This window comes from Prionailurus bengalensis, chromosome A2, assembly GCF_016509475.1.
Source record: "Prionailurus bengalensis isolate Pbe53 chromosome A2, Fcat_Pben_1.1_paternal_pri, whole genome shotgun sequence".
Classification (NCBI taxonomy): Eukaryota; Metazoa; Chordata; class Mammalia; order Carnivora; family Felidae; genus Prionailurus; species Prionailurus bengalensis.
The window spans coordinates 135,077,408-135,197,973 of record NC_057348.1 but is presented as its reverse complement, the minus strand read 5'-3'; the positions used below and the strand labels follow the sequence as shown (position 1 = coordinate 135,197,973).

Genomic DNA, 120,566 nt, shown 5'->3' with positions numbered 1-120,566 from the left:
CTACCATCTAAAAGCAAAGAATTATTTAGTATTGATATCAACTTTAACCCCTGCAGCAGTGAATTCCAAGTATTCTTGGAATCTTCACTATTTTTCATCTCTAGCCTAATTTTAAGAAATAAATTATGCTGATTCCATCAAGTGTTCACCCTTGTTACTCCATCAGAAGAGTCACAGAGAACACAATTCTCCTCATTATGTGTCTCATACATGGTACAGGGAAATATGCAGTCAGTCAGTAAGAATGAGTACTTTTTATCCTCCCCAGTGTCTAGTTCTTTGATCTGACAAGTGTAAAACAAGCAAAAGTTAAATTATAGACATTAAATTAGAAGTTAATATTAACTTTCAGTCTTTTTTCTGAATAATATTCTGACCAAATTAAAAAAAATAGGAATCAATGCATTATATTTATATACAGCACCTTTGGGGCATATAATCAAATTTAACTCACTTCAGTGAATATTTATCAGGTGTCCACCATGCGTAAGGGGCCTCTTACACAGAAAGTCAGAGGGTCCTTTGGCCCAGGCCTCACGTGACGCACACTGATAAGACAGAAAGAAGACAGTCACTGATCAATGTTAAACTTATGTCCAGTTACCAGACCACATCAACTGAAGTACACTATGAGTTCAGCTTTTTAGAAATCCTATGATCATCTTACTAACAACACAGTTCCTTTGGGAACTGTTGTGGGAATGTATGTGTTTTATTTGCATCCACCTGTCTAATGCAACACTTAAAATATGCCACAATTTTGTGACCCTGCCATTTCTTCAGTTTTTAATATATTGAGGGCCTCAAAAAAATGCAAATGGCCCTGGCCTTTCTGAAGATCTGAAAGGTTCTACAGAACATCATGCTAACCTCTGAGGACAAAACACAGTCTCTTTTCTCAAAGAGCTTACTGTTAGCAGAAAAAAAAAAGAAACAAAAACAAAAATACCTAGTATAGATGATAGTTTAAGAGCCCTTTAGAGATATACATAGCCATGAGACTCAATGGCACCAAAGATCATTTTCAGGTAAGATTTAGAATGGTTTCAAGAGGACATGTCTTGAAGATGGATCTTGAAAGACAAGGAGCCACTGACAATATGAAATGAGTGAGAAAGACATGATGAGAGAAGCATTTTTAGGAACAGCACTGTTGGGTCAGTGTGTGAAAAGTAGAGAAGGAAGTAAACGTGGAAAATCAGATTGGGACCAGGTAGTTCAGTCTACTACTATCATTGGTAAAAATAAGTCATGATGGGGCTTTGAGCAAGAAAGTAACATCACTGCATTGCATTTTAGGAAAATAAAACTGAAATAAATATACACAATGGCTCAAGAGAACAGGAAGAGATGATATGGGAAACCTGTGAGGAGGTGGCCACAGCAACCCTAAGCCTGAGGGTTCATCACTCTGCCAACCAAAAGAATTTCCTTTTTCTTCAGTCCTGAAGACCCCTTCCTTGTAATACTTTCTCCACCTGCTTCCCAAGCTCTAAGCTTACCTTCAGGGGATAATCAAAAGCAACGATTTTTGTTCATTGTTTTGAAATATTCCTCATTCAGACCAGGGGGGTTCCTCATCAAAGGTAAAACTTTTCTTCCTCATCCAGCTTAGTCCTTTTAAAATAACCAGATCTTATCCCATGACATATTCATTACACATAGTCAGGAAATTCAACACCAATTCACAAACCAGGAAGCATTTAGTCTAAGACAACTAAGTGACAAACATTATTGCTTCCATTGGCTCAAAGGAGTTAAGTGTTAAGAGTCACTCAAGTCAAGGTTTTTTCCCATTGAATAAATGAGGAATAGAATTAGGACTTCCGAGAATGAGATTATTTTTCTAGCTTTTCCTTTTGTTGAAGAATCAATTTTTTTCAACTGTACATGATCCCCCTGGCTAATTCAATAAACAGATTAAATTTAAGATAAGCAGATACCTATGTAACAACAACTAATACTTATAAAGCACTCACTGTGTGCCAGCAGCATTCTAAGCACTATGTATAATTTTGTTTGACAGTTTAAAAATAAAAAATATTTTTATACATGAGGTCCACAATAAGAAGGAATTCTCACTATTTGGAATAAGCAGTATGGAGATCTATCCTCCCAATGAGAGAAACTATTCAGTTTCTCCTTGCTCCTATACTTTCAGAACAAAGGCATTATTCAAGTAGAGAAGGCAAAAATCCAAGCTGCCACTTGAGTTTTGATTTAACAAAGGTTACACACAAGCTATCTTGAGCTATTGAAATACATAGTTTATCACACCATCTAATGTTTTGAAAAGGATGTTTTATTATTGATTAAACAGATTTAAAGTTGCAAGAGAAAACATCTTAATATACCTGCTAAAATTGTATTTAAACATTCCCGTGGGGGACAGTACTGCAAGAAATGGAAAAAAAATCTGTATTGTATTGCACTTGAGTTTCCTTCAATTATGTAGATTCATTACTTGATTAATAAAACTATAAAAGTATGCTTAACAACTCTACATGTTGAAGTAATGACCAAATGGCAGTATTAAGATATACTGTATATGAAAAACGAACACCATATCTGTAACTGAATTAGAACACCAATATAAAAGGAGTCTAATTAATCAGCATTATCCAAACTAAGAGAGGACATTTTGGACATATGACCTCAAAATATACAGAATATTCATATTTTCAATACAATCACTGATTTATAAACAATTAAAAGTTCAAAGTACTAATTTCATTTCAAATACATTTATTAGGCCAAATATATCTATGTCTCCCTCTCTCTCTGTCCCTCCCCTCCCTCCGCTCTGTCTCTCTGTCAAAAATAAAAATAAAACATTAAAAAAAAATTATAATTCCTACTGAACTTGTTTCAAAATAGAGTAATTAGAGGACAAAATAACCTGCTTTGTAAATATTTCAGAGAAGTGTTTAGTTTGAATCAAGACAGAGATGCTTTTTTCTTCTTTCTCACCTGCCCTCTGCTGGCAAAAGAGAGAAAAGTGAAAAGTAAGGAGGCTTCACACATCATGAAAAAGCACATTTTCCCACAAGAACTATATAGTGTTATAAAATCTTTCACAAGACAAGATTAATTTTTCATTCATATTATCAAATCACTCATATGTGAGTTAAGATTGAAGTATAAAAAAAATGTTTGGAACCTGGAAATATTTCACTATTTAACATAGTTGGGATTAAACAACCATCTTAAAGTAAGAATACAAACATCGGGGCGCATGGGTAGCTCAGTCAGTTAAGCATCTGACTCTTGATTTCTGTTCAGGTCATGATCTCGGGGTCATGAGATTGAGCCCTGCATTGAGCCCTGTGTGGAACCTGCGTTAGGCACTGCGCTGGGCACGGAGCCTGCTTAAGATTCTCTCCCTCCCTCTACCACAAGCGCTCATACTCTAGATAGATATATAGATAAAATAAAAGTGTCAGAATGGGGGATACATGGGTCATTTTTATCTTCACATCCTTACTGACAAAGTTAACAGGGACTGAATGAGAGTCCATTAGTGGTATTTATAACTGATTGAATGACCGTTTCCAAAAAGGTCTGATTACTAGTCACTAGGGGCCAGGATAGAGGTTAATAAGGTTGTTCTACAGGACTTTATCTCCGGTTGTTCCTCGGTCACATTACCATCAATGCTGAGAATGAAGCTCAGTGAATTCCAATCCATAAAGATCTCAACAGTCTGGAAGCTGAAAATTCTATTGAGATAAAATAAAACAGGAATTACTGTATAGACCTGAAAGTCTGACCAAGTTTCATGCTCACAGCAGTTCCATTTGTGAAAGAGACTTTGACATTTTTGTTATTAGGAAACTCAAAATATGTTTACAGTGTGACTCAGTACTAAACACAGTTAACAGTAAGTGCCTTCATTGCACACTTGGTGGGTAGCAGATCAACACCGAGCACTTCACATATATTATAAAACCCCAGAATAATTCAAATAGAGATTTGTGATTGGCTCATTTATTACCCAGCTCTCGTTCTCTAAAAGGAATGAGCTACAATTCTTTTTCTGGGGAAGGAAAATTAAGAAATGACAGTCTCTCTAGACAACTTTAATTCTTTGTATGCAGTATAAATTCCATCATCTTTACTACTGTGCTTACCATGAAAATGCAAACTCTTTAGTTGCACACTTGGCCCTGCCTTTTAGGTAAGTGGAATTTTTAGACCAATTTGTTGTCTTTTTTTGAAATTTAATATACACATAGAAAAGTACACAATTCATATATTACAGCTTGATGACTTTTCACAAAGTGAATACACCCCAAGTAATTGCCACCAGATCAAGAAATAGAGCATTCCAGCAAAACAGAAGCCTTCCTCTTGCCTCCTCTCAATCTTACCTCCTCTCCAAAGAATGAATCAATCAATCTATCTATCTATCTATCTATCTATCTATCTATCTATCTATCTTTAGAGAGAGAGAGCACAAATGGGGGAGAGGGGTAGATGAAGAGGGGAAGAGAGAATCTCAAGCAGGCTTCACGTGCAGCAGGGAGCCCCTCATGAGGCTTGATCCCACGACCCTGGGATCATGACCTGGACCAAAATCAAGAGTCAGAGGCTCAACTGACTGAGCTACCCAGGCACCCCCAGAAACTGCTATTCTGATTCCTATCACCATAGGTTTGTTTTGCTTCTGCATCACATAAATGTAAGTCTACACTATGTTCTCTTTAGTGTGTTCTCTTTCATTCAAATTATGTTTGTGAGTCTTGCACTGTTGGTGGGAATGCAAACTGGTGCAGCCACTCTGGAAAACAGTGTGGAGATTCCTCAAAAAATTAAAAATAGACCTACCCTATGACCCAGCAGTAGCACTGCTAGGAATTTACCCAAGGGATACAGGAGTACTGATGCATAGGGGCACTTGCACCCCACTGTTTATAGTAGCACTTTCAACAATAGCCAAATTATGGGAAGAGCCTAAATGTCCATCAACTGATGAATGGATAAAGAAATTGTGATTTATATACACAATGGAGTACTACGTGGAAATGAGAAAGAATGAAATATCGCCGTTTGTAGCAACATGGATGGAACTGGAGAGTGTTAAGCTAAGTGAAATAAGCCAAACAGAGAAAGACAGATACCATATGTGTTCACTCTTATGTGGATCCTGAGAAACTTCACAGAAACCCATGGGGGAGGGGAAGGGAAAAAAAAAAGAGGTTAGAGTGGGAGAGAGCCAAAGCATAAGAGACTCTTAAAAACTGAGAACAAACTGAGGGTTGATGGGGGGTGGGAGGGAGGGGAGGGTGGGTGATGGGTATTGAGGAGGGCAACTTTTGGGATGAGCACTGGGTGTTGTATGGAAACCAATTTGACAATAAACTTCATATATTGAAAAAAATAAAAATTAAAAAAAATAAAGGTGCATAATTCTCACTGACTTCCTTCAGATCTATACAGAAAAAGAAGAAAGGCCTTAATTCATTCTCTGGAATCCTGAAGTGATACGTTTTTGTTATATTTGTGACCTATATTACAAACTAAATTTTATTGAAATTCTTTTGTGTACACAAACCCCCCCCAAAAAAACAAATTACGTTTGTGGGGTTCATCCATATAGTTGTATGTAAAGGCAGTCTATTCATTTTCATTGCTACATAGTACCCCATTGTAGGTGTATATTAATACATTTATCCATTTTATTCCTAATGAACAGTTGCATTGTTTACAGTTTTTGCATGTCTTTTTGGAATCACTAGTAGCAAGAGTAGAAAATTTGGGTCATGGATTTTGCATATGTTCAGCTTTAGGAGAAATTGGAGTGGTTTTCCAATTCACAGTAGTATCAATTCATAATTTATATTCTATTAACAACAGCATATGGCAGTTCTACTTGTTCCACATCCAAGACAATTCTTAGCGTTACCATTTTTTTTCCTTTTTTAACTTTAGTCATTTTGGTGAATAAGTAGTAGTATTTGTGGTTTTAAGTTGCATTTTCTGATGATTAATAATTTTGAGCACATTTTTATATGTTTACTGGCAAATTCAATGTATTCATTCATGAAATACTTATTAAATTCATCTACTCTTTCTTCCAAAGATTATGTGTTGTCTCTCTCTCACTGATTTTTAGGAGTTCTTCATATATTCTGGTGGAAGTCCTTCATCAGATATAATATATCGCAAATACCCTCTTCCCCTCAGTGACTTGACACTTCACCCTCTTAATGATATCTGATGAAAAAAGGGCTTAATTTTTTTTCAATATATGAAATTTATTGTCACATTGGTTTCCATACAACACCCAGTGCTCATCTCAACAGGTGCCCTCCTCAATACCCATCACCCACCCTCCCCTCCCTCCCACCCCCCATCAACCCTCAGTTTGTTCTCAGTTTTTAAGAGTCTCTTATGCTTTGGCTCTCTCCCACTCTAACCTCTTTTTTTTTTCCTTCCCCTCCCCCATGGGTTTCTGTGAAGTTTCTCAGGATCCACATAAGAGTGAACACATATGGTATCTGTCTTTCTCTGTATGGCTTATTTCACTTAGCATCACACTCTCCAGTTCCATCCACGATGCTACAAAGGGTGATATTTCATTCTTTCTCATTTCCACATAGTACTCCATTGTGTATATAAACCACAATTTCTTTATCCATTCATCAGTGGATGGACATTTAGGCTCTTTCCGTAATTTGGCTATTGTTGAGAGTGCTGCTAGTAACATTGGGGTACAGGTGCCCCTATGCATTAGTACTCCTGTGTCCCTTGGGTAAATTCCTAGCAGTGCTACTGCTGGGTCATAGAGTAGGTCTATTTTTAATTTTTTGAGGAACCTCCACACTGTTTTCCAGAGTGGCTGCACCAGTTTGCATTCCCACCAACAATGCAAGAGGGTTCCCATTTCTCCCCATCCTCGCCAGCATCTATAGTCTCCTGATTTGTTCATTTTGGACACTCTGACTGGTGTGAGGTGGTATCTGAGTGTGGTTTTGATTTGTGTTTCCTTGATGAGGAGTGACGTTGGGCATCTTCTCAAGTGCCTGTTGGCCATCTGGATGTCTTCTTTAGAGAAGTGTCTATTCATGTTTTCTGCCCATTTCTTTACTGGGTTATTTGTTTTTCAGGTGTGGAGTTTGGTGAGCTCTTTATAGATTTTGGATACTAGCCCTTTGTCTGACATGTCATTTGCAAATATCTTTTCCCATTCCGTTGGTTGCCTTTTAGTTTTGTTGGCTGTTTCCTTTGCTGTGTAGAAGCTTTTTATCTTCATGAGGTCCCAGTAGTTCATTTTTGCTTTTAATTCCCTTGCCTTTGGGGATGTGTCAAGTAAGAAATTGCTACGACTGAGGTTAGAGATGTCTTTTCCTGCTTTCTCCTCTAGGGTTTTGATGGTTTCCTGTCTCACATTCAGGTCCTTTATCCATTTTGAGTTTATTTTTGTGAATGGTGTGAGAAACTGGTCTAGTTTCAATCTTCTGCATGTTGCTGTCCAGTTCTCCCAGCACCATTTGTTAAAGAGACTGTCTTTTTTCCATGGGATATTCCTTCCTGCTTTGTCAAAAATTAGTTGGCCATACTTTTGTGGGTCCAATTCTGGAGTCTCTATTATATTCCTCTGGTTTATATGTCTGTTTTTGTGCCAATACCATGCTGTCTTGATGATTACAGCTTTGTAGTAGAGGATAACATCTGGGATTGTGATGCCTCCTGCTTTGGTCTTCTTCTTCAAAATTACTTTGGCTATTCAGGGCCTTTTGTGGTTCCATGTGAATTTTAGGACTGCTTGTTCTAGCTTCGAGAAGAATGCTGGTGCAATTTTGATTGGGATCGCATTGAATGTGTACATAGCTTTGGCTAGTATTGACATTTTGACAATATTTATTCTTCCAATCCATGAGCCTGGAATGTTTTTCCATTTCTTTAAATCTTCTACAATTTCCTTCATCAGCTTTCTATAGTTTTCAGCATACAGATCTTTTACATGTTTGGTTAGATTTCATGATTTCTAGGTATTTCATGATTCTTGGTGCAATTGGGAATGGGATCAGCTTCTCTATTTGTCTTTCTGTTGCTTCCTTATTAGTGTATAAAAATGCAACTGATTTCTGTACATTGATTTTGTATCCTGCAACTTTGCTAAATTCATGGATCAGTTCTAGCAGACTTTTGGTGGAGTCTATCAGATTTTCCATGTATAATATGTCATCTGCAAAAAGTGAAAGCTTAACTTCATCTTTGCCAAATTTGATGCCTTTGATTTCCTTTTGTTGTCTGATTGCTGATGCCAGAACTTCCAACACTATGTTCAACAATAGTGGTGAGAGTGGACATCCCTGTCGTGTTCCTGATCTCAGGGAAAAAGCTCTCAGTTTTTCCCCATTGAGGATGATGTTAGCTGTGGGCTTTTCATAAATGGCTTTTATGATGTTTAATATGTTCCTTCTATCCCGACTTTCTCGAGGGTTTTTATTAGGAAAGGATGCTGAATTTTGTCAAATGCCTTTTCTGCATTGATTGACAGGATCATATGGTTCTTATCTTTTCTTTTATTAGTGTGATGTATCACAATGATTGATTTGTGAATGTTGAACCAGCCCTGCATCCCAGGAATGAATCCCACTTGATCATGGTGAATAATTCTTTTTATATGCTGTTGAATTTGATTTGCTAGTATCTTATTGAGAATTTTTGCATCCATATTCATCAGGGATATTGGCCTGTAGTTCTCTTTTTTTACTGGGTCTCTGTCTGGTTTAGGAATCAAAGTAATACTGGCTTCATAGAATGAGTCTGGAAGTTTTCCTTTCCTTTATATTTATTGGAATAGCTTGAGAAGGGTAGGTATTATCTCTGCTTTAAATGTCTGAGAGAATTCCCCTGGGAAGCCATCTGGTCCTGGACTCTTATTTGTTGGGAGATTTTTGATGACTGATTCAATTTCTTTGCTGGTTATGGGTCTGTTCAATCTTTCTATTTCCTCCTGATTGAGTTTTGGAAGTGTGTGGGTGTTTAGGAATTTGTCCATTTCTTCCAGGTTGTCCAGTTTGTTGGCATATAATTTTTCATATTCCCTGATAATTGCTTGTATCTCTGAGAGATTGGTTGTAATAATTCCATTTTCATTCATGATTTTATCTATTTGGGTCATCTCCCTTTTCTTTTTGAGAAGTCTGGGTAGAGGTTTATCAATTTTGTTTATTTTTTCAAAAAACCAACTCTTGGTTTCATTGATCTGCTCTACAGTTTTTTTAGATTCTATATGTTTATTTCTGCTCTGATCTTTATTATTTCTCTTCTTCTGCTGGGTTTGGGGTATCTTTGCTGTTCTGCTTCTATTTCCTTTAGGTGTGCTGTTACATTCTGTATTGGGGATTTTTCTTGTTTCTTGAGATAGGCCTGGATTGCAATGTATTTTCCTCTCAGAACTGCCTTCACTGCATCCCAAAGCGTTTGGATTGTTGTATTTTCATTTTCGTTTGTTTCCATATCTTTTTAAATTTCTTCTCTAATTGCCTGGTTGACCCATTCATTCTTTAGTAGGGTGTTCTTTAACCTCCATGCTTTTGGAGGTTTTCCAGACTTTCCTGTGGTTGATTTCAAGCTTCATAGCATTGTGGTCTGAATGTATGCATGGTATGATCTCAATTCATTTATACTTATGAAGGGCTGTTTTGTGACCCAGTATGTGATCTATCTTGGAGAATGTTCCATGTGCACTCAAGAAGACAGTATATTCTGTTGCTTTGGATGCAGAGTTCTAAATATATCTGTCAAGTCCATCTGATCCAATGTATCATTCAAGGCCCTTGTTTCTTTATTGACCGTGTGTCTAGATGATTTATCCATTTCTGTAAGTGGAGTGTTAAAGTCCTCTGCAATTACCACATTCTTATCAATAAGGTTGCTTATGTTTGTGATTAACAGTTTTACGTATTTGGGGGCTCCTGTATTTGGCGCATAGACATTTATAATTATTAGCTCTTCCTGATGGATAGACCCTGTAATTGTTATATAATGCCGTTCTTCATCTCTTGTTACAGCCTTTAATTTAAAGTCTAGTTTGTCTGGTCTAAGTATGGCTAGTCCAGCTTTCTTTTGACTTCCAGTAGCATGATAGATAGTTCTCCATCCCCTCACTTTCAATCTGAAGGTGTCCTTAGGTCTAAAATGAGTCTCTTGTAGACAGCAAATAGATGGGTCTTGTTTTTTTTTTATCCATTCTGATACCCTATGTCTTTTGGTTGGCGCATTTAGTCCATTTATGTTCAGTGTTATTATAGAAAGATATGGGTTTAGAGTCAGTGTGATGTCTGTAGGTTTCATGCTTGTAGCGATATCTCTGGTACTTTGTCTCACAGGATCCAAAAAGGGCTTAATTTTAATGAAGCCCAATTAACTAATCTTTTACTTTATATTTAACAGCTTTTATAACCTGTTGACATATAAAAGGATCTTAATAGCAAAATCCAGGCTTATTTCTTTAGCATCTTGGCTTCTCAAGTCCTAGCTGCTAATCATCTCGAGCTGGGGAATAGGGGATACATGATGCTGTCTTCAAACAGTTGGAAGGCTATCATAAGGATAAAAACATTAGGCTTGTTGTGCAAAGTCTCATGAAAAAAAAAAAAATAATACCCTTGGCTGGAAAGCAAAAGAAGGAAGATCTTTTAGTATCAATATTAAAAACTGCATGTCTGACTAGCCTAGTAATGAAATGATATTGTGTTCTCCCCGTCACTGGAAGTATTACAGATTGACGAACAGTTTGCTGGAAGTGGAAGTTGTGAAAGATAACCTTTAAGCCAATATATCTGTCTTTAAGAGTGTGTCAGAGGCACCCGGGGGGCTCAGTCAGTTGAGCGTCTGACTTCCGATATGGTCATGATCTCACAGTCTGTGGGTTTGAGCCCTCGTTGGACTCTGTGCTGACAGCTCAGAGCCTAGAGCCTGCTTTGGATTCTGTGTCTCCCTCTCTCTCTGCCCCTCCCCCTTCGTGCTCGGTCTCTGTCTCTCTCTCTCTCTCTGTCAAAAAATAAATAAACATAAAAAAAAAAGAGTGTGGCTACAGCATGTGATGCAGAACAGTATGGTGACCCTCTGTGCCACCAGCCTAAAGAAGTTAGGGTAGAACTCCCATAATATATTTATTTTTCTCTTAATAGAATTCATAAATCTATATAAATTCTTATTTGCAACTATTCATATTTTCAGTCTCTGTAACCTCTAGTTTAAAAAAAAATTTAATATTTATTTATTTTTGACAGAGAGAGAGACAGAGCATGAGTGGGGGAGGGGCAGAAAGAGAGGAAGACACAGAATCAAAAGCAAGACTCCAGGCTCTGAGCTGTCAGCACAGAGCCTGACATGGGGCTCGAACTCAGACCGTGACATCATGACCTGAGCTGAAGTCGGACACTCAACCGACTGAGCCACCCAGGTGCCCCAATGTGACCTCCACTTTTAAAAAAATAGAGTAATTCTTTTCATCTTAAATTTTCATTTTGAAAGTTTTTTAAGGGGAAATCTCTATTTCTAATATTCCAGGATCTGTTGAATATTAGTACTAAGGATAGCCTTCAGGATTTAACTTCAGTCCTTTCTCTGTCTACCTTCATCTATTCAGAAGAAAAATTCCCCATTTGTTAACTGCTGGGAGGGAGGACATAAATATCCTTAAATTCTTTGTTTATTTTAAAATGTCATTCTGTATACACTTTCCTAAAGTTTTATGTATTTCTTAAAATTCACTGTTCAAAACTATATGAACACAAGAGAGAACATAACAGTAACGTAGGAGTGTACTGTACTGCTTAATTGATTGGACCCTAGAGATATATAAACCTAGTTCAGATTCCCTCTCTGCCACTAACTGGAACAGGTCACTTAAACTTCTAGGCCCCAGTGTTCTCACCCATAAGTGGATATAATAATATTACCTAGCTCATTGGTCGTTGTGAGGATTAAATGAGACACTGTCTGTAAAATATTTAACATAGTGCATGGCTGATAGCATAAACTTTCTTTTAAAAAACAGTATATATAATGGGATATTATTCATCCATAGGAAAGAATGAAGTTCTGATACATGCTACATCATGGATGAACCTTGAAAACATTATGCTAAGTAAAAAAGGCCAGTAACAAAAGAACAAACATTGTATGATTTCACTTACAGGAGTTACTTAAAATAGGCAAATTCATAGACACAAAAAGTAGAGTAAAGCCAGGGTCCACAGGCAGAAGGAAATAGGGAGTTATTGTTTAATAGACATAGAGTTTCTGCTTGGTATGATAAAAAAGTTAGGGAAATGGAAAAAATTACGTGATGGTTGCACAACATGGTGAAGCTACTGAATTATACCACTAAAATGGTTAAAATGGTAAATATTATGTTATATATATTTTGCCACAATAAAATAACTAAGTAAGTAAAATCTTAAAAATTTTTAAATAAGACATCATTTTTAATATCCCAAAATCTCTAGGGAAGGTCTAACAGTGACTCTTATACATGTCCCTACAATGATAATTCGGATTATCTCTAGACATTCACCTTATCTTATACTTAGCCATGCAAAAGTTTAACTCTCTTTTTTTCTGTGCTCTCTCCTAGCATTTCAGACTTAAAAAACCCTTTTGTTAATTTTTATCACACCCATAAAGCATTTGTTATGTGATTATGAACTTGGTGATTTAATATAAGTACCTGATTTATAAACTTTTAATATTAACATCAGCACTTCCTACCAAGAAAGCCATCTACCAAACTTTTCTTTGTATTTTTTTTATTTTTTTAAAGTAATTTTTATGCCTAACGTGGAGCCCAGTCACAACCCGTAGATCAAGAGTTGAATGCTGTACTGAATGAACAAGCCAAGCTCCCCCAAACTTTCTTTTTAAATAAGTAACTGGTAGAGGAGGAAGAGCCAAGATGGTGGAATAGCACGGAAGTTTTTTGTGTATCTCACATCCATTAAATACAGCCAGACCAACACTAAACCATCCTGCACACCTAGAAAACTGATCTGAGGATTAACACAACAATCTGCACAACCTGAACCATAGAATTCAGCAGGTACGTGGCATGGAGAGGTGAACTTGGGGACAGAGAAGCCTTGGAGGGCAGGGAGCTGCTTTTGCATGCGGAGAAGAGACGGAGACCATGGGGAGGAGAATACGGCAAAAGCATCCCTCCCCAAAAGCAGCTGGAGATAAAGGGGAAAATTGGAAACAGCCACAGGGACTGAACTAAAAAGGGAGAAAGGAGAAAGGAGAGGATTTAAATTCCATTAGGACTGTTAACAGGGGGAGCGCAGTTTGCAACTCCACAGCTCGACACCCGTCGGTGCTCTGGTGGGAAGAGCGAATCCCCAGGAGCAGAGTGGGGTCTAGGGGGTTCTCAGGCCACATAGGGAGAAGCAGTTCCACTGATGGAAGGACATTTGTAGAGGCTGTGAGGCCACCTGGGCCCCGCAGACCCCAGAGAACAGCCACATTCGCTGATGCTGGAACAAGGTCGTTGGGGGTGAAGCCTGGTGCCAGATGTGTGCTGTGATTTTCCATAATCCCTGAGGTGCTGCTGCTACACTGTCTCACAAACTTTTTCTGGGGCAGGCTGTCATGAGGCCACAGTCTTGGGGCACCAGCAGCAGCAGGGTCCAGCAAGTGTTCCTGGGTGCAGCCGACATTTGGCCATTGTTCAGTGAGACCCTCCTGCAGAGGGGCAGAATGGGTCACAGCCACAGTCCATCAGAAGTAAGGGGCTGGGGAAAACAGCCGCATATGAGACAAAACTCAGGAGAGAGGTACTGTCTGGGGCTTGGTCATGAACAGTGTGGAAGTGGGGAGTGGACAGAAGTCGAAAACAAGGGACAAGTACACAACTGTTGATCGGGGAGAACAGAGTTCTGATACTAGACACTGGGTATTTGGGTGATGCCATTTTCAGCACTCACGCGCATGCACAAACGCACCTACAAGCGCCACAACAATCCACCTGAGTAGGCTAGCAGCGGCCTCTAGTGGAGAACGGAGCTGTTACACTAAGCCCCACCCAACTGGGCCGACCTCGCTCTTCAAGAACACAAGTCTCACTGCCTGCTTAGTTTATGGACTATAAAGCGCTTCATAGTTTGACTTCTAGGGGAAAACGAAGTAATTTCAGTCGTAATTTCAGAAGTAATTTCAGTCAGTTAGCTGGTCCATCTATTCAATTTTCTTTTTTTTTTCTCTTTTTCATTTCTTTTCTTTTTCTTGAATACAAAAAGAGAAAAAATTAATTTTAATTTCAATTTTTAATAAAAATATTTTTCCTTAATTTTTCTACTACATTTTTTACTTTTGTGTAAATGTTTTCAAATTCTAGTTTACTTCCACCATTTCATTTTAGTCTACTTCAGTATATTCATTTTTTCAAATTTTCAAATGATTTACTTTTCCCCCCCTTTTTTTCTCTAATCTATCAAGCCACTTTCAACACCCAGACCAAAACACACCTAGGATCTAGCATAATTTATTCAATTTTGTGTGTGTGTTTGTTTTTAATTTTAATTTTTTTTTAATTTTAATTTTTTTAATTTTAATTTTTTCTACCTCATTAATTACTTTTCTCCCTTTAAAATGACGAAACAAAGGAACTCACCCCAAAAGAAAGAGCAGGAAGAAACCACAGCCAGGGACTTAACCAACGCAGATACAAGCAAGATGTTTGAACCAGAATTTAGAATCACAATAATAAGAATACTAGCTGGAGTCAAAAATAGATTAGAATCCCTTTCTGCGGAGATAAAAGAAGTAAAAGCTAGTCAGGATGAAATAAACAATGCTATAACTGAGCTGCAATCCCAAATGGATGCTGTGGATGTATGATGTGTGAGGCAGAAAAGAAAATCAATAATATAGAGGACAAACTTATGAAGAAAAATGAAGCAGAAAAAAAGAGGGAGATTAAAGCAAAAGAGCACAATCTAAGAATTAGAGAAATCCACTAATTTCCTCATTAAAAAGGAACAACATCAGACTCATAAGGGTCCCAGAAAAGAAAGAGAGAGAAATAAGGGTAGAAGGCTTATGTGAGCAAATCATAGCGGGAAACTTTCCTAACCTGGGGAAAGACATCAAAATCCAAGAAGCACAGAGGACTCCCATTAGATTCAACAAAAACCGACCATCAACAAGGCATATGATAGTCAAATTCACAAAACAGTCAAGGAGAGAATCATGAAAGCAGCAAGGGGAAAAAAAGTCCTTAACCTATAAGGGAAGACAGATCTCTGGTTTGCATTAGACTTATCCACAGAAACTTGGCAGCCCAGAAAGGAGTGGCAGGATATATTCGATGTGCTGAATCAGAAAAATATGCAGCTAAGAATTCTTCATCCAGCAACGTTGTCATTCAAAATAGAACAAGAGATAAAAAGTTTCCCAGACAAATAAAAATTAAAGGAGTTTGTGACCACTAAACTAGCCCTATAAGAAATTTTAAGGGGGACTCTCTGAGGGGAGAAAAGATGAATAAATAAATAAATAAAATTAAACAAACAAATAAATAAATACCAAAAGCAACAAAAGTTAGAAAGGACCAGAGACCACCACCAGAAACTCCAACTCTACAAGCAACATAATGGCAATAAATTCATATCTTTTAGTACTCACTCTAAACCTCAACGGACTAAATGCTCCAATCAAAAGACACAGGGTAACAGAATGGATAAGAAAACAAGATCCATCTATATGCTGTTTACAAGAGACCCACTTTAGACCTAAAGATACATTCAGATTGAAAGTACGGGGATGGAGAACCATCTATCATGCTAATGGTCAACAAAAGAAAGCTGGAGTAGCCATACAGATATCACACAATCTAGACTTTGAAATACTGTATCAAGAGATGAAAAAAGGCATTATATCATAATTAAGGGGTCTATCCACCAAGAAGACCTAACAATTGTAAACATTTATGCACCAAATGTGAGAACACCAAATATATAAATCAATTAATCACAAAAATAAAGAAACTCATTGAGAGTAATACTATAATAGTAGGAGACTTCAACACCCCACTCACAGCAATGGACAGATCATCTAATCAAAAAACCAACAAGGAAACAATGGCTTTCTATGACATACTGGACCAGATGGACTTAACAGATATATACAGAACATTCCATCCTAAAGCAGCGGAATATACATTCTTCTCCAGTGCACATGGAACATTCTCAAGAATAGACCACAAACTGGGATACAAATCGGCCCTTAGCAAGTACAAAAAGATCAAGGTCATGCCGTGCATATTTTCAGTCCACAAAGCTATGAAACTCGAAATCAACCACAAGAAATAATTTGGAAAGGTAACAAATACTTGGAGACTAAAGAACATCCTACTAAAGAATGAATGGGTCAACCAAGAAGTTAAAGAGGAAATTAAAAAGTATATGGAAGCCAATGAAAATGGTAACACCACAACCCAAAACCTCTAGGACACAGCAAAGGCAGTCATAAGAGGGAAGTATATAGCAATCCAAGCCTTCCTAAAGAAGGAAGAAAGATCTGAGATACACCACCTAAACTTATGCCTTAAAGAGCTAGAAAAAGAACAGCAAATAAAACTCCAAACCAGCAGAAGACAGGAAATAATAAAGCTTAGAGAAGAAACTAATGCTTTTGAAACCAAAAAAAGAACAGTAGAGCAAATCAATGAAACCAGAAGCTGGTTCTTTGAAAGAATTAACAAAATTGATAAACTACTAGCCAGTTTGATGAAAAAAAAAAAAAAGGAAAGGACCCAAATAAATAAAATCAAGAATGAAAGAGGAGAGATCACAACCAAGACAGCAGAAATACAAACAATAATAAAAGAATATCATGAGCAATTATATGCCAATAAAATGGGCAATTTGAAGAAATGGACAAATTCCTAGAAATATATACGCTACCCAAACTGAAACAGGAAGCAGAAAATTTGAACACACCCATAACCAGTAAGGAAATCAAATTAATAATCAAAAATCTGCCAAAAAACAAGAGTCCAGGGACCATGGCTTTCCAGGGTAATTCTACCAAACATTTAAGGAAGAGTTAACACCTATTCTCTTGAAGCTGTTCCAAAATATAGAAATGGAAGGAAACTTCCAAAGTCTTTCTATGAAGCCAGCATTACCTTGATTCCAAAACCAGAGATGCCACTAAAAAGGAGAACTATAGACCAATGTCCCTGATGAACATGGATGCAAAAATCCTCAATAAGATATTAACCAACCGGCTCCCACAATACATTAAAAAAATTATTCATCACGACCAAGTGGGATTTATACCTGGGATGCAGGGCTGGTTCAACATCCACAAAACAATTAACATGACTCATCACATCAATAAAAGAAAGGACACAGCCATATGATCCTCTCAATAGATGCAGAGAAAGCATTTGACAAAATAAAGCATCCTTTCTTGATAAAAACCCTCAAGAAAGTAGGGATAGAAGGAGCATACCTCGAGATCATAAAAGTCATATATGAATGACCCAACACTAATATCATCCTCAATGGGGAAAAACTGAGAGCATTCCCCTAAGGTCAGGAACAAGACAGGGATGCCCACCCTCGCCACTGTTATTCAACATAGGATTGGAAGTCTTAGCCTCTGCAAGCAGACAACACAAAGAAATAAAAGGCATCCAAATTGGCCAGAAGGAGGTCAAAGTTTCACTCCTCACAGATGACATGATACTCTATATAGAAAACCCAAAAGATTCCACCAAAAAAACTTCTAGAACTGATTCATGAATTCACCAAAGTTGCAGGATACAAAAATCAACGCACAGAAATTGACTGTATTCCTATTCACCAACAATGAAGCAACAGAAATCAAGAAATCGATCCCATTTACAATTGCACCAAAACCCATAAAATACCTAGGAATGAATCTAACCAAAGAGGTGAAAAATCTATACACTGAAAACTAAAGAAAGCTTATGAAAGAAATTGAGTAAGACACAAAAAAAAAAAAAATGGAAAAAGATTCCATGCTTCTGGATAGGAAGAACAAATATTGTTAAACTGTCAGTACTAGAGAAGATCGCGGCATAGGAGGATGCTGGGCTCACCACGTCCTGATGATGACTTACATTCCACCCACATTTGCCTAAATAACCCAGAAAACCACCAGAAGACTAGCAGAACGGACTCTCTGGAGCCAAGCATAGACAAGAGGCCCACGAAAGAGGGTAGGAAGACCGGAGAGGCGGTGTGTGCTACACGGACTGGTGGGAGGGGGCCAGGGCGGTGAAGGGGCAGCCCGCATGGCAAGGCAGAGCCCCCGAGTCTAGCTTGCAAAAGTGGAGGGGCCGGACTGACAGCCAGTGGAACTTAACATCTGGGATATTAAAAGTCAACAGCTCTGCTCGGAGGGCGGAAGGGCAAGAGGACAGCAGGAGGGAGAGGTGTAGAGCCCTAGAAGACACAGTTCAGCTCAGTGGCGGGGAACAAAGGCGCTGGCCAGCACCACCTCCCTCTCCCATCCCCCAGCCAAAATCCCAAAGGGAACCAGTTCCTGTCACTGAACTTGCTTGCACCTCACAAACACCCAATGCTGTGCTTCTGTGGATCCATCCCTCCGACGGGTCTGCCTACTACCTGGTGCTGCAGGGCGCTTCCTGCAGGGGACCACCAATGGCAAAGCAAGCTAAGCCTGCCCCTCCTGCCCCTGTGCACCTTGAAGATCCACCTCAACAAATACTCCAGATCCCATCAAAGCAGCACCACAAGCCTGAAAGTGTGCAAGTAGCCCAGACACGGGCCACACCACTCCACACTGAGTCCTGGCCCTAGGGGAGGGGAAGATAAGGTACACACCAGTCTGACTGTGGCCCCAGTGGTGGGCTGGGGACAGACATCGGGTCTGACTGCGGCCCTGTCCACCAACACAAGTTACCCCAGACAGCACAGGGGAAATGGCCTGCAGTTCCCTGCCACTCCAGGAGCTATCCAAAATGACAAAATGGAAGAATTCTCCTTAAAAGAAACTCGAGGAAGTAGCAACAGCTAACAAATTGATCAAAAACGATTTAAGCAGTATAACAGAACATGAATTTAAAATAACAGTCCTAAAATTAATCGCTGGGCTTGAGAAAAGTATAGAGGGCAGCAGAGAATCTATTGCTACAGAGATCAAGGGACTAAGAAACAGTCAGGAGGAGCTAAAAATGCCATAAATGAAGTGCAAAATAAAATAGAGGCGACCACAGCTTGGATTGAAGAGGCAGAAGAGAGAATAGGTGAATTAGAAGATAATGGGGCGCCTGGGTGGCGCAGTCGGTTAAGCGTCCGACTTCAGCCAGGTCACGATCTCGCAGTCCGTGAGTTCGAGCCCCACGTCAGGCTCTGGGCTGATGGCTCGGAGCCTGGAGCCTGTTTCCGGTTCTGTGTCTCCCTCTCTCTCTGCCCCTCCCCCGTTCATGCTCTGTCTCTCTCTGTCCCAAAAATAAATAAACTTAAAATAAAAAATTAAAAAAAAAAAAAAAAAGAAGATAAAATTACGGAAAAAGAGGAAGCTGAGAAACAGATAAAAAAATCCAGGAGTATGAGGGGAGAATTAGAAAACTAAGTGATGCAATGAAACGCAACAATCTCCGTATAATATGGATTCCAGGGGAGGAAGAGAGAGCGAAGGGGGCTGAAGGTGTACTTGAACAAATCATACCTGAGAACCTCCTTGATCTAGGGAAGGAAAAAGGCATTGAAATCCAAGAGGCACAGAGAACTCCCTCCAGACGTAACTTGAATCGATCTTCTGCACGACTTATCATAGTGAAAATGGCAAAATACAAGGATAAAAAGAAAATTCTGAAAGCGGCTAGGGATAAACGCATTCTAAAATATAAAGGGAGACCGATAAGACTATCTACTGAAACTTGGTAGGCCAGAAAGGAATGACAGGAAATCTTCAATGTGATGAACACAAAAAATATGTAGCTGAGAATCCTTTATCCAGCAAGTCTGTCATCCAGAATAGAAGGAGACATAAAGGTCTTCCCAAAAAACAAAAACTGAAGGAATTCATCACCACTAAACCAGCCCTACAAGATCCTAAGGGGGATTCTGTGAGTGAAATGTTGTAAGGACCACAAAGTACCAAAGACATCACTACAAGTACGAAACCTACAGACATCACAATGACTCTAAACCCATATCTTTCTAAAATAACACTGAATGTAAATGGACTAAATGCACCAACCAAAAGACATAGGGTATCAGAATGGATAAAAACACAAGACCCATCTATTTGCTGTCTACAAGAGACTCATTTTAGACCTGAGGACACCTTCAGATTGAAAGTGAGGGGATGGAGAACTATCTATCATGCTACTGGAAGTCAAAAGAAAGCTGGACTAGCCATACTTAGATCAGACAAACTAGACTTTAAATTAAAGGCTGTAACAAGAGGTGAAGAAGGGTCTATCCATCAGGAAGAGCTAACAATTACAGGGTCTATCCATCAGGAAGAGCTAACAATTATAAATGTCTATGCGCCAAATACGGGAGCCCCCAAATACATAAAACTGTTAATCACAAACATAAGCAACCTTATTGATAAGAATGTGGTAATTGCAGGGGACTTTAATACTCCACTTACAACAATGGATAGATCATCTAGACACAGGATCAATAAAGAAACAAGGGCCCTGAATGAGACATTAGATCAGATGGACTTGACAGATATATTTAGAACTCTGCATCCCATAGCAACAGAATATACTTTCTTCTTGAGTGCACATGGAACATTTTCCAAGATAGATCACATACTGGGTCATAAAACAGCCCTTCATAAGTATAAAAGAATAGAGATCATACCATGCACACTTTCAGACCACAATGCTATGAAGCTTGAAATGAATCACAGGAAAGTCTGGAAAACCTCCAAAAGCATGGAGGTTAAAGAACACCCTACTAAAGAATGAATGGGTCAACCAGGCAATTACAAAAGAAATTTAAAAATATATGGAAACAAACGAAAATGAAAATACAACAATCCAAACGCTTTGGGACGCAGTGAAGGCAGTTCTGAGAGGAAAATACATTGCAATCCAGGCCTATCTCAAGAAACAAGAAAAATCCCCAATACAGAATGTAACAGCACACCTAAAGGAAATAGAAGCAGACAGCAAAGACACCCCAAACCCAGCAGAAGAAGAGAAATAATAAAGATCAGAGCAGAAATAAACATATAGAATCTAAAAAAACTGTAGAGCAGATCAATGAAACCAAGAGTTGGTTTTTTGAAAAAATAAACAAAATTGATAAACCTCTACCCAGGCTTCTCAAAAAGAAAAGGGAGATGACCCAAATAGATAAAATCATGAATGAAAATGGAATTATTACAACCAATCCCTCAGAGATACAAGCAATTATCAGGGAATACTATGAAAAATTATATGCCAACAAACTGGACAACCTGGAAGAAATGGACAAATTCCTAAACACCCACGCAATTCCAAAACTCAAACAGGAAGAAATTGAAAACTTGAACAGACCCATAACCAGCAAAGAAAATTGAATCAGTCATCAAAAATCTCCCAACAAATAAGAGTCCAGGACCAGATGGCTTCCCAGGGGAATTCTACCAGACATTTGAAGCAGAGATAATACCTACCCTTCTCAAGCTGTTCCAAAAAATAGAAAGGGAAGGAAAACTTCCAGATTTATTCTATGAAGCCTGTATGACTTTGATTCCTAAACCAGACAGAGACCCAGTAAAAAAAGAGAACTACAGGCCAATATCCCTGATGAATATGGATGCAAAAATTCTCAATAAGATACTAGCAAATCGAATTCAACAGCATATAAAAAGAATTATTCACCATGACCAAGAAGGATTCATTCCTGGGATACAGGGCTGGTTCAACATTCACAAATCAACCAATGTGATACATCACATTAATAAAAGAAAAGATAAGAACCATATGATCCTGTCTATCGATGCAAAAAAAGCATTTGATGAAATTCAGCATCCTTTCTTAATAAAAACCCTCGAGAAAGTCGGGATAGAAGGAACATATTAAACATCATAAAAGCCATTTATGAAAAGCCCACAGCTGATATCATCCTCAGTGGGGAAAAACTGAGTGTGTTTTCCCTGAGACCAGGAACACGACAGGGATGTCCACTCTCATCCTGTTGAACATAGTGTTGGAAGTTCTAGCATCAGCAATCAGACAACAAAAGGAAATCAAAGGCATCAAAATTGGCAATGATGATGTCAAGCTTTCACTTTTTGCAGATGACATGATATTATACATGGAAAATCCGATAGACTCCACCAAAAGTCTGCTAGAATGGATACATGAATTTAGCAAAGTTGCAGGATACACAATCAATGTACAGAAATCAGTTGCATTCTTATACACTAATAAGGAAGCAACAGAAAGACAAATAAAGAAACTGATCCCATTCACAATTGCACCAAGAAGCATAAAATACGTAGGGATAAATCTAACCAAACATGTAAAAGATCTGTATGCTGAAAACTATAGAAAGCTGATGAAGGAAATTGAAGAAGATATAAAGAAATGGAAAACCATTCCGTGCTCATGGATTGGAAGAATGAATATTGTCAAAATGTCAATATTATCCAAAGCTATGTACACATTCAATGCGATCCCAATCAAAATTGCACCACATTCTTCTCGAAGCTAGAACAAGCAATCCTAAAATTCATATGGAACCACAAAAGGCCCTGAATAGCCAAAGTAATTTTGAAGAAGAAGACCAAAGCAGGAGGCATCACAATCCCAGACTTTAGCCTCTACTACAAAGCTGTAATCATCAAGACAGCATGGTATTGGCACAAAAACAAACACATAGACCAATGGAATAGAATAGAGACTCCAGAATTGGACCCACAAAAGTATGGCCAACTAATTTTTGACAAAGCAGGAAGGAATATCCCATGGAAAAAAGTCTCTTTAACAAACGGTGCTGGGAGAACTGGACAGCAACATGCAGAAGATTGAAACTAGACCAGTTTCTCACACCATTCACAAAAATAAACTCAAAATGGATAAAGGACCTGAATGTGAGACAGGAAACCATCAAAACCCTAGAGGAGAAAGCAGGAAAAGACATCTCTGGCCTCAGCCGCAGCAAGTTCTTACTTGACACATCCCCAAAGGCAAGGGAATTAAAAGCAAAAATGAACTACTGGGACCTCATGAAGATAAAAAGCTTCTGCATTGCCAAGTAAACAATCAACAAAACTAAAAGGCAACCAACGGAATGGGAAAAGGTATTTGCAAATCACATATCAGACAAAGGGCTAGTATACAAAATCTATAAAGAGCTCACCAAACTCCACACCCAAAAAAACAAATAACCCAGTGAAGAAATGGGCAGAAAACATGAATAGACACTTCTCTAAAGAAGACATCCAGATGGCCAACAGGCACATGAGAAGATGCTCAACGTCGCTCCTCATCAGGGAAATACAAATCAAAACCACACTCAGATACCACCTCACACCAGTCAGAGTGGCTAAAATGAACAAATCAGGAGCCTATAGAGGCTGGCGAGGATGGGGAGAAATGGGAACCCTCTTGCACTGTTGGTGGGAATGCAAACTGGTGCAGCTGCTCTGGAAAACAGTGTGGACGTTTCTCAAAAAATTAAAAATATATCTGCCCTATGACCCAGCAGTAGCACTGCTAGGAATTTACCCAAGGGATACAGGAGTGCTGATGCATAGAGGCACTTGTCCCCCAATGTTTATAGTAGCACTTTCAACAATAGCCAAATTATGGAAAGAGCCTAAATGTCTATCCACTGATGAATGGATAAAGAGATTGTGGTTTATATACACAATGGAATACTACTTGGCAATGAGAAAGAATGAAATATGGCCTTTTGTAGCAATGTGGTTGGAACTGGAGAGTGTTATGCTAAGTGAAATAAGTCATACAGCGAAAGACAGATACCATATGTTTTCACTCTTATGTGGATCCTGAGAAATTTAACAGAAGACTATGGGGAGGGGAAGGGGGAAAAAAAAGAGGTTAGAGAGGGAAGGAGCCAAAACATAAGAGACTCTTAAAAACTGAGAACTGAGGGTTGATGGGGGATGGGAGGGAGGGGAAGGTGGGTGGTAGGTACTGAGGAGGGCACCTGATGGAATGAGCACTGGGTGTTGTATGGAAACCAATTTGAGAATAAATTTCATATTATAAAAAGAAAGAAAATAAAAAAAGAAAATAAATAAAAAAAGAAAACATCAACAAATAACTTCAAAAAAAATCAAATAAAATGTCAATACTATCCAAAGCAATCTACATATTCAATGCAATCTCTATCAAAATAACACCAGCATTCTTTACAGAGCTACAACAAATAAACCTAAAATTTGTGTGGAACCAGAAAAGACCCCGAATAGCCAAAGCAATCTTATAAAAGAAAACCAAAGCAGGACGCATCACAGTCCCAGACTTCAAGCTATTTTACAAAGCTGTAATCATCAAGACAGTGTGGTACTGGCACAAGAACAGACACTCAGATCAATGGAACAGAATAGAGAACCCAGAAATTGACCCACAAACGTATGGCCAACTAATCTTTGACAAAGCAGGAAAGAATAGCCAATGGAATAAAGACAGTCTCTTCAGGAAGTGGTGCCAGGAGAACTGGACAGTGACATGCAGAAGAATGAACCTGGACCACTTTCTTACACCATACACAAAAATAAACTCAAAGTATATGAAAGACTTCAATGTAAGACAGGAAGCCATCAAAATCCTCAAGGAGAAAGCAGGCAAAAACCTTTTTGATCATGGCCGCAGCAACTTCTTACTCAACACGTCTCTGGACACAAGGGAAGCAAAAGCAAAAATGAACTACTGGGACCTCATCAAAATAAAAAGCTTCTGCACAGTGAAGCAAACAATCATCAAAACTAATAGGCAACCACTGGAATGGGAGAAGATATTTGCAAACGACGTTATCAGATAAAGGGTTAGTATCCAAAATCTATAAAGAACTTATTAGACTCAACATCCAAAAAGCCAATAATCCAGTGAAGAAATGGGCAAAAGACATGAACAGACACTTCTCCGAAGAAAATATCCAGATGGCCAACCGACACATGAAAAAATGCTCAATATCACTCATCAGGGAAATACAAATCAAAACCACAATGAGATATCTTACACCTGTCAGAGTGGCTAAAATTAACAATTCAGGCAACAACAGATGTTGGCGAAGGTGCAGAGAAAGAGGATCTCTATTGCATTGTTGGTGGGAATGCAAGCTGGTGTAGCCACTCTGGAAAACAGTATGGAGGTTCCTCAAAAAATTAAAAATAGAACTACCCTACGACCCAGCAATTGCACTACTAGGTATTTATCCAAGGGATACAGGTGTGCTGTTTCAAAGGAACATATGCACCTCAATTGTTATAGCAGCACTATCAACAATAGTCAAAGTATGGAAAGAGCTCAAATGTCCATCGATGGATGAATGGATAAAGAAGAAGTGGTATACACACACACACACACACACACACACACACACACACAAAATAGAGTATTACTCAGCAATCAAAAAGAATGAAATCTTGCCATTTGCAACTATGTAAATGGAACTGGAGGGTATTATGCTAAGTGAAATTAGTCATTAAGAGAAAGACAAAAATCCTATGACTTCACTCATATGAGGAGTTTAATACACAGATGAACATAAGGGAAGGGAAGCAAAAATTATATAAAAACAGGGAGTGGGACAAAACATAAGAGACTATTAAATATGGAGAACAAACAGAGGGTTAGTGGAGGGGTTGTCAGAAGCAGGGATGGGCTGAATGGGTAAAGGGCATTAAGGAATATACTCCTGAAATCATTATTGCACTATATGCTAACTAATTTGGATGTAAATTAAAAAAAATAAAATAAAAAAAAAGTAACTGTACCAACTCTTTGTTACTAGTTTCTAAGTTAGTTCCTAAATAAAACAAAGCTTTTCAACCCTGCAGTTAACCTTAAGAGATAGTTTCTGAGGGGTGTGTGTGTGTGTGTGCGTCTGTGTGTGTTTGGTTATGCGTGGGGAAAGGTGGGACACAGCAGGGAGAACGAAGACTTTGTCAAAGGCATTTTTTCTAATGTTAATAAGTTACTTCTACTTGTTCCTCTTCTTTCAGATAGCTATTTATCATTTCACTGAACTCAACTTGATTGGGTGGCATGATTTCCCCTTACGTAAATCATTTTATTCATCCCTGAATAGATTATGTTTGCTTAAATGTTCAACAATTATACCATTCACTACAAATTCCACCAGCTTCCCTGACCTTGAAGTAAAAGCAAGCAGTCTGTAATCAAAAACGGCCTCCAATGGAATGCTTTGCGTGGATCGATTACACAGTAATGATAAGATATGCATTTTTGCCAGCAATGGTAATATACTCATGTGTGCTTGAAAAAGCAAAGTTTTTCGTAAGTACCACTTGGTCAAATTATTTTATTCTTAATCTTTAGCATTTCCAACTCCCAGTTGGGCATCTTATACTGTAGCTTTATTATTATACATACATTTTAAAATCCTGGACATACATACAACTTGTTTCTCAAAAACGATATATATCAGTTAACAGGCACCTGAAAATCTAGAGGCAAAAACCCTCAACACTCTGAATACTGAAAATATATTCTCTTCCACAGAACCTACTTTCCTGTTATCAGAAAGTACTCTAATTTTGTTTTTAGTGATGTAATTTTCAATAACAGAAAAAAAATGCAAAATATTAAACCCAATTCCACCCAGAGAAATACATTCTGAAATTTCCACTGGACACATTTGGGCCAGCAGTTCACATGCCTGATTACAAAAATGTATGTTATGTTCAGCTCTCAACCACTCTCAGTGTGAAGAATGGAATATAAGAGCAACTGAGTTGGATCACAAGATGTATTCACCATGGGCATTTGATCTATTGTCCATCCATTTACAGGAGTGTTCCAGGAATGTTCTGGGAGAGAATTTATGCTAAGGAAAATGGACTGAATAAACCCTCTTGGTTCAACAAAGAAGAGGAAAAAAAAAAAAAAAAAAAAGGAGGGCACTGTAGTATGGTAGTTAGAAAATGGGATTAGGAATCTGACCTAAGTCAAGTTCCTTAGAAGAACCTGAGATGGGTTTTATTGGGGTGTCCTCTCAAAAGTGAAGGAAATAGAATAGGTCAAAGGAAGGAAGAATGTGAGATAGACATTAATTTCAGTTTGATCCCACAGCAAAGCCCTGGAGCATAAATTGCACCACAGAATGAGCCTTGCCTTGAAGCAAGTGATTTGCCCTTTGTAACCCCCTCTGTAATTCAGTCATTTCTCAAGATCTACTGGGTAGGAATAGGAAGAATCAGAACAATGCACTAAGTCCTATCTACTGGGGGAATGGGACAATAAGCAGGGTAAAATGGATTTGGTTGTAGGATCAACATCTACTACAGGTTCCAACTAATCTGGATTTTAATTCCACCATATAAACAGTTAGTTATACAACACTTAGAAAGTATTTAGCTCTCTGATGTTGGGTTCTTGATCTATAAAATTGGAAAATAATACTTGTCTCTCAACGTTGTCTTGGGCTGATAGTGATCAAATAGATGTTTCAAAAAATGCTAAGTAGCCAGAAAGCAGAAGTGATTCAAATAATAGTATGATTTCTTTCAAATAGGACATGCTGCTTAGCCAAGTTCTACAAGTAAGGAAGTAACGTTGGGGATCCTTTCCCACAAAGCATTAAATAATAAGGGCATTCTTGCCTGTTTTTACAGATGCCTGCATTGTCACCAAGCTTCCAGCAACTCAGTGGCAGCACTCAATTAAAGAGCCAAAGCAGTGGGGTGAGTGGTGTGAATTTCAGGAGTGCAAGACCTTTGCCCAGAAGGTATCCAGACAAAGTCAAAACACCCAGAAAAGGGAACCAGAATAGGAAGAAAATAGAAAATTGTTGAACCCATGCCATAGCTGACCAAACTTATTTGTGAAGACATATGAGACACTTGGGGGAGGAGGTTGCACCAAACACAATACTCAGGTCCCACAATTCCAAGGGGATGATAATGGAGTTAGATAACGAAGAATAATAATAGATACCTAGGCACTACTGCTCCATCATTTTTATTAATGTTTGGCTAACGTACAGGTACCGGCTCACAGGTGACATTTGTGATGGTATCAAGTTCAGTTAGCTTGCCTGGAGCACTATTCTAGGGTCATCAGATACATCAGGAATAAAACACAGACGCCTGTTATAGGAGCCTATGATCTAGCATGGGATAAACATAATAAATAATATACTGCACTATGTAAGGAGGTGGTAAATGCCATGGAATTAAAACCGAAGAGTAAAGTAAGGTAGGAGACAGGTTGAAGGAGCAAGCTGGAGTATTAACGAAGGTGGTCAGGTAACTATAATTAACAATACCATATGATATATTTGAAAGTTGCAAAAGAAGATCTTCAAAGTTTTCATCACAAGAAAAAAATGGTGACTATAGTTAAAAATACTGTACTATATATTTGAAAGTTTCAAAAGAGTAGATCTTCAAAGTTCTCATCACGAGAAAAAAAATTGTAACTATGTTGTGATGGATGTTAACTAGACTAATTGAGGTCATCATTTCTTAATATATACATATATCGTCATTACCTAAAATGAATACAATGTTAATATGTCACCTCTTTCTCTCTTTACCTCCCTCTCTTCCCGTCTCTCCTGCTCTCTCCATATATATACATACATATGTATGTGTATATATATACATATATATGTGTGTATATATTTATGTGTGTGTGTGTATGTATATATATATGTATACATACATATCTCACTATGGTCACAATAGGCCTTAGGAAGAGGGTAAGATTTTAATAAAGACATAAAGTAAAGGATGGGTTTAGAGGATATCTTGGAGGGAGCATTTCAGACAGAAGGAACAGCTACAGCAAAGAAAAGTCAGAAGAGAATCTAGTGTGTTTAAGGAAAAGCAAGGAGAGGAATATACAAGGGGAAGAAAGTGTTACAAAGTGAGGTCACGAGAGTAACAAGAAGTGACATGTGCGGCAGGAGATTAAAAGTGGAAGGATACTTTGGGGGGGTTGTTGCTGATCCTCTCTCTTTTGTGGCCTGGCTCTTGCCCCCGTTAGAAGATTAGAAGCAGCAGCTGTTTTGTTGTGCCTGGGTGGCTCGGTCGGTTGAGCCTCGACTTTGGCTCAGGTCATGATCGCACAATTCATGGGTTCGAGCTCTGGGTCCAGCTCTGTGCTGACTGCTCAGAGCTTGGAGCCCGCTTCAGATTCTGTCTGTCTCTCAAAAATAAATAAACATTAAAAAAAAATTTTAAGAAGCTGCAGCCATTCTGTTCCTGTGTTAAGCATCATCTTTTGCCTACACTTGCCTTTTGTTGTGTTTTGCCTACTGGATTAAACTCATCAACTTCTCTCCCACCCCCTGGTGCTAACTCTACTCAAGTTTGTGACATTCTTGGGATTTTCCAATAACTAGCATATATTTCTCCTTAGTCTTGCCACTTCCACACTCCCCTCATCCAAGTGACTTCCTCTACTGAGTTCTTCACCATGCTAAGGAGTGGGTGCTACAGTTCGACTTTTCAGGCTACTCCCATCAAAACAGAAATGAATTAAACCGGGCTTTTATGTGTACCTTGCCCAGAAAATAATAGTTCACTTTTGCTTTCAAAAAGTGGAGAATTGGGTGAAATGACTATATTCTGACAGATGATATTTTGTAGTAAATACACTCACAATATTAAATACCCTTCCATGGTGTTTCTCAAAGCCTTTTTAAAGTAAGCTCTATGCCCAATGTGGTAAACTGATGACCCCAAGGTCAAGAGTCACATGCTCTACCAACTGAGTCAGCCAGGTGCCCCTCTCAAAGCCTGTCTTGGTGTCGGGCAATATTTGTACAACTATGAAACAAAAGACACCTAAGTTCAAATCCAAGCTCAGACTTAGTGATTCTGGTCAAGGTAATTAAATTTTCTAACCCTAAGTTTTCTCAAGCAAAATGGGGCTGACATGTAATTCTCAGGGTGATTTCCTGACTTAAATAAAATAGCATTGAAAAAGGCCCCACATATTGTAGGTGCTCAATAGTAATTCCATTTCCACCTTATATATGGTTTTTCTTCTTTGTTTTGTTGCCTTCCATTTAGCTTGCTGATAATACTCAGCATAAAACTGTGAAGCTTTAAAAGATCTATTCTTTAGCTCAATACATATTAATAACTCATACAGGCTTGGTCAATCTGGATACCATAAGAACGTAAGAAAAACAATGGCTATAAAACCAGGTTAGAGCAAGGAGACAGCTACTTCCCTCTCCCAAAATATACTAAATACCATTCAAATAGCCCCATTTGGAGATCTGTTCTCCAAATAACAAATTACATGAGGTACATTTCTGAAATTTTTCTTGGGAGGCCAAAAAAATTCCATCTATACCACTGGTCTATGTTAATGTGACAATTCCAAACATGGCTTTAAGCCAAATATATGCAATTCATAGCTTTAATTACTGTATACATATAAATATAAACTTTTTAAAAATGAAAATATGTGCCAGAGATACCTTTCTACAAGTTCACAGCAACTGTTTTATGTGGTTTCTATGGCATCAATGACTGCATAAATACATTTTCTAGAGTTAAATTGACATCTTTCATAAACTTGCGACACTGAGAGAGGAAAGCTATTTGACATCATGGTATACAAACAAGAAGTCTAATAAAGGGAAATAATGATCAATTTTGTTTACTTATAAAAGTTTATAGAAATTTAAAAATCAACATTGCCTAGTAGAATAGGAAAACATTATTAAGGAAGAAAACTAACTTGATTATAAGAAAACAAATATTAATTCCAACAGAAAAAAATACTTGACATAAATAAGATTGAGTTTTTAATTTCTTTCAAGCAATAACAACAAAGTGTACAATTCATTTCCTACAAAGAATTTACAAGTACTTGAGGTAATAGATTATATAAAATAGAGCCATAAAAATGTGCCAAAATTTCAAATAACTAATGGAACTAGTTCTTATAAAATATGGCACCTCAGAGACCATTGTTAAGAAAACAAATTGAGATATGTTTAAACACTCAATTTTAAAGTTTTAAGCCTTTGTCTAGGTGGAAAACTTTTTAATGTAATACTGGTTTTGATTCTTCTGTAAATTTAATTAAAATTTGTCCTAAAGTAAAAACATCTATACTTGCAGGTGTCTATGAAGAATGGCCTGGCTCTATGTAGATTTGCGTTTAAGTCTCTGATCTCTTTGACACAACTTTGATCTAGTATTCCCAATTCTCAAATGCAAATGGTCACACCTACCTCTGTCTTTTCCTCAAGGATTTATGAAGAAATCACAGGTATGAAAATCTGCATGAAAATCCTTAGAATTCTTTGAAAGGGAGTCTTTACAAATTTGAGTTAACGGTATTGTTTATTATTGGTTAAGTAAGAAAATATGACAGCAATAGCAAACATTTATTTTTATTTTTATTTTTTACATGTTAGGAAGTTATATGAGAGATCACTCACAAAAGAAGGCATAATATGGTGTCTTGTAAGGCTTTATTTCCTGTAGAGGAGTGACTGAGAAGAGGGTGGACTCTGGAGGCAGACCACCTGAGTTGGCTCCTGGTTCTATCATTTCTTTTTTTTATTTTATTTAATGTTTTTTATTTATTTTTGAGGATGGGAGGGGCAGAGAGAGAGGGAGACACAGAATCTGAGGCAGGCTCCAGGCTCTGAGCTGTCAGCACAGAGCCCCACGTGGGGCTTGAACTCATGAACTGCTAGATCATGACCAGAGCTGAAGTCAGATGCTCAACCAACTAAGCCACCAAGGCACCCCTTGGTTCTATCATTTCTTAGTTATTTGACATTGATCAAGTTTCATAACTTCTCCGTGTCTTACTTGTAAAATGGCAATAAATAACAGTGCCAATTTAGTAGGGTTTTTATAAGGATGACCTGGATTTGTGATAGTTACTGTTGGCTACTTAACCCAACACGTGTTATCAACCTTTTCCCTTCTCCCGCTCTGCTACAAAGCCTGAAAAAGTGTAATACCTGATTTCTCAATCTCCCTTGCAACTTGGGATGCTAGGTGACCCCAACAGAGAAGACAAAAGTAGAATTCTGTTGGAGCATCTGGAAATCCTTGACTTCCCTGATAAAAAGGGACAGGTGTGAGTGGGACCATCTTTTCCTTCCATTCTCTGGCTTTCAACAACAACACATTGCTTTGAGCTTGGAGAGACAGCTTACAGCTATGAGGACAAGGCCAAGAGAATGGGATAAATACTGCCAGAAACCACTGTCACTGAACCAACGCCTGTTGCCAGATTCCTTTTAACATGAGAAAAATGAACCATATGTTTTCAAGTAATTGATGTTGAATATTGTCACTTGTAGCTAAAAATATTCCTAACTAAAAAGAAAAAAAAAAAGCATTGCTGACAGAGTTAATGCGCACAAAATGCTTCGCATAGTTCTTAGCAATGGCATTCAATATTTTAGCTATAAGTTTTACTTTGCAGTTAATCATGCATTGTATGTCATCCATTTACTATTCATTAACCTGTGATCTGTTTTTGTCTGGTTTGTATATCTTGTCTTTAAAATTTTTTGCATTTTAAATACATGATAAATTCAGACTTTTGATTGTAGTAATTAACTTTCTTTTTTTTAAGTTTTTAAATTTATTTTGAGAGAGAGAGAGTGAGAGAGAATCATAAGCAGGTTCTGCAATGACAGCACGGAGATCAATGTGGGACTCGATCTCATGACTGTGAGATCATGTCCTGAGACAAAATCAAGAGTTGGACCCTCATCCAACTGAGTCACCCAAGTGCCCCTAAAAGCCCACTTTCTGCTATCTGCTTTAATTCAGGAGCCCGTTATATTTGTTGAGCTCCTCCTACAGTTCATCAATATATTATTATTTTAAAAGTGCTCTTTAGTCAAGTAAGTTTTGGAAATGATGCTCTAGAATTTCATAATTAGCTAGCTACCTTTTAATCACTTTTAAAAAATTGTCGTTTTTCTGCAATGTTTCTAACACAAATTACTCAGGAATTTATGACCTGCTATTATGACCTACAGAAGCTTAATATCCATAATGTTTTATTGGAAGTAAGAGTTAGCATATTCATAAGACACTCTCTTACATGATTCCTATCTTCAATGCAGTAGCTTTATGTTATACATTAAAAATCTAGGGAAGAAAAAATAAAATAAAATAAAACTACACAGAAAAATTTATTTAAATATATAAAGGGTGCCTTTACAAGTGAAGCATAGCTGCGTAAATTCCTAGCTAATACAAGTAAGAAACAGATATAAAATTGAAGACAATTATTCCAGGAAACTAATAATTCAGCTGCGAATCTGTATCTCTCTACTTAATACGCCATTTTAGAGTTGATTAACACTCTCTACATTATGAAGTACAAACTGATACTCTTGATTTCAGTAGCCACCCACACCTATGATACACACATCCAGGCTCTTCCACCCATTTTCTCCCATTGTAGTAAATTCAACCATCATTCACTCAGTTTTTCAGGACTAAGTTTTGATATTGTCCCTGACCCTCTCTTTCCTTCTCATCTCACTTTCCATCTACCTGATGTCCCCACAAAACATATATAGCCTAAATCTGACATCTAGCCACTTTCAAGATAACTGCTCCAGACCCAGCCTCCCATATTTTTCTACAATCATTTCCTTTTTTATGTTAGTTTATTATTATTATTATTATTATTTTTTTTTTGGAGTGAGAGAGGGAGGGAGGGAGGGAGAGAGAGAGTGCACACGCAAACAGGAAGGGGCAGACAGAGAGGGAGATGCAGAATCCGAAGCACGCTCCAGGCTCTGATCTGTCAGTGCAGGGCCCAACATGGGGCTTGAACCCATGAACTGTGAGATCATGACATGAGCCGAAGTCAGATGCTCAACCGAATGAGCCACCCAGGCGTCCCTACAATCATTTTCAAACCTAGACTACATATCAGAATATTTGAAGAAATAAACATGATACAAACATTTTCATTAATCATTACTTCTTGTATTATACTGGTTAATGCTTGTTAACCAATATCCATTTTCATCATTTCCTGATGATTATTTTCCTCTTTGTTTAAGGATATGTTTTGTTATTCCATCTAATCATATTCCTTAAGGAAGAAAATAGATCCAGATAAGGATCCATTCCTGTTTTAATAGCTTAACTTAAACATTCTGATTTTTTTACTTTTCCTACTGGATATAGATAATTACTCTCTAGACCTGGCCCCTGACATCTTTTTTCCACAACTTTTTTCAACCCCAGCTACATATTAAAATGATCAGAAGAGCCTTGAGAAATATCATCTATTATATCTTATCCCCAGAGATTTTTATATAATTGGTTTAGATTGGGACTGGCTAGAATCACCTCCAGAGGATTCCAATATACAGGTAGGGCTGAGGACCCAGAATGTTGTAACAACTCTTAACTGGTATTCCTGATTCTACTCTTGTTCTCCTACTCTTGTTCTTCTAGTCTTTTCTCCTTGCAGCCAGAATGACCTTTTAAAATGAAAAATCAAATCTTTGTTAACTTCCTGTCACAATAAGAATACTTCAGAGAGGTCTTCCCTGACTGTCTTGTGAATTTTAATAATGAAACATGATTTTTAATAATGAAAAAAATGTGGTTACCACTTGTATGCCTCCAGAATTATCCCTAAAAGAGGCAGTTAACCCAAATGCATCAGACAGGATTAAGAATTAAGGATCCCAACAGAATATTTCAAATTATTGAAAGTGATACCACACATATTACCATAGAAAATAAGCAAGGATTATACAAAATGTGATAGCATTAAATTTAAAACAAGTTCCTCACAAAATACAGCATCATCATGAGTAATGATGAAATGAATTGTATTAGCTAATCATCACTAATATCTAAGGCAAGACTCAAAAGTTAAAAAACCAAAGACACCCAGGAACTAAGGAGAACCTAAATTTGAGTAACATTTATTTCTCGGATCTTGCCCTCTTTGTTTTACCAGTCTCCTGTCATCAGTGAACCGAGTAGAACACTGCAGTCATTAACAACATGGGTAGGTGGCTTTCTGACCCACTCCAGGAAGTCACCCTCGGGGAATTCCCAAGTCACTTCAGACAAAACCAAATCACCGATTTCTTATCTGTCCAGGAATGAGACCTGTGATTAACCTGTAAATGAATCAATGTTTACTCTGAGCCTGATTTACTAGTCAGAAGATGAAATCAGCTTGGGAAAGGAGCCCTAAAGTGTGAAAGTGAAAACCCACAGGTGAAACAGATAGCCCTCAGCTAAGGAGAGAGTGCTTTTGAGGGAACTCATTTCCACTCTGGAGCCAGAGAGTGTGTTGTGAATTCTGACCATCCCACTTAGCAGTTGTATGATCTTGGGTGGTTTATATAACTTTTCTGTACTTCAGTTTCCTCATCTGTAAAATAGACATATTTTATAATGTATAAAGTCTTTACAATACCATTTACCTCAAAAAGCTACAGTGAGGATTCTATGAATTAGTAACTATAAAAGGCTTAGATCAGTGTCAGAGGACAGGACAGTGCAACATCAGTGTTAGACAGACAGTAATTAAGGACTAAAAGCATAGACTGCAGTGCTGTTTCCTGAGTTAGAACCCCAGCCCTGGTAGATGACCCTGAGAAGATGACTCTATGTCTTTGTGCCTCCACTTCCCTTTCTGTAAAATTGAGATAGTATTTACCTCAATGGGGCTGTGAGAGTATTAACTGACTTTGTATAGGTAAAGCCCTTAGAATGGTGACTGGCATATAGGAAGTACTATAAAATGAATTTATTGTCATTACTATCATCATTATATCTCAGGCATATGTCAGTGCAAGATTTTTAAGACACTGATTTCTTCTTAGTCTCCTGCTTCTAAGATTACTATCTCTCAGGCCCCTTTGTTGGTTCTTTTTTTTTTTTTTTCTTTTTTTGGTGGCTTCCTAAAAAGAATAGTCATTCCCTAAGGATATATTCCTGGCCCTCTGACCATCTCATTCTATCCTTTCTCCTGTAACAATATCATTGCTCTGATATGTCCATTATTGCCTGTTAGGAAGATGAATTCTAAAGCTTAACTGATGGCCCAGGCCTCTCTGGGGAGTTCTCAACCTTATGTGGACATGGATTTTCTTCAGGCATTTCAAACTGCTTCTGTGCAGAATAAAACTTACCTCTGTTTCCTCAAAACATTGTCTTCTTCCTGTGGTTTTACCACATCAACTTTGACTCCTCTCTCCCCCTCAACCTTCATATACAGTCACCAAATCCTATTGATTCTAATTCATGATAAATTTTGAATGCATCCTCTCCTCACTGAATCTTCCCTATCCTTCTCCAGTTCACAATTATAGTAACTTCTAATGGATCCTGCCATCTTCTGAAATCATCTTCTGAAATCAATAACACACATTATTCATTGTAAAAAGAAATGAAGTATAGAACATGCTACAATGTAGATCTGGAAAACATTATGCTAAGTGATATGTATAGTGTACTGGATTAAATAGTGCCCCCCCCAAATTTATGTCCACTCAGAACCTGTGAATGTCATCTTATTTGGAAATAGGGTTTTTGCAGATGTATCAAGTTAAGATGAGGTCACAATGAATTAGAGAGAGCCCTAAATCCAACATGACTTACAAGAAGAAAAAAATTTAGACAACACAGGCATGCAGAGATTCAGACATACAGAAAAGAATGCCTTGTAAATACAGAGGCAAAGATTAAAGTGATGCATCTAGGAGCCAAGAAATGCCGAAGAGTGCCAACAGGCAATCACTAGAAGCTATGAAGAGGGGAGGAGGGATCTTATCCTAGAATCATCATAGAAAGCATGGTGATGTTGACACCTTGATTTCAGACTTCTAGCCTCAAGAATGGTAAGATAATATATTTCTCTTGTTATATGCCACCTAGTTTATGCTAATTTGTTATTGTAGTTCTAGGAAACTAATATATATGGTACAGATATCACATTTTCTTTATCCACTCATCAGGTGGACATTTGAGTTGTTTACACTTTTTGGCTACTAGGAATAATGCTGCTATGAACATTTGTATATACCTATCACCCATTTTGAGTTAATTTTAACAGAAGACATGAGGGTCAGATAGGTCCTTTTTTTACCCATGGATATTCAGTTGATCTAGCATCATTTGTTGAAGATAATCCTTCCTCCACTGAATTGTTCTTGCACCTTTGTCAAAAATCAGTTGGCCTAGGGGCGCCTGGGTGGCGCAGTCGGTTAAGCGTCCGACTTCAGCCAGGTCACGATCTCGCGGTCCGTGAGTTCGAGCCCCGCGTCGGGCTCTGGGCTGATGGCTCAGAGCCTGGAGCCTGTTTCCGATTCTGTGTCTCCCTCTCTCTCTGCCCCTCCCCCGTTCATGCTCTGTCTCTCTCTGTCCCAAAAATAAATAAACTTTGAAAAAAAAAAAATTAAAAAAAAAAAAAAAAAAAATCAGTTGGCCTAACTGTGTGGGCCTATTTTTTAGCTCCTCTATTCTGTTTCATTCATATATATATATATATATATATATATATCCCTTTTCCAATACCACACAGTCCTGATTACTATAGCTACACAATAAGACTTAAAATCAAGTTGAGAAATTCTTCCTACCTTATTCCTCTTTCTCATAATTGTTTTAGCTATCTAATTCTTTTGCCTTTCCACATAAATTCTACAATAATCTTATCTATTTTCATGGTCTCTTTGGGCTGCTCTAACAGAATACCACAGACTGGATGACTTATAAATAACAGAAATTTATTTCTCACAGTTCTAGAGGCTACAAAGTCCAAAATCAAGGTGGTGGCAGATTCAGTGTCTGGTGAGAGCTCACTTCCTGGTTCATAGGGCATCTGGTTGTGTCCTCACATGGTGGAAGGGGCAAGGGAGTTCTCTGGAATCTCTTTCATAAGGACACTAATCCTATTCATGAAAGCTCTGCCCTCATGACATAATCACCTCCCAAAGCCCCTCACCTCCAAATATCATCATTGTGGGTATTAGGTCTCAACATAAAATTTTAAGGGAAAGAACACAAACATTCAGCCTATAGCAACTATATTTACAAAAAAAAAATCTTGCTGCATAAATACCCAACTTTTTTTTTTAATTTTTTTTTTTAACATTTATTTATTTTTGAGACAGAGAGAGACAGAGCATGAACAGGGGAGGGTCAGAGAGAGGGAGACACAGAATCTGAAACAGGCTCCAGGCTCTGAGCTGTCAGCACAGAGCCCGACGCGGGGCTCGAACCCACAGACCGTGAGATCATGACCTGAGCCGAAGTCAGCCGCTTAACCGACTGAGCCACCCAGGCGCCCCATAAATACCCAACTTTTAATAATCAATTACATGTGGGGAGGAGTCAACAGGCAGAGAAGTAGGGGGACCCAAAATTCCTTCATCCCTCAAACACAGCAGTATTCAGGCCAGAAGACTTGGAATTCCAGGAATCGGGGCTACAGAAAGATAGAAACATTTCTATGGGCCCACGGGGACAACCTGGCAGGCCATGGGTGTGTGATTATGAACTGAGAGAGATAAAACTGGTGGTGTAGGCACAGAGGGGAGGGATTCTCCTCTGTGGAGAGATAAAAGGAAGAGAAAGAGAGGCTGTGAAAGTGTAGGACTGAATTTAGACAAGAGAAAAGCCATGAACCAGCAAATGGAAAAAGCGGAGAAAGAACGAATTTCTAACTGTGGGGCTTTCCCTGCCGTTAGTATGCCTGGCAATGAGGAGAGCCAGCTCCAGGCTTGGTAGCTAGCTCCCAGGTGCAGTTGGAGAGAGCAATCCTCTCCCCTGAGTGCTGTGGGAAGAAGGAATATAGCTGCTCCAAGGACAAAAGACTCTGCAGCCACCACCCCATTCCCCAACCAGCCAGAGGCCCTTTGTCGGTGGGCTGGGAGGAGTGGCACTTCCCCTAGACCAGGGTGCACGGAACAGGATCCTTAAGACAATGGGGTTTGAATCCCAGGCGAGAACCTGGGCAGCATGGGAGACTGTGGAGTGGAACAAACCAGCCCGCTCATGCCCGTGTGGCACTGTGACAACAGCCTGAAAAGAGTGCTTTAGGACACCCAGTCTAGGGAGGAGAGACTGGAGTGTCGCATTTTTCTCCCCATCACCTACAAGGTGGGGTATCAGAAAATGGACAACAGGGACACAGTGGAGGCAGGAAACCTACACCAAACCATGCACCTCCGTGCCTGGTAACTGCGTATCTACCAGAGCGACACTGATGCTGGGAGAACCAGAAAGTCCCTCCTCTAGACCAGCACAGCCACCAGTTCCAAGGCATCATCAGATATCTGTCCAATGGTTTTGCATTCTCTGATTTGATTCTTGGTCAATTCTTATTTTATGTGTATATATACATATAAACATTTATATATATATATTTTTTTCCTTTCTTTTTTTCCTCTTATTTCTTCCTTTCTCTAGTCTGGTTATTCTGGTTGTTGGTTTGTTTAAGCAGACACTTTTAATCTATTCTTTTTATACCTCTTCTGTATCTCTTTCTTCTTTATTTTCCTCTATCTCTCCCTGGACTAAGCTATATAGTTTCTCTGATTCTCTGCCTGGTCAATTTTTTTTCTTTTCCTTTTCACTACCCCTGTCATTTCTCCGTTTGTATGGGATAAGGCCCCTTCCACCACTCCCCCAACTTTAAAAAATTTTTTTCCAGGGATACTTCAATAAACAAATCAAAGCACACCTGGTGGAAGATCCAAACACCACTATGAGTAGGGAGATAAAGCAACCAGATTCACAACAATAGAGAGCACAAAACACACTCCAAAAACACCTCCTGAAAGGCCCAGCCCTGGATAGCATATGACCCCTTTGTAATATAGTGCTCAAAGATGCAGGACTCATAACAAGCTATTAAAATACATAAGGGACAGAAAACTAGCCAATATGATGAAATGGAAGAAGTCTCCTCAAAAGGAATTCCAGGAAGAAATGACAACTAGCGAATTGCTCAAAATAGATGTAAACAATATAAATAAGCAAGAATTTAGAATAATAATCATAAGATTAATAGCTGGGCTTTAAAAAATCACAAAAGACAGCAGAGAATCTATTGCTGAAGAGATCAAGAAACTAAGAAAAATTCACAATGAATTAAGAAATGCTATAAATGAGGTGCAAAATAAACTAGATGCAGTAACAGCAAGGATGGAGGAGGCAGAGGGGAGATTAAGTGAAACAGAAGATAAAATTACAGAAAATGATGAAGCCAAGAAAAAGAGATTAAGAAAATACTAGACCATGAGGGGAGACCTAAAGAACTAAGTGGTTCAATGAAACATAATAATATCTGTATTATAGGAGTTCCAGAAGAAGGAGAGAGAAAGGGGCAGAAGGTTTACTTGAACAAATTATAGCTGAGAATTTTCCTAATCTTGGGGAGGAAGTGGACATCCAAATCCAGGAGGCACAGAGAACTCTCTTCAGGTTTAACAGGAATAGATCTTCTCCGTGGCATATCATAGTGAACTTGTCAAAATACTAACATAGAAGGAATTCTGAAAGCAGCTAGGGACAAATGGGCCTTAACTTACAAGGGTAGACACATAAGGGTAGTAGCAGACCTGTCCACTGAAAGTTGGCAGGCCAGAAGGGAGTGGCAGGAAATATTCAATGTGTTGAACAGGAGAAATACGCAGCTAAGAATCCTTTATCCAGCAAGGCTGTCATTTAGAATAGAAGGAAAGATAAAGACTTTCCCAGACAAACAAAAACTGAAGGAGTTCATGACCACCAAACCAGCCCTGCAAGAAATCCTAAGGGGGTCCCGTGAGAGGAATACTGCAAAGACTACAAAGGACTAGAGACATCACCACAAGCATGAAACCTACAGATAACACAATGACACTAAATCCATATCTTTCAATAATAACTCTGACTGTAAATGCACTAAATGCTCCAATCAAAAGACATAGGGTATCAGAATGGAAAAAAAAAACAAACAAGTTCCATCTATATGCTGTCTACAAGAGACCCATTTTATAGTTGAGGACACTTTCATATTGAAAGTGAGGGGATAGAACCATCTATCATGCTACTGGAAGTCAAAAGAAAGCTGGAGTAGCCATACTTATATCAAACTAGATTTTAAACTAAAGGCTGTAACAAGAGATGAAGAAGGGCATTATATCATAATTACAGGGTCTATCCATCAAGAAAAGCGAACAATTGTAAAGGTTTATGCTCCAAACTTGATAGCACCCAAATACATAAATCAATTAATCACAAGCATAAACAATCTTATTGATAAGAATACTATAATTGCAGGAGACTTCAATACTCCACTTACAACAATGGACAGATCACCTAGGCAAAAAAACCATGAAGAAACAATGGCCTTGAATGATACATTGGACCAGATGGACTTGACAGAACTTTTCATCCAAAAGCAGCAAATACACATTCTTTTTGAGTGCACATGGAACATTCTCCAAAACAGATCACACACTGGGTCACAAAACATCCCTCAATAAATATAAAAGAAATGAGATCATACCATGCATATTTTCTGATCACAACCATATGAAACTTGAAATCAACCACAAGAAAAAATTTGCATGGAGGTTAAAGAACATCCTACTAAAGAATGAATGGGCCAACCAGGCAATTAAAGAAGAAATTTAAAAATATATGGAAGCAAATTAAAATGAAAACACGACAGTCCAAACCTTTTGAGATGCCACAAAGGCAGTCCTAAGAGGAAAATACATTGCAATCCATGCCTATTTCAAGAAACAAGAAAAATCCCAAATACAAAATCTAACAGTATACCTAAAGGAACTAGCAGCAGAACAGCAAAGAAACCCCAAAGCCAGAAGAAGATAAATAGTTAATATTAGAATAGAAATAAATAATATAGAATATAAAAAACCAGTAGAACAGATCAATGAATCTAAGAGCTGATTTTTTGAAAAAATAAACAAAATTGATTTATTGATTTCCAGACTTTGGAAAAAGAAAAAAGAAGACACAAATAGATAAAATAATGAATGAAAGAGGACAGAACACAACCAACACCACACAAATACAAACAATTATCAGAGAATACTATGAAAAATTATATGCCAACAAAAGGGACAACCTGGAGGAAATGGACAAATTCTGAATGTACAGAATGTACATTCTGAATTCTGAATGTACAGAAATCAGTTGCATTTCTATACACCAATTATGAAGCAACAGAAAATCATGAAATCCATCCCATTTACAATGGCACCAAAACCCATAAAATCCCTGGAATAAACCTAACCAACGATGTAAAGAATATATATGCTGAAAACCATAAAGAACTTATGAAAGAAATTGAAGAAGACACAAAGAAATGGAAAAACATTCCATGTTCATGGATGGGAAGAACAAATATTGCTAAAATGTCAATACTACCTAAAGCAATCTACATATTCAAGGCAATCCCAATCAAAATTGCACCAGCATTCTTCTCAGAGCTAGAACAAACAATCCTAAAATTTGTATAGAACCACAAAAGACCCTGAATAGACAAAGTTATGTGGAAAAAGAAAACCACAGCGGGAGGCATCACAGTCCCAGACTTTAGCCTCTACTAAAAAGCTGTAATCATCAAGACAGTATGGTACTGACACAAGAACAGACACATAGACCAATGGAACAGAACAGAGAACCTGGAATTGGACCTACAAATGTATGGCCAACTAACCTTTGGCAAAGCAGAAAAGAGTACCCAATGGAAAAAAAGACAGTCTTTAGCAAATGGTGCTGGGAGAACTGGACAGCAACATGCAAAAGAATGAAACTGGACCACTTTCTCACACCATATGGATGAAAGACCTAAATGTGAGACAGGAAACCATCAAAACCCTAGGGGAGAAAACAGGCAACAAACTCTGACCTCAGCTGCAGCAATTTCTTATTCAACAACACATCTCCAAAGGCAATGCAAATAAAAGCAAAAATGAACTATTGGGACCTCATCAAGATAAAGTTTCTGCCCTGCAAAGGAAACAATCAACAAAACTAAAAGGCAACCCACTGAATGGGAGAAGATATTTGCAAATGACATATTGGATAAAGGGTTAGTATCCAAAATCCACAAAGAACTTACCAAACTCAACACCCAAAAAACAAATAATCCAGTGAAGCAATGGGCAAATGACATGAATAGACACTTCTTCAAAGAAGACATCCAGATGGCCAACAGACACGTGAAAAGATGCTCAAAGTCACTCATCATCAGGGAAATACAAATCAAAACCACATTGAGATACCACCTTACACTGGTCAGAGTGGCTAAAATTAACAACTCCAGAAACAATAGATGTTGGTGAGGATGTAGAAAAAGAGGAACCCTCTTGCAGTATTGGTGGGAATGCAAACTGGTGAAGCCATCCTGGAAAACAGTGTGGAGGTTCCTCAAAAAATTAAAAATAGAACTACCCTACGACCAGCAATGGCACTACTAGGAATTTACCCAAAGGATACAGGAGTGCTGATTCATAAGGGCACATGTACCCCAATGTTTATAGCAGCACTTTCAACAACAACCAAATTATGGAAAGAGCCCAAACGTCCATCAACTGATGAATGGATAAAGATGATGTGCTTTATATACACAATGGAATACTCCTTGGCAATGAGAAAGAATTAAAACCTGCCAGTTGAACAATGTGGATGGAACAATGTGAAATTATGTCAGTCAGAGAAAGACAGCTACCATATGTTTTCACTCATATGTGGAACTTGAGAAACTTAACAGAATACCATGGGGGAAGGGAAAAGAGCAAAAATAGTTTCAAACAGAGAGGGAGGCAAACCATAAGGGACCCTTAAATACAGAGAACAAAATGAGGGTTGATGGCAGGGGGCAGGGGAAGAGGGAAATGGGTGATGGGTACTGAGGAGGGCACTTGTTGGGATGCGCACTGGATGTTGTATGTAAGGGATGAATGATGATTATCTACCCCCAAAACCAAGAGCACACCATATATACTGTATGTTAGCTAACTTGACAATTAATTACACAAAAAATAAAGAAGGACCAATGGAAAAAAGATCTATTATATGTGTATAATTACCAAATTTATACCTTTAAGACAGCCTTTCTCCTGAGCTTCATACCTGAACATCCAACTACCCACTTGATAGCTATACTTGGATGTTTCATTTTGAAGATGTTAATTTTGAGATGTTCATTTCATCTTCAAGTTTATCCTCTGGTCTTTCCCCATCTTAGTAAATGATACCACTAATTAGCCATATGTTCAGACAAAAACCTTCTTTACAAAAGAGTTTGAGTATCTTTACATACATACATACATACATACACATACATACACACACACACACACACACACATCATACATACCAGAATGTCTTTCATTTGTTGAAAAATATTTAATGTTAAATTGATTTTAAAGTAAAATCCAAACTACTTACTTAAGTCCCATAAGGTCTTCTTATTATACACTCCTTCCTTCATGATGGTCCAGCCTCAGGTCTCCTTTCTGGTCCAATCAGGGCAAGGATGAAGGGGAAGTAAGTGTGGTGTCCAGGGTGCAAAATACAAGGATTGAAAGAGCCTTCCCAAGAGGGAGTGCTTATTTAAATTTTGCATGTGATGCAGAACAGTATAGTTACCCTCTATACCACCAGTTTAAAGAAGCCTTACTTGCCACCTCAGTCCCAGGCCTGGGTGCAAGCTTTTTCCTGCCTTCAGGCCTTGGTACTAGCCATTTCCTTTGCCAAGAAAGCTCTGCTCTCTGATTTTTTTATGGCTAACACCTTGTCATTCAGAATTCTACTCAGGTCTCAATACCTTATACAAAATAATGACAATATTAGTAGTAGTTAAAATTTATTTACCTCTTCTGTTGAGACTGAGCCCATTGCTTTATTTACTTTATTCAAACAATATTATATTATGAGTACTATCATTATCTCCATTTTACAGATTAGGAAACTAAAGCAGAAGAAAGAGGCTAAATTGCTCAAGGGCACAGCTAATGGCAATAAATTGTTTGGCTGGGAAACCTAAGTGGTTTGATTCCAGAAACCCAGCACATTTATCTCCTTTGTGGCACCTATAATTTGCAATAGCTTGTTTATTTGTTTACTTGCTTATTGTCTTTCTTGGTTAATATGTGAGCTCCTTGAGACAGTTTGGTTTATCTTCGATTTTGTCTTCACAATGTGCCTAGTTGTGCTCAACGATCCAGATCCATAACATTTACTGAAGGAAGGCAATTAGAAAACACAGGTATGGCCCCAAAATTACCAAACTACTTAAAAATACCCACCTATGAAAGTCTCTGAAGTATATAATTTCAAAATCGTACACTGGAGATTCTTTACGAAAAAAACTATATCACAAAGACTTTAAAAAACAGTATATGGCTATTTTCCTTTTAAATCATCTCAAGGGTGTCACAAATGTGCCATATTCCTTGATGGATCTACTTTCCTGTGACAAAAATAATTAATGTTTACCATTTCATCTAGAAGTTACATGCAAAAAAGTGAGTTTGAGGTTGGTCAACTTTTACCAGGAGTTGTTTGTATTGTTTACTTGCTTTCTCAATGTCTAAATCATATCTCCTTCCTAGCACTTTTGATTCACTCTCCAACTCTTCCTTTGTTGACTTTTTTCTTTAGGGCATCCACACTGCCTAGCTGGGAAAGCGTTTCTATGCGCTGAAGTTCCCATATCTAAACTCAGATCTGAGATCACATGATATATAAAGGAAGAATTCTTCCTTTGGGATGGTATTTCCTCCTGGTTCCTTTGTCAGCTCCCTATTGTCTGATGGCTTCTTGAATGTAAGGACAGTGTTCCTAAGGGTTGTATTCCTGCCAAAAGTTGTCTGTCTCCTACAAGGTCGCATGTTTGACAGTGCGTTTGGCAGGGAGCGGATGGATGGGGTGAGGGAGAAAGCCTAGTCTTACCTGGCTTTATAGCTCCCATTATGCTCCACCGAAAGTACGGCATCCCTTTAAGGGCAAAACTTCATCGACCAAATACCCTAAAAAGAATGAAGAGTTAGTACCTGAAAGGAATTAGAAGCACCAGCTAAGAAGATGGTGTTCAAATCTTACCAGCCGGTTCAGGCACCCAGTTCCAGCTCTACCACGTTGGGCAGTGGGTTTTCCCCCAGTGAACACAGGGCTGGTGGGCGGGTCCGAGGAGGCGAGGGGCGCTACGCATGCCCGCGCATCTGCGCCTCAGGGCCCAAAGCCTGTGAGCTCACACGCACGCCTTCCCACGCAACCCTGCGTGTTTCCCCAGTGCGCAGGCGCCCGCTGAGGGGGCGGACACAGCTGTGCGTGTTCGGAGAGGCTGGCGGGCATGGCGGCTGCCCTTGTGCGCGGTCTGGCTGTGGCCGGTGGAGGCGAGAGTAGTGAGAGCGAGGATGACGGCTGGGAGATTGGGTATCTCGACCGGTCGGCTCAGGTAGCCCAGGAGGCTTTGTTTTGACTGCACCTGGATCAGCCTCCCCTGGCCCTTGAAGGCCTACGTCGTGAAACCTCTTATTACCTTGCCTGTGTTTCCCCAGTGGAAATAACAGGCTTTTGGACTTCCAACAAACCCTCAGTTTTCCCGTTTCCCTACTGTTCTTTCCATCCGATGTGCTTCTTTAGGCTGTCAGTGTAGCTCTTCACTTGGATTTGCACCCATAGCCGTACCCATTTCCCATTTCCTTTAAAGATAATTTTAGTCATGAATTCTTTATGAACGTTGTGTGTTGCATTCCCCACCCCCAAGAAGATGTATGTGAAACCAAACATTTCTTCTTGATGTAGTGGAAATGAAAATATGTATAACAATTTTTTTTAACTTTCTCCTTTTTTAGAAATTAAAAGGGCCATTACTCCCTGAGGAAAAGAATGAAACATTTAAGAAAGCATTGACCACAGGAGATATTTCGTTGGTCCAGGAGCTCCTAGATTCTGGTGAGAGATAAGGGATAATTTCAATCTAACACAGTTGCCTACCTTCACAAGAGTTCCTTATTTTAAAAGGTTTGAGTTGCTTTTCCAGTGGAAGCACAATGAATGTTAATGTATCAAGTGTTCTGCATATCTTACTTGACTCTGAGTTCTCTTTGCCTTATTTTCTTCCTCTACCCTCAAATTTGGAATGTACCCCCCACCCACCCCCCCCCCCCCCGTTTGCTTCCTTCAGTTACTCTACATCTTTCAAGAAGCCCTGTTCTGACTAATCCTACCCCACCCCGGTAGTTCCTACACATTTTTCACAGCATTTACTATGATACGTTTCTCCAGATTTTTTTCTAGGTATGTACATTTAGTTATATTTTTCCTTTGTGCTGGGTGTGTATGTGTATAATGGGGCCTGAAGTAGGAATCACAATATGTGGGTATCTGTTCCAGCTTTATTGCCTACTCATTGTGGTTCCTTGGGAAAGTCATTTAAGCTTCCAGAGCATCCGTTTCTCTATGTAAAACATCATAATTCTGTCCAGGGTCCCATAATGTTTCTCTGTGATCAAATTAAGTTTTATTATTTTCTTGAAATATCTGACATAGGAATGTGAGTTGTTGATAATAATGATTGAAATTACTGAAGGAGTAACAGGCATTTACTATCTACTTGTAGGTACAAAACATTCACACAAAATAGATAAGTGAGCTTTTATATAGCAAAATGTTTTTCTTATATGCTAGTGACATTGTGTGGTTTAGTGAAAAGGGAATCATTTTGGAAACAGTACATTTCTGGGTTTGATTACTAGCCCTGCCATTTGATGACTCTGTAATCTTGATGAAGTTATCAAACCTTCCTAAGCTTTAATGTCCCCCTTTTTAAAGTGGAGCTGCATAATATGAAAGGGTTTGGGGGGGGGTATTAAAATGAAAGAATGCATAAATAAAGATCTTAGAACATACATACAATACATAAATATTAGCTGTTGTAACAAAAAAGCTGTGTGACTTTGTGGACAATAGAACTTGAATTTGTAATTGAAGAATGAAACTGTATAAAATTTGAGTAATAGAAACAGCCCTAATGCTAAATATAAACATAGACAGGAGCGTGCATAATGCTGAGGGGAATGGAAAAGGCAGAAATTTGCTTTAGAAAAGAGAGCTGCCTTGGGGCTTCATTTTGTAATGGGACTAAGTGCAGTGAGTCCTTTTAGGTGGAGGCTCCTAAAGGATTAAGACTTAAAAAGACCTTCTGGTAAAGTTTTTAGTGAGCTTTTTAAAATTTGTTTTTAGGGGCGCCTGAGTGGCTCAGTCAGTTGAGCATCCAGTGTCGGCTCAGGTCATGATCTCATGGTTCATGGGTTTGAACTCCGCATCAGGCTCTGTGCTGATGGCTCAGAGCCTGGAGCCTGCTTCAGATTCTGTATCTCCTCTCTTTGCCCCTCCCCAATCCATGCTCTGTCTCAAAAATAAACGTTAAAATTTTTTTTTTAATTTTGTTTTTAATCAAAAAAATTTTAAAGATTATTTTTCAAAAGCCAGTAACATGTAGGTATAAGTAGAAAGATACCTTTGTTCCTACTTTCACCCCCAGCATTCCTGAAGTCTTACTTCCTCAGGTAACTCTTCTTTTAGTGTTTTCTAGTTTCCTTCCAGATGTCATTATTTCACACTTCTAAAAATATTTTTAGGTTTGCCTTTCAAAGTTATTCTTACTTTTGATACATATTTCTGCAGCAGTTGAAAATTTTAATAAAAAATGAGCATTCCCTTTGAGTCAGCTACTTCTAACAGTTCAAAGATGTCTCCAGTTTTTGTTATTCTGTTAATATGTTCAGTTATCTTTAAATTATAAAATATTTCAGACATTCTAAAAGGTATGGCAATTTCTCTCCTTACTCCTGGAGATACCACTTTCCTGTAGTTGGTATTTATCATTCCTATGCGTATCTTTATATTTTTATTGAATGTGTGTGTATCCCCAAACCAGATAGTGTTACTTTGAATGTTTTTGAGCTACAGTCATGTACTATGTCGATCCTTTTAAACTTACCATTTTACACTATGCCTAGAACATAATAAGTGCTTAATAATTTACTTTTTTGAGCATTAAAAGGTAATGATGATGGAGAATTTTTATATTAAAGTGCTACATTTAGGGGCGCCTGGGTGGCTCAGTTGGTTGAGCGTCCAACTTTGGCTCAGGTCATGATCTCACAATTTGTGAGTTCAAGCCCCGTGTTGGGCTCTGTGCTGACAGCTCGGAGCCTGGAGCCTGCTTCAGATTCTGTGTCTCCCTCTCTCTGCCCCTTCCCTGCTCATGCTCTGTCTTTCTCTGTCTCTCAAAAATGAATACATGTTAAAAAAATTATTTTAAAATGCTACATTTATTATCTTCTTCACATCTTTTCCTTTTTACCTTTGGTGTCACAGGTGGAGCAGTAATGTCAACAAGGAAAGAATAATGAGAATATAAAATGATCTTTTTTCTCATCTCATTCATATGCTTTCAGTTACAGTAGTTGGAAGAGGAAAATTGATTAGAGAAGACTAGTTAGGCTAGCAGTGTATGTATGTACTAAGATGGTTTTATTTGGTTTTCTCCCAGGAATTATCATGCACCTTTTATCAATTAAAGTTAGGCAGTTGGGAATTTGACATATATAATCTTTCAGCAACTTAGTGTTCCTACAGAAAAAAAAGTCAGATTCTCCTCCCCACCCCCAACAAGTTTTCATTCCTTTGTTGAAGACGAAAGTGATGTGACCTTCATCTTTGCAAAGGGAACACTTTATAGCCAGAGACTATAAAACCTGTAAATTATAAGGCATTACAGAGAGGCCTACAGTGTTTTTCACATACAGGTTTTCTTTCTTTGAAGCAGAAAAAAGTTCTGGTTTTTTTTCCTTAATATTAGCAAATATTTCTTAGTTTGAAGAGAGAGATTTCCACTTAAGACCTTATAGAAATGGCTTTACCTAAATTTAATGGGTTGTCTTCACTGCCTCATTGTATCTTTGTCTTCGTGTCACATTTCCTGTGCTCCTCTTCAGTCCTAGATCCAAACCTAGATCAGTTGAACCATTTTTTTTTCTTTATATGACCAAACCACTCAGTGCTGTTGGAGAAAATCAAACGACTCCAGGGATTTGTATCATTAATGATTTGAGAATTCTAAGGTCTGCTGGCTCTTGTCCTTTCTTAACAGTCATTATCTATCTCTTCCTGTCCTGTTTTGGATAGTGGCTATTTAAAACTTCTTCTTGGGGTGTCTGAATGGCTCAGTCAGTTGAGCATACAGCTCTTGATTTCAGCTCAGGTCATAATCTCAGTGTTCGTGGGATTAAGCCTTGAGTTGATAGCATGTAGCCTGCTTGGGATTCTCTCTCTCCCTCTATCTCTTCCCTGCTCACATGTCCTCTCTCTCTCAAAATAAATAAATAAACTTAAAAAAAAAAAAACTCAACTTTTTCTTACTCCTCAGGCCTGATACCTCATCTTTTCTTCTCTTTATTCTAGCTCAGTGCTTGTTTGATTTCTCAAAGGCAGAATCAGAGAGTCATTTTTTAATTCTTTTCCATCACTTCTTAAAGCAGCTTTAAATTCTAATGAATTTTGGAATTTTTGGAATATCCTTTTGTATCCCTCTCTCTCTGTCTCCACTGCTCTTGCTCTGACTTTTGCATAAACATCTATCCTCATAACTGGTCTCCCTGCCTCCTTTACCACTCTGAACAGTGATACCTGTGTTGTTTTCGTAATACAAATATAATGATGCCAATCCCTGGCTCACACAATGCAGTCTGTATTTTGTAATTTCTTCTGATAAAGTCCAGGTGTAACTATTTTCTATTTTTTTCTGAAACCATTATTACTAAGAAATTCCCTTTAGTTATAAAGTATATGATATATGTCACTATGAGCAATACTTTAAGCATATGAAGGTGGCAATGATTTTTCTTTTGGTGGGGAGGCTGTTAAAAGCTTGTTTTTATATTTACAGGCCTCAGCGTAGATTCCACCTTTCGGTATGGATGGACTCCTCTTATGTATGCTGCTAGTGTTTCTAACGTAGAGCTGGTTCGAGTCCTGTTGGATAGAGGTGCTAATGCAAGCTTTGATAAGGGTAAGATGTTTTAAACATTTAAAATATGTGAATATTTACTGTGTATATATCTGTGTGGAAGCCTAATTATAGTCTTTTTAGGGGTGGGTGATGTACATTTTCCATGTTCTGTTTGTATATATTCACTTTAAAATAAACCTTTGTCCTTGAAAAAAAATAAGGTGAGATGTTGTGGTAACTTAACTGATTATGTTTACTGTGATTTTCTTGATTCCCAAGCAGTATTACATGAAGTGAAAAAAATTAAAGCAGTTTGAAAAACAAACCTTCGTATTAGTTTTATTATGTAATCAAAATACAAAATCAAATTAAAAATCATAAATATTTTGGAAAAACTCTTTCCAAAGAGGTAGTAGATTTCATTTGTATTATCTTAATAACTGGTTATGTCATTACATACCTCTAACTGTGTTGGAGAGTTTGAGTTATTTTTAAAGGAAAAATGCATTGAAAGAAAACATCAGAAAGCTGATAGCTTTGTCAAAAATTACTTGAAAATCAGTCTTTAGGGGTGCCTCGGTGGCACAGGCGGTTAAGCGTTAGACTCTTGATCTCTGCTCAGGTCATGATCTCACAGTTGGTGTGTTCATGCCCCTCATCGGGCTTTGTGCTGATGGCATGGAGCCTGCTTGGGATTGTCTCTCTTTCTCTCTGCTCTCCCCTGCTTGTGCTTTCTCTCTCTGTCTCAAAATAAATAAATAAACTTAAAAAAATGTTTTTATAAAGAAAATCAGTCTTTAGATTTTAAAACTCAACTCTGAATTATATCACTTAAGGTTGTTTGAGAGGTAGCTTATTAAATCTATATATGTTTTATTGTTAAATAATTTCTACTCAGTACTACTTTGAATGCTTTTGAAAAAATGAGCGTATGTGCAAATCCAGATAAATTATTTTATTGAATTATTCCAGTAGGCAATTAAATTCATTTCATAATTCAGATATAAATTTCATTTTAGAACTAATTTTCACATTAATTTTGTACCTGTGTTAGATATTTGTAAAACCATTTCTATGCTGTTTTCTTATCTGTGTATTTTGTACAAATTCCCATCTTATCATTAGTTTTAATCTGCTGCTATGATAGGTTTTTCTTTTTATTATGTCATTTAAAAATATCACCCCTTGGGGCACCTGGGTGGCTCAGTCGGTTGAGCGTCCGACTTCAGCTCAGGTCACGATCTCGCGGTCCGTGAGTTCGAGCCCCGCGTCAGGCTCTGGGCTGATGGCTCGGAGCCTGGAGCCTGCTTCCGATTCTGTGTCTCCCTCTCTCTCTGCCCCTCCCCCATTCATGCTCTGTCTCTGTCTCAAAAATAAATAAACGTAAAAAAAAAATTTTTTTTTAAATATCACCCAATGAAGAGCACCTGGGTGGTTCAGTTGGTTAAGCATCTGACTCTTGGTTTCAGCTCAGGTCATGATCTCCTGGTTCATGAGTTCGAGCCCCACATTGGGCTCTGCTTGGGATTCTCTCTCTCTCTCTCTCTCTGTCTCTCCCTCCCTCCCTCCCTCTCTCCCTTTCCCTCCCTCCCTCCCTCCCTCTCCACCCCTCTCTTGCTCGTGCTTATGCTTGTTCTCTCTCAAAATAAATAAAAAATTTTTTTAATAAAAATTAAAAAAATACCACTCAATGAAAGCAGTACTTAGGAATGAGATTTATGAAAGTGTATAAAATACTCTGCTCAAAAAAATTAATAGTTTTCTTACCTACAGAGAATAAACTGATGGTTCCCAGAGGAGAGGTGGATGGGTGGGGGGGAGGGATGAGTTAAATAGGTGATGGGAATTAATGAGGACGTTTGTTGTGATGAACATCAGGTGTTATGTAAGTGTTGAATCACTAACTTGTACACCCGATACTAATGTTACACTGTATATTAACTGGAATTTAAATAAAAACTTAAACTAAAAAGAAAGAAATAAAAGTTTTCTTTCTCTGCTTCTTGTAATCAGAGGGATACCTTACAGTTATAAAATGTAGTAGTTTATATTTTTCACAGCATGTTTACATATTCTTTTATATATCCAACAGTAGTCCCACCAGGTAAGGAGGGAAGATTCCTATCTATAAATTAGGTCTTCTGAGATGTTAAGACATCACTGGAGTGACAGTTTATCAGTGGCAGAATTGAGACTAGAATCTTTATGCCTGATCAATATTAAACCACTGATGTAAACCATAGCTGTGATGGCCTATTTTGAATTCCCCTATTCTTACCTGAAAAGTGTTTTTGTTTTTTAATATACTGTGATCTCTGCTTGTGGCATACAGGCCAAGAGAAGAAGATTTTTAGGAAACAGGTGATTTCAGAGAGATCAAGTAGAAAATGACCAAAAAGAAACCAAAGGATATGGCAGTTAGTTCATTTTCAGTAGGATGGTCTGGATAAAAACCAGATTTCACTGAGATGTCAAATGAATGAGAAATAAAGAAGTGAAATCAGATAATATCAATTCCTGTTTTTTAACTGCAAGTTCAGCAAGGCAAATTTTAGTCAGCCAAAAACTATTCACCTCCAGACAGCATCTCTACATAGAGTCCATGTTATTACCCCTTCCCTATTTTCTTGAAGAAAAGGGAATAGGGAATGGAAGTTAAGAAATGAATTGTAGATGTATTTTGGAGATTAAGGCAATTCATCTCTGATGTCATTTTTTGGTGAAGGAAGACAGTTATCTGCTAAGAGTAAGAGATTTGGAAACAAGTTATAAAATGTTAAGAGTATGGTAAGTATTTAGAATCTTTTGAATGGTCAAAGAAGTCTGTTAGATATACTTCTTGATGTTGGGGGTGTCCTCACTTTTCTTTACAGATAAGCAAACTATTTTGATAACTGCATGTTCTGCACGTGGCTCAGAAGAACAGATCTTGAAGTGCGTAGAACTACTGCTCTCAAGAAATGCTGATCCAAATGTTGCTTGTAGGTAAGAGCCTTAATACGTATTCAAAAATCATGGATATTTTTATTTGATTATTAGCCTGTTAAACATTTGATAGCATGATTTTTTAAAAATCATGAACAATTTGTGTTTACTTGGCCATTTAGTTGAATGAAAATAGGTCATACAGTCATGGTTCCAACTGTATAAGATTATCACAGGAGGGCATATCATGAAGGTAGTCTTTCAGATTTTAATTTTTAGAGGAATGTTCTAAGAATTTGAAGTGAGAAGGAAATGAAGACAATGAACTATATCATTTCCTATGAATCATATACTCCAAGGAACAGTTAAGCTATAATATTTAAACCTTTAGTATTCTCTCTGTATAACAGTTACCTGCTAACCAATTCTACACAAATATTAAAAATTTCAAATAATACATTGAAATGTTTTAATTTTCCTAAGAATTTTCCAATTATGTTATTTCATATAGGTAACAGTGCCCAGATGTGTAGAAAACAAGCTGTAACTGTATCTTGGATCTGTTGAAATGTCAGTAATTTAAAAAATAAATCAGAAAGCTTAAAATTTCTGTTACTAACTTCTTTCTTAACCTGGCTTTATCTTCGTGTTAAATCTCTTTATGTTTTATTTATTCTTCAAAATTAATAGAGTAGGAAGTAGGCTTTCTAACAGAAATATGTCTAGCATGAATAGAATTATTATTCATAATTCATTAATTCAAATAATAGTGATCTAGTGCCTAATATATAGAGGTAACTTTACTTGATTATAGAAGTTTTTGTTTACCTTATTTAGTTTCTTTGACACCTAGACAGAAGGTGTCTGTTTTGTCTCCCAGTGGACACTTGGTAATATCTGGAAACATTTTTGATTGTCACATCTGGGAGATTCTGCTGGTGTAGAGTGTACCGCTGACATACTGGGTAGAGGCCAAGGATGCTGCCAAACATCCTACAGTACATTGGACAGCCTCTCAAAACAAAGAAGTATCCATCTCAAAGTGTCCTGGTGCCAAGGTTGAGAAACTAGTGTGAGAAAAGTCAGGCTTATAGAGTGGATAATCAGTATTTAATGAATAAAGATTTTTTAAAGATCTGGAAAGAAACTACCTGCAAATTTTTAGCAAATTGATTCACAAGAACTTTTATTCTGTCATATATGGTATAATCCCTAGTTAGATATAAATTTTGAATTTGACTGTACTTTGGAATATGTCCAAGATACCTAGCTAAAGTAAGCCTCATCAATGGGTTCTATAGTTTTAATTTTTACATTTAGAAGTGGGTTTTGATAAGAATTGCCTTTCTGGGTTCAATGGGAAATTGGGTTTTTTTTTGGCTGGTGCTCTTCAATTTTTATTTTATTTTATTTTTTACTGCTTCTGCACTGTATTATAGAGAGTAAAGCCTTTACCCTCCCAGTCACTCACTGTCTTGAAACACACTGAAGGAAGGTCAAGCAAGCCATTGTTATCGGTTCTAGACTTTGCTGCTTCCAGAAGAACTAGAAGGTATTTTTTTTTGATACACAGGATATATTTGGGAAAAAAAAATTTCATTTGAATTAAAATAATATAACATTCGCATCTCAAGCTAAAACTACAGGGCAGCCACATAATTTCAAAACTGAAAACTGAAATTTCAAAACTGAATCTGAAAGAATATAAAATTTGGATGGATCTGTACTCAACTAAAATGGAGAATTATACAGCATGGTTGAAGAAAAGAACAATCTACATTTAATTAACAAATATGAGAAATACCTGAAAAACTTTTCAATTGCTTTTATTTTCATGCTCAAATCATAAAGCAGTGAAATAATTGAATTGTGTTTTCTTGCATAAAATGAGGATCTTAATAGAGCTGAAAAGAATAAGTCATGGGAAATAGTGCTTTTAGGCTGCAGATTTTATAAGGATAGCATTAGTGAACAGATGGGGATAGTGTGGTGACAGCATACAAGAAAAAAATCTCAGGACACAAGGGGAGTGCAACAAGATTTGGTGGAATTAAAAAAAAAATTTTTTTAATGTTTGTTTATTTTTGACAGAGAGAGAGAGAGAGAGACAGAGCATGAGCGGGGGAGGGGCAGAGAGAGAGGGAGACCCAGAATCTGAAGCAGGCTCCAGGCTCCAAGCTGTCAGCACAGAGCCCAGCGCTGGGCTTGAACTCACAGACCGCAAGATCATGATTTGAGCCGAAGTCAGTCGCTCAACTGACTGAGCCACCCAGGCGCCCCAAGATTTGGTGGAATTTTATAGATAATTCATTAGCAGTGATAAAAATCAAAACCTATTAGAAGATCAGGAATTTCAGTTTCAATCCTTCTCCTTCCTACCCCTAACCATCTTTTGTTTTGCTTCTTTGAAAAATTTTTATAATGGTAAAATGTGTGGTAAGAACATAAAATTTGCCATTTTAAGCATATAATTTAGTGTATTTTTCTACTATAAACTTTTGCCCCAGGCATCTGAAGTTTGCAGCCTTTTGAGCACTGCTCACTTTTCTAGCCTGAGATCCGAGCTGAGCTAAGTAGAGACAAGTAACTTCCATTTACTTCCGATACCTGTGACTATCTACTTTTTTTTTTTTTTTTACCTACTGAATTGTTTTTTGGGAAATCACATTTGGTGTTTGTTGCTGTTTGTTTTGCTGAAACACTTTAATGCAGCTTAGTCATATTTAGCCCTAAACACAGGTGGCCTGCAATCATACTACTCGGAATTCAGCAATTGTGCCATAGCGTGGACTAATATTCCTTTTTTTTTTCTTTTTATACTGATAATGTAGTTACCAGTGACATTATAAATTATTAAAGTTTAAAAGGTCTATATTAGATTATTGGATATATGATAAAATTTGAAACCTTCAATCTAGCCTTAAATTTGGAGTTGAAATTTTTGTTAGAGTAATAATAGTAATTATAAAGTATATATAATTAACATTTCAGTTTTTAGGAATTGTGTGGGTTTTTTTCCTTCAGGTGTTCTGAAACATTTGCTTATATTAAAAAAGGATATGTATTTTTTTACATTAAGGGAGAAATCTTTCTGGCAGAGAAGTTTATTATATTCAGATTGCTCAGACATGAGATAAAGGTTTTGTAAAATCATGTGGCATTTTAATTTTCATAGATGTTTTTATCATCGTTGATAAGACAGTACACATTAACTGATATCCAAGGTTTTGACGTAATCATTGTGGGATTGTTAACTTATTGAATGTTACTGCCTGTGTTAATAGACAGAAAATACTCTGGGAAAAATTTTACTTTCTTTCTCAGAATATAAATTTAGTTGTAAATGTCACTGGAGCAGTTTGGTAGATTGAGGTCTAATTCTGGATTACAAGATTAACTTGTTTTTTAGTCATAAGTAAATATGTAACATATCTTTGCTCTGAAAACATAGACTGAGGGCACAATAATAGTCTCAGAAAGAATTTTTTAAAAGAGCTTATTTAGAAAGCAGTACTTGAAATTGTTATTTTGTGATTTTTTCCTTCATATAGATTTTTATAAACCACCTATGCATATCCTTTGTGAATCTTTTTATTTACCTGTGTTTTCTTTATCACACATAGCAGCTTTGTTAGCAGTTTTATATGTATGCAAACAGTGACAAATACCTTAGTGTTGCCTTGCATTTAGGGCATGGCATTAATATTGCTGTTCATATACCTGCAAGTCTAGTTAGTCCTTTTGGAAGCACAGAATGGAGAGGATAGAGGTGAGAAAAGCTAGTTGATAAAAGCCCTTGACACTAACCTCTGAAAACACATGCATAGAAACCAAGACCTTAAAACAAACAAACAAATACCTTCCAAATTCTTACTTGACTTTGTTTTATTGGTGTCTAGCGCCAGTGGTAAGTGGTGTGGTGGCTGCTAAAGCTTCCACTTGGAAGAGACCCGTAGCATTTCTTCTATTTTATTGTGATCACATGGTCCTATCTAGCTTCAAGGGAGTGAGGAAGTATAATCTTACTGTGCCACAGGGGAATCAGCAATATTGGGTGGACCGTTCTGATGATTTACCATGTCACCTTAGGTGTATTTTCTTCAGGGCATAACAATTGTATTTCCTTTTTACTGTATGTTCAAAGTAATAATTAATTTTGAGTTTTGAACATAAATTTGTGATGAGGAAAATTGGTATTTGTCTCAAACTTTTTCATTCACTTTTATATGTAATCTGTCCCTAATTTGTTCTTTATAATGTCTCTTAAAATTGGGGCCCCTGAGTGGCTCAGTCAGTTAAGTGTTGGGCTCAGGTCCTGATCTCATGGTTAGTGAGATATTGCCCTGCATGGGGCTCTGTGCTGACAGTGTGGAGCTTGCTTGGGATTCTTGCTCTCCCTTGCTCTCTGTCCTTACGCATGAGCACGTGCACACAGTCTCAAAATAAATTAAATAAATAAATAAACAAACATACATTACAAAAATGTTATAATGTCTCTTAAATTCTTTGCAACTTTGATATTTATAATTCTACCTTAAGGGGTACTTTAATAGCCTCCTAAATGACATTTTTGACGGTGCTATGTCTGTACTTTGGTCAGTCTCGTCTCCTGTTACCTATAGAACACACTTCCTTTTGTCTATTAAGTAAAAGCCAAAATTCTCTGCAATATGATCCCACCTTATTTCTCACTACTCTCTAGTATCTAATTTCTTTTTCATTTTATTTCAACATTATTCCTCAGATACACAGTCATTCCTACCTTTATGTTTTTCCTTTTGTTATTCTTCAGTTTGGAGTATCTTCTTCTTCCCTCACTGTGCATTCAAATTGTGTCTTCAGGTGCCAGATTAATAGTCTGTGATGCTTTCCTGTGTTATTAAGCCCACAAGAGTACTTTTTTTCATAAGCTATGATTTTGGATGGGTGGTTATCTTATTGAGGACACTCTTCTACATCTCATTGTTCTTTCATTGTTTTCCTGTAGGAAAGTCTGGAATTCCCTATGAGCCACTTGACTACTCTAGTACCATGCATAGTTTTTTATTCCTTCACAGTTCTTTCATGTGATATTTATCAAGTTCTTATTGATTTTAATAGATTTGTCACGGAATGATCATTTGTCTCTTTTATTTCCAAAACGTAACTGTGTTTGTGAAGTAATTCACAGTATATGTGAAGTAATACATTAATCCATTTATACCACAGAAAACATGAAACATGACTTAGATGCTGAATGTCTGGGTCCAAATACTATCTCAACAACTTGTCTAAGCTAATATAACCATTAAGTCTTTTTGAAACATTTAAGTCTCAGTTTCTTCTGTGATTGATCTTGCTAGCTAACTAGCTAGCAAGGCAGCTGTGAGAATTGAAATAGGATGATGAATATGCAAATACTTAACATGCTGCCATTTCATAGTAGGTGCTTACCAAATGTCACATTTACTTAAATTGGTAGTATTTCCTGTGCTTTTATAAGAGCCACAATTTCTGAAATGCATATTTCTTATTGATTTATAAAATTAAACTGATGAGTTTATTTTACTGTTTTCCTTAAACATTTTTACCATTTTAACAAAACGTGCATAAGTGAGCAAGTATATTCTTATCTTTTGTTTTGACTGAAATTTAAAGATGATAATTTAAGTATTTCAATGTGAATATCTGGATTATTAGTATGGTGGGTTAGGGGTAAATGAGAGTAGCTTAGCAAGAAAGAAAAGATACAGGATGTTGACTAAATGGGAAAGTCAGGTACGCTATGACTTCAACAGTTAGTCTTTTAACTCTCTTCTAACTGCTGAAAGAATGATTTTTTTTTAAAGTGAAGCTGTAGTTTGCCTAACACTCCTCAAAAAGATGACCCAAGTAGTGACTATAATATTTTCAAATGCTTTGTAATTAGAAATTATAATCTGTGGGGGTGTCTTGGTGGCTCAGTCGGTGAAGCATCCAACTCTTGACTTCGGCTCAGGTAATGATCTCATGGTTCCTGAGTTCAAACCCTGCATTGGGCTCTGCAGTGGCAGTGTGAAGCCTGCTTAGGATTCTTTGTCTCTCTCTCCCTTTCTCTCTGCGTCTCCCTGTTTGAGTGCTCTTTCTCTCTCAAATAAACATTTTTTTAAAAGAGAAATTTTAGGGGCGCCTGGGTGGCGCAGTCGGTTAAGCGTCCGACCTCAGCCAGGTCACGATCTCGCGGTCCGTGAGTTCGAGCCCCGCGTCAGGCTCTGGGCTGATGGCTCAGAGCCTGGAGCCTGTTTCCGATTCTGTGTCTCCCTCTCTCTCTGCCCCTCCCCCGTTCATGCTCTGTCTCTCTCTGTCCCAAAAAAAATAAATAAACGTTGAAAAAAAAATTAAAAAAAAAAATAAGAGAAATTATAATCTATCCTCTTCAGATGTCTCTCTTTGAACTTTGGTATTGATTAGGTTTAGGTCACCATATACATTTTCACACACAAAATCATTAATTTGAAATAAAAACCAACCATAGTTCATGTATTCTGACACATTTTTTCACATATCAGTTAACATCTCTGAAATTGGTTGTGTCTCCTGAAATTGATGGCGTCATACATCATATGAAATATGGTCAGTTTGTTACTTACCTATTTAGTAGTTTTGTCTCCAGTTATATTTTTTGAACTCAGGGTTGTCCAATGGTACTGGAAGTCCTGGAAGAAGTGAGCAGTGTAAAAATAACATTTTAAGGTTTCTATTATGATTGAAGTTTTTTTTCTTAAATATACTCTATTTCAGTGTTTTCCCACAAGAATAGGTTACTTTCTACATATTAATAGTTTAATCGTTTCTACATATTAATAGTTTAATAGAAGGATGGGTTGCTGACACATTGAAGCATTAGATAAAAAGAAATGATTTATCTCTCCATCATGCACCTTGTACACACATATACATGGTATTTTCATTATTTAGAAGCATACTGCTACAATTATATTTCTTTTTGAAAATTTTCCCCACATTCAAGTGTTACAACAGCCTCATGAATACCTACACATAGAAATGAATCCATTCTTGTTGGGAAAGTTTAATATCTCCTGTTATATGTCTCTGTACAACTGTGCACATTATAATTAGGATCTTCACTTAGTCAAGAATTTACTGGGTCTTAATCTTACCAAGATACTAATTTTTTTTTAACATTTATTTTTGAGACAGAGAGAGAGCATGAACAGAGGAGGGGCAGAGAGAGAGGGAGACACAGAATCTGAAACAGGCTCCAGGCTCTGAGCTGTCAGCACAGAGCCCGACGCGGGGCTCGAACTCATGGACCGTGAGATCATGACCTTAACTGAAGTCGGATGCTTAACCGACCAAGCCACCCAGGCGCCCCCCAAGATACTAATTTTTAATATCCATTGGTACTTATTAAAGCCTATATAAGACTTATTAAGAATAAAGAAAAAACATACCAAACTTCTGCATATCAAAGATATACCTCTTTTAGTCTTTGAAAAGCCATGTTTTGCCTAATGATTCTAATACTGCTTTAAATATGTTCAGAATAATACAGTGTAATTAAAGACCCTGTGCATCTTCCCCAGGGTCATATTCACGTCACTTTTTTCTTCCTTGGAGACAGCAAGTCTTATAATTTGCATGTATTTTTCCTGTTACAGTTGGGTTTTATATTAATATATAAGTATTTATATAAATATATATAGAAATAATATATTTATTTATAATTCTTTTTACAGTAAAACCTTGGTTTACAAGCATAATTCATTCCAGAAACATGATTGTAACCCAAAGCGCTTGTATACATCAAAGGAAATTTCCCCATAAGAAATAATGGAAACTCAGATGATTCGTTCCACAACCCAAAAATACTCATATAAAAATGATGATGGGGCACTTCGGTGGCTCAGTTGGTTAAGCATCCAACTTCAGCTCAGGTCATGATCTCGTGGGTTTGTGAGTTTGAGCTCCGCATCGGGCTCTGTGACAGCTCAGACAGAGCCTGGAGCCTGCTTTGGATTCTGTGTCTCCCTCTCTGTCTGCCCTTCCCCTGCGCACGCTGTCTGTCATTCTCTCTCTCTCTCTCTCTCTCTCTCTCTCTCAAAAATAAACATTAAAAAAGTTTTTTTTTTAATGATTACAGTACTGTAATACAAAATTAAAGAAAAATAAATTAATCTGCACTTATCTTTGAAAACTTTTGTGGTTGATGTGAGGAAGCCAAGAGAGAGGAGGGTTATTGTATAGGACAACTTTCACTGTCATTAACAAAATCACTGCTGTCTCTTGGCTCATTGGAATCTTTTTCTGCATGGGGGCCATTGTATATGTTTGCACAGATGTTGGCTACAGTGCAATATTAATAAACTCTTATTGTATACTGTATTTAATGTAACTGGCAAAAAAGGAAGCAGAGGAAAGGGCCTCTATCTGCAGGCAGCCTGACCTAGAATGAAGCAAAGCATTCCTAAGCTTACTCTTATATGGAAAAGCAAAGAACTGTCCAAAGAACCATAGGTTCTTTGAAGTGACAAAAAATACACTAGTGCCTGTTGTGGACACCTTGCAATGTTCTGAAAAATCACTGATTTCTGCCAGATACCGCAGCCTGAAACAGAGCATCTGAGCATGGGAGACAATCATCCACAATCCCACAGCGAGAGAGAGAGAGAGAACCCTTGGCTCATTTGTGATCATGGGATGTTTGGCCTTACGTACTGCTCATACTACAAGATATCACACTCATTTATCAAGTTAAAATTTATTAGAAATGTTTGCTCATCTTGCATAACACTCGTGAAACAAGTTACTTGCAATCCAAGGTTTTACTGTATTTATATAATTATCCACATGTACTTACATATAATCATCCATATATCTGTAAAAAATGTATTTTATCGTACATTTTCGTTGAGATAGAATTTATAGTGTGAAACGCAGAGAACTTCTGTGTACAGTTTAGAGAATGACAAATATACCCATGTAGCTCACACCCCTTTCAAAATATAGACCATTTTCCCATTACCCTAGGAAGTTCCCTTACGTTCCTTCCAAGAGGATTCTCTGAACGATAGAGGCCACCACTGTTACTTTTTTCTACTCTGGTTAATGTTTCCTTTAGTGCATCATACATTATATATTCTTAATATCTGAATTCTTCACTCAACATAATAATTTTGAGATACATCCGTGTATTACGTATCAGTAGTTTGCTTCTTTGTATTGCTGATAAATAGTACAGTGTTTGAATATATCACAGTTTTTTTCATCTCTTAATTTTCTTTTTGTTATTTATTTCTGTCTTTATTCCACTGTGGTCAGAGAACATAGCTCTCTATGATTTCAAATCTTTACAACTTGTTGAAATTTTCTTTATGGCCCAGAATGTGGCCAGTTTTTGCAGATGTTCCATGTTCACTGCCACTAATAATTTGGCAATAGTTGGGAATAATAGTCCATGTATATTAATTAGATATTTATTTGTTGTCATCAGATCTTCTCAATGACTGCTGATTTTTTTTTTTTTTTGCTTGTTCTGTCATTTACTGTGATTTCCATATTGGCCAATTTTTCCTTATGTTTTAAGGCGACTATATTCCTGAAGCATTGACCTTTTATTCTTATGAAGTGTGTTCCTCTCTCGGTTTAGTAGTGGTTCTTTATTATAGTACACTTTGTCTACTGTTAGTATGGCTATATCACCTTTCTTTTATGTTTGTATAGTATATATTTTTCCATCCTGTTGCTTTCAGCTTTTCTATGTGGTTTTGTTTAAAGTAAGCAGCTGGAACGCCTGGGTGGCCTAGTTGGTTAAACATCCAACTCTTGATTTCAGCGCAGGTCATGATCTCACAATTTGTGAAATCGAGCCCCTTATCAAGCCCTTGGGAGCCTGCTTGGGATTCTCTCTCTCCCTATCTGACCCTCCCCAGCTTGTATACTCTCTCGCTCTCTCTCAAAATAAACAAACATTTAAAAAATAAAGTAAGCAACATATACAGGTTTTTCAAATCCAGACTGATAAACAATAGTTTCCTTGTAATTGGAATATTTAGTTCATTGGCATTTAGGGTACATACTGCTATGCCTGTTTAATTTAGTGTTGTTATTTTCCAAGACTGTTTTTGGATTAATCGCTTTATTATTCAGTTTCCTATCTTGCTAGTTATTCATTCTTCTATTATTCTTTGAGTGGCTACTCTAGAGATTGTAGCATGTACTTTTTACTTCTAAGAGTCCATTATTTACCAGTACTTTGACAATTCCTGGACAATGTCAGGAATATTTTAACTTTAACTTTAGAATATTGGAACTTGGTTTGTCCATACCACTCCTACCTTTCTGGTGATGTTGTCATATATTTTAAATCTCTATGTATTTTAAACCTCACAGCACATAATTACCATTTTATTATTGTTATCAATTATGTTGTTGTTATATAGACTCTTAGATTGATTCATACATTCATTCTTGTATTCTTAATTCCATCTCACATTTTCATGTTTCAATCAGGGATCATTTTTCTTCTAAAAACCTTTCTTTTGTGTATTTGCTGGAGATAAAGTCTGTTTTTGTTTGAAAACTTTTTTACTTCACTTCAATTTTGAAAGTTAATTGAGCATAGACTTCTAGATTAGAAGTTAATTTCCTTCTAGTAACTTAAAGCTATCATTTTGCTATTTCCTGGCCTCCTTTGTTTCTATTGAAAAACTAGCTGTTAGTCTTATTGTGGAAGGTATTATGTTTGAGGGTATTTTATTCTCTGATGGTTTTTATGATTTTCCATTTGTTTCTTGTTTTAGGCAACTTTGCTCTAATATTTCTAAGTATAGTTTTCTTTGAATTTGTTCAGCTTAGGGTTTATAGAACGTCTTGAATCTGTTGTTTAATTTGTTTTGTGAGTCTGAGAAAATTTTCAGCCAATATGTCATCAGATATTGCTTTTGCCTCATTCTCCTTCTCTCTTCAAATGGAATTTAGACCATTACACCCGTATCACATATGCCTCTTAACAATCTTTCTTTATTTCCATCCTTTTTCCTCTCCATATTTCACCCTGGGTATTTTCTCCTGGTCTCCTTCTCACCTCCAGGTTACTAATCTGCTGCTGCTGCTGCAGTTAATCTGCTATTAAACTCATTTATTAACTTCTTAATTTCAGTACATCTTATTTTTAAGTTCTATAATTTCTGGTTACCTTTTATCTTCCCTAAAATTCAGGTCTCTAGTTAAATTCTTTCTTTGTCTTCTATTTTCTGGGGCACATTAATCACACTTATTTTGAAGTATGTTTCTTATAACATCTAGAGGTCTTTTTAATTGTCTCTTCCTCTTTTAGTCACGTGGTTTGTCTCCTTAGAATGCCTAGTAATTTTTTATTGAATGCTGGATATTATGTATAAACTTTTGTATAGGCCTATTTACTTCCAGAAAATAATTAATTTTCTTCTGACTGGGAGTTAGAGCCTTGATCCAATCAGGGATTATGATAGTTCAAGGTTGGGTTTCAGGATTAATCTATTTCCCCTACAACCCTTCAGTGATCTAAACTCCAAGTGGGGATTTTACCTGAGTTACTCACCCTTTAAGAAGACACACTTTATTATTCTTCTCAGTTTTATGGGAATGCTAAAAGCCCTTCTTACCTCTTCAGCCTCTTAGCAGCTGTTTGAGGGTCTTCCTCCCTCCTCCCCACACATAATTCATGTTTCTTAGGAATTTTCATATGCCTTGAAGGTAAAAGCCCAGCAGAATATCACTTCTCTTCAAGGTCCCTTTTATTTTCTGCTATTCCTTTTTTTCCAGACAATTCTTGAAGCTCTTGGTTGGTAGCCCTGAACTCCATTTTTTGTGTCTCTAGCCCCATAAGAAGGCTTATAAGCCCTGATTTTTGCTTATGCTACTCAGGAATTGGCAAATGTCTCAAGAGAAAAAGTGACAAAGAATTTAAGACTCAATTCAACAAATGCCTCTTTTCTCCCCAAGATATTGGCTTCTCATATTCTGGCTGCCTTGGTTTTCTACAAGGCCTTCAAACATAGTTTGTATTTTGTCAGCTTTTATAGCTTTTGTTAGTAGGAGGTTAATATAATAAAATTACTCTAATAGCTGAAAATGGATGTCCAATTCATAGCATTTTATTGTCCACATCTCCTTTTTCATAGTTTCATTAAACTCCCAGCTAAAAGCTGATTATTTTAAGCAGAGTTAAAAAAGTAGATAATACTGAACTGTACAGTAAAAATGTGACATGAAGACAAACCATCCATTTTACCCTTGGTACAGAGAAGTAATAAATATATCATTATGAAGGTACATTTTTTTCCCGTCACATTGAGAGTTTTGTTTCTGCTTTTCTTTGTATGCCCTCTAGTGGAAGTTTTATTGAAATGAAATAATTTAAAAGTGAATAAAAAGCTCTGCATCATCCAGGAAAAAAAAAACTGTAATTATGGTAACAATGTGTAAACTTACTTTTTTAAATTAAAAAAAAATTTTTTATTCATTTTTGAGAGACAGAGAGACAGAGCATGAGCAGGGGAGAGGCAGAGAGAGAGGGAGACACAGACTCCAAAGCAGGCTCTAGGCTGTGAGCTGCCAGCACAGAGCCCGACACGGGGCTCAAACTCACGGACTGTGAGATCATGACCTGAGCCGAAGTCGGACGCCCAACCGGCTGAGCCACCCAGGCACCTCATAAACTTATTTTTTTTTAACCGTCTCTTGGCCATTAACAATTTGAGGAACTTTGATAGATGAAGGAGAAAAAAACAATATCACTAGTATATTCAGCTGGGTTTAGTTAAACAATATATGCTAAGCCCTAGGAGATACAAGGTAACATCCATTCTCTGCCTCAAGAATTTGACAAAATAATATAAGAGATTATAGGACTTTGAACATTTATAATAGAGTAAGACTAGAGGTAGTAGAGGATGTCCCTAGGAGTAGAAATTGGGAGAAAATTTAACTGAGATGAAGATGTCAAGTGGAAAATTCCTATAGCTTTTTCTTGAGATTTGAAGAATGAATAGGATTTAGTCAAAGGAAGATGATAGAAAAGAATATTCAATGTAGAGGGTGGCACCTCTAGAAATGGATGAGAGCACCTTTTATTCAGGCAATTGTAAGTTATATAACCAGATCATATGGTATTAGAGTAGAAATGGAGTCAGAATTTGGCAGTGGCTAGATAATAATCTGTGAACCATGCTAGAAACTATGAATTTCATCCTGAGAGCTATTAAACAATTTTAAGAAAAAGGAATGTATTAGTATTTTATAAAGGTTATTCTGTTAGTAGGTTGGGGATCAGTTGGAACCAAAAGGTCCAGTTAAACGACTGTTGCTCTTGCCAGAGACTGTATATTGAGAATTGAAAACAGAAGTAATTTTGCCTGAATTTGGAGAACATTTGAGATTCAGGGTTAATCTGTTTCCCTTCAGTGATCTCAACTCAAAGTTGGGATTTTACCTGAGCCACTCACCTTTAAGGGCCATGAATGATAAATTTCCACTGTACCTCAAGATAGTTATCAAAATGTATTTTTATTTAAAATTCTGATCACAAAAGGTTCTGATTAAAAATTTTTTAAAATATGTAACTTAGAAAATGAAAAGTCTTCTTTTTTCCTACTACAGAGCAGGTTATTTTATATTCTTACAGAATTTCTTCCATTGGTTAGCATTTTTTTTTGGTTTTCTTTTATCTTTAAATAGGATTATATGCTATATAGTGTATTTCAATTGCTTTTTTTCACCAGTGTTTCACAGACACTGTACTGCCAGTATGTATACCTACAGTTCTCTCTTTATAATGGCTGTATAATCTTCTACTATATGGATGTGTTATCATTGCTTAGCCTAATATTTTACTGAAAAACATTTGGATTGTTTTCAGTTTTTTAGTATTACAAAAAATGCTATGGTCAACATCTCTAGAAATATGAGTAAGTTTTCTATGGAACATATTCCTAAAGTACAGTTGCCGACTCAAAGATAATGTATATTTAGAATTATGATAGGTGTTGCCAAATTATCTTCTGAAAAATTTGGATTACTTTATACTACCTTCAACAGTTTTTGTGAGGACCTACACAGAAGTATCACTGGATATTTTTGATATTCTAAATTGTCCAATCTGATTCGTATGTAATGGTACTTCATTTTAGTTTGCATGCTTTTCAATAATACTTAATTGATTAGTCTTCCACATTTTTGTTAGTTGTTTATGTTTCTTTGTTAGTTAATTTCCTGTGACCTTTGCCATTTTTCTGTTTGATGGTCCACATGTTCCTTACCGATTTATAGGATCTTTTGGAAAATTGGATCTTTTAGCTTTTTATTGTTACATGTGTTGAAAATGCTACTTCTGGTATGTTTTTATTTGTGCTTTTTTTGTTGTTTTTAGTTTTTATGTTGTGATTTCTGTCTTTTGAGGAAAATTGTCAGAAAGCTAACTTCCAAAAATGGTCCTAAGCTCAGAGAGTGGAACAAGTTACTACTTTTTAATTACCAAGGAATAGATTACACCAATACAATTTAAATATTTTCAGAGTATTAAAAAAAAGGGAAGCTTTTCAGTTGTTTTTTACAAAGCAAACACTAATTCTGAAATCCAGTAAAAAAAAAATCCACTCCAACAAACTTTATAAATCAATCTCAGTTACAAATATAAATACAAAAATCCCAGATCCTTAATGAAGTGTCAGCAAAATGAATGTTATCAGCAAGTACAGTGATCATATGAGATTCATGTCAACAAAAAATGGCTCAATATTAGGGAAATATATTTTATAATGGGTCAAGAGATTTTTAAAGGGGGATATCCCATCATGATAGATGCCAAGAAGGGTATTTTTATTTTTATTTATTTTTACTTTTATTTATTTATTTATCTTTAACGTGTTTATTTTTGAGAGAGAGAGACAGAGCATGAGCAGGGGAGGGGCAGAGAGAGAGAGGGAGACACAGAATCTGAAGCAGGCTCCAGCCTCCAGTTGTCAGCACAGAACCCGACGTGGGGCTCGAACCCACAAACCACGAGATCATGACCTGAGCGAAAGTTGGATGCTATACCGATTGAGCCACCCAGACGCCCCTAAGAAGGGTATTTTTAGAAAAGTTAAAATCAAATCCAATTTTCATGACCTTAATAAAATTTGCTTAGATGAATAGTTCCTTAATTTCATAAACATATAACTAAATCCAAACCAAGTTATGTGCTTAACAGAGAAACTCTAGCAGCATTTGCATTAATGCCAAGAAGATCCTGGTCAGGATGCTTATTATAAGTTGTCTTTAACACTGTTTTAGGAATTGTATGGCAAGTCAGTTATGCAAAAGAAGAAAAGTGGTACAAATAATAAACATAGGTAATAATGACAGAGCACTTATTTCATGCTTAGTACTCTTCTGGTTGTGAAACATTATTATCTCATTACCCACAAGTTATGGATAATATCACAAATAGGTGCCACAGATGTAGAAACTATCAAACCCATATAAAGTTGTAGAAACTGAGGCAGTAAGAGTCTAAGAAACTATCTTCAGCCAATAAATGCTGAACACTAGATTTGAACTTAGGAAGACTGACTGACTTTATACTTACAAGTATAATACTTCTGCTCTAAACCAAGGGTTTGCAAACCTCTAAAGTTTGACTGCAGCAAGGCTGTGCTCATTCATTTATGTATTGTCTGTGTCTGTTTTTGTGCTATAACAGTAGACTTGAGTGGTTGTGACACAGCCTTGCATGCCCCATAAAACCTAAAATATTTACTCTCTTGCCCTTTACAGAAAAATTTTGCCAAATCCTGTTTTAAACCATTTAACTATGACTGATTATCAAACTATTAGGCTTTTTTATTAGGAAACAGGGGATAAAATGATAGTATTTTAGATTACATGAGTATATGCTTGGTAAACCCCAAGATAATCAACCCAGAAACTGTTCAAAATAATAACCATAAAATGAAGTCATTTTTTAAAATACTAATAGGCAAAATTCATTTGGCTTCCAACTTATAAATAATAACCAGCTTGAAAATACAGTGAGATAATAGATCCCAATTTCAAGAGCAAAAAACATTAAATATCTAAAAGTGAGCGTACAAGACATGTGAAAGACCCAAATGAAGAAAAGTTTAAAACTACACTGAAATAAAAGGAGATTGAATAAATAGATGTGTCCTTTTCTTGGCTGGGATGACTCAGCATTAAAAAAGAAATTTGGTGGTTTTGTTTTTTGTTTTTTGGGTTTTTTTTTTTATCTAAATCAGTTTGTAAAATTAAACATCTCATTCAGAGATCCAAGGGGATTATTTTAACTTAATGAAATGATTTTACTAATTCTGAGAGAAAGACATGACAGGAAAGAAAAGACCAGGAATTTTCTGAAAAATAGGTTTGTGACTTCAAGATGTTAAACTGAACATATGCTAAAAGTCCTGCTCCTCCACAACAAATTTTAGATATCCATAAAGTTTTAGTAAAGTCTTTTGAAACAGGAAAGGTAGTTATCTGTGGAATGGAAAAGGAGTAACTTCCTAAAGAAAGAAACAGATAGGAACCCTCTCTGGCAATGCCTAAGAATGACAGTACTGATAGGCAAGGCCAGGATTGCTGGCTTGAATTTTCCATGCTTAAGAGGCTTTTACACGCCAGAAGATGGGTACACAATCATAGATCATCAAAAACCGGAGAATGTAAGCATCATAAAACAGGGACAACAAATTCCACAAAAGAGCAACTTAGACTGGAGAAAGTAGGAAAAAAAAAAACCCAGAAGAATTTTAAGAGGACTTTATTTTTCTGAGCAATAAAAGAAGGATTTGCCTCCACTAAATGACAGACCTATTGTTGAATATTAAAACTAAGTATCTGAATAACAGCACATGGGATTCTGCTGAACTGCTGATAAACGAACTGGAAGATAGATGTGAGGAAATCTCCTAGAATATGACATGAAGAGTTACAAAGGAAAAGATATGACACATGGAGATCCTCACCAGAAATTCTGATATCTATCTAATAAGAGTTCCAGAAGGAGAAAATGAAAGAGACTATATTTGAAGTACTAAAAGCCCAGGGGTGCCTGAGTGGCTCAGTCAGTTAAGCGTCCAACTCTAGATTTTGGCTCAGGTCGTGATCTCACAGTTTGTGGGTTTGAGCCCTGTGTTGGGCTCTGCACTGACAGTGGGGAGCCTACTTGGGATTCTGTTTCCCCCATTCTGCCTGTCCTTCATTCACGCTCTCTTTCTCAAAAAAAAATAACAAAAGAAAAAGAGGGCGCCTGGGTGGCGCAGTCGGTTAAGCGTCCGACTTCAGCCAGGTCACGATCTCGCGGTCTGTGAGTTCGAGCCCCGCGTCGGGCTCTGGGCTGATGGCTCAGAGCCTGGAGCCTGTTTCCAATTCTGTGTCTCCCTCTCTCTCTGCCCCTCCCCTGTTCATGCTCTGTCTCTCTCTGTCCCAAAAATAAATAAACGTTGGAAAAAAAAAATTAAAAAAAAAAAAAAAGAAAAAGAAAAAAATAATAGCCAAGAATGTTCTCAAAGTGAAAACCCATATTCTTAGGTTTGAAAGATCTTTGAAAACAAGATTTATACACATACACACATAAAATATATGGGCACATCATAACTTCAGAATATCAAGAATAAAGGCAAAAATCCTAAAAGTTACCTGTAGAAAAGACAATTCATCAAAACAATTTCTATCAAGAAATGACTATCTGATAATAGAGTTCTTAATAACAACTATATATGGAAGAAGATAAATGGTCTGAGGAATAAACTTTGAACCTGCGAGTGTGTATTTAGCTATTCTATCATTCAAAAGTGAAGGTAAAATAAAGACATTTTCATGTATATGAAAACAAAGTTGTTTCAGCACAGGCACAATTGACATTTTGAGTGAGATTGTACTGTGTATTGCATAATATTTAGCATCCCTGGCCCTCACCCATTAAATGCCAATAGCTTCCTCCAGTCATTTTGATAAACTAAAAGGCTTCCACATATTTCATAGGAAAGTGTTCCTGGCCAAGAATGACCATTCTTCTGACTCTTAAAAATAACATCTAAAGAGTGCTGCAAAAAGAAAAATAAACCCAGAAGAAATAATGGGATGTAAAAAATAATGTTGAATGAGAAATGAATAAACATATTGGTAAATCTAAATAACTATTGGCTGTTTAAAAGAAAAGAGCTTTTAATGATAAAATGACAAGTTACACTAAATTTCCATGCTGACAGTTTTGGAATTTGGGTGGCTGAGGAGAGAATGAAGTAAAATAAAAGTAAACTTGCCTTTAGATGAGACCACAGTTATTGATTAACTCTTCGTTAAATGGTAAGAGTAAGATTGTTGGGAAGAAGCTGAGAAGGAACTAAAAGTAAATACTAAAAGAAAAGGGTGTTGTAAGCTTTCAGATGAAGGGGATAGGGATGGGGGTAGATAGAACAAATAGAATTTGATCTAACAAGACTGAAAAGGGGTCATGGAAGCATGTATTTATCATGGAAACATAGTAAATAAAAAGCACAATGTCAGAAATAAGTCTAACTATATTAATAGAAAAGTCATCTAATTGGTAAAACTCAGTGACTAAAATATAGTAACTCTAATATTGGCTGAAACCAAAATCCAGTGAGAGTGACAAATAAAAGAATATATAACAGTTAAAAATAAAGTGATCAAAAAATATGTTATTCATTTAGCAAATATTTATACCTGGTAGATACCGAAACACAAAAGACCTCTGGGGTAAAAAGCAAAAATTTAACAAGATAGTTTCAATATGTGTGGCTTTAAAATATATAAAATGAAGGGGCGCCTGAGTGGCGCAGTCGGTTAAGCGTCCGACTTCAGCCAGGTCACGATCTCGCGGTCCGGGAGTTCGAGCCCCGCGTCAGGCTCTGGGCTGATGGCTCAGAGCCTGGAGCCTGTTTCCGATTCTGTGTCTCCCTCTCTCTCTGCCCCTCCCCCGTTCATGCTCTGTCTCTCTCTGTCCCAAAAATAAATAAAAACGTTGAAAAAAAATTTTTTTAAATATATAAAATGAAGCTAGTAGAATTTTTAGAAAGGATAGATCTATAATCATATTTGAAGATTTTAATAATGATTAGATAAAAATAAAGATATAGGAAAAAAGTAAAGACAGGAAATGTGACACACTTAGCAAGTGTATCTAATTGATATTTATCAAGAATTCTGACTCTTAACATAATTTACACACAGGGATTCTTTTCAAATACATGTGGATTATTTTTAAGATATGGTGATGTTCTAGGCCACAAAGGAAGCCTTAATAAATTCCTTTTAAGAAAGTGATCTCTTTCACTTTCACTAACAACAGTGTAATGAATTTAGAATTTAACAACCAAAAGCCTCTCCAATGCATAAAACTGGGTACTTAAAATTAAACATAATAATTTGTAGATTAAAGAAGAAATCAAAATAGAAGTGATAAAACTTAGGTCTGAACAATTGAAGCCTTGCAATAGCAATTTTTTGAATGAAATTTGTGTGATTGAGAAAAAGCAATACTTAGAGATAAGTTAGAGTCTTAAATTTATTGGCAAGTCAAAATATTGCATGAATAGCATAATTTATTTATGTTTAAAATTGCCATTTTTCTGCATATATTTATACATGTAAAATTTATTATTTTCCTTTGCTAAGATCTAGAAAGATAGCCAATTCATAACAGTGATTATCTGTAGTGTTCTCAGGGAAAAATGCATATATGTATGAATTAAGTAATTTTTAAAAATTAATACATCTTGTTAAAGAGTAATGATATAGAGGGGCGCCTGGGTGGGTCAGTTGGTTAAGCATCTGACTTTGGCTCAGGTCATGATCTCACAGTTCATGGGTTTGAGCCCTGCATCGGGCTCTGTGCTGACAGCTCAGAGCCTGGAGCCTACTTCAGATTCTGTGTCTCCCTCTCTCTGCCCCTCCCCTGCTCATGCTCTGTCTCTCTCTCCTTCAAAAATAAGTAAAAACATTGTTTTTAAAAAAAAGAGTCATCATATAGAATTAGCCTTATATTAAAAATAAATCACAATAATTAAAGCAGTGTGGTATTAGTGGAAAGCTGGCTATCACTAATCCCTAGAAGGAAAACAAAAGAAATCTAAAGCAATTCAAGACTATACAAAATTATTATATATGATTAATCTGGCATTTCAAACTAAAGAAAGAAAATGGATCCTCATTTTGGTGCTGGGGATTTGCATAGCTATTTGAAGGAATAAAAAATGCTGGATTTGAACCTTGCACCAAAATTATTTCATATGCCTCGAAATATTTAAGTATTAAAAAACATAAAAAATTACTAGTCAAAATATTGCATCTGGGTGGTTCAGTAGGTTAAACGTCTGACTTCGGCTCAGTTCATGACCCCACAGTTTGTGAGTTGGAGCCCCACATTAAGCTGACTACTGTCAGCACAGAGCCACTTTTGATCATCTGTCCCTGTCTCTGCTCCTCCCCACCTTCCCAAAAATAAACATTAAAAAAATACTAGATGAAAATGAGTATAAATATATATTGGATTGGCAAAGGCCTTTATAAACATGGCACAAGGATATCTGGCAATTTGCAACCTGAACATCATTCTCTTCCTTTTTGTTCTCAACTCTAAACTACTTGCCTTTCCTGAGCCTTAGACTGCTGAGAGTTTAAGACATCTGGGTGCTTAGGAGGTCTCAGGCTCTTATTCTTATCCCTGCAAAATGGTGGGAAGTCATCAGGGGTAAGTCCAGATGGAGAGCAGCTAATCCTATAAAAGCTTGACATTAGGAGATTTATGGACCTGGGATGAAGCCGATCCTGCATGAATATCTTAGGTTTCCAGACTCCTAAAGACTTGAAGCTAAACAAGTTGTCTCTATCAGTCAGGTTGGGAGAATTTGGAAAGATAGGAAAACAGAGAGAATACTCTAGTACTCCTAGGGGGAGCCAATAGCCTGCTCTTAAACTATGAACCCACTGCACAAGAAATTTCTTTGATTTTCAAAATCTGTAAGGATTTCTGCCATTAAGCATATTCCAGATTGGGGGCGCCTGGGTGGCTCAGTTGGTTAAGCGTCGGACTTCAGCTCAGGTCATGATCTCACAGTCTGTGAGTTCAAGCCCCGTGCGGGGCTCTGTGCTGACAGCTCAGAGCCTGGAGCCTGTTTCGGATTCTGTCTTCTTCTCTCTCTGTCCCACTCTTTTTTTTTTTTTTTTTCAACGTTTATTTTATTTTTTGGGACAGAGAGAGACAGAGCATGAACGGGGGAGGGGCAGAGAGAGAGGGAGACACAGAATCGGAAACAGGCTCCAGGCTCTGAGCCATCAGCCCAGAGCCTGACGCGGGGCTCGAACTCACGGACCGCGAGATCGTGACCTGGCTGAAGTCGGACGCTTAACCGACTGCGCCACCCAGGCGCCCCTCTCTGTCCCACTCTTTGCGCGCGCGCGCTCTCTCTCTCTCTCTCTCAAAAATAAATAATAAACATTAAAAAAAAGAATATTCCAGATTGGTAAGAGGATGTAAAACACTCAGTATTTGCAGATGACCAGATACTAAATACAGAAAACCTCAAAGACTTTGGGAAAAACAAATACTACAATAGATAAGTGAATTCAGTGAAGTTGCAGAATACAAAATCAATGTAAAGAAATCTGTTGCATTCTCATACACTAATAATGAAGCAGAAGAAATGGAAATTAAGAAAACAGTCCCATTTACAATTGCACCAAAAACAATCAAATATGTAGGAATAAACCAAAGAGGTGACTCTGAAAAGTGTAAAGCACTGATGAAAGAAATTCAAGACAATGCAAAGCTATGGAAAGACATTCAATGCTCATGGATTGGAAGAACAAATATCATTAAAATGTCTATACTACCCAAAGTAACCTACACATTTATTGCAATCCCTATCAAAATACCAACAGCATTTTTCACAGAACTAGAACAAAAAATCCTAAAATTTGTATGGAACCACAAAAGGCCTTGAATAGCCAATGCAAACTTGTGGCAGGTGTCACAATTCCAGACTCCACGTTATATTACAAAGTGGTAGTAATTAAAACATGGAACTGGCATAAAAATAGACACATAGATCAATGGAATAGAATAGAAAACCCAGAAATAAACCCACAATGATATGGTAAATTAATCTTTCAGAAAAGAGAAATGGATATCCAGTAGAAAAAGGACAGGCTCTTCAAATGGTATTGGGAAAACTGGACTGCTTTCTTCCACCATACATAAAAATAAACTCAGAGTAGATTAAAGACCTGAATGTGAGACATGAAACCATAAAAATCCTGTAAGAGTGCACAGGCAGTAATTTCTCTGACATCGGCCATAGCAACATTTTTCTAGATATGTCTCCTGAGGCAAGGTAAAAAAAAAAAAAAAGCAGAAGTAAACTATTGGGACATCAAAATAAAAAGTTTCTGCACAGTGACAGAAACAGTCAACAAAACTAGAAGGCACCTGCTGAATGAGAGAAGATATTTGTAAATGACATATCTCATAAAGGGTTAATATCCAAACTATATAAAGAACTTACATAATTCAATACCCCCCAAAAAAATAATTCAATTTTTAATATGGGCAGAAGACACAGACATTTCTCCACAGAATACATACAGATGGCCAACAGACATGAAAAGATGCTCAACATCATTCATAATCAGGGAAATGCAAATCAAAACTATAGTAACATATCACCTGTCAGAATGGCTAAAAGCAAAAACCCAAGAAACAACAAATGTTGGCGAGTATATGGAGAAAAAGGAACCTTGCACTGTTGGTGGGAATGCAAACTGATGCAGCCACTGTGGAAAACATGGAGGTTTCTCAAAAAATTAAAAATAGAACATACCCAATGATCCAGTAACCACACTACTGGGTATTTACCCCAAAGATACAAAAACAGTAATTCAAAGGGATACATGCACCCTTGTGTTTATTGCAGCACTATTTACAATAGCCAAACTGTGGAAGCAGCCCAACTGTCCACTGATGAATGAATAAAGAAGGGGTGGTATATATACAATGGAATATTATGCAGCCATAAAAGGATTAAATCTTGCTATTTGTAACAACATGGATAGAGCTAAAGAGTATAATGCTAAGTGAAATAAGTCAGAGAAAGACAAATGCCATATGATTGTATTCTTGGAATGAGTGAAAAGACTTGAGAAAAGACTAAACAAAAAAAGGAATCAGAACAGAGACCTCAAGAAGACAAAGGATGAAAACAAGAGGAAGCAATGAAGAGAGATGAACTTTGATGTATGTGTACTTAATGGATAATATTAGACTGTCTGAAAATGTGAAGTATGAGTGCTAAATAAGGTTTTTGGAAACAGACAAGACAAAGTACAAGTAAAACTCAAATAAGTACTAAATCATACCAGCAAAAATCTAAGAGCTATAGTTTACAGAGAGTGGGTGCAACTTAAGAGTAACTAAGTATTCAAAAGATCTCATCCTATTATACTAGAAGCACGAGAAAATTATGGCATGGTACTGGAGGAGACCATAGTCTCATTAGGAGAAATAGATCTTATCTTGCTTACACATCATACATGTTTTACTAAGAGCAGAGAAAGGTGATAATGTTTAATGACGTTTTTTTAGAAAAGGAAAAGCAGAGTCATATTTTCAAGGCAGAAAAATGTAGTGAATAGCAATTTTATTGAACCAATGAAAATGAAAAAAATATTGTCAATTAAATTATCAGTCATTACACAATTAAATTATCAGTTATAAATCCAGAATGGGCTGGACTTACCAACTGAGATATTGGCTTAAAAAACAAAAGATGGGGGCGCCTGGGTGGCTCAGTCGGTTGAGCGTCCGACTTCAGCTCAGGTCATGATATCGCGGTCCGTGAGTTCGAGCCCCGCATCAGGCTTTGTGCTGACAGCTCAGAGCCTGGAGCCTGTTTCAGATTCTGTGTCTCCCTCTCTCTCTGACCCTCCCCCATTCATGCTCTGTCTCTCTCTGTCTCAAAAATAAACATAAAAAAATTTTTTTAAAAAAAAACAAAAGATGGCTAAATGCTCTTTACAAAAAAAAGAAGAGAAAGGAGTATGAAAAACCCTTTACAATGAAAGCAAACTCATGGAAATCAAGATTGTCAGCATCAGGTATTACTAATGTTAAATGCAGTATATAGAATAAAGAACTTTCTATTACAATAAAAGGCAAAATCAATGAAAATATAAAAAGCATAAACTTGGACACACCAGACTACATGGCCACTAAATCCATAAATCAAAGCCTATTAAATTCAAGAAGCAGATCCAATATAGATATATATAAAATGAGTAAGGACATAGATACATTAAAAATACAATAAATAAACATGTAATTATGGAATAGAGAAGAAGGTCCTGCCTGTATTAAATGTAAGCATGACACAAAACATAGAAACAGATCATTCATTATACTAGTTGCTGTATGGATTGGGTGTGGATACAGATACAGGTCAGAGTCCTTATCCTCAAAGCACTTATAATCTAGTTGAAAAAAAGAGATGAATTGAACAAATACGTTTTGGCCTGATAGATGAACTGATTTTTTAAAAAAGCACAAAATACTAAGAGAACATAGAGAGAGAGGAATTGGTATTTAAGAGGAGGTGGGGCATCAAAAAAGTAGGGGTATGTTGGCTTCTAAAATGAAACCTTAGAAGTAGATTATGAATAAGTCAGTTGACAAAAAGAGTGAAAAGACGTTGCATTCAGAGAGTGCTCTGAGTATAGGCTATCCAGAGGAAAGAGAAATTGGAATCCATGAAATGCAGGCATAACCTATGTCTATTATTAGGATGGAGTAGGATTGGAGATGCTAAAATGGTAGACAGAGGACTTAGCATGATAGATACACTTATCACATGTATAACCTTGAAAATTTTAAATAGTGAATTGACATGATAAGATTTGCAAGTATGGAGGAAAGACTAGAGCCAAGAAGGCAGTCATCCATGTAAGAAATGATGAGACCTGAACACGTGGAAGAAGAAGAGAGAGAAAGCAAAGTGTACAGATACAAATGATAGGAAGGGGGTAAAATTCATAGGAATGCTGACTTAAATATGAAAGTATGACAAGGAGCCCTGGATAAATTCCAATTTCTGGGTTGAGCAGTGCATGGATTGTGATGCTGTTCCCAGAGGTAAGTAATAATAGAGAGAGTTGTATGTTAGAGGTAAGTAAGGTGGTGACTTCAGATTTGTATATGCGTTGCATATATGTTTTGTTAGGATAACCATGTGGCAATGACAGATATAATATTGTGCTCAGGAGCAAAGCCTGGGCTAGAGATACAGATGGAGCAGCCATTAGTGTGTTGACAGTAAAGTCAGGAGAGTAGGTGAGATCATCCAGACATGGTGTTTATGTAGTGGAAAGGGAGGAGCATTGAGGACCTTTGAAATCCATACATTTAAGTGCTAGAAAAATAAAAGGAGTCCAAATAATTGTTGACCTTTGCCAAAGCAATTTTGTTAGAAGGAGCAGGCAGAACAAAACTGCAGTGATTTAAAGAGAGAATTGGAAGTAAAAAATTCTTTACATTAAATCTCAGGAAATAGATGGAAATTAATACTGAAAGTAAAGTTATTAGTAGCACAAATTGTTATCATGTAGACCAGTTATTATAAAGTTTTATAACTTCCCTGAAGGGTTATTATGATTGTTCATAAGAGTTTATAAAATTGAATAATTCATTTAGATTTTGTTAATCAGTAACAGGCAGGAAACTACAGATGTTACAAATTTCTGTGGATGTAAAACAACTGGAAGAATTGTTCTCTCCCCTGTCAAAATTGTCATGTAACATTACTGATGGTATCAATAACTTTAATAACTGTTTAGAAGCTAAGTAATAAACCTTCTAGATAATCTAGACCCTATTACAGGAGTTTGCTGTTACTTTCGATAAATTAAGCTTTTCTTAGAAGAAACCAGTGCCACATTTTAAACACATTTTTCAGTAGTAGTCTGAAACTTCTTAGTAAGCAAACTATGCTGGCCCAGTACTTTTCTTATCTAGGAGGAAGTAGGCATCTCTAAGAAGCAATTTATGTCCATGTGAATTGGCCAAAAATTATAATCTCTGCTGGTTCAAGATTCTAAGAGATATTGGTATTTCAAAGAACCTTAATTTTCAGTGCAATTTCAGAACAAATTTTAGTACAAAATCAGAAAAATCACTTACAGTTTTCAATAATGAGGTTCAAGCAAATGCGACTCAACATTTTCATGTCACCTTCTCTGGATATTCTGCCAGAGTGTCACTTCCCTCAGATTATATTTTAGCCAACTTTATTTAGTTTTCCAATTTTGCCATATTGTAGAATGAGAAAAAGAGAACTTTAGATTTCTCTTTATCAGGATAGATTGCAAAAAGCAATTTTCAGGAGATGCGGGGGCAATAAACACAAAAATCTTAGTTCAGTCACACACTAACAGTGATCTTTCAGCAAAAGCTACTTATTTCTAAACCTGTGTTTTCTCATCTCTAAAGTGAGAATAATTTCTGTTTAATAAAGTTTTGTGAACAGTGAATGAGATAACTGCTTAGCCATGCATAATGATTTTGTTTCTCTAATAGACAGTTAATGCTGAGGTTACAAAATTTTGATGATTCTGTGTTCTAAATTGGTGTTTACACGTAAGTTGTTTTTTATTGGGGTTGAACTATATGAACTAAATTTTTATAAATTAGAAATTATTCTGCCTGTGGATTTTAAAAATTCTCTGTAGTTATGGCTTATCATGAATTCACAAATTGAAATAATAATTTTAATGTTTATTTTTGAGACAGAGGGAGACAGAGCATGAACGAGGAGGGTCAGAGAGAGAGGGAGACACAGAATCTGAAACAGGCTCCAGGCTCTGAGTTGTCAGTACAGAGCCCGACGCGGGGCTTGAACTCACCAGCCATGAGATCATGACCTGAGCCAAAGTCAGACACCCAACCGACTGAGCCACCCAGGCGCCCCTTGAAATAATAATTTTAAATAATGCTGTGTATATTCCATTAGATCTTGTATCCTGCAACCTTGCTAATTCATTTATTAGTTCTAGTGCTTTTTTGGTAGATCCTATAGGGTTCTCAGACTGCTGTCTGTGAATAAAGACAATTTTACTTGTTTTTCTACCTGGATGCCTGTTTTTTTCTTGTTGTGTTGCATTGGCTAGAGCTTGGAATACAGTGTTGAATAGAAGTGATGGGAACAAACATCTGTCTTGTTTCTGATCTTAGGAGGAAAGCATTCATTCTTTCACCATTAAGTATGGTGTTAGCTGTAAAGTTTTCCAGTTGAGGAAGTACTCTTCTACTCTTAACATTGCTAAGAATTTTATTAGATGTTGGATTTTGTGAAGTACTTGTTCCACATTTGTTAAGATAATGGTGGTTTTTCTTTTTTTGGTCAGATGTTAAACTAATCTTGCATTCCCAGGATAACTGTACTTGGTTATGATGTATTATCCTTTTTATGTATTTTTGGATTCTGTTTGCCAAAATTCATTGAGGACTTTTGCATCTATGTTCAGTGAAGATTATTGGTCTATATAGTTTTCTTTCCTTGCAGTGTCTCTCTCTGGTTCCTGCTAGTAGAGTAAGTCTTGCTAATAGAATGAATTGGGAAGTATTCTTTCCTTTTCAGTTTGCTGGAAGAGTCTGAGTAGAATTGGTGTTACTTTTTTCATTAACTGTTTGGTGAAATTTACCAGTGAAGCCATCTGGACCTGCTCTTTTCTTTGTGTGTGTGTGTGGGGGGGGGGGGGGCAATGGGTTATTTACTAATTTAATTTTTTATAAATATAAGACTATTTAGGTTCTTTTTAGTGTGTTTTGGTAGCTTGAATCTGTTGAGAAATTTGTCCATTTCATCTAAGTTGTCTTACTAGCAGAAATTTGTTCATAATATTCCATTATACTTTTAAAATGGGGAGAATCTGTATTGATGTCACCTCTCTTATTCATGATACTGGTAATTTGTGTCTTCTTTTTATCTTGATAAATTTGGTTTAGTTTGTCAATTTTATTGATTTTTGCCTCTTAATGGGGGATCTGAATAAGGTGAAAAAGTATGCAATATGAAGTTCTAGGAAAAGGCAGAGGGAACAGCACTTGTATGGTCCCTGGAAGGGGAAGAACTGGGCATTTCCAAAGAGAATAAACTCTAAGGGGCCAAGACAGAAGCATGGAGAGTAATTATGAGGCTATTGCAATAACACAGGTCAGAGAAAGATGATGATGGCTTAGACTGCTTACAGTAGCTAACAAGATGGTGAGAAGTGGCTAGATTCAGAATATTAATTATGAAGGTGGAGCCAGAAGGACCAGCTGATGACTTGTATATGGAGTGATGGAGAAGAGTCATGAATGATGCTTAGTCTTAGTTATATAGTTATGGTAGTTTTGTGAAATAGGGAAGACTGGAAGCAGATTTGGACTGTTAATAGAGAAGGTGAGGTGGAGGAGAGGCATCAAGAGATTTAATTTAGACTTAGTGGAGAATTTGAATTAGTCGACTCAAATAATTTTGTTCTATTGTGTATGTTTTCATTATTTGTTTAAGTTATCCAGGCAATTCCCTCTTTACTTTGTAAACATTACCTGTCTAATGAAGCCAGTGTATAGGAGATATTCAAGATAGAAGAGGCAATGCTTGACAGCTACCTTAGCATAGTGTTTCCAATAAAACATTGAAATTGTAATATCCTAGGAAATAGAATAAAGAGAGAAATGTGTGAATCTTTTTGTGCTGAAGACATTAGTATGAAGTGACCAGATTCAGGATATACCTTATGTTAACAAGCTTTATAGAGAAATATTGTTTATAGGTGGTGTATGTAATGTGAATAACCAAGATGAACTTCCTGGAGATCAAAACAGATTTCTGAAATTATTTACTTTGTTGTTCTTTTGTGAAGTTCCTTATATATAAATCAGATATTTGAGCCAATTCAGGAAGATTGAGCCCAGAATCCCAGACCACCTTCAAAACTGACCATGATACAGTTCAGCCCAAGTAGAACTGATAGAATCTTTCTGGTATCCTTTGTAATAGAACAAGAAGCTGACTAACTTCCAGGAGGAGAGGGATTGAATCTCTATTTTGAGAAATGATACACAAGAGGGAAACCGCTGTGCTTTCCCAGAAAATAGTCTGAGAGTCTGGCTAAACTATTAAACTAATCTCTTCCTTAACTAGAGTAAGCCTCCAAGTCAGGGTAAAATTCTTTCAGGCTTATACTAAAATAGAATCATAACAGACTACGATAAAGTTTTAAACTTATATTTTTATTAAATGTAATAAATAAAATATAATAAGCATTTAATAAGTATGAGCTATCCTGAGAGGACAGGGACCTTTTTTGGGTCTTTCATCATTGTATTCCCAGCATAAGCATAGTACTCTGATACTCTCCTACATGAATATGTAAATTATTGAAACCTCATATTAGAAAGTATGGCTTTTTGTGTGATTTTTTTTTTTAAACACGTGTCTTCACTAGAGGGTGCTGTGTAAGCATTCAGTACTTTTAAGTGTCTTCTTCCTTCACATTTATTTGCTGGGAGATTGGATTTTTAAATCACCTGATTTTTTAAAAGCTTTCATTTCCTTTTCTTTGATTTCAAAACAATACATTGGTATTGTGTATGGTAAAATTAATGAAACTGAGTAGCTGTTAATGTTGGCATTAACACATGTTTCTTTTCTTCCTCCTTGTTAGGAGACTTATGACTCCAATCATGTATGCTGCACGAGATGGTCACCCTCAAGTTGTTGCTCTCCTTGTTGCCCATGGAGCAGAAGTTAATACCCAGGATGAGAATGGTTATACCGTGAGAGTTGATTGTACAATGTCCCCTTTTCTAAGACATTGGTATCTTATCAGTAGTGCACAAAACATTTTTAAGAAGTAAAAATTACAGAGGGGCTGGGATACAATTGCTGTTTGGTGAAGAAAAGCAACAGCTGAAACAAAAAAGGAATTATCTGATTCTCCTTGTCCTCACCCTTGGCACAAGAAGCTGTAGCACACAGCAAAGCGTGGATTCTAGAATACACATAGAATTCTATTTTATAGAAAACAGTTCAGTGATTGGCAAATAAATTATTTTATTCTATAAAGCACTTGACTGGGTAAAATATTATATGATTTGTAAAATCTGCGAGCTCTGGCAGTCTGCTTTGCAGTTACAACTTTGGAAATATGTTTACTTTAGATTGTAAAATGAAGAGATTGCACCATTCTGTTAATTAACTATGCTCACTGTTTTATTGTGCCATAAATACTGTTGAAAAGTTTTCCTTTCTGTCTCATATACACTCCCTCTCTTTAAACAATCTTCTTTTTCCTCCACTTACAGGCTTTAACATGGGCAGCACGTCAGGGTCATAAAAATGTAGTTTTGAAGTTGCTTGAACTTGGAGCTAATAAAATGTTACAAACCAAAGATGGAAAGACACCGAGTGAGATTGCTAAAAGAAATAAACATCTAGAGGTATCCTATATATTAATTTTTCTGTGGCATGTTATGTTATTATTTCTAGAACTTTTGTATTATTTTCTTAGAACTCACAACTGTCATAATACCGTATCTGGCTATTATTAAATGTTTACATATGTAATTCTCCTCTGGCCAGGTAACGTAAACTTTATTTTCCTAGAGTATTCACATTTACTAAATAAGAGGCATATATAATGTGGTAATTTAAAAGCTATAGAAATAAATAATAAAATCTTATTCTGACCCTAGAAATAAAATTGTAGTAGACTATTTAACATTTCAGACTGGTCCAGATTTTTAGAAATTAATTAGTGTATTGAGAAAGCTAATAAAATGCCAAAATTTGAACATGTAATTATTGAACATGTAATTTTAATTAGTACATATTAGACATTTTAAAAAATAAGTAAGTTAAATTTACTCCTATGCATGTGACAAGGTATTTAATAAAGAGATAACATAGTTGAGTAGATGATCTGTCATTCACATATTAAAGTCAGTAATAAATATTTGCCATACGTTAAATCACTTTATTGATAGGAAGTTTTAGTCTGAATATTAAAACTTTGGATCAAAGGGCTATAATGTCTAAGCAAGGGTGAATACAGTACAAGTGTAAAACTAAGTTATATAGTTCAAGAGCTTCCAGACCTGAGTTTCTGAATTTGAAAGCATGTAACATTCCAGAGGTTCTATCATATAATCAGACCATGCCACTTTCACTGCATGGAAAATAACTTTCTTTATTTTTTAAGCAATCTGATAAACATGCCTATCATCTTCTAACTCAAGTCTACATTTACGGAAGTATTCTAGAATAATTGCTAACCACTAAAGCCCTGTGAAACTTCAAAAGAAATTCATGGTGCTTCTTCTAAGCTTTGAAAATTTGAAAATTTTTAATTGGTTTACTGCATTATTAAATTTAGGGTAGATGACACTGAATTTGACATATTAAGAAATTTATGAATGTCAAAGATTATTTTGAGCCATAAATTGTTTCTTAAAGTGAGATTTGATTTTGTGTTCTGGTTGATTATGTAGCATAACCCTGACTTACTAAAAAGTTAGATTTTAAGTATAAGTGATAGTATATATAATGTTAAGTATATTTGAATGGCTTATTAACTTTTTGCAGATCTTCAATTTTCTTTCTTTTACTTTAAATCCATTGGAGGGAAAGCTCCAACAGCTAACTAAAGAAGAGACTATTTGTAAACTATTAACAACAGATTCTGATAAAGAAAAAGATCACATATTTAGGTAACAAAGCATGTTTTTGTTCAACAAAATACCTATAAATGAGTAAAAAATATGTATGTTTTATTACTTTTAGTAAATGTGATGACATTTAAAATAGGATATTTTACACGATTACAATCAATTTTTTTTTTAATTTTTTTTTCAACGTTTATTTATTTTTGGGACAGAGAGAGACAGAGCATGAACGGGGAAGGGGCAGAGAGAGAGGGAGACACAGAATTGGAAACAGGCTCCAGGCTCTGAGCCATCAGCCCAGAGCCTGACGCGGGGCTCGAACTCACGGACCGCGAGATCGTGACCTGGCTGAAGTCGGACGCTTAACCGACTGCGCCACCCAGGCACCCCTACAATCAATTTTTAAATATCACTGAGAAATGTCTAGATTTTAAATGCTTTTTTCTACAGAATTTTAGAAAAATTTTATATGTGTGTACTATTAACAGTAATGAGAATAATTTCTAACTTTAAAATATCAACAAAATTTATTTCTAAAAGTGTCTAAGATTATATTTTTGTTAGTGTTCAAACTAGACTGCATCTTGCTTTCTAATTCTTTTTAGCAGATTTCTGATTTTATAAGCTAAAATTAAAAATACACTTTTTTATGAACACAGTTCAGTACATGGCCACAAAATTTTTCTGTGCTTACCTACATTAAAATTATTAAGTCTTTACTTCCTACAATTAAAGAGATTTTCATGTATAGAAACCCCACAAGGAATATACATATTGGCAACTAATTTCATTCTTAGGAAAGATGAGCTACATTTTACTGTCGTCATTTTCTCTGTTAACTTATATCTTCACTCAAGAAACCTTCCTTATTCCACTGATATAACATAGGTCTAGTGTGTAAATTTGCAACTATATTACATATAGATACATTCTTACTCATTCTCATTCTGTATCTATATTATAAATATATATTGATTGTGCATTTATAGTCCGTTCTGAAATTGACGTTGCTATAAATGTGTCTAGTTCATATACAGCATTTGGAGACCTGGAAATATTTTTACATGGTCTTGGGCTTGAACATATGACAGATTTATTAAAGGTAAGATTTTGTATAAGCTACAGAGAATTATAGATGTATGTTTATTTGTTGGTTAACTAAATATTAATGCTTAAGCATGCTTAAATAAAAATGCCAAACACACTTTTCTCCATAATTTATACTAGATCCCATTTTAAGACTACAAGCATTTGAAAAATTTATTATTCTAGAAATTTAAATAAATTTGAATTTGGCTGGAGTAAACAGCTTTTATTCACTGCCTGAAACTTCATAGGACTCCTCCTTGTACATCTAAGCCTTTAGATTGTTTTTTTTTTTTAATGTTTATTTATTTTTAAGAGAGAGAGAGCATGAGAAGAGGAGGGGCAGAAAGAGAGGGAGACACAGAATCCCAAGCAGGTTCCAGGCTCTGAGCTGTCAGCACAGAGCCCAACGTGGGGCTCAAACTCACAGTGAGATCATGACCTGAGCTGATCAGACGCTTAACCAACTGAGCCACCCAGGCACCACTGCCTGGTGCAGATTGTTTTTAGAGTTGCTTCCTGTATAGAATATTAGAAGCATGATTTTAAGTCAAACAGATCTGGTATCAGATTCTTGCTCTAATGATTGTTTAACTGAAATATGTGACTTAAATCTCTTTTTTCATAGGATGATAATGCCTAGTATAGGATTGTCATAGATATTAAATTAGATCATATGCCAGGCAGTGTTTTAGGTACTTTAGGATGCATTATGGGGTTTGAGTTATGGTACGTTAGGTATGCGTTATAGGGTTTGACAGTTAACCATTTAGCTGAATGAAGCAGTAAAGCACTTTTTAAAATAGGCTCTCCTTAGGAATGGGCACATTCTGTTTAGGTAGTTCAGAATTGTGCTTCATTGTACAATCTTGAAACTTCTTCCTATTTGAGAAATACTGAATAAAACTGAATGTTATTGATTGTTTAATATGATGCAGTTAGAAATTTAAAATATTCATAAAACATAACTTCTGTCAAATTTTATAGAGCTACCTTCCTTTTTATGTGAGCATATATAAACTGTAATAATTTTCTTTGAATCTGGGAAACCGGTTATGTTTGTACTTTTTTAGGTAATCATTTACACATGTTAATGACACTCATCATCTAGCCAGTAGTACAATTCTATACCCGCGTATTCTATCCCCTTCTAGAACTGAAAGTTGACTGACTATAACTGACTAATTTATAAATGACTAATTTATGACACTTGCCTACTTTCCTTTCTAATGTTTACTTATATTGAAAGGTGGTGTTTTTTTTCTTCTCTACAGGAAAGGGATATAACTTTAAGACATCTTTTGACCATGAGGAAAGATGAGTTTACAAAGGTTAGTATCAGTTTCAAAAACTCCAGACCTTCTTTCATATTTTAAGAATTGTGGATATTTTTATTTTCTATTTTAAAAATTCTGGGGCTACAGACCGTAAATGATCCTTTACTAGTTTTTTTGATTACATATGATTATGGATAACCATATCTGAAATCTTCTGTTATAGTATTAAGTTGCTTTAAGAACATTGAAGGACTTAGAGTTGTTTTTCTTTCTTCAGATTAATCATGAGAGCTCAACTATAACTGGTTCTTCATTTGTAAATCTGAAATAGTTTTGTAAAAGAGGTTACTTAGAAATAAGAGGTGGCTTTTTGTATATGTAAGTATGAATATGTGTCATCGAAATTCTGCCTTTTGCTGGGTTCTCAAAAGATCAAGACCTATTATTTTGCCATCTAACATTATTAAGTAACAATCTGAAAATAGCTTTGAAAATAACAATTGAAAATATTAGAGATATTTAATACTAATAAATAGCATACTAAAAGGTAATGATTTTCCTCCACACACACATTGGAAACTTGAAATCTTCAGTATTGTTGAAAGTCAAAATAAACATACTACTTAGCTAAACCCAAAAGAGAAAATTTAGTTAACACCAATGGTAGAATGAAGACAAAAGACATAATCCTTCTATAATCACTGGTAATATTTTAAATAATACTTTGAAGGAAAATTGTTTTACTGTGGTGGTTTTGGAAAGATTATTTTAATATCTGATCATTTGTTTTTAGAGTTTTGCAAAAAAAATTGACTATAGTCACTATATATCTAAATAAAAATCTAAATGATGTAACCTTGTCAGTCACAGTTATAAGCAAACCATCTATTTTTCAGTATGTTTCTTATTTTTCTAATATGTATGTTTTTTCAAGATATAAATTAATCAAGGAGAAAACTTTTTCAGTAATTTTGGATATTAAATTACTCAAGTATGACTGTCTTGTTGCACCTTAAAATTATTTCTACTTAGAATGGAATTACCAATAGAGATCAGCAGAAAATTCTGGCTGCTCTTAAAGAACTCGAGGTAGAAGAGATAAAATTTGGAGAACTACCTGAAGTGGCAAAGTTGGAAATCAGGTAAACTTAACATTAATATTGTTTAGAATGAGCTGTTCTTAAAAAAAGAACTAAAAAGTTTAATTTTGATAGTTTCTGGGTCTTTTTACTTGATACTGTCATTTTACCAAGGAAATGGATAGTTCATTTTATCATCTATTGTGTTCTGAAATGGGAAGTCATTTATAAAGTCAATTTTTATGAAGTCATTTTACCAAGAAGCAAAACAATGCATCTTCTTATTAACTCAGCTAGAAACATTCTTTTATTTTTTGATTGCATCTTGTTAAATGAACTATATGAGATGCCATGCTTCTCATAGTATAGCTCTTACTCTCTTTGAGTCATTTTATGTGTCAAGTTGAAAATTCAAAGTAGTGATTTTTTCACATAGGGCAGTAAGAAAGCATTTCTTAATGTAGCTCAGCCCCCATTTTCAGCCTATTCTTAAGGAATTAAGTTGTCAGTATATAAAGTTTGGTTTCAATATTATAAATTTGTCAAGCACTGATTATTAGTAATATTAGTAATCTAAAATCCATTTTTAAAATAATTGTATTTGATTTTATTAATATTTTCTGGGGCAGTAAATTGTTCAACTTTTTATTTGAAATCATTATAGAATCACAGGAAATTGCAAAGAGATGTACAGGGAAGTCCCATACAGTCATTACCCAGTCTCACCCAGTGCTAACATCTTGTATAACTATAGTACAATATTAAAGCCATAAAACTGACATATATGGTACAATGCACATAGTTTATTTGCATTTCACTGGTTATACATGTGCTCATTTGTGTGTACATGTATAGGTCTATTCAGTTTTATTGTGTGTGTATCTTTATGTAACCATTGCCACAAACAGTACACTTAACATACCATTACCATAAGGCTCACTCACACTACTCCTTTATAGCCATACCCATCCCCCCAATCCTTAACAACCAACAATTTGTTATCCATCTTGATAATGATATTCATGAATGTTACTTAAATGGAATCATACAATGTGTATCCTTTGTAATTGGCTTTTTTCACTCATCCTAATTCCCTTGAGGTTCATCCAAGCTGTATCTTATAAAATATACTTACAAGTACACTACTATCATCACTAATGTAGCCTATCTAAAATTAACATTGCAACTGTAATAAACATGAATTAAAAATGATAGATTTCCACACCATTTTAGAATTTAGAGAGGTTTTACATGGGATAATTTAGATGATCCAGATTTCTTTAAAAAGCTTATTGCAAAATTAACTTATTTCTGTTTCTCTTAATCTGCCTCCTTATAATAAGATGATCTGTATTCAAAATAATGCCTCATTGTTTCCAAATAACATTCTAACTCTTAAATATTTAAACACACTTAAATATTTAAAAGGATTTCAGTTGTGAGGACTTAAAAACAGCAAACCTTCTTGAATCTCTGTTAATTTTCTTAATTTTTAAATTTATTGTCTCTATGAAAAAATATTCTAAGTTCTACATGACTAGCTTGGAAATTAAAATTTTTAATATAACTTATTTATATGATGGCAGAGTTGCCTTTAAGAATTTGCTTTGAGGAATTTAATAGACTTAAAGAATGTGCAGAATCCTGAATGGTTCACTTATTAAAACTGCTGAATTTTTTAAAAAATATAACTGGCAGACATATATTCCAGGAATTTGACCTTGTTATTAAATCACAGACTGTGTTTACAGGCTGTTATGAAAAAGGTTTTACTTCCCATTTGTTCAAAGTCATTCTTTAAAGAAGAAATTAGTCATTAAGTCATAAGAAAACTAACAGCAGGAAAAGTTGAACTGATTAATTATAATCTTCTGGTAATGTGACTTCACCAATCTAGCTACTGATTTATTTTATGATACTTTCCTTCTATGTGTTAAATTTTCTAAAATAGTCTGTTACAAGAACATATATGCACAGTCCTTTTATTTTTTTCTACACTTAATCTTACTATGTTTGCAGAATTAGAGAATGCAATTTAAAAATAATAACAACTATTCCATTACTAGCTTGAGATATTTTGAACAGAAATAGTAAGGATTCATCCCTATCTTGACATTTTCAACAGTTTCTGTCCAGACCTTTCCTCTAAGCCCACCTGAGTGCTACTCAAGTCTGTCAAAAGCATCTCAAAATTATGTCCATTAAGAAAACTATTTCTCCTCCAAAAGAAAAAGATAAAGAATTTTATGTAAAAATATATTGTTCACATCTATTATCTATTAAACATTCTAAAATTGGAAACTCGAAATATTTTACATTGGGGAATGATTGAATTACATTGCATTAACATATTTTATTCTGTCCTTAAAATTATTTTGAGATTTAATATCATAGAAAAATAATAAGTTTAAGAGACAAATATTAAATGGAGTGTGAAGCATAGTGCCAGTTGTATATATGCATACGAAAAATACTAGTAGACAATATTCTGGAAGAAAATAGTACCAGTCAGTATCTTTAGGTGATAAGAGTGGTGGTAATTTTAATTTTTCCAGATATTTTATAATAAGCATATACTTTTGGAGTACCTTTATTTAAGGTGTGAATTCTATCCTAACACTTGACTTCACATTCTTTTTTTCAAATTTTTATTTAATATATAGTGTAGTAATTGGTTTCAGGAGTAGAATTTAGTGATTCATCACTTACATAAAACACCCAGTGTTCAATACAGTAAGTGCCCTCCTTAATAGCCATCATCCATTTAGCCCATCCCCTACCCACCTCCCCTCCATCAACCCTGTTTGTTTTCTATAGTTAAGAGTCTCTTATGATTTGCTTCCCTCTCTTTTCTTTTTCCCTTCTCCTATGTTCATCTGTTTTGTTTCTTAAATTCCACATAGGAGTGAATTCATATGGTACTTTTTTTCTCTGACTTATTTCACTTAGAAAAATACACTCTAGCTCCGTCCATGTTGCTACAAATAGCAAGATCTCATTCTTTTTAAGTTTGAGAGAAACAGCATGAGTGGGGAGAGTCAGAAAGAGAGGGAGAGAGGTAATCCCAAGCAGGCTCCACAAGGTCAACATAGAACCCTACAAGGGGCTCAATCCCACACACCATGAGATCATGATCTGAGCCAGAATCAAGAGTCGGACACTTAACCAACTGAGCCACCCAGGCCACCCCAAGATTTCATTCTTTTTGGTGGCTGAGTAATAATTCCATTACATATATACACTGCATCTTCTTTATCCATTCGTCAATGTACATTTGGGCTCTTTCCTTATTTTGACTTCACATTTTAAAAACAGCCTGTTGTTTTAGTCAGCTTACACTATGTTATGCTTCAGTAACAAATAACTTCTAAATCTAAACAACTTATAACAAAATTTATTTCTTGAGTACCCATATTATGGCTGTACCTGCAGTGGATCTCCTTCTTGTTATTACTCTGAAAACAGGCTGGATAAACAGCCCCAACTGGGACATGCTGTTCTTACAGCACAGGGAAAAGAGAAGTATATTGTAACAAGAGGTATATTATACAGCTCTGGGGTAGGCAGGGGGCAGCCAGCCATTCAGGGTATGTAATGAATGCATACTATAGAGTTGTGATTTTTACAACTTGCCTCTCGATATTCATATTCAGTGGCCCTGAAAATTATACATTACAAGAAAGGTATGTATTTTCCTTATATTCATTCAGACTGATAAATTTGTATTCAAGTATCTATCATCTCTGTGAAACATTACTAATTATCTATTACCATTATACTACATTCATTATCTCTGAGTTTTGATGTCTCAGCTATAAGCTAATGTTAACATCTACCTTACAGGAGTTGTTGGGAGGAGCTAAAAGAATAATAAATGTAAAGTAACCAGTGTAGTACCTTCACATAATAGATACTCAAATATTGACACTTTTATATTCCTTCTTTATATGTCCTTTTGAATAATGATGTTACAATTCCATGTCTGCCTCAAATGCTGAAGCTTGAGATCCTCAAGATTTGAGACTTGTTATACTCAGTGTCTATTTCAGTTGTTAATATACATTAGCTATTCTATAAGTATTTTTAAAGAATTTAGTAAATATTATGGCTAGACATTAACTATCCCAGTAGAATGAAGTAAATTGCTCATATTAGTGATTCCTATTTATTTGTTTCCTCTATTTAGTGGTGATGAGTTCCTCAACTTTCTTCTGAAATTAAACAAACAGTGTGGCCATTTAATAACAGCAGTACAGAATATCATTTCTGAGTTGCCTGTAAATTCCCACAAGGTATTCTATAAAAGTTGTTAAGTGAAGAAAAGTATGAATACTGAAGAACATTCCAGATAAGTTAATGACAATTCAATAAACAGTTATCTGGTAAAATTGTATCTTTCTTCTACAATGTCACATAAAATCTAAATAGGTCAATTTGTTTAATATTACTTTTACTATATCTTTTATTTTTAATTAATTGAAAAACTCTGTGTTCTAGCTCTCAGGAAAAGGAAAATGAGTCAGACCAAAAATTAAACTGATCTGTGTATTAAACTTAACATTTGTTCTTAAAGGGAATTTAGTTGTTTAAAATACAAAGTGACAGGAGACCCAAGTGAAGGTTGGAACAAAACAATGTGTTGAGTGTTATTAAAAACCATATCAATGTAAGGTTTTTTAATGAAGGAAAATTTAAATAGAGAAAGTGTAAGTGGCCTGTAAAAGCAAACTTTTTTGTAGAGTTTTTCATGTGGTTTGGTTTTAGCTATTTGTTTAAAAAATTTTTAATGCACTTGTTTTCCTCTGATTTTTTATAGAATACTAATCTAGGAGTCCTATCATTCTTAAAATCTTCATGAATTTATTTATTCACCATAAATATTATTACTGCTAAATATTAGTCTCCATAAAGTCATATATACATAATCTTAGTAAATGTATTCAGGAAACTAAGATTTGACTGTTTATATATATAAAATCACAAAGTTCTTTTTGGTATCAGAATTTATTCTGAACAAAAAATGCTTTTCAGTTACATAATTTAAAGAGTGAGAAAACAATTCCATTGCTACATTAATGGAATGTAATGATTTTTGTAGATACAAAGTTGTAAAAAGTTGTTTCCCATTTTTTAAAATGTAACTTTTGAAAATATTCACAGATAGTACTAGAATGGTCTTCTCCCCGAAATTTTACTTCCGTTTGTGAAGAACTGGTTAGTAATGTTGAAGATTTGAGTGAAGAGGTCTGCAAACTAAAAGACTTAATTCAGAAGGTATATATTTAACATTAAAAAAGGGGGAAATTATGTACAGCATAATATGTTAGATGATGAAGCAATTCTGACAAAAGCAACTTGCTTCCCCTAGACAAGTGGGAAAAGAATAGTTTCCAAAGGAAGACATAAAGATAAAAAACAAACTTTGTGGGTCATTAGAGAAATGCAGACTAAAAGAATAAGATCTATCCTTTTTCATCTTTTAAATTAGCAAGGGAGAACGTTGGTGATTCACCAAGCTGACACTTTCATGTGAGACTGGTGTCTCAACTCCTTTCAAAAATAGTTTGGCAAGATGTGCCAAGGACCATAAAAATATGTGCATCTTTCAGTAGCTTAATGATTCCAAAAGTGTTATGTACCAGAAGTATCGTGTGCCAGGAGAATGATTTAATAAATTATGATACAACCACTTGTTACAATGATACGTAGCCAGTCAGAAAAACAATGAAAAGCAAATATTTATGAAGTTATAGATATCATAAAGATATGAAGTTGTATTTGTAGAATTTATTTACATATAAATATGCAGATGAAAACGACAGGTTTATCAGCTCTGTTAATGATACAGGTTTTTAGATGAAATACTCTACTTTCTAGACTTTCTTAAAGAGTGTGGGCCTTTTTGGTTGTTTTTTCTGTACTCATAGAAGTGTACATCTGGATTTAAGGACAGATGATTTTCCCTCCTTTAAGAAAATTGGCTGTAACAAAATCCATGTTGCTAAAATAGGGAACTCTGTTGAAGATAAGTAATAAAAAAAGGAAAACATTTTCATTTGACTAAATAACTCACTTGTGAGTTCTCCAAGCCTATTTAATAAATATACTTGGCATCTGTAAACTTTTTGTGAAATAGCTGAAGTGAATGTTAGATTATGCATTAAATTTGTATAACTTCAACCCATAAGCCGCTTGATATTTTTGTTAATATTTTATCAAGAAAAGTTCTTCTCAAAATCAACTTTATACATGTTCCAAGTAATTTGTCATTCTAGCTATTAACATATGTTCAATTAAAAGGAGTCTTTAAAAAGTGAACAGAAATTGTAAAGCAAGTTTTACAAAATAGTAGGGGAATAAATAAAGATAAAATGGGGCAAATGAGTAATATATCTCAAAATTCTTGTAGGAGATACCTCCCTTCTAGAGAAAGAGGCATCTTAGAAGTTGTATTATCTTTGACATTTATTCATTCACAGGCGTGAGGGTGCCTGCTGTATGTCAGACAACCATGCTACACAGCAGTCTTCTAATTATTCTACTTCCACTTTTGTATTCCTTTAATCCACAACCACTCCTCAAACAAACTTTCTCATACAAAAGTCTGATTTTCTACTTTCTGAACTTGTTGATAACATGAGGACTATAGCACTGCTCATCTTCACTACCTTCATCATCTCCAAGAAGTGAAGGAAAATGGTATTGATTTGACTTAGGATAATATCTTTCATGAGGATCCAGGGGAAATTTGGAAGGATTGTGTAAAGATACTTCCTGCAAAGCATCATCCTTTAATGTTTAGAGTAGGAAAACCTCCCAGGACATCTTTGCCTCAGGATTGGTAATTATTTGGTTTCTCTAAGATGAACTAAAAACATTTGGGGAGGGGGAGGAAGACTGAGATGAAGCTAAAGAGAGAGGACAGGTTTTTCCTAAAAGAATGAAATAAAGAAACACTGCTCTAGGGGTGACTTTGACTCTAAAACATAAACGATTCGATCAGGTACCATAATATTTATTTTAATAACATATACCTATAAGGAGAAATTTTAGCTTTCTTTAGCTAATGGAAAGTCTGTTTTCTGTGGCCTTCTCTACCTTGAATTTATACATTTCTGTATAAGAACCAGCCTCGAAAACACATTTAGTGATTTATAATAATTGCAGATACAGTACTTTGGTCAGGAAAGTCTTAATTTTAGAACAAGCTATTGCAGTGGTTTTTCTGGATTAGTCTTCAGTAGTAATCACCATAGTGAGACTTGATTGAGAGAACTGTGAAGGCTTCCAGATTTGGGAGTATGCTATTATCTGATATTTCAGTTTACCAATAATAACTGAAGCAAATTAAAAAACATATGAGTTACCATCAATAAGTGTATGGAGGTAACAAAGAGGGAGGGTAGGAGAGGTCAAGGCTAGACTTTAACACCACATCACTCTCTTTCAAAGCAACACACTGACAGGCTCCTGTCAGAAAGGGTCATTCTAAGTAATTGGTTAATAAAAGGAATGGCTGTCTCAGGATTCAGTAAATGGAGCATCAGTGTCAAAAAGGAATCTGTTACTGAATGAAGCCATTTGGAAGTTAGGCCAAGAATACAGTATTAATGAGATTGGCATTGAAGTCTGTTTTCTGCTGTAAATTTAAAATTAATTTTGCAGGCTTTTTAAATTAAATATTTACACTGTAGATTTTAGAAGTAGTTATTCTTGCTAATGTTGAAAATATTTATGTCACCACTCCAGCCCAGGATGTTTCTAGTATATATCACTCTATAAATGTGCCTGATTCTTTTTATCTTTTGAGGATCTTTTGGCTTTTACTCATTCTCCCTCTTCTGCCACTCCCCCATCAACTATCTTCTCTCTCTCTCTCTCTCTCTCCCCCTCTCTCTCTCTCTCTCTCATACACACAATGTACACACACAAGTTGGGGGGCCTTCTGTAGCAACAGAGTTCAGTGTATAAGTATTTATAAACTTACTGAGCCTGTACTTTAATTGCTGAGAAGCGCTAAAAGATCCACTTAGGTTTTTGTTAGTATTTGTTCCTGCAATTATATTTAAATAAAGGATTAAACTTCTGGCAGTTGCATCAAACCTTTGAGTTTTTGTTAAATTTAATGTTTTGTAGGTATGCTATAAGAATGGTTCACTTTTTTCAAGAAATCATTTGATATTTAATGTTGAAGGGAAAAATAACAACTGTCATTGCTTGTAGGTAGAAATAAAGACTTTAACGTTCAAGGAACTTTAGCTCCTGATACAAAAACATGATTTTGAAATGTAATAATCTATGAAAGTATTTATTCTTAATGTGAAACTAATAATTTACTATAATGGGATCCTGGGGAAAAACGACTGTTTTTTGAGACATTTAAGTGTTCACTTTAAATCTTGCATGAGAATCTTGCTTTGGCTGCTTCTACATCAGCTGAATTAATGTGGATATTTTTAAAAATCAAAGATACTTTTATTTTCAGTGTACTTTACATTAACTCTTTTCATTTTCTCACACTAAATATTAGTTGCAAAATGAGCGAGAAAATGATCCAACTCATATACCATTAATGGAAGAAGTATCTACATGGAACAGTAGAATTTTGAAGAGGACGGCTGTTACAGTGTGCGGATTTGGGTTTCTTCTTTTCATTTGCAAGCTGACTTTCCAGAGAAAATAACCCTAATATTGTGTTTTGAGTAATATCTTATTCAAATTACCTACAAATGTTGCTTTTAACTATTTGTGGCACAGCATAACTACATTCTTTGCTGATACTCCACAGGAGAAATTACAATAGCATAGAACAGAAAGTTTCCTTAGAAAGTGGTTTGTCAGTTTGAGTTAAAAATGTAATTTGTTGTATTTTTATGTTAATTTTGGTCAAGCAGTAAATTATGTGATTCATAAGTTTAGCACTATGATCTAAATCACATTCAAAATAAAAGTTTTATCTAATATTATTTGACACTTAAAAAACAGTGTGTTCCTGACTCTCTTAACTACAGAGAACAAAATTGATGGTTGTTACCAGAGGGGAGATGGGTGGGGGATGGGCAAAATAGGGGATGCGGATTAAAGAGTACACTTACCATGATGAAAAAACTAAAACAAAAAAAGAACAGTGTGTTCCACTGTCACAGTGAATCTTACAGAATGTGTAAAATGTTCATAAATAAGTCCCTTTCTTTTAGTCCTTATTTTTCCCTTCCATTATTATGTAATAAGGAATTTCTTAATTTTTTAGTTCTGTAACATTAGGAAATTAATGACTTTGAAACTATTTCAGACCATGAAAAGAATAAAGATAAAATGAACAATTTTTGAATTACGGATTAAAAACCTAGGGAAAATATCTAAAATGTAAATTTAAAAAAATTTAGGGGTGCCTGTGTGGCTCAGTAGGTTGAGAGTATGACTCTTGATTTCAGCTCAGATCATGATCCCAGGGTCCTCAGACTGAGCCCCACATAAGATTCTTTCTCCCTCTCCCTCTGGCCCTCTCCCCTGCTCGTGCACTCTCTCTCTAAAAAAAGTTAATTAAAAAAATAAAAAATTTTAGACAATAGTGTGGAAAGTACACAGTACATTAAAATTTTTTATGTAATGTACCTATGGGAACTATGACAGGTACTATGTGTAACATTCTTGAAGATGTTATGACAGTGAGTGGCATGTGGCATGTGATGTCTATCAATCTAAAAAGCAATACATGATTATGTGGGGTTTTTTTCCCAAACCAAATGATGATACTCAGATTTTAAAAGTGAAGGTGAAAAAGGGCAGGCCTGATTTCACAGGGAACATGGCAGTTAAATATTGCTTGACTTAGTGGATCTACAACAACAGATGCAGTGGATCTACAAAAAAATTGTAGAAAAGAAGAATATAATTAGTGGTAATTTCTGCTCTTTGTTACACAAGAGCAGCAAGACTCGAATAATTCCTTTTCTGAGAATACACTCAACCATATATCACTGGAAGGAACGTATCTGACATTTTTACCGAAGTGCCATAGCAAGACATTTTTTTTTCTGATACCCCTCAATTTAAGTGGGTTCAAGACCAGAATAGGGGTAGGAGAAGAGGTCCTTCTTCTAACACAGATAATGTTTCACTCCTAGCACGTTTCTTTTTTTTTTAATATGAAATTTATTGTCAGATTGGTTTCCATACAACACCCAGTGCTCATCACAACAGGTGCCTTCCTCAGTGCCCATCACCCACCCTCCCTTCCCTCCCAACCCCCCATCAACCCTCAGTTTATTCTCAGTTTTTAAGAGTCTCTGATGGTTTGGCTGTCTCCCTCTCTTTTTTTTTTTTTCTTCCCCTCCCTCACGGTCTTCTGTTAAGGTTCTCAGAATCCACATAAGAGTGAAAACATATGGTGTCTGTCTTTCTCTGTAGGACTTATTTTTCTTAGCATAACACTCTCCAGTTCCATCCACGTTGCTACAAAAGGCCATATTTCATTCTTTCTCATTACCAAGTAGTAGTCCATTATGTATATAAACCACAATTTCTCTGGAAAACAGTGTGGAGGTTCCTCAAAAAATTAAAAATAGATCTGCCCTATGACCCAGCAATAGCACTGCTAGGAATTTACCCAAGGGATACAGGAGTGCTGATGCATAGGGGCACTTGTACCCCAATGTTTATAGCAGCACTTTCAATAATAGCCAAATTATGGAAAGAGCCTAATGTCCATCAACTGATGAATGGATAAAGAAATTGTGGTATACCCCTAGCACATTTCTTAGGCAAATAGAAGGTGTTTAATACATGTTAGTTTCCTTTAAAAAAATGACTTACTATCTGATTATTTAACAATAGTCTTTCACCTCAGTTCATCTTTAAAGATGATCATATCTCTTCTTTTGGCCGACTAGGTCACTGTTTTTTTCTTCTAATCAAACCAAACTATATGTATCTCAAATATTAGGATAAACTATGAAAATTCAAATTGATAAAATATTTTATTTCCAAAAATATTAGCAAGTTCCTTAAAATAGTGATCTGCTGTAATGTATTTTAAGTATGATTAACTATTCAGGGGAAAGAAATACTGTAAAGTCCATTGTATCTGCATATTCTAAGTATATTTTTACTTCCTTGACAAATACAGTATGATTTTCAGATTGCAGATTAAAAATAAATAGGACCTTTTTGTGATTAAATTGTTCATGCATAAAGTATCAATAGAATACATAAGATTTTCCTCATTGTTTAGAATAGGTAATTTTATCTAGAGTGTAAGTCTCTTCCTACTCTGTTTGACTTGATTACAGTGCTTTACCACAAGGGTAAACCTTTTGAAATATTCATTCTTTTACAAGATAGCACAAATCATTTTTCTTCTCTTCTTGAAACAAGTTCCACAGAGACCCCTCTAAAACCACAGATATAAATGTAAACCAAGTTTTAATTCTATGCAATTGAAAGTAATAAAACTTTATTTTTTTTATTAACTGATACTTAATTTTTAATTAGTTGGAATCAGAAAATGTTCCTACACCTTTGGAACTGACTTTGGAACACAAATAATGCCTCTTAAGCACCTCTTGGGATGCAAGTATCTTTCAAAAATGCATACTTGCCACTGTCCTTAAGTGGAATGCTTAGTGCCATCTGGTAGCTCTATTCCATTTCCCTTGTACACTTACTTTTTCACTGAATAACTATTTTCTGGTTCTCTGTCCTCAAATTTCTAAGACCTCCTCCTCATCTCATTCTTAAATGGTGGACTTACTTCTTACTGCCCTGGGGAATAGAATCAGTTAAAGAAGAACTTCCACACTGGATTTCCTAGACTTTCTTGTAAAGGGCTAGATAGTAAATATTTTAGTCTTTGTAGCCCCTGTGTTCTATATCACAACTTCTTAATATAGCTATTGTAGTACAAAAGCACCTGTAGACTGTACATAAATGAATAGATGTGAGTGTGGTACAACATTTTATTTACAAAAACAGGTAGTTGCCCAGATTTGGCCCCCAACCTATATTTTGCCAACCTAGCCAAAGGTCACAGAGTTACAACTAGGAATTTTGGGGTGTGTGTGTGTGTGCGCTTTTAATTTTTATCCAGTCTGACAGCCTCTGCCTTTTGACTGGATTGTTTAATCCATTCATATTCACTGTTACTATTGGTATATTATTGATGTATTGGGCAGAAATAACCATTTTACTTTTGTTTTCCATATGATTGATATAGAAAAACCTCTTTATTGATTTTTTTCACATTTTTGAATTATTTTCTTAGTGGTTGATCTAGGGCTTACCATATATGTATTTAACCTATAAGAATCTCTCCAGACTTATAACTAACTAAATTCCAGTGAGATATGGAAATGTTAATTCCTATATAGCTTTATTCTATTGTCTTCCATTTTTTATACTATTAATATTATGCATATTACATCTATATGTTACAAATCCAGCAGTATAGTGTTATAATTATTTTGTATAATTGTATGTCTATTGAAGAAAGAAAAATGATGAAGTTTATACTTATAAAGTATGCTGTATTTACATTTTTATTATTTCTAGTTTTCTTCATTTATTCCTGTGGGTTCAAGTTACTGTCTATTATTACTTCTTACTCCAGTACAGCTCTGCTCCCACTCACCTCCTTTGTGCTATTGTTTTCAAATATGACGCATTCTATCAGTGATAAGCCCAACAATACAATTATATACATATTCCTTTACATAGGTTCTTTGTAAACCATAAGGAGAAGAAAGATGCATTTATATTGTCTTTTTTAATTACATAATTACTTTTACCCCTGATTTTTGTTTTTTGTGTATATGGATTTAGATTTCCATGTGTGTTTGGTTGCTTCTAATCTGAAGAATTTTATTCAATATTTCTTTATAAAGTTGGCCTGCTAGCAGTTAATCCTCTTAAACTTTTGTTTATCTGGACATGTCTTTGTTTTGCCTTCATTTTTGAAATAAAGTTTTGCTAGATATGAGATTCTAGGTTGATAGAGTTTTGTTTGTTTGTTTTGTTTTGTTTCAGTACTCTGAATATGCTGTTCCACTACTTCCTAGTCTCCATGTTTTCTGTGAGAAGTTGGCTGTTTACTTATTGGGGTTTCTTATAAGTGACAAGTCCTACTGCTCCTTTCAAGACTTCCTCTCTTTAAAATAAAATAAAGGAGCACCTGGATGGCTCAGTTGGTCAAGTGTCCAACTTCAGCTTACGTCATGATCTCATGGCTTCATGGGTTTGAGCCCCACATCAGGCTCTGTGCTGACAGCTCAGAGCCTGGAGCCTGTTTTAGATTCTGTGTGTCCCTCTCTCTCTGCCCCACCCCTGCTCACATTCTGTCTCACAAATAAGTAAACATTAGATTTTTTTTTATTTTTTATTAAAGAATTTTTTTAATTTAATTTTTTTATTAAAAATTTTTTTAATGTTTATTTTTGAGAGAAAGAGGGAGAGAGAGACAGAGCACAAGCAGGGGAGGGGCAGAGAGAGAGGGAGACAGAATCCAAAGCAGGCTCCAGACTCAGCCATAAGCACAGAGCCCGACAGAGCTCCAACCCACAAACTGAGAACATGGCCTGAGCTGAAGTCGTAAGCTTGACTGACTGAGCCACCCAGATGCCCCTAAATAAAATTATATTTTAAAAAAAGAAGACTTCCTCTCTTGTGTTTGGCTTTCAGCATTCTTACGGGTGTGAATCTCTTTATCTTTCCTACTTGGAACATAGTAGGCTTATAGATTAATGTTTTTCATCAAATGTGGGAAGTTTTCAGCCAATATTTCTTGGAAGGCCTTTTCTATTCCTTTCTCTTTGTCCTCAGTTTCTGGTATACAATGTTTCCGTTTCTGAAATATAATGGTATTTCCATTGTATTGGTGGACCCAAAAGTGTCCCACATTTTTCTGTTCACTTTTGTTCATTCCATTTTTTCCTTTCAACGTCTGTCCATGTATCTTTAAGGATTCTTCTGCCAATTCAAATTCACTACTGAGCCACTATAATGAATTTCAGTTACTTTTCAAATTTTCAACTTCAGAATTTGATTTCTCTTTATTGATCTCCTCTATGATGAGACATTTTGTTCAGGCCTTCCTTTGCTTCTTTAGCCTGGTCTTCTTTAGTTCTTTGAACATAGTTGTAATGGCTTCTTTAAAGACTTTACCAAATATAACATCTAGTCCCTCTCACAGTTTCTATTGCCCGCTCTTTTTCTTGTGTATGGGTCACACTTTCCTGTTTCTTTGGAGGTCTTACAATTTTTTGTTAAAAACTGAATATTTTAGATAATATAATAGTTCTGGAAAAGTGATTCCTCTCTCTTTCCCCCACCCCCCCCCCCACCTCCAGGAATTTTTGTTACTGTTTCCTTGTTGGTTTGTTTAGTGACCTGGCTGAACTAGTCTAGTGAAGTTTGTTTCCACAAAGTGTGAAACTCCTGATGTTGCTCTTCAGAGAGTATATAGTCGTGGGAATGTGTACAGTCATCTAGAGATGACAGTGGTTTTATCAGGGGCCTTTTTAATGGTCTCTTTTCCTGATTATTCTGATAAGCTATCTGCCACATTTGGTATTACAACGAGCCCACTAGTTACTAATCCACTAATTACTGTTTGATTGCTCTAGTGTTTATGGCATGCCCCAAGGCATGAATTGTCCAGCAATCTGATAGAATTAAATTTGGACAGGGACAGTTGTTGGGTTTTTTTGTTTTTGTTTTTGTTTTTTTAATGTTTATTTATTTTTGAGTGAGAGACAGCATGTGAGCAGGGGAGGAGCAGAGAGAGAAGGAGACAAAGAATCTGAAGCAGGCTCCAGGCTCTGAGGTGTCAGCACAGAGCCCAAGGCAGGGCTCCAACTCATGAACTGTGAGATCATGACCTAAGCCTAAGTGGACACTTAACCAACTGAGCCACTGGCACCCCTGGACAGGGGCAGTTTTTGAAGTCAGATTTTGAGGTTTATTCTGACTAGGGGAGGGCCCTTTTTAGCTGTCTCTCCCGGGTTCTATCTGGTGAACTAGCTCGCCTACAGTGTAGCTTGTTGCTCCTACTTAAAAAGAGCTGTTGTCCTTGAGAGTGACCTTAGGCTTGATTTTCTCCACATTCTCTTTCAAATAAAGGCAGTTCCTTTGGGGACAAGTTTCAAGCTCTCCTTTCTTATGGACTGCTGCTACCTCTTGGCAACATCTCTGAGCCACTACTCTGAGTGCTAGGTAGGGCAGTAGCGTCTGGACTTTTGGGTTTGATTCTCACAACTCTGCCCTGTAAGTGAGCTGGCATGAAGGAGATCAAGGCCCAAGTATTCTGGCCTGCAGTTTCCAGGATACAGTCATTATCCTGTGGGGCTCATAGGAAGGAGAACACCTTTGTCTCTATCACAGCAGAGTTGGAGGGCATAAGAAGTGCTGGTGGCTTGTCTTTTGGATGAGATATAGTAACCTTTATCTGGTAGCTGAGGGGAGAGGCAGCTCATCCTCTTGGCCACGTTTTCCCTGAGGGGGACTTCTGCCCAGCTGAGCTGACTGGGGGCTGCAAGGGGCAGGTGGAAAGGGAGAGAATGGGTCATGATTTACTATTCTTACTGAGTTTTTGTAGATTTCCTTGAGTAAATGTTTCTTCATTGGTTCTGAGCCCTTAGGACTCTTTCCAGGGACTTTAAATAAAGGTTGTGTTTTTATAGCTTTCTCTAGCTTTGCTGGTTTCTCTGGGGAGTAATACAGCACTGCTTGCTCCTCACGCTCCCATCCTGGCAGTGACACTCCTGAACCAATATTTCTAGGGTATCTGCTATGTGCTTAGTATAGTGCTTGGCCCAGAAACATTAGCTAAGTACTTTTCATGTAAGCTTTACCTAGTTCTGCGTTAGTATCATAGGATGCTGAAAAATCTGAGAGCACCTCAAGTCTATTGGAGACAAAAGGGAAAGACTCACCAAGGTTTGACCATGATATATTAGGGCTAGATAAATGATGGGTAAATCAAGCTTGCACTCTCAATTTTGAAAGCTTTTCCTGTGGTAGGTATTTCAGCTAATGCCTAATTTAAATTAATTGTATTGAGTGAATATGGAAAACAATATTTAAAAGTCTCAAAGGGTATAACTCAGAAATTAAGGCAGCTACAGTTTCAAGCACCAGAAGCAAAACTGAGTTTTTGTTTCTTTTATGTGATGATTTTATAATGCCAACTTTTTTTTTTAATGCTAACACGATGTGAACACTAATCTTTAAGAACATAGATAACCATGATGACTTCTGTTTTGCCCTCCAAGTCACTCTGTCCCTGCTTAATAAATAATCATTTGTAGCTCTGTGGGGGTGGAAATAGGGTGGGGATTTTCTTTCTGGCACATCCACTAGTGAGTAATACATTTATTTCAAGTGCCAATAAAAATGTTATACTGGACTTATGTGACACATTTGTTAGTTATTAGAGAAACTAATTCTAAACCATTGGAGCAGTGCTCTATTATATTTCTGTACCTATAAGTGCAGACTATCAATATTCTGAACAAAATGCACAAATTTTTAATACTGCATAACAATTTTTGAGAGAGAGTAAATAAAATAAGGACATTTTCAGGAGTAGCACCATCTCTGGATTTCTCTCCAGAAGATAGTATTATCCTCTTTTTCTTTTCAACTGATCTTTCACAATTGTTTCCCTGAATTTTCTTTCCTCCTGGAATCTTTCAAATACTCTAATCTCCTTTATTTTTTTTTCCTTTTGAAATCGTGTCTACTGTTAAATGCTGCTGCGTCCCTTTCACCCCCTAACCTGGCCCCCACCTCCACGATGACCCTGAGATAGAGGATAAGGGAGGCGAGGTTCCAGCCATGTCATTAGTGTGTACATTCTCTGGGTCTTCGTTTCCTCATCTATAAAATAGATTTTTCTAAGACTCAGAATAATGCCATATTCAAAAATAGATCCAATTGGGAATTCTTAAAATAGAACAAAACCTTAGGGGCTTTACAAGAATCAGTGTTTACTAAACAAATTGAATCACTCATGAGTGGTTTTGTTTTTGATCTCACATTCAGAGATCTAATGTGTGAGAATTTATCTTAATATTTGGTTGCTGCCAATTATTTTATAATTTTGGCAAAACTACTAATGACACTTCAACTCATTAGATGATTATTGAGTGCTTTGTATGTTGAAGACATTATACCCATTCATTATATATTTTATATATATAAAATGATCAAAACTCTAAATACTTAAACTATTACTAAAAGAGACAATGGAGGAGGGGGCCTGGGTGGCTCAGTTGGTTAAGCATCTCTTGATTTCAGCTCAGGTCATGATCTTACGGTTCATGGGTTCAAGTCCCATGTGGGGCTCTGTGCTGACAGCTCGGAGTCTGGAGACTGCTTAGGATTCTGTGTCTCCCTCTCTGCCTGCCCCTCCCCTGCACATGCTCTCTTTGTCTCTCAAAAATAAACATTAAAAAAAAAATTTTTAAGAGACAATTGGATTACTGTTATTTTAAGGATGTAAACAGTTGGAAAAAAAAATAATTTTGTAAGACTGCTTCATAGGAAAGGGTGTGGTTTAGTGGCTTGTTTGTTTGTTTAAATCTCCACAATTGAGAGTGTGGTGATAGACTGACTTATCTTTCCTTGTGGGGGTAAGGCTCAATGTCAACTGATGCCCTCCCACAGAACACAGTTACCAAGGAAAATGGGCAAAATTCCCAATGTGCGAAATCTTTTAGAAGAGACTTAGAGCAAATTTAAAGTAAATCTCTACTCATCATGGATCCAAGGCTCATTAGTGTTAAACAATTTTGGGAGTTGCAGATGCCCCCCCCCCCCCCCCAGTTTTCCTTGCCCCTCAATGTAAAGTATTAAAATGAGACACCTAGAATCTTCAGTAGTAATACTGTGAGTATCCAGTTAGGGGTAATAAAACAATTGTCATATCAGTGGCAGTATTATAATAACACTTATGGTTAGCCGTGGTCAGCTTAAATAGGGGATTTCAATAGGGGAAATGAAAGATTAAAGTTATTATGCAAAGTCCCTAAGTCAGTTTCTAGATAAAATAGGAATAGCATTCTAGAATGAAAGAAAAACTGCAGGTTTTATTCTTCTTAAGGTTTCGTTTCCTGAACTGTATTCTGTGATGTGGCTCCTAGACCTCCCTTTAGAAGTAAAGGACTTATTACCCCAGCTTCTGTGAGTGCAGGAAGGAGACTGACCTCTTTGAGAGAGTTTTCTCTACTAAAGCAAGCTGCCTTCCCCAAAGTGATAGTAGCTTTCCCACATTATTCCCAGGAATGGCTCATCAACCTATGGCTTTAAAGGAATCTTGTCTCAACTCAAAATAACCCTGAAGACCATTCTGCTTCAGAGCTCCAAGGGGGCCTGGCTGAGGCCTTCACCAAGACTGTATCACAGCCCATCTCTTCCCTCTGCCCACTCCTGCTTTCCCCCTTACCTTGCACAAGTATTGCTGTCTGGAGCGCTCCCTAAGAAATGTCCAGTATACTAATCTCCACCACAGTATCTGCCTCCCAAGGAACCCAGCTGTCACCAGCAGAGCCTTGCAGAAGTCATGAAATACATGATTATTAATAATAATTCTTTTCTCTGAAACTTAGTTTCCTAATTTGGAGAGTAAAAATTATCCTGAGCTAGGGGTGTTGTTAAGAGTGTTAAGTGCAGTGACATAGAAGGGGTTGTTGAATATTCTAATTAATGCAGATTTGTGTCCAGGAAGACCTGAATTCCAGTTTCACCTCTTCCACTTACTAGTTATGTGGCTTTTACAAAGCTAGCTAAGCCCTGCAAGTCTCTGCCCCTTCGTCTACAATATGAGAATGACAATAATAATCACACTAAAAAATTATCTTTAATTGGGCAATTACTATATGCCCAATTAAATTTAGCTAATTTTTTAAATTAGCTTAAAATTAAATTAAATTTAGCTAATTTAACAAAATGTATTCTTAATAAACCTACTTAATTAAACCGATAAGGTTTAGTGAACTAAGGCATATCAAGGGTTTTCTACAATGTCTGGTATGTGACATGCATTAAAAAAATGGTAGCCGATATAAATTGTGGTTATTCATCTAAAGCATGTATTGCAGTGCCTTACATATACAAAAATGATACTCTACACGAGAAAAAAATGTCAGGACTATATTGCCAGGACTACATTTTTTGTTTCTAATTGCCAGGACTATATTTTTGTTTGAGAGAAATATTTTCTATCATGTAGTGATACATAACTAAAAATGCTTAAATTGTCTAACCTGACAAAGATGTATTCACAATCCACAAGATAACAGTTACTAGGTCTTGCAGATAATAAGTTACCTGATAAGACTCCCTCTGTTTCCCCTTTCCCTCTTTAACAGATGGCACCAGGCTCAAATACAGAGGGGTGCAATCAGCCACAAGTCAGAAGTAGAAACCACTTGTCTATACAGCCAAGCTTATTAAACCCTTTTGTGATACTAGAGAGAATTGGAGTTTGCATTCTTATTGTTCCATAGATGAAGACTGGGTGGTATAAAGAGGTACATGACTCAGTCGTGGTCAGACTACTGGCTTGATACCCACCTAATACACTTTGACCTTCTCAAGTCAGAGAGGACCTCATCTCCCTGAAACATTTTACACACCACGAGGGGTGCCAGAGTTTATACACCTGAAAGACACACACTTTCTTAGGTTTTTATTCATTAAATTCACCTGACTTGAAAAATATTTATTCATTTCATGTCTACTTGCAAACAAATACTAAAGACATTGGAAAATCTGAGTTAACTGAATTGTTAAATAATCTGAAGTGATGTAATTTTTAACACAGATATGTGGCTGCTACAAATTACCTAAAAGCCATAAGATGGGTCCATACACTAAGAACAGTGAAAGAACCCTCCTTGTACATATCCTGGAGCAGCTGCACCAGCTCTGGATAGTCTAACTCTTCAATGTGGGATTATTTTTCTCATATTATCTTTCTCACAGTGATGAAACCACTGTGGTCGAGTTTTATGCTAATGATGCCAAAAATATTCCCAACTAATACAGGCTTATACTTATGTTTCCTCATTCTATAATTTGGTTCTTCCCTCAAAACTATTTTCCAATATATCCATGTTAAAAAGTGAAGATGTAATTAATTCCTTTAAACTGCTGTATAATATATAATCATATGTCCATCCACATTTTATCAACCTGTTCCTCCACTGATAAAATTTTGAGTTATTTTTTATTTTTCTCAACAGTATACTGTACATACTCATGCATGTATCCTTATGTACATGTGACAAAGTTTCTTTAGCTATATTTAGCAGTGGAATAGATAGCTGTAGGGTACAAGTATTCAATATCATTAACTATTGATGTTGCCAGTTATTTCTGCCTTCCCCTCCAGATCCTCTCTCACCTTCGACCACCCTAGGAAGCTGAATCTATGAACCACATCAAAGGACCTTTAAATTATTTCTTGATTGGGTTTATCCGATGGGGAACTCCAGCAGAATACCTGAGGTAGAACAAGGTTCATGAATGTATTCACATGGCTCTCCTCCCTGCAACATTGCTCTCTGTGTCCTTCAACTGAAGGGCACAGCACCGCTACAAGATTCATTCCTTCTGGGTTCCAAGAACCTTCACTTTCACACCGTGCCTTACAGTTGGAGGATGGTAACAGTTCCTCTGCCTACACCTTCAAAAATAGTCTCTATAAATCAAACCTCCTTGAATTATCCCACCATGTGTTTCCAGGTGAGAGCCTTACTGTATCATTCCTATACTGTTCTTCAAGGAGCCTATATTAATTTACAGAACTTTCAACAGTGTATGAGCATCCATTACCTACCCCAAAGCCATACCAATACTTAATATTAACTGACTGACACTTTTTCCTACTGATGGATTCAATAAAGTTGTTTCTGTTCTATCTTGTACTTCTTTAACTACTAGTGATGGACTTAAAAATATTTACAGAATGTTCTACCCAAATGCAGCAGAATATACATCCTTCTTCAATGCACAGTGAAAATTCTCCAGATCATATGTTAGGCCACAAAACAAGTCTTTATAAGTTTAAGAAGAAATCATATCAAGAAGTTTTTCAAACCACTAATGTTATAAAAGTAGAAATCAGGCACCTGGGTGGTTCAGTCGGTTGAGCGTCCGACTTCGGCTCAGGTCATGATCTCACGGTCTGTGAGTTCGAGCCCCGCATCGATCTCTGTGATGACAGCTCAGAGCCTGGAGCCTGCTTCAAGTTCTGTGTCTCCCTCTCTCTCTCTGCCCCTCCCCTGCTCACGCTGTCTCTCTGTGTCTCTCAAAAATAAATAGATGCAAAAAAAATGTTTTTAAGTAGAAATCAATTACTATAGGAAAACTAGAAAATCCACAAATATGTGGATGTAAAACACCATCCTACTGAACAAATGATAGGTCAAAGAAGAAATCAAAGAGAAATCTTAAAATATCTTGAGACAGATAACAATGTAAACACCAAAACTTATAGGATGTAGCAAAAGCAGTTCTAACAGAAGTTCACACATTAAGAAACAAATCTTATACTTCAAGGAGCTAGAAAAAGAAGAACAAAGCCAAAAGTTAATAAAAGGAAGGCAATAACAAAGGTCAGGAAATAAATGAAATAGAGACTAAAATGACAGTGGAAAAGATCAATGAAATTAAGAGCTTGTTCTTCGAAAGGATAAATAAAATTGACCAACCTTTAGACTCCCCAAGAAAAAAGAGAGTGGCCTCAAAATTAGAAATGAAAGAGATGTTATAACAGATACCACAGAAATACAAAGGCTCATGGAACTACTACGAACAATTATACACCAACAAATTGGAAAACCTAGAAGAAATGGATGAAGTCCTAGAAACACAACATATTAAGACTGAATCAAGCAAAAAGAGGAAATCCAATCAGACCTATTACTAGGTAGGAGACTGCATCAGTAACTTTACAACAAACAAAAGTCAGGACCATATGTGGGTGCCTGGGTGGCTCAGTTGGCTAAGCCTCCAACTCTTGATTTCAGCTCATGTCATCATCTCACTGTGGTGGGATTGAACCCCCACCCCCCCACCACCACCACCAATGAGCTCTGCTCCATTAAGAGAATGGAGTCTGCTTAAGATTAAGATTCTCTCTCTCCCTCTCCCTTTGCCCCTCCCCTGCTCATGTGTGCTATCCCTCTCTGTCTCTCACAGAAAGAAAAGAGAAGAAGAGAAGAGGAGAGGAGAGGAGAGGAGAGGAGAAGAGAAGAGAAGAGAAGAGAAGAGAAGAGAAGAGAAGAGAAGAGAAGGAAAGGAAAGGAAAGGAAAGGAAAGGAAAAGAAAAGAAAAGAAAAGAAAAGAAAAAAGAAAAGAAAAGAAAAGAAAAGAAAAGAAAAGAAAAGAAAAGAAAGAAAAAATAGGACCATATGGCTTCACTGGTGAATTCTACCAAACTTTTTTTTTAATGTTTATTTATTTTTGAGAGAGAGAGAGAAAACATGAGCAAAGAAGGGGCAGAAAGAGAGGGAGAGACAGAATCCTAAGCAGGCTCTGAGCTGACAGTGCAGAGCCCCATGCAAGGCTTGATCTCAAGAACCCCAAGATCATGACCTGAGCTGAAATCAAGAGTCAGATGCTTAACTGACTGAGCCATCCAGGTGCCCCTCTACCAAACATTTAAAGATTAATTAATATCAATCCTTCTCAAACTCTTCCAAAAAATAGAAGAGAAGAGAATATTACTAAACTTATGAAGCCAGCATTATTACCCTGATACCAAAACTAGACAAGGTGACTACAAGAAAAATTACAGACCAATATCTCTGATAAACAAAGATGTAAAAATTCTCAACAAAATATTAGCTAACTGTATACAATAATATATTAAAAGGATCTTACAGGATGATCAACTGGGATTCATTCCAGGATGCAAGGATGTTTCAACATCCACAAATCAATGTAATACACCACATTAACAAAAGGAAGGGTGAAAAATCACATAATTATCTCAATAGATACAGAAAAAGCATTTGACAAAATTCAACATCCATTCCTGATAAAAATTCTCAACAGACTGGCTAGAGAGGAAATGTATCTCAACACAACAAAGACCTAAGCTAGGATTGTACTCAACAGTGAAAAAATAAAAGGTTTCTTCCAAGACCAGAAATATGACAGAGATGCCCACTCTTGCCACTTTTATTCAACATAGTACTGGCAGTCCTAGCCAGAGCAATTAGGCCAGGGGGGGGAAGTAAGTCATTCAAATCAGAAAGAAAGAAATATAACTGTTTCTTTTTGCAGATGAGATGATATTATACATAGAAAACCCTAAAGACTTGACCAAAAATGTTAGAAAAAAATTCAGTAAAATTTCATGATAGAAAATCAATACACAAAAGTCAGTTACATTTCTACACTATTGATAAACTATCAGGAATAGGATTATGAGAATAATCATATTTACAATTGCATCAAAAAGAATAAAATACCTAGAAACAAATTTAACCAAAGAGGTGAAAGACATGTACACCAAAAACTAAGACATTGATGAAAGAAATTGAAGAAGACACAATAAATGGAAAGATATTTCATGCTCATGGATTAGAAGAATTACCATTGTTAAAATGTCCATATAAACCAAAGCAATCTACAAATTCAGTACAATCCCTTTCAAAATTCTGAAGGCATTTTCACAGAAATGGAACAATCCTAAAATTTGTATGGAACCACAAAGACCCTAAATAGCCAAAGCAATCTTGAGAAACAAAGCTGGAGGCCTCACACTTCCATATGCCAAACTATTACACAGCTATAATAACCAAAACAGTATGATTTTTGGTATATAAACCAACACATAGACCAATGAAGCCAAATACAGGGCCCAAAAATAAACCCACACATATTTGGCCAGTTAATTTACAACAAAGGAGCCAGAAATCTACATTGGGGAAAGGATAGTCTTTTCAATTAATGATATTGGAAAAACTGGACAGCCACATACAAAACAATGAAACTGCACCATTATCTTGCACTATTCACAAAAATCAACTCAAAATGGATTAAAGACATGAATGTAAGACCAGAAACCATAAAACTCCTAGAAGAAAACATGGGTGGTAAACTCTTGGACATCTGTCTTGGTAATGATTTTTTGGATTTGACAACAAAGGCAGAGACAACAACAGCAAAAATAAACAAGTGGGACTACATCAAACTAAGAAGCTTCTGTACAACAAAAGAAACCATCAATAAAGTGAAAGGACAACCTACAGAATGAGAGAAAATATTTCAACATTACTTATCGGATAAGGGATTAATATCCAAAACATATATAAAGAACTTATACAACTCAATAGGAAAAAAAACCCAATTAATAAATGAGAAAATATACCTGAATATACATTATTCCAAAGACAACCTACAGATGGCCAGCAGGACAGGACAAGGTGCTCAACATCACTAATGCGGGAAATGCAAATCAAAACCACAGTGAGATATTACCTAACACCTATTATAATAGCTATTATCAAAAAAAGACAAGAAATAAGCGTGGACAAGGATGTGAAGAAAAGAGAACTCTTGTGCACTATTTATGGGGAATGTAAACTGGTAGCACCACTATGGAAAACAGTACAGATGTTCCTCAAAGAAATGAAATTAGAACTACCATATGATCCAGCAATTTCACTTCTGGGCATTTATCTGAAGGAAATTAAATCAGTATCTCAAAAAGATATCTTTATCCCCATGTTCATTGTAGCATTATTCACAATACCCAAGACATGGAAACAACCTAAGTGTCCCTTAGGAGATAAGTAAAGAAAATGGTGTGTGTGTGTGTGTGTGTGTGTGTGTGTGTGTGTGTGTGTAATGGAATATTATTCAGTCTTTCAAAATAAGGAAATCTTATTTTTAAACATGGAAGGACCTCAAGAGCATTATGCTAAGTGAAGTAAGTCAAAGAAAATACCGTATCATTATGTATGTGTGGAATCTCAACATTTTTTTTTAAATATTTTTTTTCAACGTTTATTTATTTTTGGGACAGAGAAAGACAGAGCATGAACGGGGGAGGGGCAGAGAGAGAGGGAGACACAGAATCAGAAACAGGCCCCAGGCTCTGAGCCATCAGCCCAGAGCCTGACGCGGGGCTCGAACTCACGGACCGCGAGATCGTGACCTGGCTGAAGTCGGACGCTTAACCGACTGCGCCACCCAGGCGCCCCTCTCAACATTTTTTTAAATGACTCACAGATACAGCAAACAGATTGGTGGTGGCCAGTGATGGGATGCGGGGTGGGTGAAGCAGGTGAAGGTGGTCAAAAGGTACAAACTCCCAGTTATAAGATAAATAAGTCTTAGTGATGTAGCATACAGCATGGAGACTATAATGAACCATATTATACTGTAGATTTGAAAGTTGTTATATAGTAAATCTTGAAAGTTCTCATCACAAGAAAGAAAAATAATTTTAACTATGTGTAGTGATAGACATTAACTAAACTTATTATGGCATTTCACAATATATACATCATTAAGTTGTACACCTAAAATTAGTTACATGTTAAGTCTCGATTTTTAAAAAGCAGTAATTTGGATGGAATATTAGTCATAAAAAAGAATGAAATACTGCCATTTGCAGCAACATGGATGGACTTAGAGAGTATCATGATAAGTGAAATAAGTCAGAGAAAGACAAATACCATATGATTTCACTCATATGTGGAATTTAAGAAACAAAACAAACAAAGGGAAAAAAAGACAAGCAAAAATATAGACAAATACAGAGAGCAAATCAGTGGTTGCCAGAGCAAGGGGTGGGGAAGGCAAGGAGATGGGTGAAATAGGTGAAGATCAGAGTACACTTACTGTGATGAGCACCATGTAGAATTACGGAATTGCTATACTGAACACCTGAAACCATGAAACACTGAATGTTAATTATACTTGAATTTTTTTAAATTGCATTTTTTTAAAAAGCAGTAATTTGGGAGGAAGGTACTTTGTTATATAGCAATAGATAACTGGAAAAGTTATTCATTGTATTATTTCTTTACTGGTTAACCTAGAGATTATACTATTTATTCTTGACTTAGAATATTAAACATGGTTTCGTAATAATGTATTTTTATTCAGTTCAAAATATTTTGAAATATCCTTTCACACTTCCTTGACCCACACATTATTTAGACGTATGTTGCTTAATTTCCAAAAGCTTGGAGATTTTCTTGATTTCTTTCTCTTACTGATTTTCCATTGCATTCAATTTCAATCAAGGAGCATAATTTGGGGTGGATGGATGGCCCAGTTGGTTAAGCATCTGACTCTTGGTTTTGGCTCAGGTAATGATCCCACAGTTCATGGGATTGAGCCCCACATCAGGCTCTGTGCTAACAGTGTGAAACTTGCTTGGGATTCTCTCTCTCCCCCTCTGCCCCTCCCCTGCTCATGCTCTTTCTCTCTCTCAAAATAATTTTTTTTTAAAAAGGAAGATATGTTGTACAATTTCACTTCTTTTAATTTGTCAGTGTATATTACCCACCATACCATCTCTCTTAGTGAATGTTTCATGTTCACTTGAAAAGAATGTATATTCTGCTATTGTAGAGTGACATTCTATAAAAAACTAAATTCAGTTGGTTGAAGGTATTGCTGAGTTCTATATCTTGGTAATTTTCTGTCTGCTCATTCTATCAACTACTGAGAGTGGAATGTTGCTATCAACTATAATTTTTAATTTGTCTGTTTTTTCTTACAGTTCAGTAAATTTTTCCTTCATATAGTTTGAAAGCCTATTTTTTGGTGCGTAAACATTTAGTACTGTATTTCTTCTTGGTATATTGGCCCTCATAATTATGTCATGTCCCTCATTATCCAGGTAAATATTTTTGCTCAGAAACCTACTTTGATATTGACATATCAACCCAGCTTTCTTTTAGTTAGTGTTTATGCGATGTATCTTCTTCTAGCCTCCTTTTTTGTCTACCTGCATTATTATATTTGAAGTGAGTTTCTTATAGATAGCACATAGTTGGGTCTTCGGTTTTTATATATTCAATCTTTGTTTTTAAATTTTTGTGTTGGGACCATATATATTTTATATAATTATTGATATGTCTTGATTTGGGTCTACCATTTATTTTGTCTCCTACTTTTGTTTTTCATTGCTCTGGTCCTCTTTCTTACCTTCTTTTGTATTATTTGAAGTTTAATTTTTTTTGTTCTTTGCTGTATCTCTTTGTATAGTCATTGTTTGGGGGATTATGTTATATATGCATAACTTTTTACAGCTGATTCTAAAGTAAACATTTTCTAACTTCAAGTGGAATGTAGAAAGTTATCACCAGGGGCGCCTGGGTGGCACTGTCAGTTAAGCGTCCAACTTCAGCCAGGTCACGATCCTGCGGTCCATGAGTTCGAGCCCCGCGTCAGGCTCTGGGCTGATGGCTCAGAGCCTGGAGCCTGTTTCCGATTCTGTGTCTCCCTCTCTCTCTGCCCTTCCCCCGTTCATGCTCTGTCTCTCTCTGTCCCAAAAATAAATAAACGTTGAAAAAAAAATTAAAAAAAAAAAAAGAAAGTTATCACCATATAAATGTCCCTTTACCCTCCCCACTTGATATTGTAGATTCTTATGCATTACATCTACATACAATGAAAACACTATCAGACTGTGACCTGTTTTTGCCTTCAACCATCAAACATGTTTTATTTATTTATTTTTTTTTTAATTTTTTATTTTTTTTTTCAACGTTTATTTATTTTTGGGACACAGAGAGACAGAGCATGAACGGGGGACGGGCAGAGAGAGAGGGAGACACAGAATCGGAAACAGGCTCCAGGCTCTGAGCCATCAGCCCAGAGCCTGACGCGGGGCTCGAACTCCCGGACGCGAGATCGTGACCTGGCTGAAGTCGGACGCTTAACCGACTGCGCCACCCAGGCGCCCCCATCAAACATGTTTTAAATAATTGGAGAGAAGTAGAAGTTTATATTTACCTAGCTATTTACTATTTCTCTTGCCTTTCCTGCATTCCAAATTTTTCAAGTTTCCTTCTTTTATCATTTCCTTTTTGTCTTAAGAAATTCTCTTAGCATTCGTTTTAGAACAGGTCTGCTGATGATAAATTCTTTGTTTCCTTTCCTCTGAGAGTGTCTTTATTTCCCTTTTATTCATAAAGGATATTTTCATTGTATATAGAATTCTGGGCTGGGGCACCTGGGTGGCTCAGTCAGTTAAGCATTTGACTCTCAATCTCACCTCAGGTCTTGATCTCAGGGTCATGAACCCATGTTGGCCTCTGCACTGGGCATGAAGCCTATTAAAAAAAAAAAGAAAGAAAAGAAAGAAAAAAGAATTCTGGGCTGAGGGTTATTTTTTCAGAGCTTTAAAAAGATATTGTTTAATTCCCTTCTGCTTTCATAATTTCTGATGAGAAATCTATTTTCATTCAAATCATCATTTTCCTTTGTTCCTCTTAAGTAATGCATCATTTGTTTCTGTCAGCTTTTAAGATTTTATCTTTGCCCTTAGCTTTCAGCAGTTTCATTCTGATGTGTCTTGGCATGGGTGTCTTTAAGTTTATCCTGTGTGGGGTTTGCTGAGCTTTTAGAATCTCTAGGTTTATACCTTTGACAAAATTTAGGAAGTTTTTAGCCATTATTTTTTCAAATATTTTTTGTTGCAATGGGATGTTTCTCATCTCCTTCTAGAATTCCATGACACGTTACACCTTGTGGAATTGTTGTTCCACAGATCCTTGAGGCTTTATTTCCGTTCAGTCTTTGTTTCCTTCTGTTTTTTAGGTCTGCATAATTTCTATTGATCTGTCTTCACATTCACTCACACTTTCATCTCCATTTTGCTCTTGGTCTTGTCTAGTGAGATAGATATTTCACTATATCACTGTGAAAGATAGTGTATACATTTTTCAGTTCTAAAACTTCTGTGTGGTTCCTCTTTCTTTTTTCTGTTTCTTTGCTATTTTCTATTATCCATTTGTTTCAAAAGTATTCATCCTTACTTCGTGGAGAATTTTCATAATAATTGCTTTGAAAGTCTTTGATAACTTTAACATCTGTGTCACCTAGGAATTAGTGCCTATAGATTACCTTTTCCTATGTGTTTTGGAATTTGCCTGGTTCTTTGCATGCCAAGCAATTTTGATTGTATCCTGGATATTTTGAATAGATTGTTAAGAGACTCTGGGTCTAGATTAAGTCCTATGGGGCACTGGGTGGCTTGGTCAGTTAAGCATCCAACTCTTGATTTCAGCTCAGGTCATGATCTCAGGGTTCGTGGGATCAAGCCCCATATCAGGCTTTGCACTGACAGTGCACAGCCGGCTTGGGTTTCTCTCTCTCATTCTCTCTGCCTCTCCCTGACTCACACGTGCACATCTATACTCACTCAAAAATAAATAAACTTAAAAAAAAAAAAGTTCTATGGAGGATGTCGATAGTCTTGTTTTAGCATACAATCAACCCAGTTGTGTTCAGGCTAAAAATTCTGCCCAACTTTCTGTGGCTTCATGTTCTAATGTTATCTTAATTTTCAAAGCTTTTGCGATGCCATTCATGCCCTTCTCATGTGTGTAAGATGGTTTGTCTGGGACCTGGGATGTGGTCTGTCTCAAAGTGTTTAGAGTCAGATTCACATGTACACAGCTTAGGAAGTAGGCACAGGAGTTCACATATAATGTTACAGGATCACTTTCCCAAGTTCTTCATTCTCCCTGACTTACCAGTTATTTTCTGGTTCTCAAAGAATCCCCTTCTTGGTCCTCTGGGCAGGAACTATGGCTTTAGTTATCTCACTCTGCCACTTACATTCTGTGACTACCCATTTCTGGAGCCACACAGCAGAAGAGAAAGAAAAAGTCAGGTGGGGAGGGGGAGAAGGCAATGGAATTTTGTCCTGCTTTCTTGAGACCACAGCTACTCTTTTTGGAGAGGATTTTTCCCATCTCTTAGAGTTTTAGACACATATGGTCTCTCATTGTTGCCACTATCACTACTGCCAGGTGTAAGAGAAATGGGGTTGGGTGATGGCACGGAGGGGATTTCCTCCACTCTCTCTGGTATGTTACGAGTCCCTTTTCATGCTCCTTGAATCAAAACCTGAGGGCTTCTCTGGAGACTTCACCTGTAGGTCTCTCTATCAATGCAAGGTACCCACTTCAAGTATTTGACTACCTTGGGTCCAGCCTGCAGGATACCAGAGGAGATAACAAACTAAGAAATTCATCCTAACTTATTAGTACTTAAAATTTCAGTTTTCTTTAATCCACCTACTACCATTTACTTTTCATGGTCCTCAAATAGCTTCTCTATGCATTATTTCCAAGTTTTATCTCTGTATTCAGTGGGAGAGGCCAAGTGTACTTACTCCATCTTACCTAGAATCAGAGTACCCCCGCCTGCTTTTTGTGCTAGTGATGTCATACATTTTCTTTCCTTCCACATGTTTTAAGCCTCACAAGATCTTATAATCATTTCCTAACTGTTTTGGTAGTTAATACTATCTTATGTTTTCCCACAGATTTACTCTTCCCAGTGTTTATTCTTTCCTGAAATTCCGTAATATCATGTGGTATATAATTTTCCTTCAGTCTAAAGAACTGGCTTAGTACTTATTTTCTTAGCTTTTGTTTGAAAGCATCTTGGTTTTGTCTTCATTTTTTTAAATGTTTATTTATTTTTGAGAGAGAGAGACAGAGCATGAGCTGGGGAGGGACAGAGAGAGGGAGACACAGAATCTGAAGCAGGCTCTGGGCTCTGAGCTGTCAGCACAGAACCTGATGCGGGACTCGAATTCGTGAACTGCAAGATCATGCATGACCTGACCCCAAGTCAGATGCTTAACCAACTGAGCCACTCAGGCACCCTTGTCTTCATTTTTGAAGGATCCTTACAATGATTATAGAATTCCTGATCAGCAGTCCCACCTACCACCCCTCTTTTTTTTTTTAATGTCATTCCACTGTCTTCTGATTTCAATAGTTTCTGTTGAAAAGCCAACCATAGCTTATGGTTTCTCCCACGAAGAAGCTACTGTGTCTGTCTTTTCATGCAGCTTTAATATTTTCTCCTTGTCTTTGTCAGCAACTTAAGTGTGATGTGCCTAAGAATGGTTTCTTGCCTGTGTTTGTTCTACTTCACCTTTGTAGATTTCTTGAATATGTGGGTTTCTTTCTTCCATCATTTTGGAAAATTCTCAGAAATATTTCTTTAGTCCCATTTTCTCTCTCCTCTTTTTCCAGATCTCCAGTTATATCTGGTTAGACATTTTCACTCTATACCTTATTTTCTTTTCTGTATTTTAT

The 120,566-nt window shown here is 36.3% G+C and overlaps 1 protein-coding gene and 1 long non-coding RNA gene across 2 annotated transcripts; one reads left to right on the top strand and one right to left on the bottom strand.

Moving 5' to 3' along the window:
• Positions 1-3,587: 3,587 nt before the first annotated feature.
• Positions 3,588-46,345, bottom strand: LOC122488139. The gene is made up of 3 exons (XR_006298579.1): positions 46,228-46,345; positions 46,078-46,154; positions 3,588-3,719 (listed from the first exon to the last, which is right to left on the bottom strand). It is a non-coding gene; the product is annotated as an uncharacterized LOC122488139 (long non-coding RNA).
• Positions 46,346-46,419: 74 nt separating this feature from the next.
• On the top strand, positions 46,420-98,231 carry ASZ1 (ankyrin repeat, SAM and basic leucine zipper domain containing 1). Its single transcript, XM_043589327.1, has 13 exons — positions 46,420-46,582; positions 46,983-47,082; positions 51,083-51,205; positions 54,019-54,130; positions 83,816-83,927; positions 84,456-84,590; positions 85,735-85,859; positions 86,841-86,916; positions 88,175-88,231; positions 89,210-89,319; positions 93,443-93,548; positions 94,417-94,530; positions 97,787-98,231. Exons 1-13 carry the CDS (start codon positions 46,478-46,480, stop codon positions 97,937-97,939), a joined length of 1,428 nt encoding a protein of 475 aa, XP_043445262.1. The 5' UTR covers positions 46,420-46,477; the 3' UTR covers positions 97,940-98,231.
• Positions 98,232-120,566: the final 22,335 nt, after the last annotated feature.

Coding starts and splice junctions, on each gene's coding strand:
- ASZ1 (XM_043589327.1), top strand. CDS start 46,478: ATGGCGGCTGCCCTTGTGCGCGGTCTGGCTGTGGCCGGTGGAGGCGAG. Junction 51,206..54,018: donor TAATGCAAGCTTTGATAAGG/GTAAGATGTTTT, acceptor TTTTCTTTACAG/ATAAGCAAACTATTTTGATA. Junction 83,928..84,455: donor AGGATGAGAATGGTTATACC/GTGAGAGTTGAT, acceptor CTCCACTTACAG/GCTTTAACATGGGCAGCACG.